The sequence below is a fragment of the Ursus arctos genome, unplaced genomic scaffold, assembly GCF_023065955.2.
Source record: "Ursus arctos isolate Adak ecotype North America unplaced genomic scaffold, UrsArc2.0 scaffold_3, whole genome shotgun sequence".
NCBI classification, from domain to species: domain Eukaryota; kingdom Metazoa; phylum Chordata; class Mammalia; order Carnivora; family Ursidae; genus Ursus; species Ursus arctos.
The window spans coordinates 49144091-49275548 of NW_026622985.1; the positions used below are offsets into that span (position 1 = coordinate 49144091).

Sequence of the window (131458 nt, forward strand, 5' to 3'; positions counted from 1 at the left end):
TCTTTTTCTGTATACTCTTATAACTAAACAGTCCAAAACAAATTTATATGAATTCTTTTTCTGAAAGTAAGAGGCAAGATGAAAAATGTTACAATGTCAGTTTGAAATTTAGTTTATAATTAAATATATGAAATGATATGGAATGATGAGCTTGTTTTTCCCTATTTCAGGGATAACTTTTGTTGTGCATGATTTTGATTTCAAAAATGGTACAATGGTGCTAGACTCTGGTGTTAGGAATTTTTACCCATTATTGTTTAGGAAGACATGAGAATGCTAAGTAAATGAACACAATTGATTAAAGAAGAATTCTAAATACAACCAAGGGGAAATAAGGAAGTAACATTTCTGAGCACTTCTCAAATGTTTGCCACCATGTCAATTGCTTTACATGTTACGTCCTCTACCACTTCCAAAAATTCTGAAAAGTAGATCTCTCATTTTAGAGATTCAAGATCTTGAAACTCAAAGATTTGAGTAATTTGTGCAATATCATACAGCTAGTGAGTGACAAAGCTAGATTCTAGCCCTGAACAATCCAAATCGAGAGGAATTATAATCACACTGAAATTAAATTTGAGTTCTTTGTTTTTTACTCATCTACAAGGTTGAAGTCATCACATACTATGGACTACTGCATCCAGATATACAGTATGTTAAAGGACAACTGGAGGGCAAAAGCAAATATTTTTAAAAATATAGAAGAAAAACTATGAAGGTAAAGAAATGTTTATTGACTTAGGAGTCCTCTTAGTGTGCAGATTCCCCTTCCAGATGGTTTGGAAATTTATGAAGGGACCCATTGTTCTGACCTGTTAATAAGTGCCTGAGAAAATCCTCAAAATTTGTTAAACTTTGAAGATGATCTCAAAGTTTGAGAAATACAGTCTAAAATAACCAGAGTACACATCCCACCTGTGATTCATTATTGCACAAAAAGTAAACCACTTTTCATGTACTTGATAGCTTTGCCCCAAAGTGGACACTGAGCTAAGATTCCCCCACCTCCTTCTTCCTACGCATGTGAGATCTTTCTTGGCTCCTGTATTGCTAACCATATTCACTCAATGGTCTTTCCCCTGTCCTCTGCAAAGACCTTATTTAAATCATCATGCACAAAAGGACACTTCTGAGAGTGAAATAGGACATTATTAGTAATCTTACTGGGATCATCCAGGCATAATTCTTCTTTCTACTTGTTTTATTATCTTCATCTTATTGAGCATGTTCCTTGCACTAGTGAGGAATCTGGCTTCATGCCTTTTCTACTTTCCATCTAATCATTTTGTTTAATCCTTTCCTTGTCTCTCTACTCAGCCTAAACCTTCGTGATCAACTGACTCAATAATAATTTCATCAACATTCTTTTAACTGCTTTACCTACACACCCTACCAAGTCCAACCTTAAGAAAATCTACAATTTGTTTGTTTTGTATTATGTTGACATTTTCAACACAAAGTTATTGGTTACTAATAAACAAAAACGTTAGTGTAAACTGAGAACTTTTAATAAGCTCCATTCCATTCATTTTGCCTTAGTCCTTTCCCCATCAAAATGAATTTAATAATTCCAATTTACTCCATACTGGAAATCCTACTGCTGTTATTTCAGATTTCCCCTATTCTACTCATTTCCAGAAATCTACCCTTTTCACCTTTGTATTCAGTAGGTGATCTTTATACCTACTTGGTGAGAAGATGAATGAGAACTCCTAGAAGTGCAACACTATACGGATTTTTAGAAAGTTATTCATATGGTTACAAGACATGCTACTTATAGCAAAAGAAAAATTATGAAGATACCACAAAGAAAAATAGAAAACCTTCCTCTGATTCCATATCTCCTATTCCACTTTTCTGAAGTCATCAATGTTAATGTTTTTCAATTTTATATGATTTTCCCCACATGTTGCTTCTTACCAAAAAAGTCATACACATTACTGTATACATTTGAGATTTACTTTTATTTTAACCAAATAGAAACACATTGCAAACAGTACTCTGAACCTACTTTTGACTTAAGACCTCTTTCTCTAAAAAAAAAAAAAAATATGATTATACACAAACTTACACACATGCAAGTAGTTTATAAAGAGAATTATGTAAGATGCTGGGGCATTTTAGAGCAATACCTTGTCTTTTCTATTTTTTCTTGAGTGTCCCTCCAACTCTCATTTTTCTCATTCCTCTGACTGCATCATTCACCCACCTTCATCTGACTCATAGTAACCCATGTAAACAACCTAGGAAACTTACATATAAACGTCATTAACTGTATATAAATATATGTGCATAAAAATGCAATACACACATATATAAAAAGATATTACATAGGAAGTTTCCTCTGGGATACCAAAATATAATAGACACAAAATTTCAAAATGAAGGACAGACCTTGGAGGACATTTCAAAATGACGAGAACTAGTAATATGACCTTAAAAATCCAGAAAGTGGCTATAAAAAAATGAAGTGTGTGGAAATTGGGAATGGGTTTGTAAAAAGATTTCCTTTCTAAAAAGAATGGTTTGATATGACAGAGGACCATCTCCTAACCCCAAGTCTATCACAAAAGGCTAAAACAATGCCATGTGGGGAGGGTGGCATGTGTTCTCTGAAGTTGGACAAGAAAGAGGACTGTTGACTCATGTTAAAGAAAACTAAAAGTAGCCTGGGGCAGCAAAGAGAGCAGCTTCTGAGAAGACATGTGGTCCTCTCCAATGGTAGACAGGGCATAGGACACATGTGAGACATAAAAAGGAGATGGTAGACTTAAGAGTTGTTTTGGGTTTCTATCACAGAGTAACCTTTGAAAAGGCAGTTTGCCCAATAGCATCGAGTAGACCAAAATAAACCCTAAGGCTAGGAAGAATGCCTCTCCCTTGAAAAATAAGTCATAGTCTAAGAAGCCCACAGAGGGAGCATGTGAAGAGGCCATAAAAGTGGTCTAGAGGGAAAGAGACTGATTTACCATCTACCAGACCCAAAGAATACAAAGCTGCCCTATGACAGCACCAGTTAAGTAGGGCTTTCTGCTGTCCTTCCTTTCTCCATCCCCCATGGCACTGCAACCCTGGACAGGTCAGTAAGAACAGCAAGCTAGTGGGAAATGAAGTGAGCCAGCAAGCAACAAGCAACCAGGTGCAGATGAAGGCTCTGTCCTACAGCTCATGCCTGCTAAGGGAAGTTTTAATGATGAATTTGAAACTATATTTTCCTTAAAGTGGTCTTATGGACATATATGAGTTTCCATGCTGGGGCAAGAGAAGGACTTGTTAAAATTAATTAGCTTTAAGAAATTAAAACAAAATTAGGTTCTGGTTATATCCCATGAATCATTTTTTTAAAAGATTTTATTTATTTATTTGATAGAGTGAGAGGGACACCCAGCGAGAGAGGGAACACAAGCAGGGGGAGTGGGAGAGGAAGAAGGAGGCTCCCAGGGGAGTAGGGAGCCCAATGCGGGGCTCGATCCCAGGACCCTGGGATCACGCCCTGGGCCAAAGGTAGTCGACTGAGCCACCCAGGCGCCCCTCCCAAGAATCATTCTTATTCATGCTACTTAAATACAAATATACTTAATTTATTTAACTGAATATCTGTTCAGCCCTATTTGGTATTAGGAACTGTTCTAGGGTATCAGCATAAATAAATGAGTAAAACCAAACAGAAATTCTCAGCTTTGAGAAACACAAATTGTAATGGGATGAAGGATATAGAAAATATAATAAAATTGATGGGGCGCCTGGGTGGCTCAGTCGTTAAGCGTCTGCCTTCGGCTCAGGGCATGATCCCAGTGTTCTGGGATCGAGCCCCACATCAGGCTCCTCTGCTGAGAGCCTGCTTCTTCCTCTCCCACTCCCCCTGCCTGTGTTCCCTCTCTCGCTGGCTGTCTCTCTGTCAAATAAATAAATAAAATCTTAAAAATATATATATATAATAAAATTGAAAATTACATAATCTTTTATATGATGATACAGTGATAAATGCTATGAAAATATAGTGTAGGGTAAGAGCAATTGGGAATGTTATGGTGTAAGGGGCAGGAATCATTTTATATAGGGTACTCAGTGTAGACCTCATTTAAAAAGAAGTATTTGAGCAAAGTCTCAAAACTGGTAATGGTGATGGGATTGTAGCTATCTGAGGGAAGAGTGGTACTGGAAGAGGAAATGGCCAGGAAAAAGACTCAAGAAAACATAAATAACAAATTTCAGGAATTGCAAAGAGCTGAAATCATTGAGAAAACAAAACAAGAAGAAGAGTAAAAAGAGGGAAGGTGAGATGGTAAGAGCAAGAGCAATGGAAGGGATGAGTTGACACTAAATCAGATGGATAAAGCTGCACGTAGAGAGAATATAACTAGTTTGCACATACTGATTTGTGGCATCTATTATACATCCAAATGGAAATGTTAAGTGAGCATTTGGATATCAATTCCAGATTTAGCCAGAGCTACAGATTTGGGAATGAGTAGTGATTAGAAGGAATGAGACCACTAAGAGTGTGGGGTATAGGTGGGGAAGAGGTGGAAGAACTGAAACTGGAGGCACTTCACGATAAAGCTGTTGGGGAAAAGATAAGAAACCCACAAATGAGACCATTACGGAGCGGCCAGTAAGAGAGGAGGAAACTAAGAAAGTGCGGTATACCAGAAGGCAAGTGAAAAAGGGACCTCAAGTGAAGAGGGTGATTATCTGTGTTAAATGTCACTGAAGGACTAAGATGGGGACTAAGAATTGAAAGTTAGATTTAGCAACATGGAGATTTGACCAAAAATCCTGGTGTAGCAGTGGTGCAGAAGATCTGATGAAGTTAAAGAGCACTTAGGAAGAAGGGAATTTCAGAGTATATAAATAGCGCTACAACTCACAGAGGGTATGGAATGAAGATATTATTTTTAAATATGGAAAAAAATAAAAGCATGTTTGGATACCGATGTGAATGCTCTAGTAGACAGTGAAATAGTGTAAGTGTAGGAGAGAAAGGAAATTTTCTGTAGACATCATTGAACAGACCACTGGGAATGTATACAAATAGAGAAACCACCTTTAGATACATCGTCTTTAGTAAGAAGCAGGAAGGCAAATATGGGACTGAAGATGCCCTTTTACTTATGTTTTATTCTTTTGGTCAAATTACCCTTTATTCCTTATGTTAGGTGTTATATACTATTTTTTCATGCCATTCATGCTTACCTTTCCATTCTTGATGTGTTGGGGGAAAAAAAAACTATCAATATATATGAAACCAAGTTGCCAACTGTTTTCTCCATCAAAATTCTCTATTCCCCAGTGATGTCCCATCAAGTGATGAGACCTTTAGAATATTGTTAACTGTCCCCATTCTTTGCTTCTCTTCCTCCACTTTTTTTTTCTTTGACTCAGGGGAAATCTTTGGAATCTTTCTACTTCTGCTTTGTCATCATGAGTCTAAACCAACTTTTAAATTTTACTGAAGTAACTTGACACTTTCCCAACTATTATTAGAATCTTCCTACGCACATCAACGTGAATGGAACTGGAGGGTATTATGCTGAGTGAAGTAAGTCAATCAGAGAAAGACAATTATATGGTTTCACTCATATATGGAATATAAGAAACAGTGCAGAGGATCATAGGAGAAGGGAGGGAAAATTGAAAGGAAAGAAATCAGAGAGGGAGACAAACCATGAGAGACTCTTAACTACAAGAAATAAACTGAGGGTTGCTGGAGGGGAAGTGGGTGGGGGTATGGGGTAACTGGGTGATAGGCATTAAGGAGGGCATGTGATGTGATGAGCACTGGGTTATATGCAACTGATGAATAACTGAACTCTACATCTGAAACAAATGATGTACTATATGTTGGTGAATTGATAAAAAAAGAAAAAAATCAATCTTCCTACACATTTTGCCTCTTTGGTTTCAAGAACCTTTATTAAAGTTGTCTGTTGTAAGCTCACAGGCTTTTAATCACTATTTTTATCATTATCATTCAGATGGAACCGGGTATCATATGGCTCCTGGTTTACCTCTGTTTCCTATACACATACTCTTTGTCCTTCTCCATCTTAACTATCCTTATTTGTCTGCTCTTTGGGTAGAGAGCTTCTCCATTTCCTGAGATTAGGTAAATAGTGATATATTTTCTAAAAGCATGTATATCTGCAAATAATCTTTCCTTTGCCTTGGCATGGGGCTAGGAGATATCCACATGGGTGTAGAAGTGGCTGAGCATAGACTTTTTAGGTTGCATTCCTTTTTCTTCCAGGAGTCTATAGATCAGATAGCAATATTAGCTATTTATTAGAAGCACCTAAGGAGCTAAAATATAACAATTCTTTGCCTCATCCCGAGAGATTCTGATTTAATTCATCTGGGATGGAGCCTGGCATCAGCATTTTCTAAAAGGTCCCCAGCTCATTCTAATGTGCATCTAAGGTTGAGATCTTGTGGTTTTCTACTCTGATGCTATTCTGCTACTGACATGGCTCTACTGTAGTCAGCATGGGAGATGTGAAGCCCAATTTGAATCTGATATGCCTGTCTTTATAATTTAATGATCTTTATATATATTTTGTAATCTTTTCTTCTTCATGGCTGAAATTAAGAAATTTTATTTAGGTTAGGTGTGATTTTTCTTGTAAATTCTGATTGAGTTTGGAAAGTCCTCTTAACTGGATTCTCTTCAATTCAGGGAAGTTTTTTCTCTACTATTTAATTAATTGATGTCTTAACATAATCTCTCCTTTTGTCTTCTTCTGAAATTCCTGTTTTCTGACTGTCAACGCCACTTAACTCTTCCTTTATGCTTTCTATCCTCTGTATTTTATTCTGTGGTATTTTCTCCACCTGTTCTTCTATGCTACTAATTCAGTAATCAACATTAAATATCTTCTCTTTCCATTGATATAATAAACTTTTAAACTTGAAGATGGTATATTGAATTTCCACAAAGTTGTTTTGATCTGTAATTAAATTTTATTAAATGTCTTCTATCATTTATATTCAAATGTTCAGTAGGTGTGCCATATCAAGAGCCTGATTTGAGGGTCCTATCAATGACTTCACTCTCTTTTTGTGGACTCCCTGAGGTGAGCTGTAATTTTCTTGGTTCTGCTCACTGCAGCTAAAATCTAGCTTCTGGGAAAGACTAAATGGCAGGAATCCCACAGGTTGGGGCCTCTGTCCACGTGGGCTGGCAGTGCTGCCACCATCAGGTTGTCCTCTCTTGTGGCAGAAAGTCTTTCTGTTTCTTGGTGTCCACAGACCTCTAATCTTCAGGGACAGAAAACTCAGCCTACTTTCTAACCACTCCTCCATATGCCTAAAAAGTCAAAGAAACCAAGTGCATTCAGGAGGGCTCATCTAGGCCTCTTTATCTCCACTCTCACACATACACTCTCACCAAAATAGGATCAATTTGAATGAAGTACAGGAATGGTAGCCTTCAGATATTCATTACGGGTTTTCTAACTTTGATTTCTGCCCTTTTTCATAATTTGGTGCTCCACCTGTCAGGTCTCTGAGAGCCCAAGGCTCACACTCTTTAGTCCCTACCTGCTTGGTCTATGGCAGCAACTTGGCATGGAAAGGGTAGATTGGTTAGAGTTACAAGTAGAGTATCTCACCAAGAAGCCCTGCTCTCCATGTTCGAAACTTTTAAGCTGCTACTTGCTTTGCCTCATCCTATCATACTCTGCATCAGAGTTCTCAGTTAAGAGGCTAATGACTAGCAGAGGACCAGTTTGCCAATTTCTTGTAATGGCCACAGTAAGTAGGAGATCTTTGAAGCAGTAATTTGCCACAGTGTGCAGAATACAATTTCACTTATGTTCATCTCCTTCCAAATAATCAGATACAACTGGTCTGTGGAATGTCCTGTGCAATGATACTGTTTTTAAAAGCTCTCCAATTCAAGGTATCAGCAGTTCTGATATATAGCCAGGGCTGAGAAACGCTGATGTGAATGAAAAACAGCCCATCTTGCTAGATTTTTTACAACTGTTCTACACAGCAGTGTTTATCAAAGTGTGGTTTGAAAATCATGTAAATCAGAACACTTAGGGTATCATTAAAAAGGCAAATCCCTGGGCCTCACACAAAGCCAATGACTCAGAATTATTGGATAGAGACCTTAAAATTGTCCTTTTTACTGAACTATTGAGATGATGCTTATGCATACCAAAAATTTTTTTTTTGAGAACCGCAAGAGAAAATGTGGCTGAATACCCCGTGAGAACACAGGCCCAGAACATAGGATGTATTTTTTAGTCAAAAGTGAAAAACTCCTACTCTGGTTTAAGCTTTTCTCAAAGTTCAGTGGTCCAGATCACACTCCAAATCTTCACTGATATGGTTAAAAATGTGAAATATTACCACCGAATTGTTAACGTGCAAGGTCTGCCCTTTATAAATAAGAAAATACAAGAAAAGAAGAACATTAGCACCAAAAGAACTAAAATGTGAATAAAGGAAAGAACTTAGAAATGCAAATAGGAGACGGGCTAGCTAGATATAAATATAAAGAGATATACAGAGCACAATTGAGGAGTGTTCAGAGTAGCCATATATGGATCATTGAACTAAAAAGCCAGAAATAAAGACAACACTCTGAGTATAAAATAGGTGGTAGAATTGGTTGGTTATGTATATTTCTTTTTCTTTCTATTATTTAATAAATGCTATTATCTTATCTACAATTTTAATGCAAACCTATGGTGATATATTATCAGAAACCAATTGAAACCACTATACTTTTGTCTCAAGCTGAGAAAAAAAAAAGTGAAAGTAAGAATTGGAGGTGGGGAATAGGAAAGGAGAAGTTGACCTCCTGTACTCTCTCCCCAGTCCTCACCCCAGCCACCAATTTCACAAATACTGAACTCTCTACCCAAACATACCATAACATTTATGCTGTGGGAAATTGTTTACAGTGGGCCATTTTCTCTCTGCATTTGGCAAAATCCTTCATTATTTCAAATATTTGGATATCACCCTATAAAGTGCTTCTCCAACTCTCTTCCATAAATCGGAATTGATGGCTCTTTTCTGCCTTATCTCTTTATTACAGCATACTCATTTTTTCACTACTCTTATTGGGATATATGAGTACTTTGAGTGCAGGAAGCAGGCATTCTTCATCACTGATCTCAAATACCGAGCAAAAGGCCTGGCACATAAGACCCTCTGCTAAATAAATTATGGCATCAGTTTAACTCATTGAGTCAATTCAGTCTAAGGCGAGTCGATTGTTTCTGGAATAGTGGTTGAAACTGTAACTCCCTCTCTCTTATACTTCACTAATTTGCATTTTGAGAAGGAACAGAGAGAATGGAAAAATCAAGGGATGAGAAGTATATGTGCTCCAGAGTGTCTTTATATAAAGTCTTGCCTACCTACTGCTCATTCATGTATTAGATGGCATATGTTATGTTATACACAGGTAACAAATTAACCTCAAAATTTCAGGAATTTCATAAAATCACTTGGCATTTCTGGCTCATAGTATATACCCAACCTGGGTAGGAGGAGGGTGTTCTTTACATATTAGTCAGGAACCCAGAAATGACAGAAGCTCTGCCATCTTTTCATAAAACCATCTTAATACAAGGTCTCAGCATTTGCTAGAGAAGGAAAAAATAACACGGGCAACTTAAATCTGATCTTATTTGCCTCTGCCCTGAAGTTACATGTTACTTCCCCTCAAAATCCACTGGCCAAAATTAACCACATGCCCCCAACCTAATTATATGGGAAGCTGGATAGTTTTCCCGTGTGTGCAGGAAGGAAAGAAAAATTGGATATGATGAGTTCTAGTGATTTCTGCCACACAAAGAAAAGGATCTACCTTGCACCTACTATGCATCTACTGTGTGCTAAATATTGGGCCAGAAAAAGGACTATAACTGTCAGATAAAACAGTCATTTTCCTGCTTTCATTGAGCTCATGAGACGATAAGGGAGAAATGTAGATATTCCCCTATATAATAATAAAAGCCCGAGTTGTAAGACTCACATGAAGTAAAAGTCCGACCCAGCATCAACCTTTACAAATGATTAGCAAAGGTTATAAGAAGGGAATATCAACAGAGTATGCCATAGGTATACTGGGCCAGACCTGAGTCCATCAGATGCAGCCCCCTGTCCTATACTCTGATGTGCTATGGCTCTGGAGTGAAGGCTGCTCCTTCTGTAGGCTTGAATTAGCAAAGAGAAGCTCTTAGTGTTGTGGTCTCACAGTTTCTACTTACCATCTCACAGTCCAGTGCTAGCCATGTGATTAACTTATGCTCATCAGCATAGTTGCTGTTCATAAATCTATAAATTATAAATATATTTACAACAAACAGGCCAGACAGATCACATACATTTTGTTAAAAGTATTCCTAGGTCAGTGATCAGAAGCTAGTAAATTTCATCAGTCACTATTTGCAGAGATGTGTTTGGGGTTAAAAGAAAAACTGTCTCAGGGATTTCCAAGGTGGAAAGAATGAGTTATAGACCCACTGTGAACCTTTTCTTTTCAGGACCTGATCCAACAATTAGCTAAATAAAAGTAAACCTACCACAGTGGTGAGTGCCCGAAAGGGAAGGTGCAGGCTGCTATGAAGGAGAGTATTAACATGGCAGGGGAGTCAGAGAACATTTGTATGAGAAAGTGGTGTCTGAACTGAGAATTGAAGCAAGAGTAAGGGTTATCCATGTAACAGAAGGAAAAAGAAAATTCTCCAGGTAGAGGAAATAGCATGTGGGTTGGGAAGAAGCGGGCCTGTTTGAGTAACTGAAAGAATTCAATTAAGACTGGACTATGAGGAACAAGACAGATAATGGGGGAAAAGTGATTCCAGAGAGATCTGAAATGGCCAAATCATGAACAGAGCAAGATAAATTTAGAGATAGTTATCCAAAAGCAAAGTGAAACATTTTTAATGGGAGTACACAGAAAATGACATGAACATGAACAAGAACAAGGAAGGAGAGAGTGTAAGTAACAAGATGGGTTAGAATACTAAGGCAGGTGTCTTAGCAGAGAGGAGATGGCATGAACTAACACCAAGTCATGTAAATAGAGGAAAGTGGTTTGATTCAAGATACGATTAGGAGGAAAAGGTGACCAAAATATGTGATGGGTTGGACATGATGAATGAGGAATAGAAAGGCAGCAATGTTATCTCCATGGATAGCTCCATGACTTTCATGATTCCGTTCCCCTCTACAGGAGGCACCAGAAACAGAACTGGTCTGGGGCACAGTAGGAGAGCACTGAGAACCAAAGGAGCAGATTTTTGGTTTCAGCACTCAAACATAATCTAGTTGTGAGTTAGGGTTGTCCAGAAGGACCCTAAGGGAAGCAGATTACGAACTGCATTTTAAAGAGTATATGAGAAAGAATTGAAGGGCAATTTTGAGAACAGCATCCAACTGCCCAAATGTAAGTTGAGAGAAATTAAATAAAAATTAAGAAGAGAAAAAAATTAAGGAAATTAAAGGGTAACTGAAACATCATTATTGCATCCTTCATATGAGATCTCTTCAAGTAGTTAAGGGTTATTGGAAAGGAGAAATGAGAATGGGATGATGGAAGCAGAGACAGAAAAAGGGAGAGAGGGAAGGAGAGAATAGAATTTTTTGCTGAAATTTTATGTTAAGAGATGTGGTATATATATATATACAATGGAATATTACTCAGTCATCAAAAAAAATGAAATCTTGCCATTTTCAACAACTTGGATGGAACTAGAGGGTATTACGTTAAATGAAATAACTCAATCAGAGAAAGGCAATTATCATATGATTTCACCCACATGTGAAATTTAAGAAACAAAATAGAGGAGAATAGAGGAAGGGAGGGAAAAATAAAACAAGACATAATCAGAGGGGGAGATAAATCATAAAAGACTCTTAACCATAGGAAACAAACCGAGGGTTGCTGGAGGGGAGGGGGATGGGGTAATGGGTGATGGGCATTAAGGAGGGCACGTGATGTAATGAGCACTGGGTGCTATATGCAACTGATGAATCACTAAATTCTACCTCTGAAACTAATAATACACTATATGTTAATTAATTGAATTTAAATAAAAAAATAAAATAAAAGGAAAAAAGGGATATTCAACATTAAGGGAGGCAATCTGATGCACTTGTTTTATATAATTAGGTGGCTCCTTTAAAAATCAATCACAAGGGGGTCATGGTTCAGTGGACTAAGCGTCCAACTCTTGATTTCTGCTCAAATCATGGTCTCGGGGTCATGATATTGAGTCCCACATTGGGCTTCCTCAGTAGGGCGTCTGCTTCTCTCCCTCTCCCTCTGTCCCTCCCCCTGCTCTCTCTCACACACACTCTCTTTAAAGTAAGTAAGTAAATAAATAAATAAATAAATAAATAAATAAATAAATAAAACCTTTTTTAAAAAGTCAATCACAAGAAAAGGAATAGCTAAGAGCATAACAAAAAGTAGGAGCGTTTTCCCAAGCACTTGTCAAAGCTTTGCCATACCTCAGTTTTGGTTTCTTAGCTGGTATTTAATAGCTGTGTGATCTTGGCCAAATTGTTTATTCAATTTGTGCCTCCACTTATTTATCTTTAAAATAGAATTAATAATAGCTGCGCTTCCCACATTAAGCAATAGTGTATGGAAATGTTAAAGTGGTTTTTAATTTACATATATTATTATATTAATACTATTCAATATAATTATTACATTTCAGAAAAAAAAAAACAAAACAGCTATGGCCCTGAAGAAGCTGAGGGAATGAAAGTAGATAAGCCTCCAGGATAAACAGAAAAGGGTAAATTCACGGTGGGAAATCTACATAAGGACAAGTAAGGTGAAATTGAGACTGTTTATGTTTTGGGAGGTTCTAGTGGGAATGCAAGGGCAGAAACTCAACTTTCAAGCAAATAACAATAATCAAAGAATTATCTTGCCAAGAATAAAATCTTAGAGGGGATGTCCCAGTTTTTCTTTCACCATTGTAGCCATTTTTTGTTTTTGTTTTTATTTGTGTGTGTGTGTGTGTGTGTGTGTGTGTGTGTGTGTGTGTGTGTGTTTAAAGGTATAAGATCTGGGACAGCATTCTATTTTTTGTGAACTGTGCAGAGCAAGTATGTAGTGACCTCCTTCCCGCCCCCCGCCCCAGGGTTTTAACCTACTGGATATTCCCATGGAGTCTGCAGTAACAAAGACATCAACAGCTAATCCTGTGAGCCACTGAAGATGTGAGAGGAAGATAAACGTGTTATAAATGCGTGATGCAGTTCCTCAAGGAAGGTTGGGAAAGGGGACTTACGCATGTTCATTCCCTCATTTCTAAAATATGTTATTTTTCAGTTTTTAATATTTCTGAAATTGAGATGCAGCTCATGACTTTGTGTATGTATGTACATTCGGTGCATATTTCTTACACACATATACCCCCTGCCAACAAAATATGTTGTTAAATTGTTGGTACATCTGACATTGAAGACATATTTTAGCAAGGAAATACAATATATTAATGTAGAGTAATCACAATTTTTTATAGTCTCACCAGTAAAAATAAAACAACAAATGTTTCTTTTGCAAAAAGTATATTATTTTGGAGATTATCCATTCTTCTTCCATTCATTCAAAAAACTTTATTAAATGCCTACTGTGTCCCAGCCCTATCCCAGAAAAAAAAAAGTCCTTAGGCTTTTAGAGGAGGAGGTAAGGAAGCCATCTTATGTAGAAAGGTCATTACTCCCTGGACTGCCTCTGCTTTGTACCAAGAAACTCGCCCAAAAAGGAACTCATTGTATTCTCTCATTTTCTCCTCCAGGCCTTTAATTCTCCAGCCATAGTTCATTTTTTTTTTAAGATTTTATTTATTTATTTGAGAAAGAGAGAAAGAGTACAAGCAGGCCAGGAAGGAGCAGAGGGAGAGGGAGAAGCAGACTCCCCACTGAACAGTGAGCCTGACAGGGGCTGGATCCCAGGACCCCGGGATCACAACCTGAGCCGAAGACAGACAATTAGCCAACTGAGCCACCCAGGCATCCTGAAATGGTTTATTTTATTTTATTTATTTTTATTTTTATTTTATTATTTTTTTAAGGAGATAGAAGTTTATTGTATACACTGCAAAGGAGCAGTGGGCAGGACAGCAACACTGAGAGTGTCTGTCACAAGGCAGTGGGGGGGGGCTGTTTTTAAAGAGGGAAGGTAACAGGTATGGAAACATATGAAATTTTCCTTTTGGTATGCGTGCCCTATTCTAAGTAATCCATTGGCTAGTTAGGGCTTATGGATACTTTGAGGTGAGTCACCTGATGGGCCTGTCTGTATTCAGCCAGCTGGTCACCGTGGGCCCTTTTGCCTTGATCAAGTTAAAAGCAGTCCCTACAATATACATGTTGCCTTAAATTATTCTTTTTTTTTCTTAGTTTGCAGATTAGTTTATTTATTTATTTTTTTATTTAAATTCGATTAACATATAGTGTATTATTAGTTTCAGAGGTAGAGCTCAGTGATTCATCAGTTGTATATAACACCCAGTGCTCATTACATAATGTGCGCTCCTTAATATCCATCACCCAGTTATCTCATTCTCCCACTCCCCTTCCCCTCCAGCAACCCTCAGTTTGTTTCCTACAATTAAGAGTCTCTTATGGTTTGTCTACCTTTCTGATTTCGTCTTGTTTCATTTTTCCCTCCCTTTCCCTATGATCCTCTGTTTTGTTTCTTAAATTTCACACGTGAGTGAAATCCTATGATAATTATCTTTCTCTGACTGATTTATTTCACTTAGCATAATATGCTCTAGTTCCATCCATGTCGTTGAAAATTGCAGGATTTCATTTTTTGATGACTAATATTCTATATATCTATATATATATATATCACATCTTCTTTATCTATCCATCTGACATCTGGGCTCTTGCCATAGTGTGGCTATTATGGACAATGAAACATGGTTCATCTTAAAACAGCTACCAAAAATCACAGAATTTCTTACAGGATACTTGTAATCCACTTTTGCCTGTGGTGCCTATGGACTCCTTTCGTTCAGTAGTCATGACCTATTAGAGGGTATCTTTCCTTAGAGATAACAGTATGCTTTCCAGAGGATCGCCAACCAACTCCTGCAGTCATCAATTCACTCCAATGACGTGCAAGATTAAGTGTTCAAGAATAGAATCCCCAACATTACCTTAGATATAAGGAATAAAGTTCGGTTTCTTCATCATGGCATTTAAAACTCTGAGAAATTAATGTGAAACAATATCCTCAACTCTTCCTTCTATTTACCTACTATATAAACCCACCCACTCTAGTCAAACTGATTTAATGTCTGGTTATTTCCTTTTTATTGCCTAATGCCTTTAATCATTATATGCTTCTATTTAAAATAAATGAGGAATAAAGTAAATACAGTCCAGTGCACAAAGCACCCAATTAATTTTTACCTAATATCTGTAAATGCATGTATTCATCATCCACACCAAGTGTAAGATATGTTCTGCACCACATAAGACCACCTCATCTGCCTTTCCAGTTATCACCATCCTCAGAGATAAGTATTTTCTGAGTTTTATTACTATAGTCCAGTTTTGCATTATATAGTTTGAATTATTATCTAACAAGAATGAGACAATGTAAGGAAAGGGTCACATGGAAAGGAAAGCAATTATTAGTGCTTTCTGTATGGTTCCCTTGATCACTAGCCACCCCACTATATACCAAGAACCATGAGCTGATCCTGGGTTACCATTTAGCTATTGCAGTGTCCCAAATTAATAAATACAGAATCCACAGTTGCACTGTTATCTTCCTCTCTTCAATTATTTTCCCAGTAGTGTCTGTGAAATAGGCTAATCAACATGTGACCGAAGAGAAAGAAGAAATTGCACAGTGACTTAAAGAAAAAGTGTACTATAAAATGATTCCTTTTATTTCACAGGAAGATATAAAAATATGGTTAAAGAGATCATTGGTGGTACTTAAGAAACAAAACAAATGAACAAAGAAAAAAAAGAAAAACCAAAAAACAGACTCTTAACTGTAGAGAACAAATTGATGGTTACCAGAGGGGACATGGGTGGGGGGATGGGTGAAATAGATGAAGGGGATTAAGAATACACTTATCATAAGGAGCACTGAGTAATGTATAGAAACGTTGAATAGCTATATTGTACACCTGAAACTGATATAATACTGTATGTTAGCTATACTGGAAATTTTTTTAGAAAGAGATGATTTAAATTTTCTATTTTAAAAGTATATCACTGTATCCTTTTAGATGATGGTACAGATAAGCCTCTAGAATGCCATTCTGATTTGTGGAACTCTGAGATGTTCCGGAATAGCATTCCAGCATGCTGTCCCACAGAATAGCCTACCATTGATCCACTGACCAAAAAACTGAGAGTCTAATTATTCAACAAGCTATATATCTACCTAACCATACTATCACTGATAGTTAATGCTTCTCTGAAATTTATTTAAGGATATCACATGACAATTCATTAAAACCAGATGTATTGTCTATGGTATCTTCTAACCTGTGATCTATGAAAAAGAAAAAAAAAAAAAAGAAATGAGGTCAGTTTAAAAAAACAACATTCTTACCAAGTTCCTATCGAACTCGCTTCATGTCTCTTGACAGTCAACATATTTGTTGGCTGACAGCTATATGTAGGGAATCACACTAAACAAAAAATAGGAAACAACTCCATTCTTAGGTCAATTACAATCATTGGTAGGAAAGATAAAAATGTCTACCACCTAGGGTTATGTGAAGAGGAAGACATATTTTTCTATCAAGAGAGATGATATATCGAGAGAGTAGAAGTTTAGAGCAAATGCGCTGGTGGCCTTCACTGAGTAAAATATAATGTAAGGCAATTGGGAGGATGAGAAGCAGATAAGTCATTTGGAAAAGGTACCAGAGACCTTCAGGAATCCATAAGAACAAAATATCTAGATCTAAAATGTGTCCAAATTCATAAAGCCCCTTCTCCTACCACTAACTTAATGAGGCTGAAGTTCAGAGAGGAAAAAAACAAAATAGGGGATAGCCAAATAAATGTTGTCAGAGCTCTATGTAGAAGTACAAGGAGTCTGATCCCAAAGTTCAACAGACATGCAGAAAATAATATTCCAAATGTTACAAGTCCTCTTTCTTCCTTGACTCGGAAAGAGTATTAGAAATGATACAAGTCCTCTTTTCCCTTTGGCTGATAGGAAAATCCTAGAAGTCATCCAATCTCAGTTAATATCAAATCAGTCCTTATTAAAAGAAATATCCAACTCAGCAACACATTTTCATTGGCTTAGTAAATGAAGCTTAGAATAATCTGGCTGCAATTGAGGTTCACTTTTGCTTGTCTCTAGGTTGAGCAACTGTTTGCTTTGGGATATCAAGCAAAATTATAATTAAGGTACTGAAGAGGTTAATCCACACCTATTCTTAAAGTTTTAAATGTACATTTTAAATGTATTTTATAAGTATTTGTCAAAGAAATCTGCATACATATATAGTTCTTTATCATCACATTTCATCTACTGCATCATTGAATACTTTGTATTTGTTCAGGCATTTTTGCTGTACAGATGGCTCTTAATTCATAATAGAAAAGGGGAAAAAAAAGATTTGTCAGTTTTCTTTTCAACTTATCTTTTTATATATCTTTTGGATATATAACATTCCCAAATGGTTCAGAGAAAAAAAAAAAAGTTATTTTTTGTTCTTTTTCCCTCTCAGCTGCTCATTTTATTTTTAATGTTTGGGCCAAAGTCATCTCAGTCTTACTCAATGGAATGCAACTCTCTTGCCTTGACTATTTGAGTCAATCCAAAATTGCTTCTTGAGGAAATGTTTATGTTTGCCATAACCCCAGAGCTTAACTTTATTTGGAAGGGTGGTGATCTTTCTTCCATATGAAAACTGAAAGCTCATTATTTTCCAATGCACTTCATTTAAATTTTGAGCCACTCTTATTTTAAGTTTGCCTTTATTAAGCCCAAATCCAGGAAACAGACTATTGGTCTTAGTTTGATGCCTGAAGTTGAACAGAATCCTTCTAATGCCCTTTTCCACACAAATATATAATCCTTTAGGGGATCTAAGTGATATGCTTGCTTTGTTGTCAATGTCATTGCCATAATTGTTGTTAGTTTGTTTTGTTTTGATAATGAAAATGCCCAGGCAAAATAGTGTTTCCTTGTAAAGACAGAAGTACTGATTCTCTTTTGGTTTTCCACTGAATTATCTTTTTTGACTCAAATTTCCCATTTGCGAAATGAGAATATGTACTTCCTCCCAACTCTAGTCTTCACTAATAAAGATAAGATTACATTTTTTAGAGAGTCAATTCAGTTCATTAATTCTCTAGTCATAAAACTAGTTCACGTACTAACATAGTAGAAGTATCTGATCAGTCAGGAAGAAAAGGTGTGTGATTCTACAGGACTGTTGAGCCTTTTGTGAGAATGAAGGAAAAAATCACTTTTCCGTAAATATCTAACTTAAATTTCACTTCCTCTGTAAAGCTTTCCCCTCCCTCAGCTTCCTTCAACCTTTGGTCATCATCTGTTTTTCTTTAATGTTTTGCTTGTGTGATGGTCATAGCCCAGTGCAATGTATACAAAATCTGTTTCCTAGCTAGTTGGTGGGTTACTGAAGAACAAGAAAAGCAACTATTCATTATATCCCTAGGGCCAGGAGCACTGTGAGGGATCCATAGATATTAATTGACTTGAATTAGAAGGTGAATTAACTTCATTTCCCTAAGACAAGCCGAATAGATTCTATTGATTTGTTCCAAGGTCACAGACGTTGATGGTTTAGAATGAAGCTGATTCAGCTTTCCTGGTCTCATCTAAACAGGCTGATTTGATACACACCATTCATGCATTTCATGAAACCATGTTCTTAAGAAAATCTATTAAGCTTTCATAGTCACAATATGCATAAAATTCGTTATTTTAGCACACTACATATTGGATAAGGGAGCATTTTCTTTCAAAATGTCTCTCAGATGCACACCCTAGATGGCCACATATTTTCTCTACGAGTCATTGTTCAGCAAAATCCTAAGCACACCTAACCATCATACAATTTTTAGACCATAAGTTATACTTTTTAATTGCCTGGATATTTTCTCAGGATTTTTTCTTGCTAGGTAAAGAAACCACTATAAGCTTATTGAAATACAGCAAGCTAATACTATTATACTAGAATAGTTTAATAATAAATCAAAAGAAAATCTCCCACCCTGGGTTGAAAATGAGCAGACTAATAAAAAATACACCCAAAGCGCAAAATTAGATATTTCTGCAGCAGATTACTGACACCAATATTGCAAAATCTAAGACTAGGACATTGCCAAGAGATACTGGTACCATTGGGTGATCAAACTTACATGGCTTTGAACTGGATTTAATGATACTCAGCTAAATTCTGAAGTCATCTAAAGAAACACATAAGCAAGAAAACATGAGGCATAAACCGGTAGATCCTGGGTGGTTTGACTATGCCTCCTTATCCCTCTGGGTACTTGATTAGCAGAAGACTACACTCCCTGCCCTCCTAAAGAGAAGTGATTATGCCTGCCTCAGAATGGACATCTGCTGAATAAAGTCAAGAAAGCAATCAACCTAGAAATAGATTTCAGTGGTGTTAAGCCACTTCTGTCATACTCCCTCTTACCTTCCTTATGAATTTAGGGACTGAGCCCCACAAGATCAGTTCTTCTGAGGGACACTGAGTATATGAGAAATATGTACTGAATTATGAAGTGCATGAAGCAGGATGCTTTGAAATTCTATGTCCAACTAAGTGGCCTTCTACTCTTCTGAGCCTTAGTTTTCTAACAAATTATAATGATTTCATCTAGCTCCTTAAGTAATAAGCAGATTGGAATCAACTTCATATATTTAGCTACTCTTACACTTTATTTATTAGAATTTGTCCATAAGAGAAAACAAAAGGACACAGCTACTAGTGAGGGAAACTAAATGACCATCATCCTCATCACCACTACCATCATGATTATTGTTTTGTTATTGTTACTATTATTGTGTTCATTACAGCATAGCAGAATATTTCTCAGAGTTCCATCCTCAGTTTCTTAGGGCAGGCAATTTGGTACACTTGGGATTAGAGTCCTTGACCAGTACAAAAGGAAAAAACTCACCTCTTATGACCAAACCCTTATGTAACTTTAAGTGAAGACCTATTTGTATATTTATCTTTACTATACTTCTTAAGCAAGCCATCTATCTTTCCTGACATCTCTTTCATCACTTAAAAGTTAAGATAATGGTTACTATATATGTAATGTAATAATGATAGTAATGATAAAAATTATTAATAATTTGGTAATTGACATTTCATAATATTTTCACCTAACTCAATTTTCTACATATCTTTTGCATTCTTTCTCAATTAGAATATGTTACATAAGGAAGGACATTCTAGGGGCACCTGGGTGGCTCTGTCTGTTAAGCATCTGTCTTTGGCTCAGGACATGATCCCAGGGTTCTGGGATCGAATTCCACAACGAGCTCCCTGCTCAGTGGGGAGTCTGCTTCTCTCTCTCCCTCTCTCTCTCCCTATGCCTCTCCTCCTGCTTGTGCTCTCTTACTCTATCTCTCAAATAAATAAATAAAATCTTAAAAAAAAGAAAAAGAAGAAGAAGAAAGGACAATCTAGATCTGTCTTCACGCTTTGCTATGATATACCAGTTGCCAAAAATATATACACTGGAACTCTGGAACTCTCTGAAGAAACCATATAGAATATTAGTGATTCTTTTCTCTGTGTCTCTTGTAGGAAGTAGTTGATCTATTACTGTCACATTTGAGTCCCAGCTCAAGTTTGCATCTTTTAAAAAAATTTTAGATATGAATATGTCATATTATAAACAAGAGTTAAATACAACCCCTTTCCACTATTCCAGCTGTTGAATCAAATTCTGCCAGCTAATGTAATACATATTACTAACATGATTTCCTTAGTCATTTAGAGCAACATTTTCACAATGACAGAGTGACCTTTCTAACACACAAATCTGACTATGATGTCGCCTTCCCTAAAACACTTCAGTGCCATTTCACACCTCATTGTTGAAGTTAAAATTCCTTAACACGAAATATAAGAGCTGTTGTTATTTTGCCCTTGCTTATTACCTCATTCCTTGTCACTTACTGCCATATCCCACATTCCTTCTCTTTGCCTTCTAGCTGAGGCTGCAGCCTTGCTAAACTACTTGCAGTTTTCAAAACACACCATATCTCCAGCTCCCATTCCTGCCTCTGTTCATGTTCCTTGGACTGCCTGGAGACCCCACCTCCACTTCTTCATTTCCCTAACTCAATCAGAGGTCACATATCTGAAAATGTCAACCCTCTAGACTATTGACTAGAATCTGAGATAAAAAATTAAACAGGTCCCCAAAAAGCTAAAATCAATGTTACAAACACCTGAGAGAGATCTAACTTAGAGCCTGTTAACTCTTAACTTCCTACAAGAACTATTATCTGGTTTCTGTGTTTACAACAGATTAGAAAGAGTAACTTTGAAAAAAGAAGTGGGCTGATAGAGAAGCCCTGGTTATCAGCAAGAGTTGTTATATGAAAAGGTGGACAACAGCAAAGGAAGAGACCAGAAAAAATTTAAAACTTTTATGGAGTTTTATAGAGTGCAATATAGAATAACCTATATCATTCAGAAATAATTTATTTTTAGTGTATACTTAGTATACATTGGTAGGAAATTTTGTAAGACATTTTAGAAAGACTGTGATAAAATGTTTAAAAACCATGAAAGGGGTGGTACATTAAAAATAGGACTTTATTATCTAAATGGATTAAACTTATGTGGAATATTGGATAATCTAGATAAGTACAGTATTACTTTATTTGGAAATCATGACATATAAGAATAAACTTGTTCTATACTAGTGGAAGTTTCCAAATCGCCAATGGCCATATATTTCTTTCCTAACTGTACTGAATTTTGACAATAACTTTTCAAAGGAAAAAGAAATATTTATATCCCGTTCATAGGTTTTTACCCTCAGTGATACCAATTCATGATATCTGTATTTAAAAGAGGTCTTGGCAGGTGTGTGGGGGTGGACTAGCTCAGTTAGTAGAGCATGTGACTCTTGATCTCAGGGTCATGAGTTCGAGCCCCACATTGGGCAGAAAGAATACTCTATTTTTTTTTTTGAAGATTTTATATATTTATTTATTTGAGAGGCAGGGAGAGGAGGAGCAGAAGGAGAGGAGAGAGAGAATCCCAAGTAGACTCCACAAAGAGCACAGAGCCCGAGGCAGACCTCAATCCCACAACCCTGAGATCATGACCTGAGCTGAAATCAAGAGTTAGATGCTCCACGTGACTGACCCACCCAGGCACCCTTAGAGTTACTTAAAAAAAAAAAAAAAAAAAAAGTTAAAAAGTAAGTAAATAAAAAGAGATCTTGGGAGCAGGTCTCCATATATAATAGCAGTTTCAGACTGTCTAAGGTATATTCTAAAATCTTAGCATAGATATTTTATGATGTAAATACCTGTAAGGCTATAGAGGCAAGAAAAACAGTATATAGGGACTTCCCAGGTGTCCTGGCAAGTACTGGACTCCATGCAGTTGTTCTATGCCCCTGCACAGTTCCCACACAAAATTTGGGAAAAGAAACATTTGTTTTCATTAATGCATATTTCCAAAAAAAAAAAAAAAATCCACAGGGGGTCTTGCATTCTGTCACAAGTAAAGGAAAAAATGTTTTCAATGACAAAGGGTCATTTTCTCTCTTAGCATTAACTAGGTATTTCCTTCTGGGGTGAATGATATCACTACTCAATTATTTCCTTCTGAACTATAACTAGAAAAACCCTTTCATTTCACTGCCTATTACCAAGTAGGGGTGAAAAGTGAGTCTCCACTAAATATTTCTGATTCACACTCTCCTTTTTCATTTCTCCCTTATGACCTGCCCACACATAACACATTTCTGTTATTTAAGGTTCTTCTTATAGTTCTTTTTTTAGCATTCCCCCCAATACCATTTTATCTGTCTTTTTATATACATGATGAAATATATGCATTGAAAAAAAGTGAAAATATATATTCTCTGCAGCAACCTGCTAATTCTCCTAAAGATTGAAATTTTAAAAAATAATTAAGAATTAAAATAGCAAACATATGTAGTACATGCCTGGAAAATTTATAATAAATTTAGAAAATAATGTTCTTATAATAGGTCCTTAATCAATAGCCTAATATCATCTGTGCCTTTTCTAATATCCCTATAGCCGTCTCCACTGAAAGATAGTTGGGAGCCTCATTGCATAGGAGGAACACTGAAGTAACTAGCCGAGGCAAGGCTGTTCAAAATGGACCCTGAACCTGGCTGGGGAGTCTTCCTTTTCAAAACTATCTTGTTCACAAAATCCAAATGGAATCTGAGAGCCACAGCATCCTTGGATAAATTGCAGCCTTTTAGAAGAATGCTCTCCGAATGTGGTTCTGCTGGAATTCAAAGACTCAATCTTGATTCCAGGGCCTATCACTTATGCTTACAAGCTGTGTGACAATGAGCTATTTACTTCTTTAAGTTTCAGTGTCCTCACTGGTAAAGCAAATATGGTAACAGTACCTATACCTCACAGGTAGGTACCATGCGCATATTAAAGCTTTTAATAGCAATGCCTGTCATGTAGTCAATGCTTGATAAACTTTAGTTATTTCTATCGTTAAGGTAAGTAGTTATGTAGAAAAGAGATACTGGTAAAACTAAAGATCAGTTGTGGAATCCATTTTCATTACCTTTAGGTGATAACATTAGAGAGTACATAATTACATCCGTACTCTCCTTAGCCAAATATGGTTTCATCATGGTCATTTCAGGAAGAGGTCTGGTTATTCTATGTTTTTGTAAGCCAAGTAAGGGTAACACAAGAAAATACTCGAGTTCTAGAAATGCCATCACTAATGAAGGCTATCAGATGCTTGGGACCATTCTCAGAAGAGCTGCTTTCTAGCCTTCCTCTTCTGAGACCAAAGCCACAGTAAGAACACAGAGAGGACCACAATGCAAAAACAGAAGTCAGTTATCAGTTCTGTGTAGCTTCCTTTCTGTCAGAAATAGTACTGCTTTTTTGTTCTTCCTTGTGAAAGGCGCACAAAAGAGGAGACGGAAAGAGTTTCAAAGATTTGTTTAGTTTTGTAGACTAAGGGAGCCAGCTGAGGTCAATAAAAGGATTAGTATGGGACAAAAGGAACACAACAACTCAGTTTGGATTGTAAATCGGATTTCTGAGATCACCTGACTCAGCTCAATGAAAAGCCTCTTCATTTGAAATCTTACAGCCAATAATATGAGAAAAATTAGTAACCATAAAACAAAGTGAAACAAATACTTTGATGTTGGAAGGACATGTTCAAGGGTATTAGCAAAGGCAAACTGTGATCCTCAGAAAAACAGAATGTTAATAAATGTGGACAACAGAGTGTGGACTTGGGAAACAAACATCATACCTCTTTAAATGCCTTGGGCAGTGAAAAAGAGCAGTGTGCCATTCTATTCTGGTCATAATAGTCTTCTCTCTCTTGACTAAAGTCTTGGATTTTTATCTGAATTATTTGAAATGTGAATTTCTTCTTTGCATTTTCTAAAGAATAAAAGCAAAACATTAACTGTCACGATTTTGAAATGCTGTGGGTTTTTGCTTCAGGAAAGAACAAGGTAATGGGAACTAATATGGATATTTTTAATTCTACGTATCACACACATAGATAACCCTTTTTGATTCCTTACTTTGCTAAATATTTTACATGAATTATCTTGTCAATCTTCACAATAATCCAATAAGGTAGAGCTATTTTTTTTTTCCTATTTTACAAGTAAGGAAATAGTCTTAGAGAAGCTAAGTAATTTGCTAAAATAAGCTCAGTAGCTTGTAGGAGGGAAAGGTCCACCCAAATCTACCTGCCTGTAAATCTTGTTTGACTTTAGCTCACCACATGCCAAAGAGACTCAGGATAAACTGCCAGGCCCTGATTTCTACAAGGACTTAATGGCTAGCTTTCCATAGTGGCTGCCTTCCTACTAGGGGGGAAGGCATTGACCGTTCTAGACAACAATGGTGGGCAGTAAGTCTCTGCTCAAGGCTTACTTCTTCCTTTTGTGGGGGCTGAGTTATCTTCCTAGTTCAAACTAAAAAGCCTAAGATCAAACGCATTGCTACATTGAGCACAAGATCACTAATGAGCATACACAAGGATTCCTGGCAGAAAGGATTAAAAAGTAAATAGCTTATTTGGAAAGAGTATTTGAGCCTTAGAACAAATGAAATCCATTCTTTTAAGTGAGGGAATGTAGATTTTGGCACATAAACTTCTTTGCTTAAGAAGGAAGTTATTAATCCATGCCCAAAGTTGTAAATAATTTAGTCAGATTCTTCCAGAACCCAGAGTCCTCCTTGTTAATGATGAAAGCAATCAGGACTTTGTTACTCCATTCTGTTGTTAGCACTGACCATGGCTGAGCAGAGACTAAGATAACAATGGATCCTGAGATTTAGCTAGGTTCCCTTGTTAGTTATTGAATCATTTTTGTTCTAGCTTACTTCCAACACTGTTGCGTCTCATCCCCAATCTCCTCCTCTAGACTGGGTGTGAACCTCACCGCCTAGCTCTTCATTGCAATAAAGCCTTATATGGATTAGTAATAATCTCATGTACTTTACTTGTTATATCTCAACTATACTATTAAGTCCTCAAGGCCCAGGGCCAGAGCATATATGTCTTCTCAATCCTGGATGCAATGCAATAGCATGAAAGTACTTTACATGTGATAAGCCAAAACAAAACGCTTGGTATCACAAGTTTTCACAAGCTTAGCATGATTCCGAGCATACAGAATCACAGCATGTTATCACAGCAATAAAAAAGGTGAGCCCTTTTATATTTGCCAGGTACTTCAAATATGAAATAGTTATAAAAACAAAAAAAAATGGCAAATATAATCCAGTTCTAAGAGCTATGCTTGTATTATGTTATTCAGTGCTCAAAAACACCCTGTAAGGAAGGGATGACAGTCTGCTCCCGTCTCATTCCAGAACCTACTTCTTTAACACTCTGCTACTTTGCCACCTACTGAGAGGACCCAGAGCTAAGAAGAGTTTCAAGCCTTCAATTTACAATGGAGAGGTAAAGACCTGGAGAGGGTAACCAGATTGCATATGGTTAACTGCTGTTAAATGGCAGAACCGAGCCAGAACCTAGTCTCCTAGTCCTCAGCTCAGAGTTCTTCACTACAACGCCTCCATGTATGGGAGGCAATTCATATATGTAATTTGTGTGCAGTTTTAATGTTTTAGAGGAAATCTGTAGTAACCTTAAAGTTTCTTGGTTCTTTGTGTACTCAGTTATCTTTGCATATGAGTTATCTTTTGTAAAACAGGAGTACATAACTAACTGTTTTAAAGGTAGCACGCTTGCCAATTAATGTTGGATGAAAGCATATCTCTCAACTACTAAGTGGAGAGGTTAGTGAAGAGAGTTGAATGATTTGAGATTCTGCTTGGTGAGGAATTTCAAGTAAGATTCTGCTTGATGAGGCATTCTGCTAAAATTTTTTCTTGCAGAAAAATAGGGGTTTAGGCTTTTTTTGTTAATTTGTTTTACTTTTTTAAAATTTATTTTTGCTTACCAGGTATTTGAAACATAAAAAAAGTAGAGAATGTATTGTTCATGCAAGCATCCATATCCAAAAATAACTAGATTAAATACATCTTAATATTTTGCTGTATGTGCTTCAAAGCCCATTTAGAAAAATAAAAATGTAATAGAAATAGCCAATGTCCCACCACTCCTGTTTCTTCCTCTCTCTAAATGCGATTGCTCTTCTGAAATTGCCATGCATTTCCACTGTGCATGTCTTTAATGCATTTACCACATAGGTATGCATGTACTCATAGATAATACAGAATAATTTTGCATACTTAAAAATGTATATGAAGGGCTACGTATTGTGTAAATCCTTTTTAACTGTACTTTCTTCACTCATCATATTTTTGTTTTAGCTTTTAGTTAGAAGGTGTTGCCTTTAGGTACATAAATTATATCCTTACGTGTGAAGGCATATGACAAGTGTGAGCATAAGATATGATTATGAAGGAAAACACATATTCAAATAGCAGATTCCCATAAGGCAAAGGCTATTGTGTATCTTAAATTATGTATTCATAATTTCAATGCAGGTGGTGTACTTCTTAAAGAAAATGAGAAATTGACATAATAAAATTATAGCGGAGACATAACAATGTCAAGTATTATGCATAGGGAACCAAGCTATAAAACATCATAAGAGAACCTAGAACAAAGGAGACGTACAAACGAAGCGTGGAGAATTCCAAATGATCTGGGATCCTAGTCCTCCTCAGCCCTTGTTTAGGCTTATTGCCCCTTCACTGCCTCTCCAATACTCTTGTCCCCACCTGCCTCCATCTCCTGCGCTCCCAATGTCTCTTTATCCCATCTCTGCCCAGTTTTGAGTTACAGTCCTGGCAAGAAATACCAGTGGAACCTCCTTCTCTTCCCTTCCTTTGAAACCTTGCCAGGGTAAGCAGGCCCCTCTAGGGAAGGAACACTGTCCTCATACTGCTCTAGGAGTAGTATCTCCTAGAAGTCCCCCACATGCCCTAGGAGCACTCTTGCAAATGTCTTCCCTTTGACAAATTATTTTGTGCTTCTTACTTGCTGCATTATTCATGCATTTAGCCTGAGAAAACTCCTCAAGGCATTTTATTCCTTTTGACACAAATTTCTCATTTCCCATACCTGTTGTTGTGTGACTACAGCATAAGCAATTATAAGTAATTTTAATAACTCAGTGGCTTCTTGAGTGATATTTCTCCAGGACTCTACTGTCATACCATATAAAATGTATGCTACTGGTTTTATAATAGGTAAAAAGATTAATAAGAAACTCTGAAAGTTAGACCAATAAGAGTGCTGGTCTCTCATCCAAATACTAAATAAATGTCAGAAGAACCATCATGGCAGGGGGGAGTGGGGGGGAGGCAAGCTACCTACAAAGGAATGATTTGTGTACACCACTTAATCACTTTGCACATCACTGTTGTTTACAATGTCTTATTTGATGGTCACAACAGTAAGAGGTTAAAAAAAGAGTGATATTTAAAGCTGCAGACTACTCTTCCTCTTAATTTGCCACTATCTTCACATGTATCATCACAGAGGACTGAGGCAAAAAGCTAGACAGAGGCTTGCTTTTTGGAATGCCAAGTCAAGGAGGTAAACACAGGACGCACTGAGAAAAAAGGAGCAATATGAGGACAGTGTTCCTTCCCTAGAGGGGCCTGCTTACCCTGGTAAGGTTTTCAATGAAATGTCTGTGGACATTTTAATGGAATAAAGAAATTTGGCCTAATCAACCTAGGTATCTGTAATAATATCTGGGAAGTTTTATAATTCCAAACTGCATTAAGATCACAAAAGATTAGGTGAGAATATAATAATCTGCAGTTGGGACTGACTATTCTGTGTTGCTACTGTAACCCCAGCCACGTGTCTCTGATAGAAGGTGTGGAGTATGGTGTGGCCCATAATAAACGTTCTTTCTCTTAGTCCCATACACACACTGGCACCTGGAAAATGTTCTCTCACTCCTTACGAAGTCTAGATAGTGCCTAGGACTTAGACATGTCTTCTCTAGTCTGTTTATATTTGCCTCTTGCGTGCCATACATGGCAATGTTATGGGTTAAATTATGACCTCCCCAAAATTCTTATGTTGAAGTCCCAGTGCCCCATACCTCAGAATGTAGCTGTATTTGGAGATAAGATTTTAAAAGAGATAATTTAGTTAAAATGAGGCTCTTAGGGTAGGGCCCAAATTCAATATGACTATGTCCTTATAAGAAGAGGAAGGGACAACAGGGCTATCAGAGAGATGACCATGAGAAGAGGCAACAAGAGGCAGACCAGCTACAAGCCAAGGAGAGAGACCTTAGGAAAAACCAACCCAGCTGGCACCTCAGTTGGACTTGCAATTTCCAGGACTGTAAGAAAATAAATTCCTGATGCTTAAGCCACCCAGTCTGTGGTATTTTGTTATGACAGCCCCAGCTAATATAACGGCAAAGAACATAAGTCTTGTAAACTTCGAATGTACCAAACGGCCTACTCTGCAATCAAAAGAAAGCATCACTGGGGCCTCGGGTTCTCAAACACCCTCATCGACAGACCTAAGTCTTTGTCTTTAATCCTATACCAAGAATGGCCTCTTCTTTGGTTCGGCTTTGTGCATGGCTTGTTAGTCACCCTTTATGTCATGGATTCTTGTGATTGATAGAGACCCAGCAGCTTTAGATCCTGAGCATTGAGAAGAAACAAGTTCTACATGGTCTGGTCTCAGGCACACTATCTAAAGGATAATCAGAACTTTTCCATGAAGAGTAACCTCTTGTCATCAGGTCTTCTATGTATCATTGTACAGAATATGTCTATCAACTTCTTCACTGTGATTTCCACTGATAAAACAACCTCCCTTATATGAAACTTTGATATACAATGCATTCTAAGCAGTTTCTTGAATTGGTTTTGGGCAGGTTTAGAAAATTCATCCTACCACACTCACAGTACTATACAGTTAAATTTGGCATAAAAAAATATATGCTTGTAATTGCTTATGTCCGGTTTCTGAAATTACTTTGCAGCTTCCAGTTCCTTCTTATCAAGGTACCAGTGATGACCAGTAACCAAGGTAAGTTTCTGTTTTCATTCTGCCTGAATTCCTCTTCATCTAGTTTCTGTTTTCCATGCTATTCTTTTCCCTTTGGGGATTGATCTCTTCTCAATGTCTGGATCCTTACTTCTGAATCTCTGCTTATATAGTTCCCCCAAATGTACACAAGAACAACAGTTAGCAATAAATGTCTATAACCATTTTCATATTTTAAAACCTTAGCTACCTATGTATTTATTGCCTTGGGAATGACACATGTTTTCAACTCAGCGATATTGCTCATCAAACACAAGCGCCTGTGCCTTTTTCTCCATCATGTTGGGAGGACTGAAGGATCACTGTAAACCCCTCAAGGGAAGAGCCTTTTCCAAATGATGTCTGAGCTGAAAGCTGACCTCATGGTGGTAGGGATGATATTTACAATATTTAAAAACAAGTCAGGCATAGGTATGGACTGATCAATACTGATACCTGTCATGCAGCAATAATAAGGCATCTTTAAAATGATCATAAGAAAGGCCCAAAGTTATACTAAAGTTCATCAAATATATTCCTGTAGGCCCTGGCTTTGTTAGGTGCATAACACCGGAACACTTGCTAGTCACTTGAGAAGCAGAGGATCAAGTTACAATTATAGCCACCCGTTCCCCATTGGATTGGTACTCTTTGCGATATCCCTGACACTTCCCCATCACAAACTTGAAGCTTCAAGAGACTGCAAGAAACCTAAGTCCTGTTCCTGAATATTAAGTAGATGAATCTTAATCTACTGAGGGTTGTTCAACTAGGTCCTCATCCATTCACTCACTCACTCCACAAAAGTTAACTGAGCTCCAAATATGAACCAGGTACTAAATTTATTTTTAAAATTTAATGAATAGATGAAATAATATGAATAGGTGTATGAGTGAACAAATGACTTTAGCCACTTGGCTCACTAACTTTCTTTGTAGCACAAGTATGAAATCTTCTCAAAATAAAAAGCCTCAACATAGAAAACATGGTGGCACTGAGATACCACCTTACGCCAGTTAGAATGGCAAAAATAGACAAGGCAAGAAACAACAATTGTTGGGGAGGATGTGGAGAAAGGGGATCCCTCCTACATTGTTGGTGGGAATGCAAGTTGGTACAGCCACTCTGGAAAACAGTGTGGAGGTCCCTTAAAAAGTTAAAAATTGAGCTACCCTATGATCCAGCCATTGCACTACTGGGTATTTACCCCAAAGATACAGACGTAGTGAAGAGAAGGGCCATATGCACCCCAATGTTCATAGCAGCAATGTCCACAATAGCTAAATCATGGAAGGAGCCGAGATGCCCTTCAACAGATGACTGGATTAAGAAGTTGTGGTCCATATATACAATGGAATATTACTCAGCTATCAGAAAGAACGAGTTCTCAACATTTGCTACAACTTGGACGGCACTGGAGGAGATAATGCTAAGTGAAATAAGTCAAGCAGAGAAAGACAACTATCATATGATTTCTCTCATCTATGGAACATAAGAACTAGGACGATCGGTAGGGGAAGAAAGGGATAAAGAAAGGGGGGGTAATCAGAAGGGGGAATGAAACATGAGAGACTATGGACTATGAGAAACAAACTGAGGACTTCAGAGGGGAGGGGGGTGGGGGAATGGGATAGGCTGGTGATGGGTAGTAAGGAGGGCACGTATTGCATGGTGCACTGGGTGTTATACACAACTAATGAATCATCGAGCCTTACATCGGAAACCGGGGATGTACTGTATGGTGACTAACATAATATAATAAAAAATCATTAAAATAAAAAATAAAAAAAAAAAAGAAAACGTGGTGGGCAGGAAACCTCCTTTCATTCACAGAGACCAAGAGAATTCAGAAGGGACATTTGTATCCAAGATGTCATTGATAGGCCGTGTTTACAGACACAGAAGCTGTCATTACTTGAGAGAAAGAGGAGGAAACAAAAACAAAATGTTAATAATGATGGCAACATGTAAGGCTATTTGACTTGTATCATAAATATGTATACATAGTGTATTTTCATATTAATACTGACTAGAGATCTATTGGTTTTCTACAACTTACTACAACCCCGAAGAGGCTGATGTTCCATTTTACATATAAAGAAAGTGATTACTTTGTAGCTTGCATTATTTCTCAGGTCTTCAGTTGCAGGTTACTGGCCTAGCTCAGGGAATTTTGCTATATTTGAGCCTGGATCTGGAGCCACAATTCCTTAATCTAACACAAGAGTTAAGTCATAAGCCTCTGAACACCCATTTCCTTATCTGCAGAGCACAGGCAGAATTAACGGGACTGTGTTAGAAGAGCAGTTGTTCGTGCATTCTGGAATTTCTTTTAGAACATGAACTTCTTGAAGACAGAAATTATGGCCATATTCACATTTGCCTGACACATGACAGGTCCTAAATAAGTGTTCTAAATAAATGATTGGATAGACCAGTATACTCTGGACAGACTTCCCCAAGAATGGGCTTACTACTAGGCAAATATGTGAAGAAGAACATGGGCAAACGACGGTAAAAGTGACAAATGCGGGAAAGAATCTGGAATTTCTTTATTTAAAATGAGGCAACCTAATGGGCACGTAAGCCTCATGAAGAAATGTGTTAAAGTTGAAGAAATGTTCATTGTCTAAAATGTCTGAAAGAAGTAAATATAGAATTTTCGTGGAATTTGGTAGAATAGACTTATCCTTTCACAGATAGGCTTTGATAGTCCACAATTTCATTTGGTAGAATGTTTTAGAGAGAAGTATCAAGCCCCTTGCTCCAGGGATTCTTTCCAACGACTTTATCCAATATCCAGAAAGTATTTATTATTAAAATGTTTACTTTTATTCCTAAACAGAGGAACAACTGGCAAAGTCGCATCTTCACAGTTAATTATAACTAGGCCTCTCTCAAGGTCTACTTCCTGTACAAAGTACTTTGTCACAGAATTATTTCTACTTAAGCACTGTTCAGTCAGGATTGTAGTTTTTCTAAGACTTTTTTAAACAGTGGAATGTTTTGGAAATACAATCTCCTTTATTAATGTAAGAGCCCTGCCCGTAAACTTGAGTTAATTCTGTTGAGTCAGGGCTTACTGATAGATTCCTGAATTTACCCAGAGCTTTAAACGTTGTGTTCCAAGTGCCCTTTGCCCCTAAGGAATCAAGAAGTACATTAATGTAGTTGTCATTGTAATATTTAGTAAGGAACCTTGTGTAAGATTTTAGAAACTTTCCATTTGAAGGTGTTTTTTGCTCCTAAATAATACAGACGCTGTCAATATACAAATAGGGCTGGGGAGGCAGGAGAGCTGGTCGATTGTACTTACTCTGCATTCCCAGGATGTAGAAAAATGGAATTTAAGAAGCAGGTAGTCCAGACAGAAGGAAAGTCTTCAAGTCTACTGTTTTTACTACGTGCAACAGCTGAAATTAACTGTCAAATGAGATTTGAATCTAACTAAACTTAAATATACAAAATAGCAGCTTATGGTTGACACAAGCAAGCCAGCTGTTTGCCACAAAACCACAGGGGAAGCAACAGGTTGAACTGCGGTCCTGAGGACAATCTCACTACTTTCCATGTTTAGTATGTTTTGAAAGTCCTTTGGATAATAAGTATTCATTCAAGGACTTTCTACATGTGAATTCAACTACTGACCAGTTATTTTTTTCTGCCATATTAATAACTATTTGTTTACATGCTTAGCTCCACCACTAGATAGAAGATGATGTAGTAATGGAAAGATTTCCTTTATTTATGGTTCATGTTGTGTGTAGTACTTTAGACATGGTAGACAAACAACAAATATTGTTTTCTCAGAAGTAGTTACTTCATGTATTGTTTTAAGAATAACAGGTCTACTTCATTCATTTTGTCAATGAGAAAAAAGAAGAAGAGGGAAAGAGGAGAAGGAGAAAGGTGAGGAGGAAGAAGAAGAAAAAGAAAAAAATTAGAGGAGCCTGGCATTGACTAGAATCCCATAATTAAAGTAATCAATTCCCATCTAAATTAATTTGGATCATCGTTCATGCGTATGATGCCAGACTTAGCACAAATTGGTGATCCTTAAACGCTAATTGATAGGTTGGTTGATAACTGCATCAATGTTAAGTTGCTGCCATGTTCTATGTAGCCCTGAGAAAGATTTCCAAAGACTCTGCAAAAATTGCATGTAGACATTTAAAAGCTTTTCACATCTTCTCTATGTTTAAAATTCAATGTGCAGATGAACACACCTAACACTGGTCTTCATAAATCAAAATAACCACTTTAGCAGATACTCTTTCCATAAACCTGCCAGTAAAGTCACAACTGGTTTGACTACTACGTATTCTTTTGACTGAATTAAATTAATAATTCAGTGTTTTGTAGTCAGTAAAATTGGCAACCGAGCAATAAACTTACAGATAGACATACTTACAGAAATTCTTCACATCAGAATGGCATGAGTTTTATCAGGCCTGGTCCTCACCCAAAATTTTAATTAGCAAGATTTGCTCTCAGTATCTCTCCCTATCATCTTTTGCACCTTGTATTTACTTTAAGTTTTGTCTTTTTCACAAAACAACTTGTCTCCAAGTTAGCAACACCTTCTTGCTACTTCTCATGACTCCCTTCACCTATAAAAGTAGCCCTTGTCCCTTTGTTAACATGGGTTTAACTACTATAATTACTTGAGTTATGGTACAAAATGCCAGACAATGATTTCAAAGTGTTATCCTTCCCAGTTGCCACTTTTATTTTTTATCAGTGACTTCCAGTGTTTTGCACCTGGAGTGACCAACTGTTTGCCTGGGACTTTCCTGGTTTCAACAACGAAAATCCCAACTCTCAGGAAACCCCTCTGTCCTTGGCAAACTGGGAAGGTTGTTTACCCTAACTGCAGTAGAAGAACTCTAAAAAAAAAACGATGATTGGGGAACACTTTTTTACCGTTCTCTCTCCAATTGCAGTTTCCAGTTGGAGATTTTTCTACTTCCTCTCAAATCCCAGTTCGGAATGATCTATTTGCTCCCCTCAGGAGTCCAGCATATCCTGTCTTTCTTCCCCACCCACCACACTGTTCAAGACAAATTTCCCAGATTTGCTCAGTGTGCTTTCTGGGTGATCTAAGCTTTCTATTATTCCTGTTTGCGCAATAAGAGACATTTGCCTTCCCAGGCATCTCCACGTTCACATAAAAAAATAAACAAATAAATAAAAGAGTCCAGATTTATATCACAGTCCCCACCCATGACACTCAGCCTATTCTTAGACTGTCTTCATATTCTCCACCTGTCAAAAGAACATACTTTATCCACAGCATTCAGAACCTCTAGTGACAACAAAGAAAACCCAAGGGAAATTCTCTACAAGCATATATTATCCACACCAATATTTTTCATTAGTTCTAATAAATAGAGTTAGACGCTATATCTTGCCTGAGGTAAAAAGACAATGCCGTGAAAGAGTTCCACCTTTCTAGCATTTTTTTGGGGGGGGGGGGTCAAGAGTCTGCCATCTCTCTACAATTCTGTTCATTCTGTGGCTCTGGAGCACCAATCATTTCTCAAATATCCATGATTTGTCTGTGATAGAGAAACAAGGAAGCATAATTTCTAAAAAGCTCATTACAGGATTGTTTAAAATGTATTTGAGAAGGTTCTGGGGGAAAATGGTATACTAGGAAGACCCTAGGCTCACCCTGTCTCACAGATACAACTAGGTAACACTCACATCAGTGTAGATAACCTAGAAAATGATGCAAAGACAGGCAGAATAAATTTCATGACTAAATGTAGAGAAGAGGCCACATGGAAGATGGTAGGAAGGGCAGAGACATGGTTGGCAACTAAACTCCCAGGACTGCCCAGGGGAGGAAGGAATGCTAGGGGCACATAGAAGGGAGAGAAACAGACTCCTACAGTAGGGAGCCCCTATGGGGAAGACAAACCCCCATAACATTTGGCTTTGAAAACCAGAAAGGAGGAATTTTATGAGTTCTTACAACTAGTGGGACTTAAAACTTGGAATTTTAAAAAATCAGCAGGCTTAGCTCGAGGAGAGTGGGAGGGTGAGAGAAAGCAGTCCCCACCCTGAAAAAGAGCACAACAAACAGTCTGTGGAGACAAAGCATAGAATTAGCAGTTTGAAAGGCACTTGGGGTATATGGGACAGAGAGTTATTTATTAATTTCAGAACTTGCCTGGAGGGACAGAAATCTCTGGGGAACTCCCCCAGGAACAAAGAAACTGACAGGCACCATTTCCCTCTCCCCAACCCATGCTCCCACCAGCATAAACACACGACCACCTGAGGGACTTGATACCTAACTTGCTAGCACTGCCACCCAATGCCCCTTTCCCATGCTGTGCTTCTGCTAATCTACCCCTCTGGACAGGCTGTCTCAGTCTCAGTGCTGCAGGACCCCTCATGCAAAGCACATCTAAAGCTTGTTAGCACTGCCACCTTGTTGCCCCACCCTGCTGTGCTGTGCTTCCACAGAGGTGGACAGGCTACTTCAATCCTGGCACTGCAGACCCCTCACACAGAGGATCTGGGGCACACAAAGCTTGCTAGTGCTAATGCCAGGCTGCACCCCCATCTCCCCTGCTGTGCTTCAGTGGATCTGCCCTCTACAATATGCTCTTGACCAGAGCCAGATATCACAGGCCTGGCAGTGTGCAATCAGCCCCATACAGTGGGCACCACCACTCCAAAGTGACTCCTCCATAGACAGAGGGAAAGATAACTACATACACAAGTCAGATGGAGGCCCCAGGAGTGGGCTAGGGGTAGACAGCTGGTCTGACTACAGGCCCCACCCACCAACAAAAGCTTCTTGGGGTACAATACAGGGAAAGCACCTTGCAGTTTGGTGCTACTGCATCTCTAGCAAATGCCTGGTCTGACTCAATTCAAGCCAAGGAGTCCCCAGATTAGCCCACTACAGGGATCAAACATTGCTCACAACTGGTAAAAAGACCCATTGCAGATGACTGGACTAAAGGAAAAAGTGACTTAGCCATCCCAGAAGAAGAAGGAAAAGAAAAGGGGGCAGAAAATTTTCTTCAAGAAATAACAGCTGAAAACTTCTCAAATCTAGAGAAGAGAAATCCAGATCCAGGAGGCACAGAGATCTCCCAATAATATCAACCCAAGGAAGTGCACACCAAGACACATAGTAATTAGGATGACAAAAAGCAGTGATAAAGAGAGAATTTTGAAAGTAGTTACATACAAGGGAAACCCCATAAGGCTATCTGCTGATTTTCCAGAAGAAACTTCACAAGCCAGAAGGCAGTGGCATGATATATTCAAAGTGCTGAAAGGAAAATCTCTGTAGTCAAGAATATTCTAACCAGTAAGGCTATCATTCAGTATAGCAGGAGAGGTAAATAGTTTCCCAAACAAACAAGTTAAAGGAATTCATGACCGCAAAACCAGCCATACAAGAAACGTTAAAGGGATCTCTGTTAGTAGAAAGAAAAGACCATAAGCAAGATTGAGGAAAGTAGGAAGCAGAAAAGCAGTAAACATAAGTATATGTATAAAAATCAGTCAAGGGACTCACAAAATAAATGGATGTGAAGTATGACACCATATACCTAAAATGTGGGGAAGAGAAGAGTAAAGAATGGATTCAAATATAAGTGACCATCAACTTAATATAGACTGCTATATGCAGAAGATGTTATACATAAACTGAATGATAACCACAAATAAAAAACCAGTAATAGATATGCAAAAAATAAAGAGAAAGGAATCCAAGTATATCACTAAAGAAAGCTACCTAGTCATGTGAGAGGACAGCAAGTAAAGAAAGGAATGGGGACAAACTACAAAAACAACCTAAAACAAGTAACAAAATGGCAAAAAATACGTAATTACTTTGAATGTAAATGGAATAAATGCCCTCATTAAAAGACATAGGGTGAGAGAATGGATTAAAAAAAAACCACAAGACCCATCTATACTGCCTATAAGAGGCTCATTTCAGAACTAACAACACATGCAAATTGAAAGTGAAGAGATGAAGAAGCAATTTATTATGCAAATGGATGTGAAAATAAAGTTGTAGTAACAATACTTATATTGGACAAAATAGACTTTAAGCAAAGCCTGTAACAAGAGAGAAAGAAGGACACCATATAATGATTAAGGGGTCAATTCAACAAGAATATCTACAATTATAAGTACATACACACTCAACATGACAGCATCCAAATACCTAAATCAGTTAACAACAAATATAAAGGAAGTAATCAACAGTAGTACAATAGTGGTAGGGGACTTTAACACCCCACTTACCTCAATGGACAGATCATCAAACAGAAAAGCAACAAGGAAACAATGACACATTGGAGTAGATGGATTTAACAGATATATTCAGAATATTCAATCCAAAAACAGTATAATATGTATTCTTCTCAAGTGCACATGTAATATTCTCCAGAATAAATTATATATTAATCCACAAAACAAGTTTCAACAAACTCAAAAAGATCAAAGTCACTCCATGCATCTTTTCTGACCACAATGCTATGAAAGTACAAATCAACCACAAGAAAAAAAATCTGGGAAGGGCACAAATACATGAAGATTAAATAACATGCTACTAAACCATGAATGGGTAAGCCAAACAATCAATGAGGAAATAAAAAATACATGGAGACAAATTAAAATGAAAACACAATAATCCAAAAATTTTGGAATGCAGCAAAGCTGTTCTAAGAGGGAAGTTTATAGCAATACAGGCCCTTGAGAAGCAAGAAAAATCTCAAATGAACAACCTAACCTTACATGTAAAGGAGCTAGAAAAAGAAGAACAGACAAAATCTAAAACCAGCAGTAGAAAGGAGATAATAAAGATTAGAGCATAAATAAGTGAAACAAATTAAAAAAAAAAAAACAAACAATAGAACAGATCAATGAAAGCAGGAGCTGGTTCTTTGAAAAGATCAGTAAAATTGATAGCCACATTCATAAAAAAAAAAAAAGAGAGAGAGAGAGAGAGGACTCAAACAAAATCAGAAGTAAAAGAAGAGAAATAACAACTGACACCACAGAAATACAATTGATTATAAGAGAATATTATGAAAAATCATATGCCAACAAATTGGACAATCTAGAAGTTACTAGACAGCCTAGGACAACCTAGATGTTACTAGAAACATACAACCTCCCAAAATTTAATCAGGGAGAAATAGAAAATTAAACAGACTGTTTACCAGCAATGAAATTGAATCAGTAATCAAAAAACTTCCATCAAAAAAAAGTCCATGACCACATGGCTTCAAGGCCAATTCTACTGAATATTTAAAGAAGAAATAAGTCCAATAGGTGAATGAATAAATTAATTAATTAATTAATTAATACCTATTCTTCTCAAACTATTCCAAAAAATAGAAGAGGGAAGAAAACTTCCAAATTCATTCTATGAGGCCAGCATTACCCTGATACCAAAACCAAATAAAGACACTACAAGAAAAGAGAACAATAATATCTCTGACGAACATAGATGCAAAAATCCTCAACATAATATTAGCACACTGAAACCAACAATACATTAAAAAAAGCATTCACCATGATCAATTGGGATTTATTTCTGGGATGCAGGGTGATTCAATATTTGCAAATCAATCAATGTGATACATCCCATCAATAAGGGAAAAAACATACAATCATTTTAATAGATTCAGAAAAAAGCATTTGACAAAGTATAACACCCATTCATGAAAAAAAAAAAACAACAAAGTAGGTTTAGAGGGAACATATCTCAACATAATATAGTCCTTATGTGAAAAATCCATGTTAATATCATACTCAATGGGGAAAAGCTAAGAAATTTTCCCCCAATGTCAGGAACAACACAAGGATATCTACTCTCTCCACTTTTATTCAATATAGTACTGGAAGTACTAGCCACAGAAATCAGAGAAGAAAAGGGAATAAAAGGCATCCGAATTGGTAAGGAAGAAGTAAAACTCACTATTTGCTGATGACATGATGCTATATATAGAAAACCATGAAGACGCCACCAAAAAGCTATTAGAACTGATAAATGAATTCAGTAAAGTTGCAGGCTATAAGATCAATGTACAGAAATCCATTGGTTTTCTAGACACTAATAATGAAGCACAGAAAGGGAAATTAAGAAAACAATCCCATTTATAATTTAAATTAAATTTAATTTAATCAAAAATAATAAAATGCCTAGGAATAAATTTAACCAAAGAGGAAAGACCTGTACTCTGAAAACTATAAAACACGGATGAAGAAAATGAAGATGACACAAACAAATGGAAAGATAATCCATACTCATAGATTGGAAGAATAAATATTGTTAAAATGTCCATATTATCCAAAGCAATTTACAGATTTAATGCAATCCCTATCAAAATTCCAACAGCATTTTTCACAGATCTAGAACAAATAATCCTAAAACTTGTATGGAATAATAAAAGACCCCAAATAGCCAAGACATTCTTGAAAAAGGAAAACAAAGCTGGAGGTATCACAATTCCACACTTCAAGTTATATTACAAAGCTGTAGTAATCAAAACATATAGACATTAAATCAATGGAAAAGGATGGAAAGCCCAGAAACAAACCCAAGATTACATGGTCAAGAAATCTTCAACAAAAAAGGTAAGAATATGCAATGGGAAAAAGATAGTCTCTTCAGTAAATGGTGTTGGGAAAACTGGACAGCTACATGCTAAAGAATGAAACTGGATCACTTGCTCACACCATACAAAAAAATAAACTCAAAATGGTTTAAAGAGCTAAATGTGTGACCTGAAACCATAAAAATCCTAGATGAGAACACAGGCAGTAATTTCTCTGACATTGGCCATAGCAACATTTTTCTAGATATAACTGCTAAGGCAAGAGAAATATAAGCAAAAATCAACTTCTGGGACTACATAAAAATAAAAACTTCTGCACAGTGAAGGAAACAATCAACAAAACTAAAAGGCAACCTACTGACTGCAAATGACAAATCTGATAAAGAATGAGTATCCAAAATATATAAAGAACTTATACAACTCAACACCCAAAAAGCAAATAATCTAATTAAAAAATGGGCAGAAGACATGAACAGACATTTCCCCAAGGAAGACATCCAGATGGCCAAGAGATGTGAAAAAACACTCAACATCACTCATCATCAGGGAAATACAAATCCAAACTACAATGAGATATTACTTTGCACCTGTCAGAATGGCTAAAATCAAAAACACAAGAAACAAGTGTTGGTGAGGATGGGGAGAAAAAGAATTCTCTTGCAGTGTTGGTGGGAATGCAAGCTGGTGCAATCACTCTGGAAAACAGTATGGAGGTTCTGAAATAATTAAAAATAGACCTACCCTATGGTCTAGTAATTGCACTCCTGGATATTTACTTAAAGAATACAAAAACACTAAATCAAAAGGATATGTGCACCCTTATGCTTATAGCAGCATTATTCACAATAAAGTCAAATTATAGAACCAACCCAAGTGTCCAAAAACAGATGAATGGATAAAGAAGATATGATATATATCTCTCATGGAATTTTATTCAGTCATAAAAAAGAATGAAATCCTGGTATTTGCAACAACGCAGATGGAACTAGAGAGTATAATGCTAAGCAAAATTTGTCATCAGAGAAGGACAAATACCATATAATTTCACTCATATGTGGAATTTAAGAAACCAAACAAATGAATAAAGGAAAAAAAGAAAGAGAGACAAACCAAGAAACAGACCCTTAACTTTAGAGAACAAACTGATGGTTATCAGAGGGAAGGTAGGTAGGGGCATGGGTGAAACAGATGAAGGGGATTAAGATTATCCTATGTTTGCTTAATCATGTACACTTAATCATGCTGTGTAGTGAATAATGTATAGAATAGTCAAATCACTATATTGTATACCTGAAACTAATATCACACTGTATGTTACCTATATTGGAATTAAAATAAAAAACTTAATAAATAAAAAAACAATTTAAAGAAAAAAATGCATTTGAACCAAGTAGTTTTTAGTAAATAAAAAACCAAAATTGACCGAATCATTTTTGTTATGAGCTAACTGTGCCCTAAACTCATTTGTTGAAGTCCTAACCCTCAGCACCAAGCAGTGTGATTGTATTTGGTAATAAGGTCTTTCATAGGTAATTAAATTAAAATGAGGTCACTAGGGTGGGCCTTAATCTAATATGATTTGTGTCCTTAAAGGAAGAGATTGGGACACAGACACATGCACCAAGGTAAAACCCTGTGAAGACATAAGGAGAAGACAACCATTTCTAAGCCAGGAGAGAGGTCTGGAACAGATCCTTCTTCCTTCATGGTCCTAGAAGAAACCAGTGCTGCAGAAACTTTGATCTAGCCTCCAGAATTGTGAGAAAATAAATTCCTGTTGTTTGAGCCACCCAGCCATTGGTACTTTGTTATGGCAGTGCTAGCAAATTAATACAGTTTACTAGTAGATAAACAGAATATACCAAGTGGTCAAAATAGAGCTCTCATTAAAGATAAATTTAGAACCTTGCTGGAGGCAGGAACCCAGGGCAGGTGGATAATTACTTGCAGCACATTTGCAGCTCTCACATGGAAACTTGGATTCATCCCTAAGCACACAGTAATCTTCTCAGCAATGAAAATTGAAAAAACACAAAGGTTCTCTAAGAACGTGAAAGGAGGGTTTTAGATTTTTTTTCTTCCAAACTATCAGTGAAACCTCTTAAAAATGGCTCCAGGAACGTAACATCAAGTCCTCTCGCCTAGTCTTCTCACAAATAACCTTGACTGCTAATCTCTTACTTTGCCACAACCCACAGTATTCCACTCCACCCTGAAAAGCAGAAAACTATGATATTCCCTCTCGAAGAGAATTTCTCCACACAGAACAAACTATGAATATAACTGAACGCAGTTTATACAGGAACTATATATCAAGAAAGAAAATGTTTATGGGTTCTTAAAAAGGGACAGGGTGAATTGTATGATCATGGGAATTATATCTTAAAAAAGCTGGTATGCATGTAGAACAAACACACACTATGTCTGTATCTTTGGGGTAAATACCCAGTAGTGCAATTGCTAGATCATAGGGTAGCTCAATTTTTAACTTTTTAAGGGACCTCCACACTGTTTTCCAAAGATACAGACATAGTGAAGAGAAGGGCCATATGCACCCCAATGTTCATAGCAGCATTGTCCACAATAGCTAAATCGTGGAAGGAGCCGAGATGCCCTTCAACAGATGACTGGATTAAGAAGACGTGGGCCATATATACAATGGAATATTACTCAGCCATCAGAAAGAACGATTACCCAACATTTGCAGCAACATGGATGGGACTGGAGGAGATTATGCTAAGTGAAATAAGTCAAGCAGAGAAAGACAATTATCATATGGTTTCACTCATTTATGAAACATAAGAAATAGCAGGGAGATCGGTAGGAGAAGGAAGAATGAAGGGGGGGTAGACAGAAGGGGGAATGAAGCATGAGAGACTATGGACTCTGGGAAACAAACTGAGGGCTTCAGAGGGGTGGGAGGTTGGGATAGGCTGGTGGTGGGTATTAAGGGGGGCACATATTGCATGGAGCACTGGGTATTATATGCAAATAATGAATCATGGAACACTACATCAAAAACTAAGGATATACTGTATGGTGACTAACATAACATAATAAAAAATTATTTTTTAAAAAAAGAACAAACAAAGAAGCACAGCACCTTTGTCAGCGTATTTTTTTCATTTGGCCCATTTTTTCACTGATGTCTTGGAATCATCTAATTCACCTTGTTCATATTGCTGTTCTACTTTCCCCTTGGGCAGCATTTAGAAGTTGCTATTGATTCAAAAGAGGAGATAAAAGTCTCCAATGAAAAGTCAGATGGCCGAGAAAGATAGAAATACCACTGACCTTGGGCTTGCTTTTATAATTGCATTCAGAGAATATTCAAAAGATTTTGCCACACTGTTTTTCTCTGGTAGGTGATGCCACCCAATTCTAACTTTACAGTTTTATCAACCAGTCATTCTGGGAACTCCTCTATCCCTCTCTCCTAATCAGCTTCTTACTGGCAGTTGGCGAGGTGATTCTACTAGGTTATGGGTCCTACTTTGAGAGTGAGCAATTAGAAGGAATAGAAGATCTGCCCCTGGACCTCCTGGGTCAGGCGAACTCATAGCCTTGATGGGGTTTTAAATGGCTCCGTCGTGTCATCAGCAATTTAGAAAGTCGTACATATAGGATAGATACTTCTGGTCACATTCCATTTACTTAGCATTTGATTTAGTGCATTCGTTTATAAAAGCAGACCCATTACCAGTCTCACAAGAAGGATTCAGATGACTAGCTTCTTGACTTACACCTGAAGGAGAAAGTTTTCCTGCTACAGGAAATAGTGCAGAGATTAATCTCACCTCACATTATTGGTGAAAAATTGCTGTTGGCCTCCCCGACATTCATCGCCTTCCATTTCCAAAAGCATTTCGATTTCACCTGGTGATCAATGACTCCCAAACCTGGTGCTCCCGAGGTATTGTCAAAGGAGGAGCCTGCGACCAGTTCTGGCCAATCAAATGACCACTGGTTACAGCTTTCCGCGATTGGCTGAGGGATGAGCACCACACCTAAATTGGTCCAATCAAAGGGACCATTCTTGGGAGGTTATCAGGAAATACTCTCTTGTCCTCTCTATTAATCAGCGTTTGCTCAGAAAAGCAGAACTATCAGCAATAATGTACACTAAGGATTTATTATGGTGATTTGACCTTCCACATTTGTGAGAGCTGGTCAAGGTCTTGGCTGGCTCCTTCTTCTGTCTTGGTGCTGAGCCTGAAGTCATAGGTCGGGCCGGAAGAAAGAAAAGATGGACATGGCCTGGGGAACAGCAGATACAATTGAAATCTGAGTGTGTCGGACACTGGCCCCTTTGCCGCTTTCTCCCTGACTCCAAATCTGCAACCTCGCTGCCGAGCATAACCCACATAAGTGGTGCTCTCGCTGTGGACGAAGGAGAAGAAAGAAAGAAAACCTAGGGAAACCGGAGCTGCAGGCCAGGCAGCTGCCCCCCACCCCCACCCCGCCAACACACCAAGTCAGGGTCTGCAGTGGGGCCTGAACCAAACCCACCTTCCAAGAGTCACAGTAGCTACTGCTCTACTGTGACCTTCCAGATACTCCACAAATTTCACTTGAGGCCAACCTTAACCAGAAATATCCAGTGAGGAGAACTCTGGGAAACATTACAAAGCTAAAACAGCCTGAATCTGGAACATGGGAAATCTTTGGCTGGAGGTGCTTCAGCCAGCTTGAACCCTGAGAGGATAGCCCAGAGCGGCTAGGCTGCTTGTGTGGAGCCCACGGATGAAACCAATGTAATCAAAGGCAGAGAGGCGGGAGAAAGAAGCAATTTGATCACATCCTTCAAGCCCTGAATCCAGTAATGCCTGAAACTACCCTAGAGTTTTCAGATGTGGGGGGACAATAAATTCTTTGTGCTTAAGCCGGTTTGAAACAGGTTTTCTGACACCACCTCCTGATAGCCTGCTAAATGACCATCTTAACATAGGACTGCTGTGTTTGCTTTAGCTGAACTTTCTTAGTCGTTTTAAAGAGCAGTCTGAAGCAGTGTGAAATCTATCTTGGAGAAAACCGAGCAGCAGTTAATTTGTAACTTATTATTGATCAGATAAGGAGAAAGAAGGAAGAAACTTTCCATTAAAAAAAAAAAAAAAACAGGAAGAGAGGAAGACAAAGTTTCCATTGTCCCTGAATAGTCTCCTTTTCTTAGACCATAATCGAACTCTTTTCTAAATCTCCTCTTCACTTCCCTTTCTTCCCACTGTGATGTTTAGGTATCTGGGTAAGCACTGAGTACATATTTCCTGGGAGTAAAAGAGTGTATTATCCTCCCACAAAATGAATTTTTCTGAGAAGGAGTTTGTTAGCTAATTCTATTATGCCATTTAACCTAATATGTGTAAGATCAACATTACACCAAATTTGCCAATCCCAAAGTCTGTTTAAAAGATTGAGCTTGGCAGAATCAATTTAAGTAAAACTGGTAACTTCATCATAACTAAGTTTTGATTTTTAAGTACTAATCATACTTATATGGATATGCTAAATGTCCCAGTACATTCCAAGGGTTGAAATGCAGACCTAAATATTAGGAACATTTAAAAATCTGCTTCTAGGCACAAAAGGACAGTCTTAAATATTTTTATGAACAGAAAAAAAGAAAAAGTCGTAGATCCTCCTAGTTACCCAAAGAACAATTTATAAAGGAAATGATGGCAGAGGATGAGATATGATACATAAAGTTTAAATGAACTTGGCCAGTTCATCACCCTTCTCAGTCTCCTTCCCTTTAAATGCAGAACTACTCATTGGAAAGAGAACATCTGGCTACCTTATTTAATAAGTGCCTATAATCATTTTCTAATTCAAAAACGAAAGTGAGGCATATAGATGGTTGTATTGATCATATTAGTTAAAAAAATTTTTTCCCAGTAGGGAAAAGAAATTGAACAAGAAGTTTAACAAGTGATGGGTCAGTAAAAAAAAGATTTTCTCAAAAGAAACAAGTGAATCATTATATATATTTTGCAAAATCATCTTAACGCATTGAAATTATTAATTAATCTCAAATTATTAACCTATTTTTACTCAAATGTGTTTACATTCAAACAAGATGCAGAGTCTCAATTATTTCAATTAGCTTTTCAATCAAAATAATCATTTTGAAATAAGGTTTTTATTAATTCACTGTGAAAAGTTTACTTTATATAAATAAATGGCGCTATCATATAGCATGATTTTTGGTTTTTTTAAAATAATTTAAAATGATTTCTCTGGGGGCGCCTGGGTGGCACAGCGGTTAAGCGTCTGCCTTCGGCTCAGGGCGTGATCCCGGCGTTCTGGGATCGAGCCCCCACATCAGGCTCCTCCGCCATGAGCCTGCTTCTTCCTCTCCCAGTCCCCCTGCTTGTGTTCCCTCTCTCGTTGGCTGTCTCTATCTCTGTCGAATAAATAAATAAAATCTTTAAAAAAAAATGATTTCTCTGATGGAATGACATAAAAATTTGTTTATCTAAAAGCAAGTTTTTCTGGCTTAACAAAGATTCTTTCATTTCTAGAGAAAGGAAGGAAACTGTAATTCACTGGTTCTCAAAGTGGGGTCCCTGGACCAGCAGCATCTGCATCTTACAGGAACAGAATGCAGGGTATTGGGTACCACCACAGACCTGCTAAATCAGGAATTTGGGGTGGGACCCAGCAATCTGTGTTCCAGCCCGCTCTCCACAGGATTCTGCTGCCACTGAAATTGGAGACTCCCTGCAGGAGAGGCTGCCTGGTCTAAGGCCTTGCAGGGAGACTGGAGTGTGTTTGGCAGTGTGCTTCGGGTAACTGCTCGGAAAGCTGCTGCTGCCCTTTTAAGCCACCCTCATACACCATTGTCTAGTCTGTTTGAATAGTTGGGTGGTTTTCAGCTACTCGAAACAGTACACACTGCAAAAGCAATTCCACTAGGTTATGTGAGTAATCGTGTGAAGTGCTGTAAAGTGCTTAGTATGTTCGTGTGTGTGTGCTGTGCCTCACACATTGGGGACATTATTTTGATCATTAGTATTCAAATTATTAGTCTTAGTTCACATTCTGTTCCTGCATAGCAAAACAAATAAACAAAAAACCATGAAATATCCTACTCTTTATATACCCGAGGATATCTAGTTCAAGCCCTTCGTTTTATGGATGGGAAAACTGAAGCCCGGGAGGCTGGGTGACAGGTCAAAAGTCTCTTAGGAATTAACAGGCAAAAATTAGAAGCCACAGCTCTCAATTCCTAGACTACTGTTTTGCAGAGGAAGCCATTCCTGTTGTATTCACTACTACAACAGTGCTTGCTCTGGGATTCTCTCCTTTGCTTTGCTAATTATTATCCGGTACTGATCTCTCCATCCTCACTCCCTCATATATGCACTGACACTATTATTCAGAATTGCAAAGCTGTTATGTTTAAAACCTTCTGGATTACATAAGCCTAGATATATATAAAGAGAAAATCAATGTGAAAAATACATGCAGAAGCCACAAATTTGTACATTTAGTGAAATCTTGATACTGAATATGAGATAAACACCAGATGCTATATATGTGCAAATTCAAGTTTCCTGTGTGTATATAGTCACTTTTTATTTTGGGTTGTGGGCTAATAAATATGCATGCAAGAAACCAACTTTCAATAATTATTTTATTCTGAAGAATGCCTTTGGGTTAATTGCACCTAGCATAATGCTAATATATGATCTTCGGACCTTCACTAACGAAGCTACACAGCAGCACATGCGAAACAACTTCTTATAGAAGAGGGGAAAATTATGTGGGAATGAGAAGGAAAAATATCTGTTTTTTTCATTAGAATAGCCTCTAGCCACATAATTTTTCATTATTCTCCTTTTTCTTTATATTGCCTCAAATATTCCTTAGGCATTAAAAAAAATACAGAAAATATAATTTACAGCAGCATCTTATGAAAATTCAAGTTCTGAACCTTCTAATTACAGCATCGTAGGATTTGAATATACTCTATTGTATTTCCTTTTCCTCCAATTGTATTTTCATATCACATATTCAAATCTGTTTATTGGCAGTGACATTTCTTAGACCAATGCCATCCATTCATGTAGTACGTGCTTCTCCTTCCAGAAGTCTCATCATCTTCAAGGTCAAAACTTCATATGGTATTTTCTACATTACAGTACATGAAAGAGTGCTGTATTCATTACTGGTATGAACAGTTAATTATCTGCTCTCGCATGCCCCTCCTTAATTGGCCTTCATATTAAGGCTTTAAGAGAGGAAGTGGAGGATCTGTGACTTATGTAGAAAAATTGTTACACTGCAAGCTGAGCAGTGAACTAAAATCTCATCCTAATGCATCATTAGAGTAAAAGCCTGAGGTACTGAAAGAACTATCTATGATATTTCCACTTCTGAAATGCTTAAAGAAGTTTTAGATTAATGGCTTTTGATGCTTTTAATGATGTCAAGGATGGGATTTAAGTGCCTTATTAATTCCCTTGATTTGCTGCCAAATATTAAAGGCAATTTGTGATTACTGAGTTAATCTTTTCTGATTATGAAATCCATTATTGCAAGAAAAATATAAAATTCAGGAAAGTAGAAATGATTTATAAAAATATTAGAATATATTTATAAGAACAGAATGTTTGGACATGGGTTTAAAATTCCTCTGGAAGGATTTGTTACAAGACTATAAGATATCTTTGTATATATTAATATTTAAGCCATTGCTTCATGCTTAAGTTGGACCTCATGTTTTTCATTTTTTAAACTCTTTTTAAACTTCCCAGCCACAGTCACAACACATGATGCGATGTAAACCTGAAGTGATTTGTTTAATCTTACTACCCTAATCAGCTAACAAGATCTCTGTCTTCTCAGATCTCGGAGCCTGGAAAAACCCAGTTATTAATTCCGTACTATCTCTTCCCGAAATTCTCTGGTTTGCTGACATGTTAATAAGATTCCAAGAATGTTCTAAAGAAAGCAAAATCACCACTAAAAATGATTGTGTCCTGAGCTTGCACACTGGTTTTTTTTCCCCCCCTCCCTGAATTTATTTTCAACTAAAATAAATTCTGTCCTTGAATGTGTGTACATAACTCCCTGAGTAGGCTATGTTCTCTTATTATCAAAATATAAATATTGAAAGCCTTAAAGATTGTTCTTAAACCTCATTCAAATTACCTTTGCCAGCATAACAAATACCCCGGGGTAGGTGTATTAAAAGCTCTAAAAAGATTTCACTTTTACGTTTTAGCCAAATGGACATGTTTTATTCAGGATCCCCAAACAAAATCCTTATTCAGCTCATATACCTTTGAGGGTGTGTCTTTCCTTCCTTTGCCCCTTCACACTTTCAGGCCCTTCCCACTGGCTCCCTGCATCTCCTAAGCCCCCCTTCTGCCTGAGGGCTTCAGCGCATTGAGGACCTACCTCTTCTACCCTCCCAGACTAGAAGCAATGCCTGATCCTCCTTCAGGCTCCTCATTTCTTTCCCAGGGCAAATATGCTGATCCTTCAGGTTCCAGAGATGGCCCTCCATTTCTCTGCCCCTTGGCATCTCAGCCTGCCCCTTGCAGTTCTTATTACAGATCCAATTTTACATATAACTGTATAACGTTTTCAATTGTTGCCTCTCTGTCGCTTGGCAGTACTGAAGTCAGGGGTCATGCTCTCTTCCGCTGTTAGCCTCAAGCATCTATGCGCTGCCACAGAGCAGGTACACACACTCCCTCTCTTGAGTAAGTTGACAGTAAATGAATGACTATCCAAAACATATCAGCGCTGGCTGCTGGCCAAGGATTTAACATATGAGTAAGCACAAACATCTTTTTGTGAACTCTACCAGCAGTTAGCATTTGTACTGGTCTAAATTCCTACGTAGTCTCTGTTTTCCCAAAGCTTTATGAAACGCTCTGGTAAACACACACACACACACAAATACATGTGTTTACATAAGCATTCACACACAGATCAGTGTTTTTGGTGGTTAGGACTGCTACACTCAACAGTGAAAAATCAGGTTTCTAAAACTAATTCTTCTTATTAAAAGTCCCTGTGAGTTCAAGAACTACTTCGCACTATGATCCTGAAGAAAAAGTCCAAGTTCATCAGGATTAGCTCTGTCCCAAGATGCTGGAAGATGGTGAAAACTATAGTCCATGGATGCAGACAATAGATTTCTGATGATAAGTCATATCTCCTTCTGGCAGTCTTTCAAAAGATGGTGGAAAAGTACAGCAAGTGTCACTGAAGATGAAGGAGCTACCCTGTCCCTATAAGTTTTAATATGCATTTTTGAATTTTACTATTTTGTTGTGTGCTATGTTTTTTAGAAGAATAAATAAAACCAGGTTTTGCAGACAGAAAACTTACTTCACATTGGCTATATAGCCCTGAGTGTGCTCTCCAGTCCTTAGTCTCTTCAGATAAAAAATGGGAAGAATGTTAGCAAACTCCACGGAGAAATAAAAGAGATCAAATATAGAAAGCCTGTAGCCCTGTGCCTGTCCACAGAGTATGCGTTTGCTTCTCCTCTCTCTCGACCTGCCTAATGGTAAAACTCCAGTGTTCGCCCTGGGAGCCTCTAGTTTATCTGGGTATCTGTATGATGTAATTATGCTAACAGTCATTTGTTTTAACTTAAAGAAATTAAAAATAACTTGGTAAGAGACAGAGGGTTTTATTTTCCTTTCTCAACAACAAAACAGCTAACGTTTGCATTTGAAACACATGTAAAAACACATGTTTGATGATAAAACCTATCCTTGGATTTTGTGTTAAGCTGTGCTTTCACCAGAAAAAAAAAAAAAAACTTTTTTAAACTTGAAAAAAATAAGTAATACTTCTCTGAGATTCTTTGCGCGCGCGCGCGCGCACACACACACACACACACACACACACACACACACACACAATTTTCCCCCTACCATTCTCCCTTCCTTCCCGGAACATACCCTTCATTTTTATGCTTCATCAGAAGTAGAGAATGCAGCTGCTCTCAAAAGCTCTAAGGAATGTATTAGTATTAAAGCTCCAGTTAAGTCTCGCCACTGTTTGGTCACAGGGTTTTTCATTCTGTCCAAAGCTGATTGAAGGTCTTGTAACACGTCTCTGTAGCTGTTTCCATAGTGAGCACCCCAAGTATAGAGAAAATCATAGGCAGGTTTCCACATCATCTATAACGAAAAAAATTAGACTGGAGTAGTGTGGAAGTAAAACAGAGAAAAAATAAATGCTTTAAAAAAAAGTTTTAAAAGCCTCTTAAGACATAAAAAATGGAATACCAATTATGCTTGGATTTACTTAATGTCATGAAAAACACGTTTTAATAACTATCACTTTGCTCTTATATCCTTGTGTTTCTAAACCTAGAGATTTTTAAAATAATAACTACAAGCAGGGCCTCTTTTTTTCTTGATCCATCATCTAAACATTGTTCATTGCCTTGATCTGAATATAAAATTCCTTGCACAATTTTTTCATATTGAGATATTACCAAGATAAACTTCTCATTCTCTGAGAGACTTTGAAGGTAAAAGTAATGATTCTTTCATTGTAATAGCATTTGTGGTGAGCTTTATGACACCACATATCAGAGAAGGAGCTATATAGTGTATTTAATTCTTCAAGTATATCAGTTTATTTGAGCAAGTTTATAAACAAGGAAAAATGCACCCTCATGATCAAGTCAAAAGGAAAGGAAAAATACAGTTCTTCAATTTAAAAAAAAAATTAATGAATCACTTTATGACCAAAAGAAAGATCAATATTCCATACTTCATTATGCTTTCCATGCCAATGACATCATTGTTTCCATAGAAATAAATGTACGTCAAAGAGGAACTTCATGTTCAAGCATGTATGTAATGGTAACCAAGGCAACCAGGCTCAGGGAGAATAAAGACAAAGGCTGAACAAATAGGACAAACTGTAGAATACACACATACACACACACAGAAACACAAACAGCTTAAAATAAATTTTCTCTAAGAAAATGACAAATGAACCAAGCACTTATAATCGGAATATTTGGAATATAAGCTTTATTACCTGCCACTTATCTGGGTTCACTAAACTCATTCAATTGTGATTTTATCACTTGCAAAATGCAGGAACACAAACTGTGAGCTCAATGTTATGCAGAGTTGCCCTCTTAAAACAGAGCCTCCATAACAGTAATAGCACATGAAGTAGGGCCTTGGGATATAATTTTTTACCCTGCTTTGATAGCCTCATATACTCTACAACTGAAATTAAAAGAATGAAAGACCTAAATAAGGAGTTTCATTGTGTTTCAATTTAATCTACATAACAGGCTAGGCATTGAACTCAAAAGACAGTTTGATGTTATTTGTCCAAATTGGTATTCCTGAGAAACCACAAACACTCATATCTTCATCTCTCTTAACAAAGCTTGATTCTGCAAGGTACTGAATGAAAAGTAATTATCAAAGTTATACCATGTCCAGGTGGTCATGATGCATCGTCCCAAATGGTTCCAGATTTTTGTATGTAAGCTTTACCCTCTCCAACCGGGCTTATAAAGAACTGTATCTTCCATCACTGATTGACTGTGAATGAAGTGTTCTCTCATCTATTTTTCTGAATACTCACTTTGAAACCAAACCTCCCAATTGCTGGTCACCACTAATAGCTCAGCAATGGAAGATGAGTTAAGGCATGTTAACAGAGCCTTTTTTGCCAGATTCAATCTTGCCTGTCACTGCTCAAATGCAAAGATGCACTAAACAAGAAGATTACTTTGTGGTGAGCGTATACTAACCCTCTGTAAAAGCTGTGAAACCTGTATTCTATGTCGCATTCATTTAAAATTCCCTGATGCTCAACTAGTTGCACATTCTTTTTCAACTTGTCATATGTTGTTTAAAATAATGATGTTTCTGGACAAAGTCTTCTAAGATTTTATGCTAAATCCCTTAGTAAGTGAATGATAAAAGATGTATTTGAAGATATTTTATGATAAATAGCAACTGGGAACATTTCGGTACCAAGATGATGGCACAGTATCACAAAAAACAGATGTCTTTTAAAAAATCGCAGTGATAATTTTCAGGCTGTGCACTATTACGTGTGCAGAGTCAGAGCAACTTCATAGAGGCAGCCAAAATGGCTGCACTGCTTTTCCTGGTAGAAAAACTCTGCATCACATATCTTGCTGCAGCATGGTGGACTGCTATGTGTAGAAAAGCCCTGAGGCATATTCAATCATGCAGCAGCCCCTTGGTGCTGTCTGAAGCAGGAAATACACCCGCGTGATGCAGGAATTGGAAACTACAGATTCAGAAGGAGTCCAGTGATACATTTATCTACTCAATAATGCAGAGAGCCATATAACGCTCTCACATTTGGCAATTTTTACTGATAGAACATTTCAGTCAGCTCTTTCAGTTCCGAGAAATTTGGAGAGATTTCTGAGCCTGGACCCTAATTAAGACATCTGAAAGTGTAAAAGGACTCCCCAGGACTACTCTGAATTTGTCAGAAAAGCAAGGAGGGATATGGCTTTAAACTCGTTGGGGATTCTCTGGAGTCTAATCCGTAAGCTACATAGGAATGGGTAAAATAGCTCTGGGCTGAAAACACTAGGGCCATGGTAAACTTCATGATTTATACTAAAATTAGTATATATTGCATTCCATTTTTGTTTCTCTTTGCAGCAAACTAAATCTGAATATTTCTTCAGTGCAAAATCTGATCTGCTATATAAAACATCATCCATGGCTCTCAACAGAGATGACAGAGAAACACTATTGTAGCTCAAATACAATGAATATATTCAAAATACATTGTTGTTCGTTAATTAATTATTTCACTTATTAAATCAAGAATTTTTGAGCAGCTACCACTACCGAAAGAATTTTGTTACAGAAAGGAATAAAATGATGACTATTGCATGGCTTGCTTTTAGAAGCTCTTAGCATAGAAGGGAGACAGATACTCGTGCAAACACTGGCCCAATGTATGAATAGACAGGATTTGGTCGCTACAAATAGTTAAGAAAACTCAAAGAATTACTTTCATATTTTCATTTAGTGTAATAAAAAATGATAGTTCCATTGACTGAGAAGCATTACGGTGTAATAGAAAGAAAGATGGGTTTTGGTGTCAGAGTCCTGGGTTGACGTCTGAGGTACATTCCCTTGTTGGATGGGTCAATTTGAGTAAATCAATCAAAGTATCTGAGCTTTATATTTTGCACTCTATAAAATATAGATAATAATTTCCAGGTTTATGTCCAAAGCACCTCCTGAAGTGTCTGGCATATAGCTTGCATTTAATAATTTTTAATAGGATATGAATGGGTAATTTTGGGATGAAAGAAAGATAAGGAATACAGCTTTAACCCTACTGCATATGAGGTGAAGGAGGGAGTATCCCTAGCTTCAGTAAGATATAAGAATAGAGATATGACCTCCAGGGAGCAGCCAAGAGTTTAGCATCATTCATGCTAAAGCAATGATGAAAGCATGAGAGTGGAGGAAAATGCCAGGGAAGAAAATGAAGAGATGGAAAATTTAACCTTCAATTAAGTCTACAGTTAGGGATCACAAATAAGAAATAGGAGCAATAAAGAGATGGAGAGAACCTGGTGTCAGAGTAATAGAAAATGAAGCAGGGTATTTCATGGTGCAAAAGTTAAGGACTGATAACATCCCAAAAAGGACATTCAGTTCACAGCAGCTTCTCAGAAGCTGTTGTTCGTATAGCCTCCCAACTCGGTGTTCAGTGACACCACATGAAGAGGTTACAATCATCAATGTTAGCAGTTTTTACACCTTACAAAGGTGTACATGCCGTATAAAGCATGACAAAAGTCCAGCCTTCATCAATGCAATAAATAATCAGTTGTTGTCCTTTGGGGCATAGCTATATGATATTTGACTCAAGTCCTTAAATATTTACACTTTTATTTCTTCAGCACTTCTTTCTATGTCATTCTACTTTCCCTGCTCAGCAAGTGAACATATGCTATCAAAGGCAAAGACACGAGGGGAAACTTGCATACATTAATTTAACTACAGACTTTATGAAATTGTGTCCAAAAATACACATTAAATGCCACAAAGTATTCTCAGCTCTGTAATCATTAAAGATAAAATAAAGTCATTTTTTTCTGGAAATGTTTGAATGAATAAAATAAGTAGAATAAACAATTTTCTTTCCAGGATGACCTAAGTCCTCCAAAAGCTGGAAGTGATTGTGGATTGCTAAGTCCTCTTCCAGGTTTATGTTATCTTATATCTCCTCAGTGGTTTGAAATAGTTCTTCCACCGAAATAGTTCTTCCGCTCTTGTTCAGTGTTATGATTTAAGGGGTGATATGCAGAATCTCTGCACTAATGCTTAGACAAATCAAAAGGAGAGCATGCTCCTGAGAGTTTGTTCTTGTGGAATTATTCTTAGCCACAAAACAAGTTCTCTCAGCTTTCTCATCTCTGTCACAATTATTTGACACACAGGCTTCATTCTTACTCCTCTACTCTTAGATTTTTTTAAGGTTAACTTCATTATGTGAAGATTAGGAGTTTCCAAAGTCCTAGCATTTGTGTAAAAGAATTCTGTCTTTGGTTTATCTTCCAGGTATTAAAGGACAAAGAAAAAGGTAAAAGAGCAATAAAAGAAGTAGTGAGATGTTAAAAGAAATGAAACAGGAATAGAGATTTAAAAAATAGTTTTCCAAATTTAGAGTGCTTAATCCCAGAAGCCAGTAAGACTCATTAGATAATGCTCTAGATAATGAAATGCAACATGAATAAAAGCAATTCAGATCTGAGCACAGCATTCCATGTCTTTTTTTAGCTCATAAAACATGAATAGCATAAAGAATGCAATTGGTTAACTACATTTGGATAATTACATTTTACCACATTAAAAGATTCATAACCCACCTACTTTCCTCATAAAACTCTAGGAGCAATGTTTCATTTTAAGTATAATTAGCTGAAGAGCTATTAAGGCAAATGTGCTTTATTAATGATTATTACATGTGTTCTATATTCAGTACATCATCTACAATATCCAAAAGTGGGCCTTCTATCACCTGTAATTGGTAACTGCCTAAATATTGTTGAAAATGAGGCTACATTATCTTCTAAAAAGAAAGGAGGCTAACATATCAGGGGGTCCCTATTTCTTCAGAAGGGAGATGGTACTTGGTTAAAACTTGATATAAGATTTTCTTGGAAAAGTCTCTTTGGGTACAGCCAGCTGTTTCCTCTAGGAATAACCACTTGGAGCACCAGGGATCAAGCATAAGCCAGAGGAAGATAGAGGACTCACTCCTTGCTTGTTTCTACTGAGAATAGTCTAACATCTTAGGAGAACCTACTGGACAAGCCATTCTCACTAAATCACTAACTCACTCACTAACCAGAACGAGAGGTCAGGTCACTTAGCTATAAATCCAAGGTGATTTCATTAAAGTATAGCCACGGATTTATTTCAATGTTAAGCAATTTTAATAAATGCTGATTTACATCTTATACTTAGCTGGATTCTGGTTTTCTAAAATTCCTGGTTGTTTGGGATCCCTCAAAATAAACCTTAATAAAGAAAATCTAAAATCTAAATCAAACATTGGTGTCTCTAAATCCATTTTAAGATATCTTTATAATATTTAAACTTTATAATATTTAATAATATGATTATTATTTCTATTAGATTTTCAGTGTGTAATAAGACATATAAGGTAGAATTAAACCAAAGATCATATGAATACAATGATGAATTCCACTATGATGTGATTTTTTTAATCTCATAATTTCAAAAAATGGAGTATCTTTTGGAATTAAAGATGGCAGCAACAAGCATCATAGTATTGTACAAAATAGACAATGATAATCTAAATATGTCACTGTGTCAAATCTCTAACACAAACAATGAAGAATTGAGCAATTATTCTACAAAATTTACCACTGGTAGATGAATTTCCATATAACACTTTCCCATTTTTTAAGAAATTATAAATGTATCTCTTCCTATAAAAGCCCATCAAACCATGCATTTGAGTACCAAGGCTAGAACTGGACAATGCCACATACCTCTAAGCAGAGTCCAGGCCTTGCTGTGTGAGCCAGAAAACCATAAGAGTTCAAGGACATTCCTTTTATCTTTTGCAAGAGATATTTTCCAAGAAAAATTCAATGTTGTTAAACCGGTAAAAAAAAAAAAAAAAAAAAGCTGACCAGCCAAGATTTTTTTCCTCATTTTTTCCATGCATTACCATTCTGCCAGTTTCTCAGAAAAGAAACCTTGAAATCATTGCTGACTTTTCCCTTATCTATATTCTTTCTATAGTTACTTTCAGCCATTTTACTAAAAGATAACTATATTTCCTTTTCCAAAATCACTCAGTGTCACACAGTTGTCAAATTCACCTCTTAGTCAAAATAACAGAAGATATGTATTTAATTATTGCAAAGGGCAAAGCATTGTCAAATATTTCATCTATCTTGTTTCATTTACTCCTCCAAATATCCAATGAGCAAGATAGTATTTTTCACCTCATTTTACAATTAAAAAAAAAATATTTCTAGAAAAGTCCAGTAACTTGCTGAAGGTCTTAGGGTTAATAGATGATAGAGTTGGAACAGGAATCCAGACCAGGAATCTTAACCACTATGCTCTGGCAGTCATTAAAGACTCTTTCTATCGACTTCAAATACAAATGTATCTCTAACCAACATTTCTGAACATATCTCCCAATAATTACTGAAATGCTCTCCCCTCCAGCCTGCATATTCTCTCAGTGGTCTCTAGAAGTCACTGGTATCCATAAGCACTGAAATCCCTTTCCAATCCTCTCCAATTATTCAAATGCTATCCATCCTTCAGGACTAAGATGAGTCTGCTGACAGCTCCTTCTCGCTTTGATCTTCTTTTATTTAGTTAATTCTGAAAGGACTTATCATCAATTATGCATAGTGGATAGGACTGTATGTAAAACATATCTGTGTCTGGATCCCAGTTATATACTTAATAACCATGTGATTCTGGATAATTTACACAAATGCATTCGCTCTCAGTTAGCATATTGTAAAAAATGAATAGTTGCAATGTCTTCCTTACAAAGTTTGTTAAAATAAATGAGATATGGTAAAGAAAATGCTCATAATGGTTAGCTGACACACAGTAAACATGCAATAAATTGCAACAACTATTACTACTTTCATTTTCATTTATTTTAGCATCTAAACATATACTTCTTTAAAATAAAACAACTCAAATATTGGGGTGCCTGGGTGACTTGGTTGGTTAAGCAACTGACCCTTGATTTCAGCTCAGGTCATGATCTCAGGGTCATGGAATCGAGCCCCATGTGGGGCTCTGCACTGGGCATGGAACCTGCTTAAGATTCTCTCTCCTTTTTCCTCTGCCCATCACTCCCTCTCTCCCTCTCTTAAAAAAAAAAAAAAATTAAGTTTATCTCAATCCCCAAGCCAAATAAAACTTGGCTTTAGAGACCAAAAAAAAAGTCACATTTTTCATTCTGTTCGTGATTTTTGTAGCTCCTAATGCTCCAATGCTGAGAACTGATAGTCCTAGTAAATGTGTTAAGTGTACAGATAAATTAAATGCTGAGAGTAAGGATTCAGAGGAAAGATACTAAATAAGTAGGAAGAATTCCATATAGAATTTTTATTCATCTATAAAAATAAATAAAATTAGCTGTTTGAGGAATACCTACTTTGTCATTTTAAATCTAGACCTACAATAAAGTGCTTGGAACACCATAGCCGCCAGTCAAAAATTAGGAGAGACAAAGTTACAGCTAGAAGATAAAACAGAAAATCAGATCCTCACTGATTGAGTGTTGACTACAAAAAGACTTATAAACACACCATGCCAGTCATAACTCTACAGATGAGTAGCTTCCGATATAAAAATATATTATAATTAGCAATGTTGACTTCCTTAGGCTTCCATAGTTAGGATGGCCCATTCTGGCAGGTCAGATAAGAAATCAGTCTTGACAGGCCTATTTGTGCCTGTAGTTGAGGTGGAGCCCAGTGGGGTAGAGGGAAAAAAGTGACGTTTTAGTGTCCTTGGTAAATAAGTGCCCTTATTGAATAAGATGGAGAGAGCATATTCTTTATTGTTAGGCAGGGGTCAATGGAAGACAGTTGTAAGGAACTGTGTCATATATACTATTAATTCCCAGAAGGATAGGTGAAGAGTATTCATTTTAGGCCTGAGGATATCTTAGCCCTGAAATCCCCAACATTTCCCCTAGTAAAATCCAATTTTTTAAAAATAGGCTATTTTTCTAGTATTCTATTGCTTCTGTTTTTTGAATTAAAGCTCTAAATAAATTCAGAAAAACTCCAATGAATTTTCATTAACTTTCACAGGAAAACCTTGGCAATGATTAAACATCTCTGTATAGCATAAATGTATTTTCTTTTCAAAAGAAATACTCTGACAAACATATTCCCTTAAAATCAGATTCCAAGTTTTGTTGCTTTGCTTTTACATAGTAAATGCAATTTCATTAGAAAAGTTGAGTAATATTTCTTATAACTTAGGGAGATAGTTAGTGCAAAAAGTGACATTTTCAGAAGTCTCCAGAGAGAAGCTTTTCTTTTTTTACTATTTTTAAAAAGATTTTATTTATTTATTTGACAAGGAGAGAGAGAGAGAGCACAGCAGGCAGAGTGGCAGGCAGAGGAAGAGGGAGAATCAGGCTCCCTGCTGAGCAGAGAGCCCAATGTGGGGTTCCATCCCAGGACCCCTCAATCATAACCTGAGCCTAAAGCAGACATCCAACCAACTGAGCCACCCAGGCACCCCCAGAGAGAAGCTTTTCTTTTTCACCTTATAAAAGAATAAGAAATGGCCCAAAAGTACTCAAGAAAAATATGACATACTACTAATAATCTCTATTCTTTAATTGGATTGAAGCTTAATAAAGATACTAAGGCAAATTTTGGTAGTATCATATGATGGCTCGAAGAAAGGAAAAGAAAAAGTGAAATGCGTCCCTTACTTCCCCATCCTGACCACACCTGGATCTGCCACTCAGCCACCACGGTGGATTTGGCGTGGGTGGGCCGAGTATAATAAAGTACAAGGACCCCAAAGCCAAAGCCTATGCTCCAAACTTGGTTCCATGACTTCCTAGCTATCTATGTTTAAGCAGGTTACTTAGCCTCTCTACATCTTAGATAGTATTGGTATCTGCCCCAGAACTTTTTGTTGAAAGGATGAAATAGAGTTAATTTTTGTGATGCTCTTTGAACAGTGTCTGGCCCACAATAAGTGCCAGATAACTGTCTTTGAGATAGAATAAAAATAGAACAAAAGGAAAAGGGAGAAATTGAAGATGGAAAGTGAGTGAAAAGAGCCCGTTGTAGACATTGGCACACATAGAGAGGAATTGTTGGGAAGTGTGCCCTCTGAGGAAGTGAGATAAAGGAAACTGAAGCCTGTGGGAACTACCAGGCCTTGTTTATCTCCCTGCCCTGATGCTGGTTCCCTCCCTCTGTACACTCTACCCAGAACTAATATCAGCATGTTTTGAAATCATTTATTGACTTGTAAATTGATCATATTTAAAAATCAGCTCCTTCTTGAGAGAAAAATAATTGTACAGCTCTTGGGTTTTTTTCCGCCTCAAGGGGATAAAAATTAGCATACATTTACTCTCTGGTTTAAATGGCCTAACAGATAAAGCCTCCCATAGGTTGTTTGGAATGGCTTTAGGCCCATATACCATACGTAATTTTCTAAGCATTTAATAACACGGATCAGAGTGATGATTGTTAGCCTTAGCCATAGTAAACTGAATGATAACCTCTAGAAAGACACCTAGGGACTGTCCTTCCTGTTTCTGAGTATTTTATCAAACTCAAAATAGACTTAGTCATTTGTGATTTGGACTGTACAAAAGTGAATAATGGAAAAGTGGCTGATGTTGGCTTCCATCAAGATTTGGGGGGAAGACAAAATATAACCAATCACAATTAGAGAGAAGTTAGATGCTTAACAAACCTGAGACAATAAATAACTCTCTGGTAAATAATTCTCAAGAAAACCGTTTTAAAAACAAAGCCTTACTAAGAAAAAAAAAAAAGTCTGGCTTTCAGTTCGGCAAATTTTTTAAAAAGAATTATTTTTAGAGTAGTTTTAGGTTCATAGCAAAATTGAGAGGAAAGTACAGAGATTTTCCATTTATCTCCCCCTCATACGTATGCATGGCCTGCCCCATTATCAGTAGCCTCCACCTGAAGGGTGTATTTGTTACAGTTGATGAATCTACAATGATACATTATAATTACCTAAAGTCCACAGTTCACCTTGGGTTTCTTCTAGGTGCTGTATATGCTATGGGTTTAGACAAATGTATAACAACATATACCCATCACTATGACGTTATACTGAGTATTTTCACTGCCCTAAAAATCCTCTGTGCTCTGCCTATTCATTCCTCCCTCCTAACACCTGGCAACCACTGATCTCTTTACTATCTCCCCAGTTTGGTCTTTTCCAGAATGTCATATATTTGGTATCATACAGTGTGAAGCGTTTTTCAGATTGGCTTCTTTTACTTAGTAATATGCATTTAAAGGTCTTCCATGTCTTTTCATGGCTTTGTAGGTCATTTCTCTTTAGCACTGAATAAAATATTCCATTGTTTGGATGCACCGGTGTACTTATCCATACACCTACAGAAGGACATCTCGTGTGGACAAAAGTTTTCAACACTTTTGGGTAAATACCAAGGACAGTGATTGAATGATCATATGCTAAGAGTATGTTTGGTTTCTAAGAAACAGCGAAGTGCCTTACAAAGTGGCCGTTCCCATTTTGTACCCCACCAGCAATGAATGAGCATTTCTGTTGTTCCACATCCTTGACAGCTTTCGGTGTTATCAGGGTTCTGGACTTTGGCCATTCTGATGGCTGGTGGTATCTCAATTAGACAACTTTTTAATCAGTTTTACTGAATTACCAGAGTACTATATCCCTCATAATGTCGTCTTTTTTTTCCTTCTTAAAGGTTTGTTGTCTTTTAGCTCATTCAGTAAAAACTCATTTGTGGATTGTAATGTCCTTCGTAGCGTATGGAGATAAATGTAGTCTATAAGGGAGAAGTGATCGATAAGGGGGAAATAGGTCCTGGATGCTCTTGGCTAAAGAGTCTGTTTAGAGGAGTCCTTGCTGGAGAGCCAGGCTCCAGGAACCCTGAAGCTTCCCCTTCAGCTGCTGGGATTCAACTGACTTGATTTGACTCTTCAAGCTTCATGGAAAGGTTGTCTTGTTCTGCTCATCCAGCTGGCATAGTTGCTTCAAAATTTTCTCAAGAAATTAAAACCCAGCTCTACACCCAAATAGGAAGTGAGGAACACACATAGCTTCTGCCTCCTACCAAGTCATCATCTAATCAGAGAGATCACCTTTCCTTAACTGAAATATCTTGAAAATGCTTTCACTCATGTGAGAGAAAGATACAGGACATTTTATACGTGCTCATCACTGGAATACTTTCATTTAAGTCAATAAAATTGAACTCACTTTCTTTATGGTAAATAGAGAAAATATTTATCTAACTTAGGCACACCAGCATACATTTGTTTTAATATTAATAAAAACAGTATTTGCATGGTAAATATTTACTTTGTACTCTGTTGTTATTCTGTATTTGATGTCTATAGTTCTTACTGTATACAAAATTGTGAAGGAGATAATGAAGCTCTTAGCTATTTCTAGCTCTCATTACCAGTAACCCCGCACTATCCACTTCCTTAATGCTTGTCACCAAACATTATTTATCACAAATGACCAAGTCTGTGACTGAGGCTGAGAAATACTTATTATTATAACCTCTTCCTTTGTTCTGATTTGGCCCCATTTCCTCCCTTCCAAGTTTATCTGTTCCTTGCCTCAAGTCCTAACAGCCCTGCTTACTGACTGACTAGCTATCCAATTTGGTCCAATTATTTGATCAAAGACCATGTTCATATGAAATCCAATAGGAGAAACATCAATGTATTTTAAAGGTTCTTGATGCCTTTAAACAGCAATGTGGGTATATTTCAGATAGTGTTGATGGTTATGGGGGCAGTGACTTCAGTTAGTGGATCCTCTAGGACACTCCCTCAATTAATCCATGTACGTGGTATAGGCTTGATTACACTAGATTTACTTGGTCTGTAATTTTGTACTATTTAATTGGACAAACAGAAATCTCACCTCAACAGCAACATCTCCAGCTTTTCCTCGGTGAGGAATTTCATATGCCTCCATCTGTTGCTTCGTGAGTCGTACTAACTTTTCAGCTAATTCTCTCCAGCCTTTTCCAAGCTTGACAGCTGAAGTCAGAATAGCAGCCTCTTGGATGAGATGTGCTACTAACCCTTGGCAATCCATCTTCAGCAGAGCCTGCAGCAACAATTACATATCATAGTTAAAATCAACTAATTTGGGCTTTCTCCTCTAAGTTAAATTTTTCATTATATTTTCTAGAAACTGGCATCCTCTTTCTCACCACATGTATATTTGAGGTTTCTAAAATTCCAAAAAGCTGATTTACTTTTAAGAAAATCCACCCAGCAAAGTACAGAGGATATGACCAGACCAAAATTAGGGGAGATTTAAGCCCAACTCAGTGACTAATTATAGGGCCTTGGGTAAACCACTCAACTAATATGTTTTTTAATATCCTAATTGGAAAAGGAGGAAGTTGAACTAGACGCTTACAAAGATACCCTGAGGTTCTAGCAGTCTATAATTTATCAACGCAGGGATGATTATTCACTCTACAAAAAAAAAAAAAAAAAAAAAAAAAATTCTTTTCCTTACCAGAGAATTGGCTACAGTATTTTTCTAAAGAATAAGCCCACTGGTGCTGGTAAATACTATTCTACTTTTCATCAAAATGTGAGTTAAAACTCCCCAGAATAATGCCTCTTGCATAAAAATGAGATACTCCTACAACTTTGAACAAAGCTATTGATATTTATGACTTTAGAAAATTAACTCTCTCCCTTCACCACCAGTGTAACTGTGTTAAATAGAACCACAAAGAATTAAAGATAAAATACTTAGTCTTCAACAATGCAAAATAGAAAACTATCAGACAGTCTTCTCTTCCCTTCTCATCCCTTTCTCTTCCCTTCCCTCTTCCCCTCCCCTCCCCTCCTCTTCCCTTCCCTTCCCTTCCCTTCCCTTCCCTTCCCTTCCCTTCCCTTCCCTTCCCTTCCTTTCCTTTCCTTCTCCTTTTTCCCTTCCCTCCCCTCCTTCCCTTCCCTCCTTAGTAAGGCTTCTCAGCTTTGTCAATCACCATTCATATTTCAAACAAATCTATGAGTTTCCCTTTGCCTTGAATATTTTTTTAAAACATGGGATTAGATCTATCCAGATCTTTTCCCTGTTCAAATAAGCAAATAAACATGTGTGGTAGTGCCTTGTCATTTAACAGCACTAAAAAGCTTTATCTATCACTGTGAAACAAGTAAAAATGAATGGTCAAGTAAGGCAACTAGTAAAGTCCATAGAGTATTCATTCCTATGGAAGTATGAGAAAGACCACCCATGGTTTTTATACATCGACTGTATTGGTCCGTAAATTTACAGTGAGGAGTTATGACCTTAGGAAAAAGCAGCACGGAGCCAGCAGGCCCCAGAAGGTGCCCTGAGTAAACTATGGAATGGTTTTAGCCACGCTTATTCCAGTTTCTTGTTTTAAGGGAAAGAAATCTGCACTTATAGTTTAAAATCCAATTCCACAAAGTATAGGGCTTTAGATAAATCACAAAATATCTCTGTTTAATGATTTTTAAAAAGGATACAGTGGTAATACCACCTTCTCTAGTTGCCTATAATCAGGAAATGTCAAGTGTCAAGTATATAATGACAACCAGTCTCAATGTCTAGATATGACTGAGGGTTTTTTGAACCCACAGTCTTTATTAGTTCCCTTCTGGCACTTCAAATTCAAGAAAAACACGTACTTATTATGCAAATAACGTTTCAAGAGTTGGCCTCTATGCCCCATGCTCTATCATCTTCTGGTCAGATAACCAGGCCCAAGCCCCTTCTATACAGAAATCCTGAAGTTTCCACTGAGGCATGGTATGAGTTTTTAGGAACTACTCCCTTGAATGAGTTCTCCATCAACACTGTTTAGTTAGTCACCAAAGCCACTCACTTAATTAGCATACACCAATATAGTGCAGATATGACTAGGCTAAAATTTCCAAACCATTTGGTCAAAATAACCTTTTTTTTTTTTTTTTTTTTTTTTGGTCACTAAGAGAAACAAGAAAGCAATTTTCAATTCAATCCTTCATGAGTCCATGCTGAACATGAGCTAATGCAGAGGTAATGAGAGGTAATGAGCTGCTGTAAAAGGCACATGCAGCTTCAACCACGTAGATCAGCCAATGACTCTAAATGGCCTAGGTGGAGAATTCAGCACACCGTCATAAAACTATCCCCTTAACAACTGGATATTGGGGCTTGGAAAATTTAACCCTGTCAGTATCACTGTAGAATCATAAAAATAATAAAGGAAAGAAAATGTTTTATATATACAATGCCTTGCTAAATTACTGTTACTGTCTCAGAATAAGTTCCTCTCCAGAAATCTCTCTCCTCCACATGCACCTGGATTAGAGCTGTCCTCTTCTCTGTGTAATCCTACTCATCTCTCGTAGGGCACCAGCCTCACACAGTTATAATGGCATTTACTACACATATTTATACACATAGTCACACAAACTTCTACACCACACCATGTACACATGCATTCATAACTGCTTTAGGAAAGTAGAGTCGTTTCAAGTGTGGCTTTGGAACCAAAAAGGCCTCAAACCCCATCTCTGATATTAACCAACTGTGGGATCTTGGGCAAGTTTCCCAGCCTCCCAAGACTCTGTTGGTAAGATGAAGCTCCTAGCTAGCTATACTGACTCCAAAGAGTTGTTACGGCTAAGTGAGAGAGTGTGCTTAGAGAGTTCAGCACAGAGTCAAACACTTAGAGAACCCTACAGGAATGTTAGCTATTGTTATTATTATTTATACATTCATTTTATAGCCACTTTTAGGAATATACTCTTGATTTTTCTCTTTACTTTTAGGAAATACTGAATTTCCTCTTTAAAGGCAAAACAGTTCTTTATCATCTATGTAACTCTCCAGTAAGCCTTACACTGAAGTAAATACTATGTTGAAAAAAAAAATGATTCTGAGAGTTCTTTAAAACATGAAGATTAGGAAGAGAATTAGCAAATTTTGGGTTGTGATGCATTACATATACAAGAAGAATATTAAAGTGATAATGTGAAAGACATTGATGATATGGGTTTTTTAATTTTCATATGTTTAAAAAAAACAGCAAATTTAAAAAATAATGCTAAATAGTGGACCTATAAGAATGGACAAGTTAATTAATCTTGTTTTGTTTTGCTTTTTTTTTTTTTAAGATTTATTTATTTTTAGAGAGAAAGCACGAGAGAGCGGGGGGGGGGGGGGAGCAGAGGGAGAGGGAGAGAGAGAATCTCAAGCAGATTCTGCACAGAGCAGAGAGCCCAACATGGGGCTCGAGCCCAGGACGCTAAGATCATGACCCGAGCCAAAATCTAGAGTCAGGCACTTAACCAACCGAGCCACCTAGGCACCCAAGAGAGAAAGCGCAAACGGGGGTGGGGAGCAGAAGGAGAGAGACAAGCAGACTCTGGGTTCAATCTCACAAGGGCACACTCTCACAACCCCGAGATCATGACCTGAGCTGAAACCAAGAGGCTAATGCTTAACCTAGTGAGCCACTCAGGCGCTCCGGCAGTTTGCCTTTATTTACTTTCATGTTATTGAAGCTGCTCTGGTATTTTAAGAGCTATTCAACTACTTGAGCGAGGAGGAGAAGAGATCTCTTAACTGTTATACTCTAGCACAAACAGAATCTTTAATCTTCCTTTGAAAGACGATCCTCAGGAGGCTAGTCTCTGGGAAAATCACTTGAATTTTAAAACTAAGAAATCAATTATATGATCTTGTAAGAAAATATCTATATTTGCTATAAAGTGACTTTAGTTTATTTGAAACTGCTGAGAATTTTTTAACTTCTCTTGTATGTTTCTATAAATATTCCCAAGTTAATAAACCTCTCTACAGTAAACAAATTACTGTGATCAAGCAATACTCACCACAATAAGTTCATAAAGAAACTTCCTGGTATTTTTATCTGCATGGCAATCTTCCTTTAACTTCTTTACAATACAGGAAACTTTTTCTGACTCTTTGTCTGCTTGCATTTGATCAAAGTCTTCTAGTGTCAGATGTGAGTAACCCAAGACATCAGCTAAAGCTTTCCAATCATAAACTTTTTCTGACACCAAAGTCAATACAACTGAGTAGATGTAAGTCAGTTTTTTAAAGGGTAGGGTAATTTGTTCAAGAAGATTTCTGGTGGTGAAGACATTATGGGACATAGATATTACTTGTTCTTTTGCAATCACCTTGACATTTTTGCAATGTACAAGTCCAACCTTACCTCTCAGGACTCCCACATACCATTCTTTCACCTTGGACTGCCCAATGGCTTTTACCCTACCCTCTCCAATAAGAGCTACTGTGTCCCCTTTGAAATATTCAAGTAAGTAGTCAATCTTTCTTTGTCTTAGCACTGTCTTCAGGGTTACCCCATAGTTGGTAAAGTTCATTTTTTTGTCTTGAAATGTGGGATATTTCACACATGCTGTTGGTAATAATGGAGCGGACTTGATTTTCTTCTCTTCCTGCATATCGCCTGGCAGATTTGAGAGCCTTTTTAGGTTTGGAGCTGGATCAGGCGTAGTGACAAAGAATTGTGTAACTGCTCTACCATTGGGAGGCTCCACCTGAACACGGAAAACAAACAAGTGCATTTCTCCAGAGTCAGTTAAGGAAAATAAAAATTGTTGATTAACTACTTCGCCTGCTAGCAACTGCTTTTGTTTAATTTCTTTCCTTTCTCCTTCTGCTTTTACTTCAAAATCAGGATCACATGAGAAAACAGAAATATTTAAATCTTGTGGCTTGTCAAGTGAGAACGAATGCTTCCCCCAGAGCTGAAACACAACTGGAGATGTGTTTTTTCCACCCTTCTTAATATCAGAGATTGTAAGCTTTCCTGGCATGTAACTGTGTCCACACACTATGAAAATAGCAGTGAAACTGGGATGAATATATCTGGGCCCATAAATTCCTATTGAGATGGTTTTGTGAATACAATCCCAAATGGTGGCAGCTGGTGACCGAGTGGCTTTAATTTGTGCAGCAACCACGAGATACATCACCTGGCTCAAGTCTATTAGCTTGACTTGGATAGTGTCTTTGTAAATATAACAGTTGTTTAACACTTTGAAAGGGCCTTCTTTACCCGGGCTGTGTAAACACACCATTTCTGTCATGACTTGGCTGAAAGGATCCTTTCTCACTTCAGCTCCTATTTTCATCTCCAGCAAAATGGCTTCCATTGTGTTAAGGTTGCTTAACATGATTTCCAACAGTGGGCTTACAGTGCATGAAAGATCATCATTAAGCATTTGTGGAGGTTCAAGGAATGCCCTTAGAGACACCTCTTGGAATTCTCCCATAGCTACGTGGCCTTGGGGCACATGAACAGTGATATCTGATTCAGGTAATTGTACTGACCCTCCTTGGTGACTTAATTTGCAAACTATCACGGTCTCTGCAACTTGTGTTTGGGCCCATCCGGGACTCTGATTAATTATATTCAAATCCAGGCAGGAACGGGCCAGCTGGCGTTGACTTAACCAGGCCATTTTATAAGCCTCTCTGTCATTCTGAAGCCATTCTAAGTCTTGTTCTAGTATCTGGCCAGAGTTATATATATTCTGATGGGCATGTGCTGTGTCATCTAAAATGTCCAAAAGTTCCGAAACACTTTTAGATCTCCCAGATGTCCGCAAGGAAGACTGCCCAAGCAACTGATGCACATCTAGTTCATCACCAGAGGAATCACAACAATTTCCAGTTTCTATTTCTCTAAAAAAAAGAAAAGGATCTTCCTTCAAGATGGAAATATTATCTCTCTTCCGATTATTTCTTAGCTGAGCTATGTCATCCAAAAATGGGTTAGAAGCAGACAGTTCATTCCAGAATGGATTTGTAGCCTTGGAAGCATTATTGCCATGATGTGGGAAAGGATGTGGCCCATTGAGAAGAAATCCTGGGTCTGGACATTCTTGTTATTTAGACAAAAACAAAACAAAACAGAGGTGAGGTGACATCCTGAGATACAACCAACTAATTCTTATTATAGCTTAAATATTCAAGACTTCTATTTTGCCTTTTGATCTCCAGTCTAATAGCTCCTGCAAAATTAATGTTAAATTTGCACAAATTTTCATGTTATGAGGAAAGAGAAACTGTTCTGCCAGTTTATTTTGACTATGTTTAATGTTGTTTTATCTTAAGAACTATGATTTACAAATAAGTGTTCAAAAATTTAGATAATAATCATTTGAATACATTTCCTTGAAAATTACCCAGACTACATACACTTATGCCTTATTGTTTTTGTTTCATTTTCACAAAAGAAAACCTCTGAACAAACAGAATAATTCAGTCAACTATCCAAATTCTTCTAAACACTGAATAGTCAGTCTCATTATATCTAGATTATTCATTTAATGTTTTTCTTTTCTGATAATAGTCCCCGTGTAAAAAAATCAAATGCATCTGTTAATAGCTAAAGTAATTTTAAAAATATGCCAAATTAGACAGTAATGCATTTCTTAGATTATTTCCTGTAGCTTTGCACTGATAAATTTTAATAACATTGAAATTTTTTCATGAAAAATAAACATTTCATGTAAATGAACATTGAAAAATAGATCACCATTAGATTTACTATTTGAAGGAATTCATTGAGCTTTTCTAAATTTAAAATGACAAAGAACAGGCTTACCACTATGAAGGGAAAACATGTTATTACTTTGGAAAGTGAATATTTTAAGAATTGGCAAACATGAAAATATTTACATATGAACCATAAGGAATTTCCATATATCTCACAAGTATTAGTCATTTTTAAATGTTTAGAGCAACTCATACTTGGTCATTTCTCAATAAATATTGGTAGTGGTTCTGTGGATTTAGTTAAACTGGTACGCTTTCATGAAAAGGAAAGCCCAACTGGCCAGCCAAAATTGAAAAATGAATTCAAGTAAACTGTCAGACTTTTTTGTTTAATATATATTGAACTACATCTTAATTGAAATGGGTTTTAAGCATCATGTACTAAAAATTAGAATATGCATTTGAAAAATAAAAGTTGTATTTCTATCATTTCCACATTTCTTCAATCTGGTTTCATCTAACGCTCTTCAAACTTACCTTTCCTCTGAGGATCAATTCAATTCTTTCACTCTTCATGAAGATTTTTTTTTTAAGATTTTATTTATTTATTTGACAGAGAGAGAGGCAGCAGCGAGAGAGGGAACACAAACGGGGAGTGGGAGAGGGAGAAGCAGGCTTCCTGCTGAGCAGGAACCCCAATGCGGGGCTTGATCCCAGAATGCTGGGATCATGACCTGAGCTGAAGACAGATGCTTAATGACTGAGCCATCCAGGTGCCCCCTTTATGAAGATTTCTTAGCCCACTCCAACCTTTAGAGATCTTGTTAGCCCCCAAATTCATTATATTTACTGCATATATCATTCACTTAATAATGAATTTTTGCCTTCTCATAAGATTTATATAATCTGTTGGCTGTGCCATTTTAATTTGCTCAGCTTTTTAATGATAGTGTAAGTATTTTCATGATAATTTTGTAATTTTATAATTCTTTTAATCTTCTGTAGCTCTTTTCAGAGGTAGCCCTCCAATAGTTATCAGTGTTGGGTAAAAAAATTACAAATTATAAATTCTCATACCTGTTAAATGGAAATTTCTTGAGGATTTTTGAGCTTCCATGTCAAACAAATTTCCTTCAGACTTACTTCGTGAAATTCCTCCTAACCAAAAATGGGCTCTTTCATTGGTTATCATTTTTTCACCTACAAAATAAATAAATAAATAAATAAATAAATAAATAAATAATTTTTATAAGCATACATACACAGGTTGTCAGAGAAACTAAACTTAAAGTATTCACACATACTTAAATAGAAAACTGCAGGGCACCTTGGTGGCTCAGCCGGTTAAAGGTCCACCTTAGGGTCAGGTCATGATCCCAGGAATCTGGGGATCAAGCCCTGCATCGAGCTCCCTGCTTCATGGGGAATCTACTTTTCTCTCTCCCTGTACCCCTCCCCATGATCCATGCTCGTGCTCTCTCTCACTTGCTTTCTTTCTCAAATAAATAAATAAAATCTGGTGGGATGATGGACTAGATATCCTAAAATATGTATTGACACTTCACTGAAAAATGCTTAGACTCTAGATTAATACCAACAAGCAAAACGAGAATGTATTACTGAGCCTATAAAAAAAAAGTAATTAATGAAAATCCCAAGGATAACAATAACAACAAAAAACAGTAAACTGAAGCTTCAATAAATAGGAAATCCCCATTTGGTGAATGGAAGACAAACATTCACAAAACTGGAAATTCTCCCCTGAGTTCTTCTATACATTCAATGAAGTTCCAAGAGAAATCATAACATGTTATGTGTATGTATGTGTTTGTAACTTCTTAGGCTATTTTAAAATTTATATAGAAAAGCAAAGGGCTAATATTCAAGACAATCCAGAAAAAGAACAAGAAGGAAGTGAAGTGTGCCACCAGCATTTAATATAAATATGTGCTAAGTAAGACAATGTGAAATGGGAACAGAAATAAACTAAGGGCACACAATACCCCTATAAACAGACCCACCCTCACATGAAAACTTGATGTATGACAGAATTCACCACACAGAGCAGTGTAGAAATGATGGATTATTCAATAAATGGTGAAGATACAACTGGTTGTCCATGCTCAAAAAAATTACATTGATTATACACAAAAATCAATTCTAAGAGATTTAAAGACTGGAAAGTGAAACTTTAAAATAGAGCCTAAAGAATTATCTTTATGTTTTCTGGGAAGTAGAGAATTTCTTAAGCAAAGCACAAGCACAAAATGCAAACCATATTAAAAAAAAAAAAGAATGAGAAATCCTACAAGTAGATCAAAGGACATCATTTACAAAAACATAAGCCATAACAACACAAGCCAAAAGAATGGGAGAAGATATTTCCATTACATGACTGAAAAAGAAGAAAAGGATTGGATTCTAAAAGACTCCTACAAATCAGGGGCCCCTGGGTGGCTCAGTCAGTTAAGCATCCTACTCTTGATCTCAGCTTAGGTCTTGATTTGGGGTCCTGAGTTCATGCCCTGCATTGGACTCCATGCAATGTGTGGAGCCTACTTAATAATAATAATAATAATAATAATAATAATAATAATAATAAAGAAATTTAAAAGACTCTTATAAGTCAATAAGCAAAATAAATACAAAATTATTGAGAAATATGAAAAGATCTGAACAAGTATTTCCACTCCTAGTGAAACTGTCACTAGGTATAACCACTTAAAAATCAATCTGGCATCACCTAGGAAAGATGCTTATACCCTAGTACCCAGCAATTCCAATCTCCGTTATTTGTGCTACTAAAACCTTGTACATGTATGTCAGAAAAAATATGCATGAATGTTCATTATATTAACAAAAAACTGTAATCACCCAAATTATCCTTTGCCCTATGAATGGATAAATAAATATGGTGTTTTAATTCAATGAAGTACCATGCAACTATGAAAACATATGAACTACAACTAAAAGCATCAGGATATACTAACTGTAAGCATCCCATTGCTGAGACTCAGCCTTCTTTACATATATGTTTTCTCTTTGTCCCATGACAACCCTGAAATCAAATAGATATTTTCAGTAAGATTTTACAGAGTACAAAAACGAATCTCAGCAATGGGGCATAACTAACCTACCCGGTTAAACAGCTGCTGAGTGGCTGACCCAGACATAATTCCTCAGGAACATTATGGCTACTCCACACAGCCTGTGATGCAGGATGCCATACACCTCTTCTCAGACTCAAGGTTCCCAACACTACATTCTGAAGCTTATCCCACCTTCTAGTTCGAACTGCCAAGGATGCTAAACTTTTACTTCTACTTCTATTTTAGGTGTTAACCACACCTCTTTCACCTTTGACTCTTCTTGTCATATTCTTCTTTCAAGTTCTCGACATTTTATTTCAAAGACATTTATTTTATTTTTTAAGGAAATCAAAAGCCTTTTCTGGTGTCAAGAAGTAAAGAACAAAATTAAATGAGGACAGAAGAGGAAAGGGGAAAAAAAGGAAAGGAAAGAAGGGGAAAAACATGTTTTCCAAACACAATGGATAAACAAATGCAAAACGTATCTCATAATGTGCCATACTTAAAAAATTCAAATGGTAATAAAGGAATTTTTTCCTCCAATAGGTGAAACTACATGGGAAGTTTGGGTGAAAAGCCAAATTGTGCAATATGTAATTTATACTGAAACCTCAAGTTTCCTGGCAGATCTTCAAAATTCTGTGGTTGGTTTTACCAAATATAATGTCCAAAACTAAAGTCTTTGGCACACCACAGGTAGCCAAAACTTTAGGATAGAAAATTAAGTACACGTCCTAGAGCAAAATTAAGCAAATCAAATTAAAATGAGTAAAAAAAGGTTTAAATGAAAAAGTATTTTTCAAAAAGATAAATGTATAGTTTTAATGGAAAATCAATTTAGACAGAAAGCTCCCTAAACTCCTTAATTTCTTGTGGAGGAAAGAGCAGAAAGGAACACTATATCTAGGATTCCTTTGAGGCTAACAACCCCTGATGTAAAAATTAGTTATAACCTAGTGAAATGCAGTTAGAAGTCCTCAGCAACATAGGAATCAGAATGGTGACTTACGCAGCTGGGGTCTGGAGGGTCATAACATTTCAGGAACAAAGGCCCAGGTGCTTATTAGTTAGAACTCTTTGTGGAGTAACCCTCTTCTTCAGTCACCCAAGCAGATCTTCACTGTCCTTTACACCACTGGTTCTAAATCACAGTGGTACCAGAATCACCTGGAGGGTTTGTTCGAAGACAGTTTGCAAGGCCCACCCTGTATCTCTGATCCAGAAAGTCTGGGGTTGCCCCTGAGATTTTGCATTTCTAACAATGTGGCCAAGCGATGTGGTGCTGTGGTTCTGAGCGGGTGGAGAGGGGCACATTTTGAGAACCACATTCTGAAAACCACCATGCTAAGTTCTTTCCCTGGCCAAATAGATTTCTCCTTATTCTCTGGCTGTTCCCACTATCCCCCAACAAAACAAATCCTCCTTCTCTGCATCTTTTTGTTTACACACGCGTGCGTGCGCACACACACACACACAATCTCATAGGACTTCATCCTAAATATGACTTTTTATCTTTGAATACAGGGAGGAGAGGTGGTATAGGGGAAAAGCCTTTGACTGAAAGGACCATGATGGTGACCTATGGAGGGCAGTGCTTGTTTACACAGGTGCAAATAGCACTTGCCATATTTATCATTTCCCTGTGTTTTCTTAAAATTATGTGTCATACTCAATGGCAATTGCTCTCCCAAAAGGGAATTTTAAAATTTTGCCTAAAGAAGCATGAGTCAGTCTTGGCTAGAATGAATAAGTGGGAAAAGAGCAGTCTACTACTCATTTAATTGGGGACACATTCTTGTCAAACATGACTTTTACAATACACTTACTCTGATTCTACACGACCATTATTTTTTTCTTAAAAAAAAATGAACAAAGTTTTGCTCTTTGTTTATTTTACTGTTTAAACTAGGCCTTAAGCAATTAGGAATATTTACCTGCTGTACAACTTAGCAAAAGATCCCAGAAAATTTGGGGTGGGAGGGGAGAGGACTGTTTGCAAAAGAATAGCCAGGGAAGCAATACCACTTAAAATAGTTATTCCTTTAAAATGTGCTCCTTTGTTGGGTTAAATAGGTGAGGGGATTCAGGAGTGACTGAGTAGAGCCCTGCCTGGAGCCCTACATCAAGCCCCTGAGCAAAGGGTCTGGCTTGTACACACACACACACACACACACACACACACACACACACACTCCTTTCCTTGAATTTGAAAATGAATTTGAAAATGTTTACAAATACTCAAACAACACAATGTGTTTAAACAACAAGCAAGTGTATATTATTCTTTAGTAAGAAAGTTAGAAAAAAAAAAAAAAACCAAGTAAGTGATTAGGGTGATACTTACAGAGAGTTGGTAGGAAACCCAAAATAAATAATTTTATGAACATCATGCTTTAATTTCCATATTTTCTTGCAATAAACCACAAATCTGGCTCTCCCTTTCTCAAAGAGATCACAGCAAGGAAAACATTGTTAGTTAAAGCCTCACAGTGTGACCGTAAAATATAAATAAATCACTTAGCAGAAGCACCAGCATCATCAGGACTGCTGGGAACAACACACTCACCCCGCCCTTTAGCCTAAGTTCAACACTGGGTCTCTTTCATGGAACTCTTTCTTAATGTGGATTAATGGCATCTTGCCCAAGGGCAATCGCGTCAGATCACATGGAAAGCAGTGGGTCCATCTAAGCAGCCATCTGGCTCCTGATCCAGATACGGATACAAGAATACATGCTAGGTTACAAAAAATCAGGGTAGGTCATTTGGTCTGGTAAAACCCACCATATTTAGTTTCTTTCAACTGACTTTGTTTCCCCTTCTCAACCCAATGGAGTTAGATGTTCTAGCTCTTGATCAGGATAGAGAACAGCACTTCCTCTTGAAGACTCAAACAATCAGCTAAGTTAAAGATGAGAATCACACTCTTGTGAAAATTGAGACAAGTAGCTCAAATGTAGGCCTAAAGAGAAGATCATTTTACCTCTGTATATGGTGGCTGTGACATGGGCTGAAATGTTCCTCAGAACACAATTGTATTACTGCTCCCCCACAAAGGCATATGAGTACTAACCTTCCAAATAATAGAGCAAGGCTTTAGTGCTTTCATTTGTGGAAAACATTTAATAAGTTTGTTATCAAATGCCCACTTTTGCCATATAATATTCCCAGGGATGTGTCTCTTAAGTTTAACTTTAAGTGATGCATGCTCCAGAAAACTTTCAAAGATCAATTAGCTGTAAAACCTGTCTTTAGTAACTGAACAAGTTTGATTGTTGCATGAGTTCTTGGATACAATTTTGAATATGTAACAGTGACCTTAAGCCTTTTTTTTTTTTTTTTCTTGCACCCTTCAGTGCAAAAGAATCTTCCTGGCTTATATTTTTAAAAAGATACAGAGATCAACTCTGATTCAAAAGGGGTGGAACCTGATTTGGATTTACACTGTGGCTAATGAAGCTGAACCTGTAGGACCCTCGCTTCCACAACACTATCCAAGGCCCTGAGCCTAATTCTTTATTTGTTTTCTTGTAAGCTTCATATTCTGCAACACTCCACCACTTCACAGAATATTTGACATCATGAGATTTGTTTTTCACCTATCAGCAGTATTTGTTTATTTGTTTCTTATATGTAAATGCATTATTTGGCAAAGTACAGAGAATATAGGCTTTGGAATTAGAATTCTCTTGTTTCAGAGCCTGGGTATAAACTTGTAAAAAGTTACTAAACGTTTCTGTGATTTTATTTATCATCGAAGAAGAAGGAGGAGGAGGACGTGGAGGAAGGAGAAGAAGAAGGAGAAGAAGAAGAAGGAGGAGGATGGGAAGGAGAAGAAGGGGAGGGGGAAGAAGAGGAAGAATTGGAGGAAGAATAGCAAGTATTACTATGTATTACTTTTATTATGATATTCTGAGCCCACAATATTCTCAGTATTGCTTTCATTGTCAAATGGAATATTGTATAAAAAGTAGCACAACCAGATGACTCCTTTTCTTTTCTTTTTCTCTGATTTCTCCCTCCTGTTATTCCTGAACATATAGAAACAACTTCTCCACCTGGACCCACTCGAGAAGCTTGAGTTGCACTCCCTCAGATGGCTTGAGACTCTGACCTCATTCCCTAAGAGAAAAAAAATGACTACTGAGCAGTTGTATCTTGGGACTTGATCTCCTCTTCATCACTCCCTATAGAACATTTTAACAACTATTTGCATTACTCCTGCCAAAAAAAGTGCTGGGCTTGTGACAGCAGAGGCACTAGGGTACAGTAGAAAGGATACAGGCTTTGAAATTAGACAGATGGGTTTGAAACAAAGCTTACACATGAATACAGCGGTCTGAGCATCACTTTTTCTCATTAATAGAGTGTAAAAATATCTACTTTAAGTAGTTGTAGCAATGGTATGTGAATTACATCTCAATAAAGCTGTTTTTTTTTTAAAGCTGTTGTGAAGACTAAATACCATAAATCTCCAATTAGTACCAATCACCATTTAAAATGGTAGTTCTTGTTTGTTTTATTTTCTCACATCTGTGTCAGTTCTGTTGGTTTTAGCAAGAGTAAGAGTGGCTACTGACAAATATACTTAAGGAATACTGGGAAAGAAAAAGGAGGAAAGGCACTGTGGAAGTTTCATTGCCATTTTATTTTAATTGAGTATTCAATCTGAAAATGCTTTTAGCACCTCTCTAAAGAGGATAATTGAAAAAATACTGAATTATTTCCCAGCTAGAGTTTATCAATCCCTTTTCAACAAAAATTAACATTTTTTCAGCCAATACTTGCCTCATTGTTAGTGGATAGAATTAATTATGATTCCCACTATTCTTTGCCAAGAGAAAAACACCCTCTGACAAACATTTTGTATACACCTACAATCTTTCTTGGTTTGAACTTAGAACACTGGTGTGAATCATCTACATATCATCTGACAAGTCTACCTTCTTGACAGAAAGAAAATATCAATGTTCAGTGGCTGTTAAATGAGAAGAGGGTGTTCATGATAATTGCTGTTAGGAGCACATGGATGAAGTTCGGTAGAACTGTTAAGATTTTAAAAAAGGAACAGTCATTATGCCACATCATCCAATGCATAAAGCAAGAGTTTCCCCTAAGGTCTTCACAATTTATCATGTCTAATTTTTAATTTTTCAGGGACTCACCGTGTTTTTATTTGTCAATTTTGTAAACTGAGAATAAGGTGCAGAGTATGAAGTGTTTATCGAAGTACAAACTTGAAAAATACTCAAATGTGTACCTATGTGAATATATGTATTCTGATGGATGGATGGATGGATGGGTGGATAGTTTTATAGACATATGTGACAGATACATACAATTTATATATACAATGCATATATAATACATATATATATATACAATTCAGTCAAACAAGAAATATTTTTGTTATTAATAATGCTTCACTATTCTCTGAATAGTGGGAAACTAGAAGATTATTGCCTTTCTGAGAGACAGTTAAATCTTAAAAATTTCACTTATTTGAAGACAGTACAAGTAGTGATGGAGTGTACAAGAAGTTTGAAGAAAAAGTTAAAAGAAACCAAAATTTTCTTATGTAAGAATGGGAACCAACTGATGGGGTGGAGGGTTGGGACTGCAGGTGATTGCAGCCTTAAAGGGAGATGGGGAATAGGAAGATGTAACTGATGAGAATATTCTCAAGGAAACACTGAGGGGTATCCATTGCCAACCTTCCATCTAGTTCTCACATATAATCTTCAGAAATATCCACGTGACTTATTGATGCAAAAAAAAAAAAGTTTATATGAATAATGTGAGGTGTTGAGTCCTACTTAGAAGGATGGTAACAGAAGACCATAGCATCCCAAGTTAACATATGGGTTACAAGTAGGTAGACCAACCGTCCATCTGGGTTTGCCCAGGACTATCCAGTTTTAAATCTGAAACCTCTTAGCCCAGTGAAAACCAGGATGGTTGGTCACTGTAATTACAAATTTGAGGGTATAAATACATGCTCTCACATGGAAGATGTAAAGTATTCAACATAAGTTCCTTCTATCTGTACAAATTTTTTAAGTATTTGAAACCATGATGAGAAAGATATATATGTATATGTAGATATATAGATATAGATCTATATCTATATATCTACATATACATAGAGAGAGAGAGAGAGAGAGAGAGAAGTGTGTGTGTGTGTGTATATCTGACCTGTACAGAAATGATCAATTTTAATGTTTTAAATTCTGTTTTATTATTCTATTTTCAAGTATTATTCTAACAGAAATAGCAAATTAAACACAAAGGAAATCATCCAGAATGGAGTGAATGGACTTGTCCATCACTGTCCTTAATATTTCATTAAATCAGCCTGAAAAATTGAACCCACTCCTCTCACTTAGCAGCCCAAATGGACTGCAAATCTTTCCAAGGACAAGCCCTTTCTCTCTCTTCCTCTCCACGCCCCTCTTCTTTAAGAACAGGGGTAATACTTAGGTGTAAGAGTTGTGTTTCTCACTGCTGAGACCCTTACTGTTTTGTGGGAGCAGTGGGCTTCTCAGGTGGGGAAAATGGCAGGAGGCTCAGAGTTGTGCCCACAGCACCATCTGGTGCCATGTCAGGGTCCTCTTGGACTGCTGGTCACCCCCTTCCCCTTTGCCGTAACCAGGTTAGTGTAAAATGGTGGTTCTCAATGTTTTCTCAGCATGAAAATCAACTCCAGAGCTTTAAGAAAAATATTATGTAGATGTCCAAAATCTACCCCAAGATCCTGGGATGGAGCCCAGCTATCATTATTTTTAGAAAAAGTTCTCAGGAGATTCTGATGTGCAATGAAGATCGAGAGCCACTAAATCATAATTATGAGGTGATAAAATATATTTGTTTTCATTTTGCTAGGCAAACATATTACTGGACATAATAAAATATATGGCAGCCCAAGATGCCCACCTCTACAAGGCAACACTTCCAGGGGTAAAAACATGTGTTAGGACATTGCACTAGACATGGGGTATCAGGGTGATAAAAGAAAACTGTAAGACTCTCTCTTCCTTGTGGGTGGCATGGCCTTTCCCGGTATAGCCTAGGAATTGTATCTAAGACCAGTTCAGCTCTAGATTAGGAACAAAGGCTCTCTCCTTCACACTGTTTGGCTGGGGTTCAGGTCTTCTGTCTTTTCTTAGAATTCTAAGATCTAGATGGAGGCACCTCTGGATATTAAGAAAATGTAAAAGCCGGCTTTTAGCGTAAGTCTTGGTTCTACCTGTAGCTTAGGAAGACAGAGTTGGCTTGTGCTCCAGGTGGCATTTTCCAGCACTCAATGGCTCTTTCTCTCTCTCTCTCACCCACACACATATATCCCCAAAGCACATCTCTCTGGTTAACATTTTCCCAGTAAAAGCCTCTTCATTTTTAATACATAAACTTTATAGAAATATGAATCTCTCATTACAATATTTTGGCTAACTATCTTTCTAGGGAAAAAAATATTTATTTCCCCTAAACTCAAAGGAACATTTTTAGCTAAACAATATCAAGATAGCCTAAAGTTTCATTTTAAATCCAACCAATAGGACGCTGGAACCATAGTAGCCATTTCAAAATCAAGATAGTATAAAGGGCATGTGAATTTTGTAACTACTGGCACTAAAGCAATATTGAGTTTTTCTTTTCTTATATGACTACATTAACTGTGTGGTATTTAGCATATATGTTTGTTTTACTATTTTTTGGTTACATTTTTAGGAAAGGAATTGAGGGTTTGGGGTGATATATAATGCATTATCACTTTTCTCATTTAAAAAGTTGGAAATATAGAACCAGAATGTCTGAAATCAAAGAACAAATTATAAACTTCAGATAGGAAATTCCTGAGCTCCTTTGTGTCTGTTAGATGACATTTTAAACTTTGTTGTTCAAGTGTACTCTATGCTTATAATTATTTTACAATTGGGTGATTTTTAAGTTTCTGCTGGAGATGTGATTAAATTTCCAACCATAATTTTGAAGGTGTTAAATTTTCTTGTAATTCAGTCAGTTTTTGCTTTATAGGGTTCTGGGCTTTGTTGTTAAGCCCATGTAAATATGCAAAGGCTATGTTTTCTTAATGGATTTTCTCTTGCTTTTCCTCTAGTGTTTCTATTTATCCCTGCAAATGCTTTTTGACCTAAATTTATTTCGTGTGATATTAATATTGCCATACCAGCTCTCTTTTCATTAGTGTATTTTACAGTTTTAAGACACTGTTTTACACAGTTTAATATCTCTAGAAATCAAGATGCATATGTAATTGATGTCAGATTTTAATTGGCTTTGTTTTTTTTACTATGGTATTACATAAAATAAGAGTATGTCTTAAAATGGATGGTATCTTAAATTCAAAGAAATACAGTATTTACCTGGCATATCTTTTACAATCTCTTTATTTCAACCCCTCTGGCTGATGCCACTATAAATAGCAAATAGCTGGATTTTTAAAAATTTATGCTTTTTTTATCCTCTGTCTTGAAGTAGTTGAGTGCTTATCTTTCTACAGTCATTTAAAAACTCCCGATTTTTACTCATTTCTACCATCTTGTGTCGTGTTTTACTTATTTGCTTCTATTTTTCTCTTCCTTCTCTTGGATTGATAAAATTTGCCATATTTCCTTATGTTTACTATTCCACATTTCTAAACACATATCAATTTTCTCTTCAACCTCTCAGTAAGACCATAGCACATAAATAGTATCAGTCCTCTCTGAAAACTAGAAAAACTGAATCTGAATCACCAAGAAATTGATATTTGTACAGAGGCCTACAATTTGCTGTTAAAATAAATGAACTAATAAGAGACAAATTTTTTTTTAATTGTATCAATATCCTTGCCACTTATCTCTTACAAGCTTTTATAAGACTATATTAAAACATTTATTTCTCCAGCATATATCTTTTGTTATCAAACAATAGCCAAATGAGCATTTCAATTAAACTAACACAGAGAGACATAAACTAAAATGAAAATGACATGTAATCACGGAAAAGAGTCAAGAAATAAGGATGATTCTTAAAACTGGTTTGGATGTCCAAGCTAAAAATGAGATGGCACTTATATGGAAGGGAATAGAAACAGATTTTAACTACAAATAAAATAAAAAAGAAATTTAATTCTGCTGAATTACCAAAGGAAGAGGATGAAAACAGAGGACAAAGTGAGAAAAATTCACTTTTAATATTTTTAAATCGTTGTGAATAAAATACAGTAAGAGGAAATAAAGACACTGAAAATAACAGAAATTGGACAGAAATAGGAACAAAACTGTCTAATGTAGATTAACTTAAATTTGCAGTAACTACAGACTGCTAGCACTCGCTGGGCATCCTCTGTGCCAGGCAGTGTTCCAAGTTCTTTGTATTCATCCTGTCCTCTAACCCTCACAGCAGCACTAGGGGGTATATTGTTGCCTCATTTTGGCAGATGGGGAAACTCAGATACATAGAGATTAATACACTTACCCAACATCATACTGTAGAAAGTAAAGGGGACAGGAGCCAAAGCCCAAGAATTGTGCTGCAGAGTAATCTGAGGGCAATGTCCCTGAGGACCGGCCTGGAGTAGGGAACTTCTGAGTGAACAACTACAAGAATTACCACCGCATGGCCAGAGCTCCTATTACATCCGCAGGGGGGTGTCTCAGGGCAGGAAAGCCTTGCTCATGGGCTGCTTGGGTTATTTTCCTTCCTTCCTTCCTCACGTTGCCTTTCCTTGTAATCTAAAAGCATCTTTGATCCTTATAGGCTCAAAGGAACTTGCTAACCGGGATGTTAATTTTCAGTTTTGCAATATAAGGAAGAGGAGGCATTTACAAACAGCATTCTTAATGATTCTGGAAACACTCGCCAGAAAAAAAAAAGGTCCAAAAATATAAAACATTTATTCACTGTACTAACTAAAAATTGAAATAAATTATTATCTTAATCAACAATGTGTGAATTTATGGCTGTGGTCAGAATAGAACACTATAAAAATATAAAATCATATAGAAAAGTGGGTAAAATAATAAATACAGGAGGCAGAAACACTGAAAACGTAAGAGCAGTCTGTTATACTTAAATCCAGTGGGAGAGGTATTAAAATATGATGTGGAAACTTTCAGAGGATTCACATAAAACAAAAATATCTAAGGACTGATTTGAGAAATTTGGATTATTTTGTTTGAAAAAAGGGAATGAATTTATAAAGATTCCTAAAGGAATCTAAATAATAATATTTTAATTACACATAATGATATTCATCACTACACAATTTCAATGCCAAAGTAAATTAACAAATATCTTGTAGACAAAATTGAATAAATTATGAAACATCACCTCACTGGAATATTATGCAGTTGTTAAAGATAATCTTGATGAAAGTATGTAATAGCATAAAATATGCTTATGAAACTATAGTAAGATGGAAAAACTTAAAACGTGGTTCAAAATCAAATGCACAGAATTATTATTATTGTGTTTTATAAAATCAGAGGAAGGGAAACAAGACTTGAACAACACATTCAAAAGTACTAACAGGGCATGTGTGTAAGTGGTAAGAATCTTAATACTGATTTTTGTTTTCCTTTTGTCTATTTTCCAATGTTTAATGAGAGAAATGCTCTTACTGTGAAAATCTTTTTACATAAAGTGGGCCATGGTGACTAAATCATAATTTGTTTCTAAAGAGGGACACATTTAGAGTAAAACAGGATGAAGAGGAAACCACAATGGGAACAAAAACAATTTCTTAAAACTGTGAGAAATTCTAACATACATTTGTATTTCATGACAATCCCTTGATTCCAATAATCTTTTCACCTTACAGGACCGGCAACCTATTGATCTTACCACCTTTTCACTACCCCCCAGCTGTCTCCCCCACAAACTAGTCTTCTGTATTGTATATTTTGTATACTACTGCACTTTTGCAAAGTGACTTAATAATAAAATAAGGACATCTAGGACATAGAATAACTATAAATAAGTGGTACTTTAAAAGTAGAAAGATAAATATACAATTAATAACCATAGGACCAGGCTTAAAATGGTAAAAAAATAAATCAGGATCACTTTGCATGTTTATTCAAATGTATGTATACCAGATGATTTTTGTCGGCTAAATATCAAAGATAATTACAATTATGCCAAATTAAATGTTTAACTTTAAACAGTTTTCTTCTTATCTTCCTTTATTCAAAACATTTTGATCCTACCATTTGAATTATTATTTAACATTTGTATAATATTTGAAACTACAAATTAACTAATAAACTAACAAAGCACTAATATATTGTTACGGATCCTGACAATGAATAAAAATTTTTGCTCAATTCAAATTTTGCAGAACTAACAAAGAAGATGACGGTCAAAGCATTAACAAATAAACATTATTCTGTCAATTATTTTGTTAAAAAGAATTAGCAGCGCCTTTTTCCATTCCCACAGACTGCACAGATTAAATTCTAAAGCATGAAAATCCTGGAGCAGGTCATTTCTTCAAATGGCAACAAAGCCAAGATCTGTTAGTTTTTGTCAAAGTAAAAAAAAGGGGGGCGGGGAGCTTTTTATCACAAGCTTTTTTGCTAATAATAACCCACTTTTTCATTTTTGAGAGCCTGCCTGTGAACTAGTAATGATGGAATGATCAGCGGACATATTCCTGTGATTTGTGCTGTTAAAAATTCCATTTGACACTGACAAGAAAAACGAGTATTACTCCCAATAATGTTTGCTTTCTATTTTGTGAAAATACAGTCTTCCCTTGGCAAACACAACGGGTCCCGGGACACAAAGCCTATAAACAAGGAGGGTATTAAAAACTGGGAAAACAAAGCTCCAGTATTTCATGAATGACTTGCTCGCCTGTCACGCCAGCTGAACCAACTTAAACATTCTTCCTTGAACATTTTATCCATGTCTACAAAGGACTAGCAGTAACACACCTATATGGTCCTGTAAGGAAAATAGAAACCAGGTGAGGTTCTCCCTACCTCCACTGGAGGTAAGGACCCTGGCACAAGGTGTCTGAATGCATAGCCTGGGGCCTGGATAGCGGCGCTGGCACTGCCGTGGACATACCACTCACCTGGAGCCGAGGCTACCATAGGGCTCTGCTTGCGGGGGCTGATAGAGCCAAGGGGAGCACCACTTGGCAGGTGCTAGGATATCTGAGGTGGCATTGGTCATAAAACCAAGGAAAAAATTCTGTATTCTGGGTAACTAGAATGGCCAGAGGATGCTGGAGTCCACAGTTTTTTGCTGCTGAGGTTGAAGACCCAAAAGCTAAAAACAGGAGGTGAATCACTTTGCCCCTCTTTCATTTTACAGTCTCTTGCCAGGATCTCACACTGGCAAGACCTAACTGGAATTTTGCTGGCAATAAAAACTGTGCAGTATCAGAAACCCGTAATACATGGAAAAGCAGAGAAGGGCAAAAAGGGAGACTGAAGGAAAATAGACAAATGGCTGTCACATTTTCTACCTTCTATGATAATTTTTTCTGTAATATTTCTTTAAAATGATTATATCTAAATTTGCCAGTGAGAATTTGGCATCTCGTTTTTATCATCTTACCAAACGAATAAATAGATAAATAAATAAATAAATAAGATACAAATAGAAGACAAGGATATAATATATAATATAATGTGAAACATATGACTACAAACTAGTTACCTTGTTTAAGCCTGCTATTGAAAAAATTCTGATTTTTCAACTTTAATAAAGGCACATTTAGTCAGTTTTTGCAAATTACAAAATGATATCTATCTTTTCTTACTATCATGAAGCCATGTTAATGTTTTATTTAAACCTTTATAATTCTGTTCAAATTCCAACATATGATATTCATGAACAGATAACTTATGCAAGAAGTAAGCAACCAAGAAAAATTTCTTAGCCTTTGGTAAATACAGATGACCTCCAGTTCAATTCTTTGCTACTCTTCTCATTGCGAATCCCTGTGCCTCTATATTAGCCTTAGTGATATGTGTGACTAATGAAATGCAGGAGGAACTGGGATTGCTGGGATTGCCAAGTCTAGATCATCACACACCTTGTAGCCTCGAGATCTCTTTGAAAACTTACTCTGGGAAAAAAAAAAGAGAGAGAGAGAGAGCTTACTCTGGGTGAAACCAGCTGCCATGTAAGAAATCCAACTGCCCTGAGGCCCCCTTGCTGGAGATATACATGTGGATCCTCTTGTCGACAGTTCCGGCCGAACCCCAACTCCTAGTCAGCCCCTGCAAGGTGCCAAGCATGAATGTGAAGCCACCTTGAACCCTCCAGACCAGCCCGTCTGCAAGCCAAGAACCACAGTCCATGCCATGATGAGCAGAAAACCACCCTGCCGATCTCTACCTAAATCTTTCAGCTATCAAACTGTGAGATACAATAAAATGCTTATTTTGAGCCACTAAGTTTTGGGACAATTTGTTATGTAGCAAGAGGTAATGGGTCGTGGTCTTTCTAATAAGGAAAGAAACGCACACTAAAGCAAATTATCCATATTAAAGGTACCCAGATTATGCTGGTTAATGTATTTAAATCACAAAACACAGTATTCAGGGATGAAGTGTTCTCATACCTTAATGATGAATTTGAAAATTAATACAATATTTGAAGGAAAATCTTTGACAATATGAAGTCGATACAAGTTGAGCTTATGGCCCCTTACTGTGATGAGTCCCTTCAAGGCACTGGGAAGGCCCCTAAAAATTTCTGTTTATAATTTGTATTCTTTTTTTCAAAGGGTCTCCTTCCCAAGTTGTATAAATTTCAGGCCCCACAAAATAGAGTCTGTCCCTGGGGAATGCACATTAATAATCCTAAAACTCTTGTAGCCCTTCTCAGTAATTTATATTTTCCTTAAGAAAATAATTCAAAAGGAAGAGGGACAGCTAAGTTTATAAGACTCTTTATCAGAGCATTATATATAATAGAAAAATAAACTGAAAATAACCCAAATGTTCTATAACATATGAATAATTGAATAAATGATAAACTATCAACTAGGGCACAATGTCATCTTTTTAAAAAGTACTTACAAAATCTCTAATAACACAAAAAATTGTTTATAGTATGGCTAAGTGAAAAAGCTAATTTGGAAAGTTTATATAAACTATGATCTCAAGTATAAAAATGTATATATTACAGATAAAAACTGAAAAGAAATTTGGAGAAGTGAGAATGGTTATGTTGAGTTGATGGTCATGAGATGCAACTTTGTCTTTAATTCTTTTTATTCACATTTGTTCTTCTAAGTCACATCCCATTATGGTCACTGCAAATGATGCAAGCTCTCTCAGAAATCACCGTCTGAGGTTTTTAGAAGAGATATCCTGTAAAAGCTGTGGCTAAACTCAGGGTATTGCTATAATGCCCAAATCTCGGGAAAGCAGACCAACCAGGCTGTGGAAGGCCACTTCTCATATCTCTGTAAAATGTGATGTGGGAAAATAAATTTGTCATTAGGAAGGTAAATTCAGACTCTTGGGGAAGTTTGTCTTCTTTCTCTTCCCCTTTCGCATCATGAATGGCAAAGCAAAACTGTTGGGAGCCAAAAATCGAAGAGCCAACACTGTTGCCATCTCTATATTCACCATTTTTACACGAAGTGGAATGGACCCACACGCACGCATGCGCACATATACACAGCTTCAAGTAGACATATTTAAAGAAACCCTTAGCTATTGTAATAATTTTTTGGATATTGTGGCATGGTGGCCAGAAATCTCAAGATCTGGGGGCTAGTTCTGGGCTTGTGGCCAGCCAGTTATGTGACTGCAGTGACATCTTGCTGGCTGAGAGCCTCATGTATATATCTGTAAAATGGAGGGATCGTCAAGATGTGATCACCTCTCTTTGTTATATCACACTTTTAAATAATCAGATTTCAGATGACAAAATTTTTGGCACTAGAAAAGAACCGAAAGGAAAGCCAGATTCTGACACAATTCACTGATGACAGAGCAGCGGACCCAGCTTTCCTTCTCTTCTCCAAAACAGTGCAACCAAGTGATGGCCCCCGCACCCCACGTCCTTTCCCTTTAATTTTCATTAGAGTAACACAGGGAAAGACATTTTAAACTGACCCGGTGGCAGAGATACAAAGAGCCTCTAAGGAGGTCTCCCTCTTTTCACTGTGCCTCACTCGGGTGCTGGCCGAAAGCCAACTCGACCCCCGCGCTCCTGCAGCAGAGCTTCAGTAGGCAACTAGGAAGGCAAGAACGTGTCGGGCATTATAGTTCCACCCAAAACATCATTTTGCTGTATTCAAGAGCAATAAGGAAAGCCTCCCTTTCAGGTTGGTCCCACGGTGTGAATTTAAACTCACCTACCACATCTTTCCGTTAAAAGCCGCTCTGGTACTAAAAGCAGACATGCGAACCCTTTACAACACGCAGTTCTTCTAGTCTTATCTCTAAATCAGTTTCATTACTCCAGCCTCCTATCAAAATGGCCTTTACAGAGTGATGACTCACCACTACCTCCTTGGTTTTTACTCATGGTACAGATAAGATGTGACCACATATGAAATTTCTACATAGTTTTTGAAAACTCTAAACAGGGAATTTGCCCATTGTGTTATCATATAAAGCCCTGTATTGATAATTATTCTCAGACTTTAGGGAAAGGAAAAATTTCTTCCTCCTAATCTTAATGTTTTCTTTTATTAAAAGACTGGTGTCACCTCGTGCTTTGGGTTTTACTTTGGCTTCCTACTAAGGAAGCTTAGGCTAGGTTTTTGTGCATTTTCAGTAATAGTCCCATATCCCCACTTTTGGTTTGTTTGTTTAATATAAGTTATCTCCCCCCACAACCCCAACCAATCATACCCTGTCATTATTATGTGAGGCTTAGCTTCTGTTGTTAATGGTTTTCGATTTTATTGTGTGCATATTTTTATGATTAGATACTTTGAGTCATATTGGGGAAAGGTAACATATAAATATATAATGGTGTGTATTGGTATATGTATATATGTGTCTGTTGTATGCAATATATATTGTCATTCATTATCACAGAAAACATATCTTTAGAACTGAAACCACCTTAGCAATAACTTAATTAAATGGTTTCTAACATCATTCTCTCGTGCATGGAGAACCTATTTCTTTAAAGGAAATATTGTCCAGAACTTAAAGAAATAGAGTTGTAAAATAAATAAATAAAAGCAAAGTTCATCTGGTTGAAAGGTAAGGGGATAAAAGGTCACTACCTTCACCTTGCTACCACCCTGTCCACTGCGATGTGGAACTCTGGAGTCACTCCACAGAACTCATAGTTGTCCATGGTGCATATTTAAATACTACTGATCAACTTCAGTTGTCTTCTTTTACAAATATGGAGACTAAGATACGGAAGTTATGACTTATCTAAAAACACTTACCTAGTTGGTGATTAAGTCAATATCAGATCCCAGGTTCCCTGACTTCCAGATGTTTATTTTTTTCACAACAGAAAGCTAAATCCCAATATTGGTTTAACATTAAAATTGTGGGGCTTGAAAAAAAGTTGAGTGATTTGGGATTTTGTTAAAAATTAAAGAAAGTCTGAGATTGTCTTAAACTCAGCCAGACAGCAAACACTATTTTTTCTTTTTCCTCCTCCTCCCCCGCCTATCCAGCAAGGAGCTGCAAAGATTTGCTTTCAACAGGTTCTGCCACTTGCCTAGTCCCTATGCAAACATATTAGAGCTAAATTTTTTGACCCTCTGAGTAAAGAATCATGTGGCTCTGCATTTTTTGTATATTAAATAATCATAGCTAAGATAAAGATTCTGCGGAATCTTAGGAAAAACTTGATTTTCTTTCTTGAGTTTTTAAAGTTGGCCTGTCTTTGATTTTTAAGATTATACGTATCAAATTCTCTTGTCCATTTAGAAAAACCTGCACGTGTTCTTATGTAGCCACCATCAATAAACTGGGGAATGAATTAAGCGAGGAATGAGTTAACTTGGAATAACCTGAGGACTGAATTAATTGAGGAATGAATTAACTTGCAAGCATGGTTTATTTTACAAATGTCTCCAGATGAAAACCAAGAAAGTAGAATGTAACTGCATTATGCACAACGGTTTCAGACAAACTCTGGATAGACCATGGAAAGTTTAAAAAGCCATATTTGAGCTGCAGAATTCAAAGTCACAATTCTTTACACTCAATTTCAGATGAAGCAGAAAACTTTCAGTCAAATTTAGATCATCTAATAGTAGACTTAACATCATGGCTTTTAGGAGAAAGATTTTTACTGTTTGTTTTCATTTTTAGTCCTTACAATATACAGGCTTATTTTTTCACTAGAATATATACACAATTTCATTTATGGAAAAATTTATTTAATAAAAACTATTTTGGGGTGCCTGGGTGGCTCAGTCGGTTGTGTCTGCCTTCAGCTCAGGTTATGATCTCAGGGTCCTGAGATGGAGCCCCATGTCAGGCTCCCTGCTCAGCGGAAAGTCTGCTTCTCCCTCTCTCTCTGCCCCTCCTTATCCCTCACTTGTGCTCTTTTTCTCTCTCTCTCTCAAATAAATAAATAAAATCTTAAAAAAAACCCAAAACCACAACCATTTCAACATAAACCGTTTCAAGGATCATAAGAAGAAAACACCACTCTCTAGTGGTGAAACCTTGAAACAGCAAAGTCCTGAGGGCAGACCATCTTCTGCCTGTGTGACAGGCACTGCCTCATCCAGGTACCGGGAGTAACAGGAGGGTCTGAAGTTTGGATATTAGCAAAGAAACCTCAAGAAGACTACAATATCTAGAGGTTCCTGAGGGCATCGGATACCTGGGGCATTGAGGAGTATGGTGGGAAGAGAAGCAAACCACTGACAAAAAGATATTGATCAAAGCAATGTCTGATCTCCTTTTATGAGGACTGGGAAAAACCTGGTAGTAATTAAACTAGTGCCTAAGTAAAGTCCCGGGGACTTTTCTGAATCAGAATTAGCCATTGAATCCAAATGCAACATGGGAGATCAAGAGGGATAAAGAGCCAAGAGAATCATGCTATTTCAGGATGTAAACAATGAACAAAGCAGGACTGCCAAAGACTTGAGTTTAATGGATGTTAGTCTCCTAGTGGGCATGAGAGGATGAAAGGGGATCAATTGGCCAGAGTAAACATTGAAGGCTTACCCAGACAAGTAAACATTTTGTCCAGGCTCCACCCTTTGATTATTCAATCATGTCTTGATAAGCTCCTGAAGTCCGCCCCTGGTCCGAGCTTCCATTCTGGAATTCTCCATTCAAATTTCACCCTCATTTTTGGTATTTTTCAGTTTTGCTCTACTGAAGCAAGATTTTTATGAGCATTACCAATTTATAAGTCAGATTACATATATATTATCCAATTAATCAGAAGAATCAATCCCATACACCCCAACAAGCAGCCTTGATATAGAACAAATCTTTCAAATGAGACGCAAAATAGGAATAGAAAGTAATAATATCAGTTGTCATGGCAGTGAAGAGCTCATGAAAAAGAGAGATGTACAGAAGACTCTTAGTAAATCCTTTTCCCATTAAAGTATGATGATGAGACTATGCAGAATGAGGCTTTACTAAATGATTAAACATTATAAACTACTTTTAAAAATGCAAAGCCCTCCATAGATACTAGATCCTATATGAGTTATTATTCTGCTGCAGTAAAAAAGGGAGGATGGTAATAATAGTAATTTGAATTTATGGAAGGCCTATCATCTCAGACACTTGTGCTTTTGAATGCCAGCTTATTAATCCTCAGGGCTATCTTAGGAGAAAAGTAGCCAATGTTATTAGCTCTTTTTGCAGATAAGAAATTGAGACACAGACAGATTATGTGGCTTATAAAGGCTTGCACAAGGAAGCTAAGAGCAGAAGGAAAATTCCTTAGCTACAAAGGTGGGAATGTGGTCCATAGATAAAGAGTTGGCAGATTTGACCTCCCCATGTCCAGACATATCAAAAAGTAGGCACCATCCCAAACAAAGCCATCTGAGGCAAACGGGGATTACACAGAGAAAGGATCTGAGAGTGTGTGGTGGAGTGTTGGAGGCAGCCGTTCAACACAGGAGAAACCGGTTAAGTACACAGGTGGAGGGTTTGGCTTGCCTTGCTCTGCCCAATGGACATGTCGGCATCCTCGGCCTGAGCCCCATCCCTTGCTCTAGCACCACCCGCCCCCTCCACACCCTCCATCAACCCTAGGGAGATCATCATATAACCATCAGGAAGCAGTCACTTCAAAACCATGCCCTAAATAAGGATTAGAATAAGGGAATAAGTACAATTGCTCAAATTAAATAGGAAGCACACAGTGACAACAGAGCACTTACTAACATGAGAATTAAACAACAAAATGAATGAAGAGGAAATCACAGAGGTGAGTCAAGAGTACATAAAGTGTCATCCAAAATAATACTGCAGAATCTACTTTCAATCCTACCCTCTTCTTTTAGTAAAAGAAGAAAAGAAAAAAAGAAAAAAGAAAAGAAAAAGACTATTTTTATTTAAAAATCAATAATTATTTTTATTTGAAAATAATGTTTAAAATAAATTTAAAAATAAATAAAACTAAATGTTCCTCCAAAATGAATCAATAAGAAAGTTGTGAATTATACATATTTTCATAAAGGAAAAAACCCTTAAGAGCAGAATTTTAATGCAGTTCTGATTTAGCCAAATCCTGTACAATTATTAGCAAGATAGAGAATAAAGGAAAACAAGTAGCTATACCATTTGGTATGCACATGCACACACACACACGTGCATACACACGTATATACTCATTTAAAAGATTACTAGAAATGGACAGCTACAGAGAAGCATAAAAATACCTCTCCATAACAAATAGTATACTAAGTTATATTTCAAAATTATAACAACAAAAACTGAAGAAAAAACATGATGACATCCAAGAAGAAAAGAAGTTACTGAGAGACCTCTGTTATCAACATTCTCAACCAACTTACTGATCATAACAACAAATCCTGGAAGAGAAAATAAACTGTCAAATTGTGCATAGGTTAATCACAGGGACTTTGAACTTCAGGAAATTGCCAAACCCAACTCAAGACATGGAGATCAAGCAAAGTAATTACACAAGAGGGGAGCCAAAGCACTGCATGCAGCCATTAGTATCTAATTTCCTCTTTGTTTTGGCCAGGAGAAAGATTCCCCTTTATGCACAGTTAGGCTTCTAAAGCTATCCCTTGACATTATAGCCTAGAAACATGGGTGTTTCCAATATTGGAAGTTTATAAAAACCAGGCAATATTTTCATGCCCATCCCTTGTTTGCAGGCAGAGTGGATATTCCTTGAGAACACCCAGGTATCATACACTGGCCAGCATCCATTCTGATAGGTCAGTGTCCATGCCATATCCACGTTGAATATTTTTAATATCACTCTGCATCCAGGAAAGTGTTAACCTAAGACAACCCAACCTAGCTGTGCATTGGTCTTTTTTAAAACCTTCAAAGATGACTGGGTATTATTTACTAGAATGGATTACTATTTTTATGTTTCTTTATTTGAAAATAGATATTCTAAAGAGAGAAAGAGAGAGAAGTGATACTGTGTCATCAGAATTGATGAATCAAATGTGGAGATGATCTGGATGGATGCTGGTCCAACCCAGCAGAAGGCTAACACATGTGTAGGTATAACAAAAGACAGGAATGAAAGTAGCATCCAGGATCATAAGGACAGGAGACACCCTTCAGCCTGTCTGCCCCAGAGTATCATGTAGTAATTATGAAATGGGTTCTGAAGATTGTGCTATTTGGTTTCCATTGGTGGCCACACTGGAGCGTGTACAAAGAAGGGTGAAGAGTGCTTCAGGTAAAAGGAATTTGATACAGGGGAGAGAGAAGCAAGTGTGAGTAACAGCTCATTCAGGAAGCAAGTAGTTGAGGAAGGCTGGGCCATAGCAGTGCAGTAGGGACTGAGGTGAGAGGACAGAGGAAGTGGCAAGAGGAAAGGATGCAGAGGTTGGCAGAGCTGGGCCTGAATGACCTTACAAGACACACTGAGGAACTTGAACTTCAGCCTAAAGGAAAGAAGACACAGAGGAGTTTAAATCAAGGGAATGACAGGATCTGATTTATGATTTACACTGTAGAAATATGAAAAGCACCAGGTGGAGCAGAACCAGAGACAAGGGAAAATGGCAGCAGCCTTAATGAGGAGAGTGGTCATGAGAGTGGACAGAAGTCAACAGAGCCCAACTCATTCTCTGTCTTTCAGTCTTGAGCTCCCAGGGACTACGAGTTCTCAAGACATCCTCAGATTCTGTTTTTGAGCTTCAGCCTCCAAGGATGAACAATTTGGAGGTAACTCCCTTAGTCCATGCGCCAGTTGGACCTTCCTGGCCTCCTAGAAAGGAAGGCTGTGTGTGTTCATACTCACTGCCAATGATCATTTCCCACCATTGCTCCTGTATTCCCCACCCCCCATAAAACAGTCATCTGCAACAAACCACTAGATGTTTAGTGTGAAGCAGTTTTATTATAAATTTCGTTGATCTTCATTCGTAAAAAACAACAGAGAGCAAGTCTCAAAACAATCTAGACATATCCAAGTCAGTGAGAAGCTTTTTAGAGACCCCTACTGAAGTGAAGGAATAACGTGGATAAGGGCAGATATTTAGGACTTGCTATTGCTACTAATACCTTTCCCATTCATTAAAACTATGTTTTAGTTGAATCTACCTCTGTGAATAAATGTTATGAATTGTGAAATGGCAGGTATTAGAAACAAGACTGTGTTTCCCACAAATAGTAACAATATAGAGAAGGGCAAAGCCTCCTTCCCTTAGGATTTCTAGATTTTAGAATATTCCCCATTGTATTGTGAAAGTAGAGTGAAGCTGATTTTATACTTTATTTCTGATTTGAAGTAAAAAAATGTGGTTAAGAGGAAAGAACATAGGAAAGCCCTGGAATCAAAGAACTTGATCAAGTTCCTAAACCTCTCTGATCTTCATTTTTTATCTATTAAGTGGTAATGATAATTATGCCTTTGCCACTGTGTTTTTTAAGAACTAAATGGTTCAATATCTGTTTTAAGGACCAAATATTCTGTGGTTTTAGGAATTTTTCCAAATCTCCCCTGTCAAAGCAGGTAGTCAAGAGCTACATGTAGCTACTAAACACTTGAAATATGTCAGTGCAACTGGGGAATAGAATTGTTAATTTTAATTCATTTTAATTAATTTAATATTTAAAAGACACATGTGGCTATGATTGCCATCTTGGAAAGTGCACTTTAGAATACGGTTTTAGTTTCAATTATTCCTACTGCCAAGTTAATTAACTCTATTCCACTCTGGAAATCCATGAATTAGTATACTGTACTTATTTAAGACTGGTTCCTTAAATGTAGGCAAAGATAGGTACGTGATCATTCTAAAAACAATTGCGAGATGAATTCAGAATGCAACTGCATTTCTATCTACCACTTTCCTTTTAAAAATGTATTCACTGGGGGGAGTTTTTTCCAATACCACTAATAAAAATTCCCTAGTTGGCCTCGTGTATCTTCTGGTCACTCTTAGACCGAAAGAAAATCCTGCTGTTATTTTAAGTTGCAAAATGCAGTTTTGTTTCATAAATTAGAATGTCTCATCCAGTACTTCCATCAGTACACCAGCCTCCCAGCGTTAAGACAGATCCCTCTGCCTTGCAGCTCTACAGCCTTTGGGGGAGGGAGTGCTGTGTGCACCTTCTCTTTTCCTGCCTCACCTCCTCCATCACCTGACTTGCAAGATCCTGGTACTGAAGACTCCAAAGTTGGGGAATAGGGAAGGAAAGGGAGAGATAAAACAGAACTTTGTACTCTACTGGTATGACTGAAAGCTGTTTTTGTCTCTGCTTATATTTATTGCTGATACCGTGGGCGGGGGGTGGGGGGGTGGGGGGGTAGGTGTGCACTCGCAGGACCATGTGTAAATGAGCTCTGGGGGATCCTGAGAGGCTTATGACTGCACTGCTTGTGAAATGAGTAACGTAGCTAATTCTTCTGTCAGCTACGCCTCCTCCAGCCGTTTGGTGTGTGTGTGTATGTGTGTGTGTGTGTGTGTGTTGTAGCAGAAAGACACTTCAAGCTTTCCAGGAGTTCGCAATAAAGCCACTTCCTCAAAGTTTGAGATTAAAAAGTACCATTCCTCACTTCTGCCCCTCTGCATTGGGTTAGCTCTCCAAATCATTCTCACAAAATCCTGTGTTTTTTCTCCCTATGGTTTTTTTTTTTTTAAAGATTTTATTTATTTATTTGACAGAGATAGAGACAGCCAGCGAGAGAGGGAACACAAGCAGGGAGAGTGGGAGAGGAAGAAGCAGGCTCATAGCGGAGGAGCCTGATGTGGGGCTCGATCCCAGAACGCCGGGATCACGCCCTGAGCCGAAGGCAGGCGCTTAACCACTGTGCCACCCAGGCACCCCATTCTCCCTATGGTTTTTTATAACCTGGAAGTGAGTGAGGAGCTCAAGAGCTGTAAGAATATCCCCAATTGGGATTTTAGTCAGACACCTCTTTTTGGTATCTCCAATCAATTATCTTAGAATCTTAGCCAAAATTTCCAATTTAATATCCTATTACTTTGCAAAAATGATCACTGCAGCTGTGTTAATGTTAAAGACTAGAAAGTACATAACAATTGCCAATAGGAGACCAGTAAATAAGTTTTGACATATCTATAACCATTGTGGTAAAAAAAAAAAAAAAAAAAAAAAGGTGTGATATCTTCATATGCAATGTTATGAATGAATCATCAAAATATTAAGGAAAAAAGGCAAGGACACCAAATACTACATATGTTTAGAATATTTATTACTGAAAGAATTCAGAAGAAACTGCAGACTGCCATGCTGTGCTTCTGAGGACAGGATTTGCAGATGAGGAATCTGAAACTTGGCATTTTAACTTACTTTTCACTCTCTAAGCTTGTATATTATTGGATTTTTAATTGTGGGTAAGAATTACTTTATGTCTTTAAAATATCTTTGTAAATATATTCAGACAGATATTAAAGCCTCTCTCGATTGTTCAATTTTTAAAAATACTATTTTCAAGTCTTTCTATCTGGCACAGAGTCTCTAACACCTTTTTATCAGAGTATCTAACATCTGGCATCCCAACACAAATTTGCCTAAATGGTGGTCTGAGTGAAATGCGCTACCTAAATAACTGACCAGCTCATTTATAGCATCAACCTTTGGAAATCTGACTGAAACACCAAAGACAGACTAAATGAGTCTATATTTTTGATTGGTAAGGGAGCTGTAACAAACATACTTTCTTTTCCCAGGAGAATATGGAAAAATAGACTGGATAACAGGTATAACATTAAACTACATTCATACTAGAAGTTTGAAAGCTACGTTTAAATACAGAGGAATTAAGTTTACATCTGGAAAATGATGCTTGATTCTTGATATTCAAAGGCAAATAATTTTTTACTGAATTTTCAATTTATTGAAATAATCCAAAAAAGAGAGTCACCCAGTGAGTAGTCTCTGCTGGAGACAGGCTAGTTTTCAGTCGAACAAGGATAGAGGCTCCTCCTAGTAGCTTAGTCTAAGGGTCTAGAATTAAATTTAGCTATACATATCAAGGAGAAAATTTCAGTAAATAAAAAGAAAGTTTGGTATATGAATCGACATGTGAATTAACACAACTTATTTTCTTTAGAGTGGCAAAAAGTAATAAGAGAAACCCACATAAAGTTTTGCCTTTGATACATCTTCATGAGGTCAAACTGGTTAGTTTCTAGTAATGTCAGTTTGGTCATAATATATTTCTTGTAACTTCAGTCAGGAAGACAAATTGAAAGCTGTGTTGTAGAATTAAACAAAAGTAAGCATTTAACTCCATGCAAAAGGAAAGAAGAAATTAAAAAAGGAAAAAAAACCTAGAACACAATGTAAGTCACAGTATTACAAAAGATATAAATATTCTAAAAATGTTTTTCCAAGACAAAGTAAAAGTTGCAAGTAGCCCAGATCCCACAGGTCTTCCTTGGTCCTCTTCTTGAATTGTCCTGTCTACAGCTAATTTGCTCGTCACCACGGCTTCCTAAAACTCCCTTTCCTCTACTTTCTTGCATTAATATCCTACTGGTTTTCCTGCTATTGCTTTGATCATTCCTTCCATGTTTTCTTCAGTGACTCCACTGATGTTATCTGTTTATTTAAATATTGTCCATGGTTTTCTTGTTCTTTTCACTCTCAGTGATCTCTTTGAGTTATCCCAGCCTTCCCCATGATTCTAAGTACCATTTTTATGGGAAAAACTCACTGATCTTTGTCTCTAACCTAGATCTCTGCCCTGAGCTGCAGAACCTTAACAGCCACCTTCAGAGTGTCTCAGTGTGAATGCTGCCATACCTTTATATATCTGCATATGCACCTCAAACCAACATATCCATGGCAGAACTCAGCTCTCTTTCCTGATCTTCAACAAAAATTCCTATTTTTTTCCCCCAGAACTCTGCCTTTGTTGATGGTTTTGCAATCTTCTGGTATATCAGATTAAAGCCTTGGAGTCCTCTTGAACTCCAACCTTTCTCACACATATCATATCCATCTACTTGGTAAACCTTGCCACAGTCTCTTTCTATGTAATGCCATGGCAACTGCCCTGGGTTAGCCCTTATTACATCTTTTCTGGAGCCCTAATCCCCTCTCCATTGCACTAGCCTTCCACTTTCTTGTCCCTTCTTTCCCTACACTATATTGCCCATTGCACGAAAGTCGTGTCATTGAAACACAGGTCTAGTCATAGCATTCTAGTGTCTGACCCTGCCCCTCTACTGAAACTGCTCTGGACAAGACTTCCACAGAAATGTAGAGGCCACCTTTCATTCTTGTTAGGCATTGCTCTGACATGTGACACTGTTAACTTCTCCCTTGTTGGAAGTTCTCCTCCTTTGTCTTCACTCACTCTACTCGCCATTGGATTTCCTCCTATTTCTCTGGCCTCTCCCTCTCAGTCTCCACTATGGCTGTTTCTTCCTCTGATTAAATCTTCATGTTTTACGTCAGAGGACACACCATGAGCCCCCTACTCTTCTCATTCTGCAGTCCTCAATACCTCTGGAGATCCCATTCACAACCATGATTGTAGCTATGTCTAGGAATTGCTGACTCCCACATCCTTCTCTTTGCATCCCTGATTCCCAGATCTGTCTTATTGCTTAAATAATTTTTTTTGTGAATAGTCATAGGCAAGTCAAAGTTCACTAGCCTCAGCTGAATTCACCTATCTTTCCTCCCAACCCCATTTCTCCTGTCTTCCCTATCTAAGGCAACAAGGACACCACTGCCCACTCAGTTAGTTACCCATGTCAGAAACGACATAATCCACAATCAATTTTACCCCATTCCTGCCCCCAGCCACTCTCCCTAATCCACTAAGTTCTGTAAAATTAATATCTAAAAATTTCTGCCATGTTCCAACACTAATGTGGCTTCATTTGTGTAGGCTCTATTTTTTTCTCACCTAGATTTCTGCAATAAATCTTACCTGGTCTGCTGCTTCCAATCTTTCCTGTTCTCCCTACATAATATTTTTTAAATGATCCTTCTAAAATGAAAGTTTCATCAATTCAATTTCTTGTTAAGTATTCTATGAGCGTTTTCCTTCTTTTGCATGATATGGTCAGGAGTTTTAGTGGGTATTATGACCTATAATCCAAATTCTAGCAATTTATCTTTAAAAATTCTCAGGTGTGTCCTAAGATTTTTGTACAATAATATTCAATGTGGCACTACTCAAAAGAGGAAGTATGGGGAGGAATAGATATTTTCAATACTAAAGGACTAGATAAATTATCACATACAAATGAGCAATTTCAAATTATGTTATTGAAGGATATACAATGACATTGAAATGTGTACTTTATTATTGGGTGAACTAAAATGATCGTGACATTTTTTATTAATTATTCATTCTTAATATCTGTTATTGTCATGAAAAGGGGGGATACACACATACACACAAATCTTAAAGATGTACATCCTTGTTAAGTATGACTGTGGTTCTTAAATTCTCCACAGTGAACATGCAACACTTTTGAAGCTAGAAAAAGCAAATAAATGCTATTCTATAAAAGACTATACTCATAGATGAATGAATAAAGGTGTGGTACACACACAAAGACATGCACACACACACAGAGAGGAATATTACTTGGCCATAAAAATGTGATCTTGCTATGTGTGACAATATGATGGACCTAGAAGGCATTATGCTAAATGAAATAAGTCAGACAGAGAAAGACAAATACCATATAATTTCACTTATATGTGGAATCTAAAAAATAAAATATAAATAAACAAACAAACAAAAAGCAGAATTAGACCTATAAATACAGAGAATAACTGAGGGTTACCAGAGAGGGGAGGGTGGTGGGGGATGGGCAAAATGGGTGAAGGGGAGTGGGAGATGCAGGCTTCTGGTTATGGAATGAGTAAGTTACAGGAATGAAAGGTACATGGGTAGTCAGTGGTAATATAATAGGGTTGCATGGTGACAGATAGTGGCTACACTTGTGAGCATAGCATAACTGACTACATCGTATAATCGAAACTAATGTAACATTGTATGTCAACTGTACTCAAATTAACCAAAAAAAAAAAAAAAAAGACTAAACTCAGTTGTTAAATTTCTTCAAACGATTTTCTTTATCCCCAAAACCACCTTGGATTATCTCCCACTGTGGTCTTCCCACTTCTCACTACACTTTCCCAGCCTGCATTAGATATCTCTATTCTGTGCAAACCCCTGTTTTAGTTCTCACGCTGTATTATCAATTTTATATACTTATTTGTCACTCCCTCTGTAATATGAGCTCTTCCATCTCTACAACCCCAGCACAAGCAAAGCACAGGTAGAATAAATGTTTACTGAATAAATTAATAAACAATGCAACTCACCTCACAGTGACTCATACTGATTCCTCACTGCCTTCAGAAAATAGCACCACTTCTAGGACCAATGTTTGAAAATCCTTTGTAACTAGATACAACCTGTCTTTCCAGTTTTATTCTCTTTGGTTTTTTGCCCCCAGTTCCCCAAATACTAAATCTCCAAGCACATCTGTCTACAGGGAGAGATGGTGCAAGAATCTTGTTCAGTTCTGTGTCCCAAACTTAGTTCAGTGCCTCACACAGTACAGATGTTCAGAAATTATTTGTTGAATTAATGATTGGATAAATGAACTTCACCAAATATATCTTGTATTTTCCACTTCTGCATAAAAAATAAGGACATAGGTCTCAAATATATTCCATTTTATAAAAAGCCACTCCCTTCCTTTTCTTGCCTCTTTAACTTCTTTTCTCTCTCTCCAAGGCTCAGTAAACTTTGATAATCTATAAGGATCATTTTCTAATTTTCCTAGGCAAAATTAAATTAAATGTTCTTTTGATGTAACTTAAATATTAACTAGATTCTAAACTTTTGGAAGTTAAGGATTATGATACCTTAATGTCTCTCTTCCCAGCCTGTTCCCACTTATCCTTTCTCACCTGTCTTAACTGGAATACACTGAGTATATATTAAACCCACCAACACTACTTACTACTTATTGATGTAGTATTTTTGTGAATCAGTTTCTTCATCTCTAAAATTGGCATAATATCATTATCTGCCCCCTAAAATTAATTAAATAGGACAATATAATGAAAGTGCTTAGGACAGCACTTGGTACATGGTAAGCATTCAATGACATTAACGGTTGTTAATATTATCATCACTATTATTATTAATATAACTAATACTAAAGTGAGTGTCTGTTAGATGGACAGGTGATTTAATGTCTCACACTGGTTGAAAAATAAGAAAGTTGATTCGCAATCAAATTTTGCACTATATTTTAGAGATTAGAATGTTCCAAACTTATCTTAGTCACTCAGATGTCACAAGTGTCTGGTTTTCAGTTACATCTGGAAAGGCTATTTATTTAGAACATTTGAGATAAATAAATGTGTTGAGAATGGGTAGAAACAGTTACTCTCATTCATTTTGGCCTGGAATAACATGTGGTATAAATATTTTGGAAAGCAATTTATTATCAGTATCTCATAAAATTGAAGATGCATATGCCTATGGCTCAGCAAATCTATTCCTTGAAATAGTCACTACAGTAATTCTTACATTCCTACCCAAGTGCATATGTAAGAATATTTATCATAGTGCTACTTACGATAGCTAAATACCACATAGCTATGAAAATGAATAAGTTGTGCAACAAAATCAACATGGATTCATCTCCAAAGTGCAATGTTGAGAAAAAAGAACAAGTTGCAGATGAATAATGTATACTCTAATGTTCATATAAATGTTTTTAAACATTGGATATATTCACATAGTGGCAGGAAGAATAAAAACATACAAATAAAGACAGATAAAAGAATAAAAGCATACAATGGAGAGATAATGTACAAAGACAGGATAGTAGCAACCTCTGAGGTGGGAAAGTGGGAAACAGGATCAGGGAGAGTGCTGTATTTTTTACAACTTCTAATATTTTATTGTTTAAGCTGGGAATCTTTGTGATATCTGCCTATCCTTAAAAGCTATCTACTATGTATTGTACATATTGGGGAAGCATCTAAGTTAAGTGCCTTTCCCAGTAGAAAGAGAACACATAGAAAACTCCACTTTACCATTCCTAGAAATTAAACCTGGTGACTGACTATTCTCCTGGCTAAAGATGAAGATGTTTTTGTTTATTCTCATGAAAGACCCTATAAAGGAGCCTCATCTCTGAGCAAGATGGTGACTACAGTAATTAAGAGAGAATTCTCTGGAGAAAATTAAATCTTGGGAGGAAACAGTCAACCTCCTCTCCATTTCCCTGGTTTTCCCTAGATACCTGAAGGTTCTCCATTTATCCTTGAGTGGGGGAGGAAAAAGATCAGGGCTGAGTTTCATTTTAAGGAGTGATGTGCTTGCTGTCTCCACTTCTCTGGCCAACTCTGATGGCTTTCTAAAATTCCAGCCCCATGTGATTAACAATGCAGTTTCCCTTTCCACTGGAAGGTTGATTCATCTTATTTCCAATTTGCCTATAGCACAAAGGATCATTTCCCCAGCAAACTCTAGCTCTCTCTCTTTTGTCTCAGTGTCACTGTAATTCTCTTAGGCCACCAAACTTAACTCAAGAGCAATGTGGTGGTTGTCTTTTTATAATCACTAGTTTTCTTTTTTATTGAATTACTTCCTCATCCCTCTCTTCTTTTCCATTTTCATTCCCAGCACCCGTTGTTTATCCATGCTCAGATTATTAAGACCTATGTCCAAAGACTCTGCCTGCATTTGTGTTCCCTGTGCACCAAACAACTTATAAGCCATTCCTTGGATGATCTTCCTAAAGCACAACTTTCATCATGTGTCTGGGTCAGGACACCACCTAGAAGCTGAAGCCCAAATCTCTTTAAAGCTTCTACAATCAACCTTATTCCAGCATCATTATCCAAAGATAGCCATAGAACACCAAATATCCTTCCTTCCCAGCTATACATAAACATAACTGATTCCACTTTACTTCCTAATTTTTTGTATTTGACTGTGCCTTTACTTCCATGTTTCCCAAACTTCAGGCATTCTGGCATCTTTTCATGATTTTTCCATTAGCAAGTATGATCTGAACTATTTTTTACTTAATATTCTCTGTAAATCCACTCTGATTTTTAGCTCAAATAAGTATTATAAAAGCACATTTCTAGCAGTATCATTAATGGAAAAAAAAAACAGTGTCCATTGGAATAAATAGGCAATAACTATAAAAACAAATGTTATTCTGAAAGTTAAGTTACAACTTAAATACCTTTTGCCTGTTAAAATCATTGAGCCTATTACTTACTCTATAGTTCTTACAAAGGAGAATTAAAAACAAGTGTTGGGGGGGCGCCTGGGTGGCGCAGTCGTTGCGTGTCTGCCTTCGGCTCAGGGCGTGATCCCGGCGTTATGGGATCTAGCCCCACATCAGGCTCCTCCGCTGGGGCCTGATTCTTCCTCTCCCACTCCCCCTGCTGTGTTCCCTCTCTCGCTGGCTGTCTCTCTGTCACATAAATAAATAAAATCTTTTTAAAAAAAAAGTGTTGGAAGCAAGTTTCAGTTAAAGACAACAGTAAAACTTTGTTCTTGAAAAATTGAAAGAAATTTGCAAAATATACTAACTTCCTCACAGCATTACTCAATGTTATTGATTGTCCGGTATATCTACTGCCTAAAATCATATCATCTATGTGAAGTTTAAGAAATACTGCTTTAGATGAGATAGTCTCTTCACCTTTTTCTGCCTATTTCAACTTTGCACACCTTTCAGGTATGGCTAAAACTCCACCACTTCCCACGGTGTCCTCTTAATATTCAGTAGGTCACAGCCTCCCCTTCCTCGGCAATTCTAGGTACACGTCTCTTCACTCCATTCTGCTTTTGACAGACTCAGATAAAAGTTTGGAAGTTTATTTCTTCTAATCTCCAATAATTACAGTTCAAGCAAAGATTTATGGAGTTCCTTTTATCCCCCGATACTAAACATCACACCTTCTAAGGAGTGGGAATTAATGAACAGTGATGCCACGAACGGGAGGCATGATTAATGGATTAGCACTTCCTCCCTTTAGCTATTTATGAATACATTTCTCTTATAGTAGATCAGGATCCCCTCAAGGACTAAGCCTCAGTCACTCTTTAACTCCAAGGCCCTGCCCAGTGGGAGAACACTGCAGGATTGCTAGAAGTAGTTGTTAAATAAATAAACGACACTTCCTAGAGAAAGTAGGCCAGAAATGGCATTCAATGGCAAAAACAGTGCTGCTCTGATAGGCAGTATTTGCCAAGTGCTTCTGCAGTTTTCCTTCTCCTCTATTTTCATTCTGATGTTACCCTGGATTTGCTGACATAGCTCCTGAGAGGATTTGAATTCATGTGGTATATCACATGCAAAACCTTGCACACTTGTCACAAATACTTGTTGCTATCACCTTTAGTTATCACCAAATACCATAGGAGATAGTCTTAATAGACAGCTAGGAATACATATGGTCTTTCAAGAAAGGATTTCCCCAAAGTTCAACAATGACAAACAAAATTTTAGCTAATACATTTTAAGATAAAGTGGCATTTAACAGATCCTGTCTTGACAGTCTGTTATTTCTAAGACACAGACACATAAAAATAATCTGTTTATAAATAAGCTAAAAGGAAGGTGAGAAAACCTGAATAAATAATGCAACTGAGATGTAACTAATAATTATGACTTCTTAATTCCTAGATTCTGTACAATACCCATAAAATAATATTGAATATTACTATTATGAATTAGAGATAATCATATAATTAAGGAGACTATTAAAAGATGACCACTAAGGTAGAGACAACTTTAAGAACATACCAGAAAGGCATCATCATCACTATTAATTATTGGTATGTAAAAACCAGAAACTAACATAGGTGATCCAATCTCAATCCTCTGAAAATGGACTTAAAAATTTTTCAAGAATGAGGGATGCATTAACAAATTGGAGGCACCAGAATTTTCACCACATGTTCTTTGATCTATTTTTTAAAAATTGTGGTGAAAAACATTTAATGTGAAATTTATCAACTTGACCATTTGTAAGTGTACAGTTAAGTAGTGTTAAGTATATTTACATCGTGTGCAACCAATCATCAGAACATTTTCAAACTGCAAAACCAAAACTCTATACCCATTAAACTTTTCCTATTTTCCCCTTCCCCAACCCCTGGCAACCACCATTCTGCTTTCTATTTCTATAAATTTGACTACTCTCAATACCTCACATAAGTGGAATCACTTTATCACTTTAAACAGTTTCTTCAATCTGCTTTTGAAGCTTAGTTGAAAATTAGGAAAAAGCCCTGCTTATCCTCCATCAGTTATTGTCTAATCATCTATTTAGTACAACGCAAATTTCATCCTATTAATCCAGTGAGGTAGATATCATACCAACTTTACAAATGAGGAAACTGAGGCTTGACAAGGTGAAACATCTTACCAAAGGTCACATATCTGATAAGCAGTGCAGCCACCAAATCCAACTTTACCTGACTTTAATGCCCACAGGCTTCAACATACTTGGCTCTCTTTTGAAATACTTAAAATTTTCAGAGGATATCAACCATCCACGTACATGAAGCAAGCCAGAGTTGGGTGTGTGTGGTGTGTGTGTGTGTGTGTCTGTGTGTGTGTTTCTAATTTGACTTTGAATGCTACATATCTTCTTCCTCTTTTAATAAATTACCTTATTCTAAACCATTTCTCAAGGTATCATTCTAGTCTCTGTCTCAAAGTTCATTCTAAACCATGTCCCACAAAATCACAGAATATCAGTTACCTTCCCTTTTTTCTCTCCAAGCAGGGCTTAGGTTGGAAGAAGCATTTAGCTTGTTCAATTCTTCTGGAAGTTACAGTTTCCTAGTGTGTACCATATAACAATAGTGAAAAATATTAATTTTTTAAAAACAACACTTACAGTTGTGGAAATGAGCCCCAGCCTCTTCAGTTCAGGAACACCATTTTAGTGAATGGAAGTCACTCTACCAAAACCCAGGACTCTCTTCAAACGTGTCTCCCTCTGTGTGTGGTGCCTAAACTGCTGCTTATCGAGCCACCTGGGACTAGAAGTCCTCCCAGTGTGACTCCAACGTTGCCCAACCAGAAACCCTAAAAGGCAAAAGAACTACAATACCCACAATTCAGACTCCTCACCTGAAACCAGGAGAAGAGGGTGGATGGCTACAGTTTCACCCTAGGAAAAAAGGGTTTATAAATGGAAAAGCAAAACAGGAAAGCAAAGCAATCAAACAATCAGATCAGGTGGGAATAGGTATGAATAATTTGTAAATACAGACCTATTTCTATAAAAGGAAACAAAAGGGATTTGATGTTTGCCAAGGAATGAGAAGGCTCCCTACGTGTAGGCAAGGACTAAACACTCCTCAGGCAAACAAATCCTCATGCAGAGGTGGAACCTGCCCCACCAGATTCTCTTCCAGTGAGTCAGAGCTGAGGATGCCTCACTGCCTGGTGGAGCAGGTGAATGAGAGCGTCCCTGGTGAGCCCTTACATCTCTAGTTCTCCTACATCAGCACTGTGATTGTCAGTCAGAGGTGTGATAGACACAGTGGAGATCTTTGGCCTTTCATCTGACAAAAATGCCCTGGATTTTTCAATATGTGCTTTTAAAAATGTGAGCAAAATGGAACCCCTTTTTGATATTTCCTTCCATTTTCTGATTTTGTGTTTTCCTTCTTAATATTCCAGCATTGTTTCTGATTGCTCAAAATTCAAGAACAAGAAAACTGAAGGGAAAAAAAGAAAAATGGATTTTAAAACTTGGATAAAATGAAAGGTGCAATAATTGTTTCACTTCTTTGCAACCCTGGGAAAAGAGAATGTTAAAAAAAAAAAAAAAAGCTGAGGAATGTGTTTCCTCCATTTGCTCACACAGAATCTTTTTCTAGCCTTTCATTTCCTGTTAAACACAACCCAGAAAATGGATATAGACAAGCCCTGGCTTGGCCTGGGCCCCAAAACATAATGGAAAGATCCACCTAAAATAAGCAGATGGTGAGGTACCTGGATGGTTCAGTTGGTTAGGAGTCTAACTCTTGATTTGGGTTCAGGTCATGATTTCAGGTCGTGAGATTGAGCCCCACACCCAGCATGGACCCTGCTTGAGATTCTCTCTCTCCCTCTCTCTCTGCCCCTACCCCTCTCCCTCTCTTAAAAAATAATAAGCAGATGGCAGAATAGTGACAAAGGATACATTTCTTTTCCCTTTTCTGCACTTTCTCTCTACCCTTTCTACATGCTACCTCCCTAAGGAACCCTGGGGCTTCATGTGCCCATGCTGCTTAACCCCACCCAGAGTTCTGTTGAAGTTTCCCCTTGGGTGGTCCCACAATCCAAATTGGGCTCTTCTATCTTCCTTTGTCATAGGTCCTGACTAGAACCTAACTTGCCTTAGGTCATTTATATTCCTTCCAGAACAAATGGCTCTCCGTTTCCTCAGACCCTACAGATTTTGTTTTCCATGCTGTTTCTTTCTCCCTAAAATATTCTTTGCCTACCTTTAAATGTTCAGATCTTTCCTTCTTTCAAAGCTCATTGAAAAAACACTCTTCTCCAAGCAGCTACCACCAGTCAATTATTCTCTCCCTCCTAATAAATTGCATAATATTTTTTCTAGCCTTCTCATAACACTTTTTATATCTTGTTTCCTTTGTGTGTGTGTGTGTGTGTGTGTGTGTGTGTGTGTGTGTGTGTACAGGCAATCTTACTTTCCAGTACGAAGGCAACACTTTATTTTATTCCTATTTCACTAACTCAGATAAATAATCAGTGAATGAAATAATGAGATATCAACTCTAAGCTGGATGTTAATAACAATATCATTTTTTAAAGATTTATTTATTTGAGAGAGAGAGGGAGAGAGAGAGAGAAAGAGAGAAAGAGAGTGCACATGCGCAAGCAGTGGGTGGGGGAGGGGAGACAGAGGGAAAGAATCTCAAGCAGACTCTCTGCTGAGTGTGGAGACCATGGCGGGCTCGATCTCACTACCCTGAGACCACGACCTGAGCCAAAATCAAGAGTCAGATGTTTAACTGACTGAGCCACCCAGACGCCCCAATACCAATACCATTTCTATCTGTCCCAGAAAATAAACATTTGCTTTTAAAGAACTCTCTCAATTCATGTAAAGAGTACTGTTATCAGAGTCCCCCCTGTGGTCTAATCCGGTGTGGCTTCCACAACCTTTATTTGCAGAAAGTAAAGTGATAAATCCATCAGTTTAACTCCTGACAGTGCCTGAAATGAAGGCTCTCATGGATCAGCACTGTATCACAGCTCTGCTTCCTGTCATGCATTCGGCTTTCCTAATAGCTTCCCAAAGATTGGCCCTCAGCCCCATGACTGCATCTTGGAGAGTCGGCCCTGCCTTCATCTATGATTTTTGATCACCAGCTCCAGCATCTCTGGCTCACTTCCCCTATAATCTCATCTCCTGGCTCTCAAGATACAATTCTGAACTTTGGACTACTTTAAATAATTCCTAATCACTAATCTCCTTCATCCAAGGGAGAGAAGTCTCTCAGCACCCGGTTAGTTCCTTAAACCTGTGCTTCTGTGGGATTCTCTTGGTCCCCACACACTACTGTGTCTTCCGGCTGTCAGCCACTGTGGAGGAAGTGAAGCTTCTAGATCCTGCTGACATACAATGATATTTCTATGGACCATCAGACATAAGGGCAGGCTGGTGAAGGTGACTGTTGTCTGGAAAGTCCTCCTAATTCTCCTCTATCATGTCATAAAGACTGTTAGCCCCTTAGCCTGCCAATGGGAACAAAATCTAAAGTATCTAAAGTTGGGCACAGAGTTCATGCTCAACATATACCTCGGTGTCATTTCCTTAAAAAACTTTTTTCTGACCTCTCCGCACCTACTTTTTCCCTTACATGTTTCTTGTACTGATTTATGCAGATGTCTGACTGGGTTAATATTTTTTTCATGCTAATACAAGGTGTTTTCATTTACCCCCAATCATGATCACTTGCAGCCATAATATTTATTGCACCTAAAGAATAAGTAGAATGTGGACAAATGTTATTTCCTGATGGATAGAAAAAGGGTATGGAAAGCCAACCTTATTGATCCCAGTGTGTGGGAAAAAGCAAGCCAAAGATGGAGTGGAACTCTAACGCAGGCTTCAGTAGAAACATATTGGTAGGTACTGAAGAGTCAAATGTCCTGGAAGTAGAGCCTCCATGTTCAGTCACACAGCTTACACCACTGTATGCTTTGCCCAGTTGGGAGAGCTAAGCAGCTCTAAGCATGGGAATATGAAGGTGCCAAGACAGCCAGTGGACATGCAGAAACCAGGGGTTAGGCAAAGAAGCTACACTGTGCCTTTGTGACTACAGAAAAATGGTAAAAATCATCCATTGATGTTTGTCATATTTGTACAATGTTCCAAAAGGTCCATTGGTCAAGCACCAGAATCAAACCAGACAACTCCACAGCAGGCGACTAGACAAGACCCAGATAGCATCCATATATACAATGGAATATTACTCAGCCATCAGAAAGGACGATTACCCAACATTTGCAGCAACGTGGACGGGACTGGAGGAGATTATGCTAAGTGAAATAAGTCAAGCAGAGAAAGACAATTGTCATATGGTTTCACTCATTTATGGAACATAAGAAATAGCAGGGAGATTGGTAGGAGAAGGAAGGGAAGAATGAAGGGGGGGGTAAACAGAGGGGGAATGAACCACGAGAGACTATGGACTCTGGGAAACAAACTGAGGGCTTCAGAGGGGAGGAGGGTGGGGGATTGGGATAGGCCAGTGATGGGTAGTAAGGAGGGCACATATTGCATGGTGCCCTGGGTGTTATATGCAAATAATGAATCATGAAACATTGCATCAAAAACTGGGGATGTACTGTATGGTGACTAATATAACAAAACAAAAAATTATTGTTAAAAAAAAAAGAGAGACCCAGATAGCATCACATGTACTTCAGGCCCCTTTCTTTTCTCCACACCATAATGTTATGTCTCTCCTCCTACCATACACTCAAGTACCATCATGAAGAGAAATCAGAAAATAAGGACAAGAAGAAACTGAAAATAAAATAGGAGTTACCCAAAAGATTGCTTAAACTAAAGACTGTGTTGTACTAAACTGAATTTAAAATCTGCTTCACTCCATCCACGCTCTAATGGTGACAATTGACATGGAAGCTGAAATGGCAGTGACTCATTGACCCAGCCAGCCTGGTAGATAAGAGCAGAATACTCAGAATACCTAATCAGACACAGCATCTGGGAGCAGGAATTAGGAACTGGCGACACAAAGAAGTAGGGATAGGGAAGAATCTGCTCTCAAGGTGAACAGAGGCAGCAGTGTAAACAATGTCCCACTCTGAATGTGGCTGTAATGGTAATGGAAAGCAGGGTGCAGGATTCTTGGTGTTGATCCTGCAAACTGTGGTTTCTAAGGATAGCAAAAACAATGAATTTACCCAGGGGCATTGTTTTGGCTGCTGCTCTGGCTTTACAAGCTGTATATCTGATTCACCAGCCCCCGCCCCAGAAGTTATGGGATGGGAGTTTGGTGTGTTGCTTTTCCATTTATATCAGCCAAACTCATTTGCTATTGCTTGGAGGTAAAAACTCTGAGTGATACATACACCTAACACAGTTCTTTCTTCAATGACACAGAGAATACCTCTGCCTACCCTACTGTTCTTAGACTCCATCAGATCAAAGACTGGATCTTATTTAATCTCTAAATACCAAAAACTCCACAGTGCCTGGCCATGGTACATATTTGCTGACCTAAATTAAACTGACCAGTAAAATAAGGAAACCTTGCTTATAGTTCCTTCTAACTTTAAATTTCTCTGACTACATGGAAGCTGTCAGTTGCTTACTAACGCAGAGGTAATTTTTTTCTCCAGCTGATTTGGAATTTAGGCTTTATCCCCTCTCTATAACTAGTAAGAGAGCATAGCTAGTGATTTCCTGCATCCAGAGGGGGAAATCAAACACACAAAAAAGGGTGTTACTTAATAATCAAAAGGGGATTTTCTTGGTATCCTTCAATGACCTATGTTAAATGTCACTCATGTTTGGTCTCTGTAGGACAAATATACCAGAAAAAGTGATAGGAAACAGCCATATTCCCCAGATGCTCAGATTTTTCCCAGTATGAGGTTATCTTGGAGAGAAAGGCCACATTTGAAGCTTAGAAGAAAGTTCCCCCTGGAGTTTTTTCTCTGTCGTCTTTCAGTATGTATTGACTCTCAGACCCCTGAGCTGCCTGTGACATCCGTTTTCTGGGTCACTTTGTCCCTGAGTCATGACCACATTGTAACTTTCCAAAAACAGTTAATAACTGTGCATTTACAGTTAATTTCAGTGAATAGCTCAAATCTTGGTAAAATGTTACCGCCAAAGTTAATTTAGGTCAGATTGATCTTATTTCCCTAGATTAAGAAAGGGAGCCAAATTGTTCTTACAATTTCATATTTTCCTTCATTACATCTTTCTGGCTCCTTATTCAACCATAAGATGAATCATCCATAAATTGACCCCCACCGAGCTGTAAAAGTTGAGAAGTTCATCACTGTTTTCTTTCATTCACTGCTTTCAGGATAACACACAAGAAAACATGTGCCAACTGCTCTCATGATCATAAGATGTTTCCATGCTGCCCGTTTGCTACTAATCAACAACAGAGGACCCTCTGTGCAGCTTTTTCTGGAATGTCTATGGATTCCTTGCCTCTTAACCATAACCTAAAGAGTTGTTCATTTGTTGACTCTTTTGTGTTTTTATTGGTGCAATTGTCACTTTTATTCCAACATCACTCTTTGTTAAAATCAACTGTTTTTACATCGACTTCCCTGAAACTTACATAATTTTCCAGAAAATTTCCAAAGTATTTATGTGTATATTTGTCACTAAATCCTAACAATGTGTAGAATTTTGATTGAAATAGTGATTTTGTGCATTCACTTAATAGGTATCCGTGTGTGTGTGTGTGTGTGTGCGTGCGTGCATGTGTACTTTAGGGAGAAAAAAAGAGTCTACTCTGAGTCCTTGGTATACCAGATGGTAAGTTATTTGAGAATGGAATATCAACTTTTAATTGTATTCTATAAATCTCACAATCGAGAAGCCAAGATGAAATATTCCAAATTCATCTGCTAATATGGTTTGTATAATATGCTTCACTATATATGTTTCTTGAACATTTTTAAGTTTTGCACAAAGAAGACACAAAACATTTTTAATGTTAACATCCATCCACATACTGCTATGTACTGTGGACACCATCACGGAATTTTTCAGGAATAGTTCAATTTTTCTGTCAGTTTGAAGCTCTGTAATAAAGTAGCAGTATATTTCATATCCTGGGAATACTGCCTCTTCTTTTGCACGTTCCTAATAAGTATTAAACCACAGTCTCTATTCTCTAACTTGGGGTAAGGAGATTGGATTCCATAGAGACACAGGTTTATCTACAAGGTACAAAAATCCAGTGTTCTCTGACATACAAAAGGAGGAATGTCTTAGGTCACTTACCCATTATCCTGTAAGGATTCCCATCTGGGATGTCAGAGCATATATGAGGTTGGCTGCTTATATTTCCATACATTCTGTTGGTGCTAACAAGGTCATTTCAAGTGTATTTGTTTTTGATTGCCACCATAACAAAGCGCCACAAATTTAGTGGCTTACACCACACAAATTTACTATCTTATAGTTCTGAAAGTCAGGAGGCTGACATGAATCTCGCTAGGCAAAAACCAAGGTGTGAGTAAGAGTACATCCTTTTCTAGAAACTCTGGGGGCGAATCCATTTCCTTGCCTTTTTCAACTTCCAGAAGCCATCCACACTTCTTAGCTTAGATCCCCTTCCTCCATCTTCAAAGCCAGCAACAACAGGTTGAATCTTCTCAAGTGATATCTTTCTAATCCCTTCATCACCCTTTTCTCCATTTCTCTCTGTCTCGCTTTCTCTGTGTCTCTGTCTGTCCATCTCTCTGCCTTTCTCTGTCATAATCTGACTCTCTGTTTCTCTCACTCTCTCTCTCAGAAGCTGGGAAAGCATCTCTGCAAAGGACTCATTGATTATACTGAGATCACCTGGGAAGCCCAGGATATCCCCCCACCCCCCAATCTCAAAGTACAGACCTTAGTCACATCTACTCAGTCATTCCTACCATGTTAGGTAACATATTCACAGTTCTCAGGAATTAGGATGTGGACGTCTTGGAGGGACCATTACTCAGGCCATCATACCAGATTACCACCTCAGGAAATTCTCTATATAGTATTCTAAGGTTAGAGTTGGGCCCTGTACAGACTTCCCATTGAAGTTGAGAGAAAATATTTTTATTTGTACACAGAACCAACTTTAAGAGAAGATACATAATTGAAGAGGCATAAAGAAAGGCCCTGGGTCCCCCAAACATCACCTGTTTCTGGGCTGTCACTTGTTATTTAATTTTGAGAGACCCATGATTCAGTTCTAAAAATGATTTACTCTTAACAATTAAATTAAATTAATTAAATAAGATCATATTTAAAAAGGGATGTCTGGGTGGCTCAGTCAGTTAAGCGTCTGCCTTTGGCTCAGGTCATTATCCCAGCCTCCTAGTATGGAGCCCCATGTCAGGCTCCCTGCTCAGTGGGGAGTCTGCTTCTCCCTCCCTCTGCTCTTACACTCTTGCTCTCTCTCTCTCTCTCCCTCTCAAATAAATAAATAAATAAATAAATAAATAAATAAATAAAATCTTAAAAAAAAAAAGACCATATTAAAATGGAAATATACCTTAAAGGAATTCCCACTGCAAGGATTCATCAACCAACATTTTAGTAGGGGTTGGTTTATGAAATGGGCAGAGTGTAGGAAGAAAAAAGGCAGCATTAAATTGGAAAGTAGGAGTTTGCCTGTATCAGAGATACCATACAAAGTGCCCTTCCTACCCACCTGGAAAAGGAGTATCTCTCCCTTCTCATGGAAGGATCTAGCCACAGACAGAGTTTTTCATGCCTTTTAACATATGATTCTACTGCCCTGACTGACCATAGATGACTGATCATAGATGACTGGTTTGAAAATTGATGTCCAAAACAAAGTTGTCCATATGTAAGCTAAACCTCAGTTTTTCAAATTGTATGTTTGACTTGTTTGTGGGTTATGAATCAATTCTCCAACATTTTAGAGTGAAATAGAGTATATGGAAATGAAACAGAACAGAATTGAACAGAATAAATGGCATGGAGTGAATAGAATAAAATAAACTAGTAAAAAATAGATCTGAGTGCATTAAACTAGTAAAAAGTGTCGGTATTGTTTCATAATGTGTCCATTTCAGTGTGTGTGTGTGTGTGTGTGTGTGTGTGTGTGTGTGTGCATGTGTCTGTGTGTATGCTTGATTATTGGGTCAAATAGAAAATTTGCTTCCTGCAGGCAAATTTGAAAACAACAGAGCTAAATAGTGGTCTTATGAGGTACTCTAGCATGAGAGCTATGCCCAATTAGGTTTTTTTTTTTTTTAATATATATTGAATAGCAACTAACGAACCAATTAAATCATCTCTCTTATGGAATGCAAATGAAAAACTTCAAAATAGACTTGCAGGTTCTGGAGTGTTGCAAAACCAAGATAAACACCTTGACAAGATGGAAAATAGAAACCACAAAGTAGTCAAAAGCTTGAGTAATATGGAGAGACTGTGGGAGTAGAGAGCGGCAGGGTGGAGGGTTGGTGATTGACAGTGACAGGAGAAACAGAAAGAGGCAGAGTAAAAGAAAGGTTAGTCAGATGAATGGCAGATTCACAGAGATTGGAAGTATGAGACACTCATTTAGAAGGGCAAGGCAAGATGAGCTGTTCGTCATTCCTACATTCAACAAATACTTACTGAGTGTCTACTATGTGCCAGGGAGCTAGGGATATTGCAGTGAAGAAAACAGACACAAATCTATGCCTTCATAGATGTGGATGTATACTAAGAGTTGTACTACAAAGTATGTTTGGGTTCTTCCTCATCATACAAATATCACCGTGACTTCCTGTACCCCTTCACTGTTCTCTAGCCTTTCAACACAACCTCACTGTATTTCTTGCAACACGAAAGAGCCTAATTAATGGAAGAGCCAAATTAAAAGTTGATTACTTAGAGTTTTGCTTTGAATTAGTTCTAAATACACAGAAGTCTCATAATGTAGAGGATGAAGTAAGATTTTGTCTCTTTTGCAGATGGCATTGAGACCAAAACAGAAGAATGAAGTAAGCCAAATAAAATAATGGTTTCATTGTCTCTTATTCAGTCATTTTGGATTGATTATTTAGTTATTTAATTATTTACTTAGAGTTACATTTTTTTCCTCCAATAAATGATTCTCTTCATATGGAACCAAGAACATTTGTTAAACTTCGCCTAACTCTGTTAATAGTTCTCAAGGCATACCTCTTCTGCATTTTTAAACACTCAGTGTCAATTATCTCTTATTTCCTTTTATATTTTCTTTCATATTTTACCTCTTTCTCTCATCAGGATCCTTTCTTACTCACACATCTTTTAAGTCTCCCCCACTTCACACAAACAGCAAACTTTTACACCGTTGTTGAGCAACTGTGATAATTTTTCCTCCTCATCATTGATAAGCTTTAGGCAGAATCTCTCTATATATACTTGCTGTCAGTTTTCTTACCTTCTTCTCAGTCCTCAGTCCTTTCTAATCTGACTCCTGCTCCCATCAAGCTCTCCTTATGGCCATTTTTTCTAAAATCAATGGATTTTTTTCAGCCTTTATCTTTCTTGATCTCTCAGCAGATTTTAACACTTACATTAGTCACAATGGTTTAGATTATACTGCACTGAAAAACAACCCCAAACCTCAGGTTCATTGTTAACAGATGTCTCCTTCTTGCTCAGGTAGGCGTTATGTTTATTGTTCATAAATAAACTTCATGAAGCCAGGGCCTGTGTCTGTTTCTTCACCATTATTTTCCCAGCAAGCATGGTGTCTGGGATACAGTAGATGTTTGCTAACCATAGTATGAATGTATGACTGAATGGTAAATTTTATATTCCTTTTGTGTACTAGATTTTAGTGGAAACAAGATTTATATCTTTCTTTAAAATTGTCCCCAAAATGGAGAGGAAATGAGGTTCTTAACACTAGGGAAATTTATAAAGAAGAAGTTTTTCTTTTTTTTATTAGATGAGGTTTTTGCAAAAATGTACTTGTTTATGAGATTATTAGTGATAACCTCACTAACAAAAGAGGCACAGTTGCTCATCTTTTCCAAATTATATGTCATGGACATTCCCCTAACATGATACTTAGGGTAGAGACTAGACACATATCCAGATGGCCACTGCTAAAAAAGAATAATTAACTGGAACACAGTTACAGTGATTTCCCCCTTTCCATTTGAAAAGGAATTTATGAATTTCCAAAGGCAGAGTTTAAAGTCATGGAAGCCATATTAAATAAATACCGGCCTGCATATTTCACTGTATTTCTGGGAAATGAAATTAACCAGCCCCACACACAAGTGATTAAAGCAATGTGTCACCCTAAATTCCAAGGCGATAATTTTTGGTGTCATCCTAGGGACTGATGCTGCCAGTAAGAAGGAAATAACTTATCCCAGTTTAGACATATATTAACTCTTAAAAGTTACTAAAGTTCCTATAGTAGAATTTTAAATGCTTTAAATGCTAAATGTTTAAATGCTGTTTAAATAATGTTTCTTTTCACTTAAAGGGTATAATTTACATTTGAAATTGAGTAATCAATTCTTCAATAATGGACTAAGCAACAGAAATTTTACATTTTTAAGATTCAAATCTATGGTTAAGGCCCATGTGTCATCTATAAGACATCTTAAAATGAACATGGGTAAAATAATTTCAATATATGGAAGAAAGACAAAATATCAAATTTGTTTGAGACTAAAATAAGGGATATTATTCACATTAATTACTCTATATAATTAAATTATTCTGAATTTCCCTTAGCACTTTACAGCGCTAACTTCTTGGAGACACCTAATCAGTGAATTTTACTGTTATTATAAAAATATTATTTGCATATGTTATCTATACCTATAAAATATTTATATTTATATACAAATTTATAGATATTAAATTTATTAAATAGATTGCCCCTATTCCACTCATCTTTGCAGAAGAATAATATTTTGCTAATTATCTAGGAAAGGTCCTACTGAACATGATTTAAATGTTGCCCAGGTCACTCACAGGTATGATAAAAGTTATCAGAAAGATGCTAAGGGTATCGCTTCTCGGCCTTTTGGCTAAGATCAAGTGTAGAAAGATGCTAAGGGTAGAGTCTAAAAAGAGATTCTTAACATTGAAAGGTTCCTTAGAGTTTTTCAGGACTAAGACTACCTTTCTGGTTTTTTATTTTTTTTTTAAGTTTTTATTTTAATTTCAGTTAGTTAACATACAGTGTTTTATTAGTTTCAGGCATACAATATAGTGATCCAACAATTCCATACAACACCAAAGACTACCTTTATTTTGCAAATTCATACAACATTATTTTTTTCATATAACTCACAACAATGTATCAGGCACTGCAATAGACTAAGACTCAAAGTATTTAAGTGAATCTTCATAGTAGATGAACCAGGTTAGACACTGGCTTTCTGTGCCCTTAATTCAGTATTGATCCACTTTAACATGATGACAGTTAATATAACCTTTCTGGAATCATGAATGTTCCAACACTGTAAACCATAACACTGCATATTTTTAAATACATGTTTTATATAAGTGGTTAAAAGAAACCATTTAGTAAAAGGGAAAAAATGATTTTCAAAAAAGTATTTGGGGATCAAAAACACTTTAGGGAAATGCTTGAGGATTCCAAAGAAGAAATTAAACAGAGAAAAGTCCCTTTCATATTCACTGGTGGGTAGATGAAAGTAAAAGTTCTGAAATATGAAAGAGCTCTGGGACTCATTTGGATAACATTTGCTTGTATATCCAAAAGGTAAACCACATAATATAAAAGAATGTTTCTGGCCAATTTAACAGCCTTAGGAGGACAGTTTGTGGTGTCACCACACAATTTCCTTTTATATTCATGCTGCTGATATTGATTTGCCTATTGTTCTCTTTTTGGGCCAACTTTTCCAACATCATTGAGATTGTGAGAGTATCAAAGAAAGACTAGATTTGAAAGTTATTTCCAAAAAATCTTTCTACATCTTTGGGGAGGAGGGCATGAAGGAATTGACAGATCACTCTGTACATACAGTGAGTCATGCTAGTTTTGAATAATTAAGAACTGTAGAGAATATGACTATTGTCTCACACAAACGTCAGAAACATCTCTGCTATTTCTATCATGGGATTGTTTCAGGAAAATGAAAATGCAGGCCTTTTGACTGAAAAATGACCCATCAGGTGATAGAGTGATCCCTCCCTATAATCATCCTCCATCTTTCCTTTCCCAGCTGAGCAGGACTTTAAGATTGCCTGAGAAAGAAAACTTTCCTTATGTAAATCCAGATAAACTAAAAGATCAGTATCTAGTGGCTTTCATTAACGCTGTAGTTCCACGCCCCAAACATTAAGACTTTTGTGGGCTGATCCAAGAAACTAACCACTATTTGAACATTGTTGATTCGAGAAGCTGCATTCCCATTCCAAAAAATTGACTCACACAAATTTGATAGGGATTTTTTAAAAGTATACACGGTTAAGCTGTAGAATGATATGAATAATAAAAATAAAGTTTGAGAGTGGTTTGAGCAACTAGATAGCATTTCCAACCATTCTTCAAATGTTTGTGGAATTGTGCATACATATGAATATGTACACCCATTATGTAATTTAATTACAACTTGAAATCAAAATGTATACTAAACTTGATGCTTAGTATCTTTCTGACTAAAGTGATTGAATGCAGGCCATGGGAAGTAGGAAGTTTAATCTCCCTCTTTTATGACTTTATTCCCAGTCCCTACAACAGTGTGTGCCACAGAGCAGGTACTCAGTAATACCCAACACTAACATAGCACCCACGTGCCAGGCATCTTACCTTCATAACAACCCTGATCCAAGTACTGTTGTTAGCCACGATTTACAGGTAAGGAAACAGTGACATTGATCAATCTCACAGACAGTAAAGACCAGAGATGGGATTTGAACACAGTCTGGCTCCAGAGTCCATTCTCTTAAATGTTACAGGTACTTCACTAGAGATAAATATCTGTTCAATAAATGAGTGAACCCCCATCTTCTTGTGCAACTGTTTGTCAGCAACTAAACTATACAACAGTAAGGATATAATGTTAGTTAAACCCATTTTGTGAGGAATGATGGTCATTCCCTTTTGTCTTCAAAGTGACCCAGAAAACCTCCTTGGAGCAAAAAAGGGAAAATGGGCCCATTTTCTGAGCTTGCCTGAGGTCAGATTACACAGAGCAGTGAGGGACAAAGCAGTTGTTTGTCCACTAACTCTTAGTAAGCTTCGAGTAAAATGATGTGGTGCAGCACGTTCTCCTTCAATTAAATCCCACAGAATACATAAATACTGCTGGTAAACTGTGGGGCTCAATTGGGCTCAATTGAGAGCTCTGCCCATAGGGCCTCTTTCTCACAAGGACTGGACCCCCAAAGAAGCTGCTGATCTACTGTCAAATCTAGGAAGTAAAAGTCACATTTCCTATATCGTATTCTGGCTTCTCCATTCTGCGATTCACTCATCTTTGGATTTTTCATTATCTCTACTCTGAAGTAAGCACTTTCTAGCCTGGATAGTATTTGCCCTCAAAGTCAGCTTATGTCATAGAAGAGCTGTGGAACAATTGTGTGACCTTACAGATCATACACCTCAACCTTACTTTCTTTATATATATATATATTTATTTATTTATTTATTTATTTATTAAAGATTTTATTTATTTATTTGACAGAGATAGAGACAGCCAGCAAGGGGAGTGGGAGAGGAAGAAGCAGACTCCCAGCAGAGGAGCCTGATGTGGGGCTCGATCCCAGAATGCCGGAATCACGCCCTGAGCCGAAGGCAGACGTTTAACGACTGAGCCACCCAGGCGCCCCCATCAACCTTACTTTCTTAATAATACTTGTCTTTTCTACTTTATATATAGGGGGACAAAATGGCAGAATGGTCAAAGGTGGAGCGCTGGCACAGCATTGCCTGGTTCCTGATCTGTGTGATCTATGACTCTCTTGTGCCCTCCTCTCAAAAGTGATAATACAATAATACTACAATAAAAATACAATAATACAGCAGTAGGATTTTGCAAGGGTTAACAGAGTTTTATACACATACAGTTTCTACAACAGTGTCTTCCATGTGATGGCAATGTATTAATAAATATTCATTGTTTTTGAATTACTATAGTGTGTGATTGAATTGCTATAGTGATCAGGTATGGCCTAACCGCCTTTCTCCTCACAGGACAGCTGCTAGGATGCCCCCAGATAAGCCTCTACCCTGCCTGCAGGGGAGGTAAATGTAAAGTTATGAAGCTCACTAAGTAGTTAATCAGCCAAGGAATCTGGTTGCTGTCACATTTTAGTACAGGTCTCTAGGGGAAACATATATCTCAAAAACATTGTCTGGAAGAAGGCTTTTGGTGTACCTGAAACCTGATTATAGTGTTGCTCGATTTATAAAATGTACCTCTCTTAGCAGTCTTAGTGAATTCCAAATTTCCATCCCCTAAATTGTATACCAAAAATTGTACTAAGCCACAGACTGAGACCTATTCTTGTCCTTTCCATCAGTAAAAATGTTTCGGTGTATGCAAGAAACAAAAGTGTTGTGGCTGGACTCAGGAAGAAATTTCATATATAAAACATATATATATATACTTGTTTATAGGACCAAAAAAAAAAAAGATAGTAAAAGCTGGATACAAATCCCCATTACTAAATGACTGCGGGAATTTAAGACAAATTGCATTCTTAGCTTTACTTGAAAGATAGCTACAGGATGATAACCTGAAGAGGCAAAGAATTGTCATAAAATGCTTAATATTTACAACACATCCTGTGTGTCTTTCTGGCCTACTGGCTGAATGTTGAATCAGACAAGAATTGAGTTATAATCCAGGCTCCAGTGCTAACTGGTAGCTGAGAGCAAATTTCCAATCTCCCTAAGCCTCATTTGACCCATCTGTAAAATGGAAGTAATAAAAGTGCCTACTTTATAAGACCCTTGTGAAGGTTAAATGATATACTTATAAAGTACTTAGGATGTCTGTTTGACAAAGCTATTTGACAATTATCACATGTGTAGACACCAGGGATTCCTGAAATTACACACTGACTTTGATTTTTGTGCCTAATACCTCTCTGGGTTTTTTTTCTCTCTCAGTAATATTTAAGATATTTAGGACAAGGAATAAAACAAGGAGATGAAAGTCAACTGAAAATATATGAATAAATAATTTTTTAAAGAAAATACTAGCATGTTATTGAAAATAAAAAAATTTAAATCAACACAGAAATGGTTGTTGAAGTTCTGAAAATTCAACGAATCTCCAAACTAAAAGGCTGTACGTCTTCAGAACTAGTGAATCAAAAACACTAGATGGGGAGGAGAAAAAGAAAGAAGAGCCCACCAAGAAGAAAAATAAGGAAGTCCAGGAGTTAAAAAAAAAAAAAAAAAGAACAAAGTAGCATGGGGATTTGAATAGATGTGACAGTTTGAAAAGAAATTTTCTTTCACCCACTTCAACAAATATTCATTGAGTGAGTAATATATGGAAGACACTAGAAAAACAAGGTGATAAAACATGTTCTCTGCCTTTAAGGCAGAGAATTATTGTAGGAGGAATTCATGCAAGGAGAGGGGAGCATAGAGGAGGGGACACCTCCATCTACTTGGCAAGAGGATGGTGGTGGAAACATTCTTAACAAAGGAAGTAACAGGTGGACTGAACTAGAAAGATGAGTAGCAATTGTCTGGGAAGAACGAAGGACAAGGCATTCCAGGCAGATGGACCAGCATGCACAAAGCTACCAGAGACTTGAAATAGCATGGCATGCTTGAGAAATTGCTTAGAATTCTGCCTACCAAAAAGTAGACACTCAGTAAATATTTGGTTGATGAATGAAGTAGGTTGGACACCAAAGCAAGAGACAGAGGTTGAAGAGGTTGAAGGGATTAGTAAGCCAGCATAAGGATTGTGTTTATTCATTAGGTGTAGAGGAACCACTGGTGATTAATAAATAGGAAACAATATATAATTAGTTTCCTCTTAGGAGATCACTCTCACGATTATGCAGAAGATGCATTTGAGAAGAATGAGACCAGTTGAGACTAGTTTGAAATCTACTTAAGTAACAGTACTTGACATCTACAGTGAGGAAGATGAAAATGTGACTGATTAAAAACACTTTTTAATTGGAAGGACCTAAAAGATGAGGACCGGACCTGAGGGGGAGGGACACCCAGGTTTATGACATGTACACAATACAGACACTTCATAACTGAGTTTTCTAAGTTTAAAGGGAGTTAATAGTACTAAATGAAGGAGAGCATACGAAGAAATTGAAAACAGAGGGAAAGTTGTGGCAATGTAGAAGTCATTGGTAGCATTCCAGAGCAGAGATGCGCAGAAGGGTTTCATGCTACCAAAAGTAAATGAATATTGATGGCTGTCAGTAGCTGTTTCTTTCTTCACCTCTGGACCCACTTTGCCCCATGGGGGGATTCTGACAGACTTATGTGAACACACAGCCCACAGGAGCAAGCTCTGTCCACACCCTTCACAGCAAACTTCCCCTGGTCATCGCTCAGGCTAAGAAGTACGTACACTAACAGCAGCAGGACACATTTCAGGAAATAGTCCAAGAAGTGCAGGAGCACCTTTCTTTCTGCAAAAACCTTGCAAGCAGACTTGGGGGTCAAATGGACAGTGAATTCCAGAGTCCTGGGTTCCTAGATAAGGGGGTGTCATGGGCTCTGCCTGATCCATCCCCATGGCCTTAGAGATCCTTGACCAGTGGCTCAGTTGGAGGAGGACCAGAGCATGACGGTCAAGGTTAGACAGCAGTTTGGGCAGGATGGAAGGAGCTCCAGAACTTACATCCTGTTATCTTGAAGCCTCACAGAAATAAACTAAGAAATCTCCCTCCCCAGGAGCTAGTTTCATTTATTCCTCATTCACTCTAAGGGGTCACGAGCCCATCCTATTGTAGACAGCAATCATCTTGGCCAGGACAATATAGTTGACTATTTGACTTCACCTGAATGTATGCTATACCCTGGGGGAGGGATATGAACCCCTGAGAAGGTAGCAGTGGTAGAAGCTAGGTGGGAGAAGGTGAAAGGATGCTGAGGGGCAATGACTTTTGTGTGTGTACTACCTTTGGACATGAAGACAGGGTGCTATGGAGGGGAAAGCAAAAGGAATTGGAGTATATGAAGCAGCACATGGAAGTCTGTCCACAAAAGAAAGAAAAAATGTAATTCGAGTAAAGAGAAGGGGAAAGGTCTGATGATAGCTTTGTCAGATATGGGAAATCTGTGCCTGCTTAAATGTAGAGGAGAGCTTCAAACTATAATATACATATAATGCTTGGTGTTAAAATGCAGATTCTGATTCAGCAGGTCTGGCATGGGGTTTGAAATTCTGCATTTCAAACAAGCTCTCGGGTAATGCAGCTGGTTCATGGACCTCACCTTGAGAAGCAAGGATACAAAGAATTAGGTACCAGAGAAAATGAAATTGAAGGGGCTGCAAAGAAAGGAGAGATGACAATGAGATTCCTGGGAGCACTCCTCTTTGGTCCCCTATAATAAACCATTTCACCAGCACAGAGGCACAAGGCAGTATCATGGAGTAATTTGGGGACATTCCAGTGTTCTTTGAAGAATTGAAGAATATGGGACGCCTGGGTGGCTTAGTCAGTCAAGCAGCTGACTCTTGATTTCGGCTCAGGTCATGATCTCAGGGTCCTGGGATTGAGCCCTACGTCAGGCTCCGTGCTCAGCGGGAAGTCTGCCTGAGATCCTCTCTCTCCCTCTCCTTTTGCCCCCCCCCAATAAATATATAAATCTTTGGGGGGGGGGGGAAGAACTGAAGAATATCCTGACCAGAGGCTCATCTAGTATGAGTATGAAGAAGTAATGTTGAGCCTGTGAATGTCTTGTCCTTCCTATGCCCATGCTCAATGAAAATATGGCTTCATATGTGCGTGTCTGTGTCCAAGGATGTGTGTGGGCGTGTTTGCCAGCATATATGTGTGTGTATATTGGATTCTTTTGACAACCTAGCAGCTAACCACAGACTTTCAGTCACATTGTTAGTGCTTCCCTCATGACTTAATTTTTAATCAGTCATATAAATAATGAAACTGAGTGAATTAGGGCTTCACAAAGTCTTCTTTCGACAATTCAGAGATCTGAAAACCATATAAATTTGCCAAGTAATGAGGTGTCAGTATCTTAGGGTGACAATACTAAAAAGTACCTCGTTAAAATAAGGAAGTAATCATTAGTGAAAACTTATTTCTGCAATTTTTGAGCCGAAACAAAAATTATGTCATTTTTTTCCACAGATATTGACCTCAGCAATGACTTTTCTGAAACATTAATTGGGGTATTGTCATGACAGATATCTTCAATAAAGCCTTTTAATTGAAGTTTCAAAATGTTGTGTTTTTTTTTTATAACAAATCTACCATCCCACTGTCTCAACCATTGGGAAATAACATATTTGCGCAAGTAAGGAATGTGTATCCTTAGGATTTTTACCTTGACATATTACTCTATGAAGAGTCATTAATTCTCTGGAAATATAATTTGTCCCTTAGCATCTTGAAGACCTGCTCAAATCTGAAAAGTATTTTTTCCTCTTCATGGCTCTTTGGTTCATTTAACGTTCCTGTTACTGTCTTGGAAATAGGAAAGTAAAACAGAAATCAGGAATAAGCCTCTGAAAACCTGGTTTTCTTGGCCCTGCAAATAACAGTCTTTTTTCTCAATCTATATTAAGTCACTAAATTCCCCTCCTCCTATTTCTCTTACTTCCCATGTTAAGTCTTTCATTTCCTTTGTCTGGACTTCTCTTTGACTGGCTTTTTCCATGATTGTCTCTACCTCATCTTTCCATTTCAGCTTATATGTCATCTCTTCAGAGAGGTTTTCTTAATCTCCCCTCCATAAAGTGGAACATTGTCATATTTTCTCTCACAGCACCCTGCTTAATGCCTGCATAGCAATAATGATAATCTGTACTTGTTTACTTGATAATTTTGTCTCCTCTTTAAAATGCCTCATACACAAGGTCAGGTAAATATTTTCCCTTGTTTTTGATTATAGGCCAGAACCAAGCAGTATATTGCATACAATTTACTTTTATATCTGTTAATGATTATTAGAAGAAGAGAAAGAACATTCCATAAGCTCTTTTAAAGTAGGAATTTGCTCTTTCATTTCTATATACCTCAACTTTGTAGTGCCATGCTTGACATAGAGTAGGTACTCAATAAATACTGGTTGAATAAATAAAGACATGATCAAGGAAGTGTTTGCAAAGGTGAATAATTTCACTCTCAGTCGCCACAAGAGACAGAAGAAGAAGCAGAGACCAGAAAGTCATGTTATAAAGCCCATGTATCTACCAACCACAAGTACCCTTTTGATTTTGGTTGATATTTGTGAGGCTTTTCCCTGGTCTTTCCAAACACACCCTGCAAATGCTTTACCATGAGTACTTGTCTAAAACACTGCAGGGAAAAAAATTATCTAATTTTCTCCAAGGTTTCTGTTTGTATCAACCTCTGTGTTCTAAAAACTCTCTTGTGCTCATGGGGATCACCCTCAGGAAAAGTGGACAGATACTTAGAAAAACCACAGTCTTTCACCACCCTGGAGTACTTTTTTACTGATCACGACCGGTGAGCACCTCCAGACATTTTGTGCTTCATGGCATGCAGTTCATTTTTTCCAACTTTCCACTTAGAACCTGACCCATAAGTTTATTTGTCAGACTAAAAGATTCACACGGATGGCTTCTGTTTAAGAGTTGAGGATTTAAGTCCAATTGCTAGGGTCCATCTTGACTCCCCTGATGATATGTGCGAACTTGAACAAGATGTTTAACCTTTTTAGGACTACTACCCAGAACATAACACCGTTTAACTCATAGGGTTTTTGTTTTCACTCAATAAAATAATCCATGTAAAGTTTTTTGCACAGGTATGTAGCAGGAAGTTATTAGTGATTGGTACTTCCTAGTGCTAATGTTAAGAAATGATAGCTTGATAATAGCTGGATGTTAGCTGTTATCATTATCAACTTGATATTTGTTCTTTCGTTGTAGAAGGAAACTCCCAGATACTTGAAAAAAATAGAGGAGATAAAAAGAAAACATTTGCCACTTGCTTTATGGCCGATCAGAAGCTATGAGTACCTTCATTACTCTTTCCTGATAAAACAGGATGAGAGGGAGCAAAAGGCCTTTCTTCTCCACAGTACACTGGAATTCCCCAGGAATGGGAAAAGTTTCTTCACAGTTGTACTGAAGAGACCCCAGTGGTTTGGTGTTTTTTGTTTTTGTTTTTGTTTTTCTGTTTTGTTAAGTCATTCTGTTATATTTTATTCTATATATCTTGGCCTTTCCAATTTTGCCTCAACAGTTAAGTGTGTTAAGACTGTTAGATAACCTTGCCAATGAAACAAACTGGAGTAAAAGAGAATGGCAACACTCACAATGAAGAGATGAATTCGTATTAAAAATGGCATTTTAACAATTCATCAGAAAAGCCACTGTCATGCCCATCTAACTAACTCACTCTGTGTGTGTGTGCGTGGGTGGGTGGGTGGGTGTGTGTTCATGAGTATGTGAATATACTGAATTAAGTCCAAGGGCCAAAACTGATAAAAGCATACTTTTTGTTAATACATCCCCAAAATGCCTCAATTCCATCTTTACCTGAAAAAGTAATGTAGCCAAACAATGCATACACAAAGTTACTATTCAAAATACTCTATCCCCTTACACTGCTTTGAATATCTATTACATTATAGATTTGTCAGTTTACTTATTGTCCATCTCCCTTACTAGAATTTAAGCCCTGTGAAGGCAAGGAATTTGTCCATCTAAGTCATAACTGTATCTCTAGCATGTAGTAGATGCTCAATAAATACCATGGAATGGATGAATATCCCTTAAAATCTGTGAAATATCAAGGCAATATATTTACATGCACAAACTATGGAAAAATCATTGTTTGAATTCAGTATAAGCAACAGTGTCGTATGGCATAAATATCAGTCTGGAGGTCTAGATTTTAGACTTGGTTCCGCCACTAAATGTGAGAATGTAGGCAGAGAGTATGGCTTTCATATAAGTCAGATCACACAGATGATAAGAAAAGCCTTTTCTTTGTTCTGTTTGATTCAGTTAACTAAAGATTATATCTTGCTAACAATCTTTAACAAACTTGGATTGTTTTGGAGGATAGGATTATGGGGGGATGGGAAGGAGATAGGTAGTAGCAGGGAGATAGCCAATATCTTTAAAAATCTTTACACCTAGGAAGTTACTAGTGATTAGCATAGAGGACAGGATAAGCACTGACATAATTTTGTTATTCTGGTCCTACTTATAAAAATATGAGTTTCTTCTTTTGATTCTCTGTTCTGCAAAATAAAACTGGTAAGAATTTAAAGCAGAATCTAATTAAAATTGTAGAAAATAGTAAAGTTGTTTACTATACAGTTATATTCAAATGTTCAAATATTCAGTTATTAGTTTATAATTTGAAGTATTGTTAATTTAGGTTTATTAAAGCTTATAGAAACATAAAAGTAAGCAGAGTAAAATATAGACCTAATTCCTCCTATTCATTGGTCCAGATTGCAATTTGTTTTAATAATGGGCTTCCTTCACTTGAAAAGCACAAGCTGCAACTTTCTTATTTTTTTGTGTGTGCCTAAGAAAAGTTTGTAGCCATCTTCCTCCCATGATAGATATATGACATTATAGTAAGTTTGTGAATAAGGGTTAATGAAGTATATTTAGTTATTGTCTGAGTATCTGGAAATCTTTAATATGATCTGGAGAGAAATAATGGAAATCAGGGTAACAGATACATACTTTAATTTTTTTTTTAAGTTTCAAAACTTTTATTATTATTATTATCATTAATATTATTATTATTATTTTAAGTAGGCTCCACATCCAGCATGGAGTCCAACACGGGGCTCAATCTCAGACCATGGATTCAAGACCTGAGCCAAGATCAAGAGTCAGACACCCAACCGACTGAGCCACCCAGGCACCCTGGGTCTTTTAAATTTTTTACACAGTATTCCACTGTTCAACACCAATTGCAATGTATTTTAAAGCTTTGAAATAAAATTGTAATATGAAATTCCCAATTCAATGAAAAAGTATCAAACTTCACATTAGCTCCAAGCCTGAATATATTCTGCTCTAGAACTGACTTCCCTTACAGCAATCTTCTATTTGGTCAGCAAATATCTTTACATAATACACAAAAACTGGAGTATAGTGTACTAAATAAGCACAAAAGAATGTGAGTTTTCTGAAAGCCTTAATAACCACAAAACACATAACAATTTAAAAGAACAGACAATTGGGGCACCTGGGTGACTCAGTCAATTAAGCATCTAACTCTTGGTTTCAGCTCAGGTCATGATCTCAGGGTCATGAGATCGAGTCCTATCATGGGCTCCATTCTCAGCACAGAGTCTGCTTAAATTTCTTTCTCCTTTTCCCTCTGTTCCTCCCCCCTGCATGCTTTCTCTCTCTCTCTCAAATAAATAAAGAAATCTTTAAAAAAAATAAGTAGTGATTTCTAGTTAGTAGACTTTTTAGGTCCTATACATTGCATCATAAAAACAATTCTAATAAACTTCACAGCCTTAGGAAAGAACTAGAAATGAGCTATGGATAGCAAAAAGTGAGTCATAGTTACAAATACACAATGTGCCACGGAGACAAACAGCAACAAGAAGGTCAGGCCTGAAGTGTTATCACTTAAAAATGGCATATTTTATCCCATTTTCTTGGGTAATATTATTCATCACTGGCCTTGAACATTTGTGTCTAAGGCAATACTGCACACAGAAGGAGTGTGGATGAACACTGGAACTCTGATTTCTAAAGTAGACTTAATTTCTAGTGAAGAATCTGGGAAATTACTTCACTTCCGTTGAGATCTGTCTTCTGCTTGCTTCATGGCTTGTTGAAAGGATTAAAGGAAAAGCATCTGACATTATCCTAATACATAAATGACATTCGATAAATATTAGTTTCCCTTTTCCTTTCCTAAAAATGCAAAGCAGTCCAAGGAAAGCCAAGTGTTTTCTATGTGTATTGCATAAAAATTTGAACATTCTAAGCAATAAATAGCTTGACTTTGCCAGCCATGAGTTATCTTAATCAGAGGGTCTGTTTTTGTTTTTGTTTTTTTTTTAAATAATCAACTCAGGACTTTTTATAAAAATAATAATAATCCTTAATTTCCTGTTTAATGACCTGCAGTCACATAAACCAAACTACTCCCTGCCCCCCTTCCCCTGCCAAAAGGAATAAAAACACTTTGTTCTATAATAGCAATGTAATGGGACATTGTAATACAATGCAACAAGTGGCTACCCTTGTGTTGAACATAGCATAATGTATAAACTTATCAGATCACTAAGTTCTACACCTACACCTGAAACTAATGTAACATCGTGTATCAACTATACTCAAGTAAGAAAAACTACTTTGTTCATATATATAATAGATATGAAATACTGAAAGTCAAAGAAATTCTCATAGTTTCCTTAATATAAGGAAGACATCATAGAATTTTTAGACAGAAAACGAATTCTGGTTGTAGTTTCGCATCATATAAGTATATTCTTCTGAAGTCATAATAACTTCAACATGGTAGACACATTAAAAGTAAAGGCAGAATTGTGAAGTCTTTATTCTTTCTTAAATTTCACCATGTGTTCTAAGGATTAGTGTATTAAAATTAGTTTTGTTTCCATTAGTTTAAAACTTAGTTTCTCTTCAAAATTTCCTTAATGTGTTAAGTTTGAAAGCTATCACCACGGACAGCAAGACTCAACATAGGGAAAATAAATATCCCTGCTTCTCTCTCTCTCTTTGTCTTCACCTCTCACAATAGGTTCTTGATAGTGCTTGTTGGATAAATTAACAAATGAATGGATGATCTAAAAAACTTCCAAAATTTTAAATAAAAGTTTATAAAGGTGAATCACTTGGCCAGTACTTACTGATATCAACTAAAGGAACCACAGGAGGACACTGCAGAACTGTGCAAAAGGGGGTAAGCGTGTTTGTGCTTTTGAGGAAAAGGATTAGACATTGTAAGTAATATATCCAGAAAAAGGAAAATTACCTAAAATCACTGTAAAAGGTAACAGGTGTTGAATTTGATCCAAGTATTTTGCTAAAGGCCGGGAATACAAAGATGAGTATAGAATTCACTTTGAGGAATTCATAATATCATGGGAGAAATTAATTCATAAACAACCTAAAATAAATGTATATGTAAAATTGAGGTATAAATAAACTATATTTTGTATTTACATTATATATATTTATATATATTTTATCTATACCTCTCTGTATATATACCTCTATAACTCTTTCTATTATATGTATTTATATATATC

At 37.1% G+C, this 131458-nt stretch overlaps 1 protein-coding gene and 1 pseudogene across 1 annotated transcript; one reads left to right on the top strand and one right to left on the bottom strand.

Moving 5' to 3' along the window:
* Positions 1-51164: 51164 nt before the first annotated feature.
* Positions 51165-106948, bottom strand: MACC1 (MET transcriptional regulator MACC1). The gene is made up of 5 exons (XM_044389158.2): positions 106717-106948; positions 71215-71337; positions 67479-69520; positions 63526-63714; positions 51165-51489 (listed from the first exon to the last, which is right to left on the bottom strand). Exons 2-5 carry the CDS (start codon positions 71327-71329, stop codon positions 51277-51279), a joined length of 2559 nt encoding a protein of 852 aa, XP_044245093.1. The 5' UTR covers positions 71330-71337; positions 106717-106948; the 3' UTR covers positions 51165-51276.
* Positions 106949-118080: 11132 nt separating this feature from the next.
* Positions 118081-118199, top strand: LOC113267313 (U2 spliceosomal RNA; annotated as a pseudogene).
* The last annotated feature ends 13259 nt before the right edge of the window (positions 118200-131458 follow it).

What these genes read in the sequence shown, in the direction of transcription:
- MACC1 (XM_044389158.2), bottom strand. Translation starts at nt 71,329, where the DNA reads ATGATAACCAATGAAAGAGCCCATTTTTGGTTAGGAGGAATTTCACGA. An exon ending in TTCTTTATGAACTTATTGTG is followed by an intron (nt 63,715 to 67,478) that starts GTGAGTATTGCT and finishes TTGTTGCTGCAG; the next exon opens with GCTCTGCTGAAGATGGATTG. An exon ending in CTGGAGATGTTGCTGTTGAG is followed by an intron (nt 51,490 to 63,525) that starts GTGAGATTTCTG and finishes TTTTCGTTATAG; the next exon opens with ATGATGTGGAAACCTGCCTA.